Source organism: Gordionus sp. m RMFG-2023, chromosome 2, assembly GCF_954871325.1.
Source record: "Gordionus sp. m RMFG-2023 chromosome 2, tfGorSpeb1-WG-v2, whole genome shotgun sequence".
NCBI lineage: Eukaryota > Metazoa > Nematomorpha > Gordioida > Chordodea > Parachordodidae > Gordionus > Gordionus sp. m RMFG-2023.
Window position 1 is genome coordinate 47,747,833 of NC_088776.1, and position 117,506 is coordinate 47,865,338.

At 26.4% G+C, this 117,506-nt stretch overlaps 3 protein-coding genes and 1 long non-coding RNA gene across 6 annotated transcripts; 3 read left to right on the plus strand and 1 right to left on the minus strand.

Moving 5' to 3' along the window:
- Nucleotides 1-2,121: 2,121 nt before the first annotated feature.
- Nucleotides 2,122-2,715, minus strand: LOC135925131 (uncharacterized). The gene is made up of 4 exons (XR_010571548.1): nt 2,595-2,715; nt 2,415-2,456; nt 2,325-2,366; nt 2,122-2,276 (listed from the first exon to the last, which is right to left on the minus strand). It is a non-coding gene; the product is annotated as an uncharacterized LOC135925131 (long non-coding RNA).
- Nucleotides 2,716-5,413: 2,698 nt separating this feature from the next.
- On the plus strand, nt 5,414-21,755 carry LOC135923763 (homeobox protein Wariai-like). Its single transcript, XM_065458693.1, has 5 exons — nt 5,414-5,850; nt 5,892-6,006; nt 13,166-13,393; nt 13,763-14,141; nt 20,908-21,755. Exons 1-5 carry the CDS (start codon nt 5,569-5,571, stop codon nt 21,287-21,289), a joined length of 1,386 nt encoding a protein of 461 aa, XP_065314765.1. The 5' UTR covers nt 5,414-5,568; the 3' UTR covers nt 21,290-21,755.
- A 17,884-nt stretch (nt 21,756-39,639) lies between these two features.
- Nucleotides 39,640-84,082, plus strand: LOC135923172 (EH domain-binding protein 1-like). 3 transcript variants are annotated; one of them, XM_065457772.1, is made up of 21 exons: nt 39,640-39,712; nt 50,411-50,708; nt 51,471-51,528; nt 51,848-52,000; nt 52,419-52,624; nt 53,574-53,911; nt 54,266-54,397; nt 54,618-54,824; nt 55,094-55,376; nt 60,612-60,824; nt 61,850-61,898; nt 64,119-64,260; nt 64,933-65,190; nt 66,989-67,215; nt 67,326-67,956; nt 68,279-68,380; nt 68,531-68,884; nt 69,182-69,275; nt 72,144-72,217; nt 82,722-82,836; nt 82,893-84,082. In XM_065457772.1, the coding sequence occupies exons 2-21, from the start codon at nt 50,608-50,610 to the stop codon at nt 83,311-83,313; spliced, it is 4,158 nt and encodes a 1,385-aa protein (XP_065313844.1). In that variant the 5' UTR covers nt 39,640-39,712; nt 50,411-50,607; the 3' UTR covers nt 83,314-84,082. The 3 variants fall into 3 exon arrangements, with proteins under 3 accessions (XP_065313844.1, XP_065313846.1, XP_065313845.1); XM_065457774.1 differs by having other exon boundaries at nt 55,094-55,367; nt 82,893-84,080; XM_065457773.1 differs by lacking the exon at nt 39,640-39,712 and adding an exon at nt 47,731-47,843.
- A 29,273-nt stretch (nt 84,083-113,355) lies between these two features.
- Nucleotides 113,356-115,404, plus strand: LOC135924398 (GATA zinc finger domain-containing protein 14-like). Its single transcript, XM_065459455.1, has 2 exons — nt 113,356-113,541; nt 113,863-115,404. Exons 1-2 carry the CDS (start codon nt 113,356-113,358, stop codon nt 115,402-115,404), a joined length of 1,728 nt encoding a protein of 575 aa, XP_065315527.1.
- Nucleotides 115,405-117,506: the final 2,102 nt, after the last annotated feature.

The window sequence follows — 117,506 nt, forward strand, 5'->3', positions numbered from 1 at the left end:
ACTCATATTTTAATTTTTTTTTAGATTTCTAATGATTAATGGGAATATGTTAATCTCTTTTCCTACTAGGAACTCCATTAATAAAATTTTTATCGTAGAGATTACTTATTATTCCTATAAATATCAGATTTACTCATATTTTAATTTTTTTTTAGATTTCTAATGATTAATGGGGATATGTTAATCTCTTTTCCTACTAGGAACTCCATTAATAAAATTTTTATCGTAAAGATTTATACTTATTATTTCTATAAATATCAGATTTACTCATATTTTAACTTTTAGATTTCTAATGATTAATGGGAATATGTTAATCTCTTTTCCTACTAGGAACTCCATTAACAAAATTTTTATCATAGAGATTTATACTTATTATTCCTATAAATCAGATTTATTCATATTTTAATTTTTTTTCTAGATTTCTAATGATTAATGGGAATATGTTAATCTCTTTTCCTATTAGGAACTCCATTAAAAAAATTTTTATCGTAGAGATTTATATTTATTATTCCTATAAATATCAGATTTACTCATATTTTAATTTATTTTTAGATTTCTATTGATTAATGGGAATATGTTAATCTCTTTTCCAACTAGGAACTCCATTAATAAAATTTTTATCGTAGAGATTTATACTTATTATTCCTGTAAATATCAGTTTTACTCATATTTTAACTTTTAGATTTCTAATGATTAATGGGAATATGTTAATCTCTTTTCCTACTAAAAACTCCATTAATAAAATTTTTATCGTAGAGATTTATACTTATTATTCCTATAAATATCAGATTTAGTCATATTTTAATTTTTTTTTAGATTTCTAATGATTAATGGGAATATGTTAATCTCTTTTTCTACTAGGACCATTAATAAAATTTTTAACATAGGGATTTATACTTGTTATTCCTATAAATATGAGATTTATTTTGTTAGAGCTATTTATCATACGTATTTATTCATATAAATGTCGGATTACTTAGATATTACTTAAAAATATTGTTAAAAGGCTCGATTTGAGTCGAGTTTTTAAAAACGGCTAACTCAAATTTTGGCTAGCAAAATATTGACTAAGCCTCGAGATTTAGCTAATAGATGCCAAAGTGTTGTTAAACGGCTTGTTTTGAGCCATTTTTAAAAACGGCTAACTCAATACTTCATCCAGAAAAATATTACCCAAGCTGGAAGATTTTGCTCATAGAAGGAACAAGGGTCTACACATATATTATAGAAATCTTGAGGTTTAAGCAATATTTTTCTGGCTAAAATATTGAGTTAGCCGTTTTTAAAAATCGGCTCAAAACGTGCCGTTTAACAACACTATGCCAAACCTTTATGCCACCTCTGAGCAAGGTCTGCTGGCTTGCCTAATATTTTTTCAGCCGTTTTAATCGAGCCGTTTAACAACATTACTTATAAAAAATATGATATAATGAATAAGCATGCATGTTGTAAGAATAATGAAATATAAGCCTAACAATTTTATTATTACTTTTGCAATTATATCATTGGTATATATAAATATTATTAATGTGATTGATAAATATTATTATTGTGATTGATAAATATAAAATAATGATTGCAATTGTATAATAATGCTATATAAAATAATGATTGCAATTTATATATCAATAGTATATAAATTTATATTTATTGAGACTATATATTGATGAAGGTATATAAAATAAAGATTGCAATTTGCATATCAATTATAAAATTATTTTTATTAAGACTGTATATTGATGGTGGTGTATAAATATTTGTATATATTGCAATTGAATATTAATTGTATAGAAAATGATGATTACAATTTGTATATCAATAGGTGGTATATAAAATAATGATTGCAATTTGTATTTCAATAGTAATATATAAAATTATGGTAATTACTTTTTGCATATCAATATTATATAAAATGGTGTAAATTTGGTATAAAAAGCATTAAAAAATGAAAATTTTAACAGCATGATCATAATATTGATAAAGAGTGATGTGAATTTTTAGGTAAAAACCTAATAATTAATAAATATCTATGTAAGCATCAATGACATTTGTCATTGGTATGCATATAATAGTTTTCTCTATTTTGAGAATATAAATAATTATTAGAAAATAGTAGATTTTTATTAAATTTAGATTTTATAAATTTATATTGGGCATTTTGCTTTAAAAAAATTAATTGATTTATTGAATAATCATAATTTCCAGATAAAACTAGTAGCATATTTTAAATTTTCTTTGGTTGGTTGGAGTTCCTGAATGGATTATATCAAGTGATGCTAAGATTAAAATTTCCAGGTTAACAAGATAGCATATTTTAAATTTACTTTGGTTGGTTGGAGTTCCTGAATAAATTATATCAAGTGATGCTAAGATTAAAATTTCCAGGTTTACAAGATAGCATATTTTAAATTTACTTTTGTTGGTTGGAGTTCCTGAATGGATTATATCAAGTGATGCTAAGATTAAAATTTTCAGGTTAACAAGATAGCATATTTTAAATTTACCTTGATTAGTTGGAGTTCCTGAATGGATTATATCAAGTGATGTTAAGATTAAAATTTCCAGGTTAACAAGATAGCATATTTTAAATTTACCTTGATTAGTTGGAGTTCCTGAATGGATTATCAATTGATGCTAAGATTAAAATTTCCAGGTTAACAAGATAGCATATTTTAAAGGATTATCAAAATTTCCAGGTTAACAAGATAGCATATTAGTAATATATTCTAAGAAGAAAATTTCCAGGTTAACAAGATAGCATAATAGTAATATATTCTATAATTTACCTGGGTTGGTTATGGTCTCAAATGATTATATGTCATTGTGCTGGAGAAAATATCAGCTTGTTAAATTGAGCATACAAATTTTAAGCTTAAGAAAAATTTAGCAAAAAGTCACGCGACAAAACATCAAAACACAAAAAAAAAGTATATCATGCGGCACGATACGAGTTCGAGTCTCATAATTTTATGCTTACAAAATAATGTGTAAGTTGTTACTAGTAGTATATTGCAAAATTTTTAATTATATTCAAATTGTTTTAAAAATTATTAATAATCACATTTGATTGATAAACGTCAGTCATAATTTTTATAAACGTTTGTATATTGCCATTTTACAACATTTTTTAAATATTTTAAGCGATTATTATTTCTCAGCTTGTAAAAAAATATAAAAATTTGATTGAGTAATTTTATGTGGTTTTTCGTCTGCGGGAAAATGGCTGATGTTAAATCGCACCTCCAAGAAATAATGATATCTATCAATTCTACGAATACTTCTATCACTCACAATTTCATTTTCAAGCACACTATATTCCTTAAATATTTACTTTGCGACTACATACATTTTTTATGACATGAAAAGCCTGACTTCTACTCTTCTGAATCAAAACTCTAGTAAATTCTTTCAAATGCATGGAAGATGTTTGGGAGAGTAATGAGACTCTTTTTTAATTGCTGAGGATTATACATAACACATAATATATCTCTGTCAAGTTATTACTTTTATTCATTAATTTTTTATTTTTTCTAGATTCAAAGAAATAAATTCTCTTCTTTATTTACTAATTTATCTCAATCAATTCATCATAACTTAATTCTTTCTTATCTTCTTCAATTCTTTACCTAAGCTACTATAAAGTTTAGCAAGTACCATTATAAATCAATTATTTATTTCCTTTAACAATTTATTTTTTCTATATATTAATCTTATTAACTTAATTTAAACAAAATAATATAAATCAACATTTAATATAATTACAACTTCTTTCTTAAACAAAATTTAACTTTAATCCTCTCTTAAAACTCAATTTCATGGATATTTTCTTATTCATCATTTCTCTTGTCTGCTTTTTGCTTTTTCAATTTTCCAAGTATCGTCTGCTTGTTTTTTTCCCCATTTTTTTCTATTTCAAAATTCAAATTTATCTTACAATTTACTTTAAAATTTATATTATGTCAATTTTCAAAAATCTAACAATCTACTCCTACAACATTCCTGGCCTACTTTCAAAAACAACTATACTTAGGAAACTCCTTGATCAATATGATATTAACATTATTTTAACACAAGAATCTCTTATTACCAATAATATAAAAAAAAAAAAATAGAAAACAAAACAAAAAAAAAAAGAGAAAACAAAAATAAATAAATTACAAATTATAAAAACTAACTCTTCTTCCTTTACTCCTTCAACCCCCCCGCCTCCTTTCTTCTAATACATATTCCTATCTTATCTTATAATAAAAAACATTATTTACAATGTGGATCCTGGCTTATCCACGAGTGGTACCCGTCATCCCACTCAAATTAAATGGGACCCTGACAGTAGGGTAAATTACTGTCAACTTTGTGGATCCTGGCTTATCCACGAGTGGTACCCGTCATCCCACTCAAATTAAACGGGACCCAGACAGTAGGGTAAATTTTCTGCCAAACGGTGAATGCAAATTCACTGCACTGGAGACGCCCTCTAAGGGGTGGTGGAGTGCCCACTTAATTGTGGGATGTCTCCCCAGTGTATAATATGATATGATATGATTTTAAGCTTATAAATTATAATACCTAGAAAAAAATTAAATCTAATATATAAATTATTTACATATAGTATTATAAATGACACATCAAATGTGATATCATACTGGCAATGCCAGCTACCCAAGTTAGAGTGAAAAGATGTTTTTCAACAATTAAATTTATTTTATCTCCTTATAGATGTAATTTGAGTGAGACGAATTTTGAAAATATATTAATTGTGCGGCTTAATAAAAAATTTTTAAGTAATTGTTCTTATTAAAATAATTCATTGATACATTTATTTGTTATATTTATAAATTAAATATTATTTTAAATGTGCAATTAATAAAAATGAAGGTTTTTATTTTAATTATGAAATAAAAAAAAATTTCCTTATACATAATCCTAAAGTAGGTTTGAATGCAAAAATGTTCAAACCGGTTTTTAGATGTTCGAACTGAACCGATATTTTTATTTTTTGCGAACCTAACCTGAACCTTGAACCGTTATTTTTATCCGAACCTGAACCGAACCAATATTCGTTTCGGTTTGGATCCCTGCTTAAATTAATCTATCTCTACTACGAACTATCGATATTTTGTGAATATAAAGAATTTATTTTTTAGATAATAAATTCAATTAAAACCTCCATTATTTAAAATGAATTAATTATTATGGCATTATGAGCTTGCTGAAATATGGCATTATGAGCATGCTGAAATATCTAGACCTTTTAAATTACATTAAAAAAGATAGCAGAAAGTTTTATTTGGAAACGTGAATGATTGTTTGCAATATATAGATTTGGTAGATGAATTGTATTATAATATTTCTATGATAAAAGTATTAATTTTTACAGCAATAAATTTTGTCCTATTATCATCTCAAAATTTAATAGATAATCCCAAAAAAATTTATCCTACCCCCATTAAAGCAGCCTATCCCCTACCCCCCTTAAAAAATAGGATGCGAATTGTTCCTACCCCTCCCGCTCATATAGACGCTGGCCTTCATTCATAGAATTTAAGTTCGCTCACTTTGGGCTGGTCTATGACCAACGTGCTAAATAAGATAAGATATTTTATACATCTATTCATTATGGGCAGTCAATCTTCAACAATACCCAATGTTGAAGAAGATGCAATGATGCCTTTAGAAGTTTTTAATTTACATATTGCTGTTATGCAAAATGATCCTAAAACTGTTAGAAATCTTGGGAATTTAGGCGTGAATCTAAATTCTACTTGGAAGAATCATAAATATCCCAGTGTTAAAGATGGTACCACAGCTCTCTGTCAAGCTATATCATTAAATCATAAACTCGTTGTTAATGTAATATTTTTATATTTTAATAATTTTAAATATTTGATCAGGCACTTTTAAATTTAGATGTTGATATAAATAAATGTGATTCCTTTGGTTATACACCTTTGCACAAAGCTTCATACCATTCTCGTTATGATTTAGCTACAATTCTTATTAACAAAGGTTATATAAATATGTATATTTAAAGATAAATATTATGTATATTTTAATATAAAATATTGCTCTATACTAATATCAGGATTAACCATCTATACCAGTTTAACTTGGGTTGTGCAACTTTATTTTAAATTAAAAATCTGTTCATCTAAATTGAATTATAATATATAAAGGGGAAACCTAAATAAGCCAATCTATTAAGCTGAGTATATAAAATATTTCTGAGAATAAAAACTATATGATTTTAAAAATATTGTCAAAATATATTTTGCAGCAAAATTTAAAGAGGGGATCTTTTAGATCTTGCTCTATTTTGTAGCTTAAGATATGCAAAAGATAATTATTTTAGAAATAAATTTTTCTATACATCTGAATTCTTGGTATAAAGATCATAGAAAGACATGTTTAGGGTATATTAATCCTGATTCCTAACTTTAAGACAAAGTCTTAATTCATTAACTAATCTATCTCTTAATATAAACAAATAAATATTTTTTATACATACTATCTCATGCTTGTAACATATGGAGTATGATCTATATTTTATTAGATAATAATTTATAATTAAATTGATATTCTACAAAAAATATAGTATATATTAGAATAGAATTATCAATATATTGCATTTCCCCTTTATTAATTTATAAAATATTCAATTATTATTTGTTGGATATAAGAATTTTAATTTAAAGGAATAATGTTCCACCATCAAATTTTATTTTTTATATCTTTGTCTTGTATTATTATTATCTTTCTGTCTGATAGGATAAGATTAAGAATGATTTGAATAAGAATAAGGTTTCCAAATACATCTATGGATCATCTCATTTGAACATTTTACTGTTTATTTTTTACCTTTATTTTATTTTTTTATTTTATATTTTTTTTAAAAATTTTATAGTAACACATCAGATTTCCCCTTTTAAAACATGAATTATACTCCTAAATTAAAATTTTGAATATCTTGAATCCATTATTTGTAATTTTCATTTTTTTATTTATCAATTTTTACTTCATTTTGAATTTTTTTTTTAACTGTTAATTACTTTTTTTAAACATATTTACTTTTCCTTTATTATTTACTATTTTTTTTTATTCTCCTTTGTATTTTATTAATTATTAAATCAGTTATTTCTGATTATATCAATCTATTTTCATTTATAAATTTTTACTTTTTTAAAATTTTTAATTTATCACCCCATGAATTTCTGGAATTAAATTTAAAATTATTTTATCAATCATTGCCCAATTCTTATTTGTTCATTTCGATAGATTTATTGTCGATTTATGCTCATTTTATTTTATTTTATAATTTCCAATTTTTCATTTTTTTATAACTACATTTACATTCTTTCAGATTTTATTTTATCATAATGTCTATTTTTCATTTTTTATGGGTTTTCCATATTTTTCATTTTTACTCCACTTTTTTTCATCACCACTGTATGGACATGGAGTAATAAAGATATTGAACTACATTTTATCATACAATAATATATAATTAAATTGATGTTCTATATACTAATATCAATATATTACAATGCTCATTTTCTCATCCCTACAAAAGTAGCACAGACTTAAGTCATCTAAATTAGAGGACTGCAATGGTCAGGTTTTAACCCAAAGGTCCACCTGCTAATGTTTAAAAATTATAACCCACCTGCATGCCCATGGTTTTTAAATAAAATTTTGACTTCCCATTCATTCATCTAAAAAGTCTGTTCACCTACTGTGCTGCTATCCCAATTTTTTAAAATTATTAGATTGGATAGTTTGACTTTATTTTGTACATTTGCCTAAAAAAATTTTAAAATCACCTATCTGCCTTTGTGCCCATTATTTTAAAAATAATTTTAACCAGCCAGACCACCCAATGTTTAAATTTTATAACCCACCCATTTACCTTTAATTTAGGTACCCATTGATGATACAGAGGTATATATAATAAATTAAATAGATCATTAAAAATATTATATACATCGTAGTAAACACAATCTTCCTTTAATGCTATACAAAAAGGTAGAGCTACATTTGAACTATCTCATCCCATCTAATAGGGTTAAAGAACTGGGGAGGGGTGACCTATGAGATAAGCCCACCCACAGTTGTTGGACAGGCTGCAGTTGTCTGTGCACGCAAGAGCCAATACCCCTTACTTAAATGCTTATGGGAAGTAAGAAAGGAAAAAACCTATACTAATTAAACAATGTATTAATTATGGGAGGGTATTGGCTGCTTTTAAGTTCTGTATGACATAATTGATATTGAATTTTATTTAAGTTTTAAAAGGAACTTGCCTTATTATCTTAAATACATTAGCTAAGAAAGAAACAAAGAGGATAAGGTGAGTATGTTGTTGGATAATTACACATGAATGCTTAGGTAAATAAGGAATATTATAATTAAATAAGGATTATAATTAAATAAGGATTATAATTAAATTATAAAGATGTTTAACAAGGGTGGATAATAAAGGGATTCATAAGGTGGAATGGATAGGTTTGATGGGTTGAGATATGGATTTAATTTTTAGAAGTTTTTTAATTGAGTTTTTATTGTTGCTTATGAGTAGTGTTGTTAAACGGCTTGATTTGAGCCCATTTTTAAAAACGGCTAACTCAACATTATAGCTAGGAAAATATTGCCTAAGCTTCGAGATTTCACCAATAGATGTTCAATCCTATGTGCCATCTATGAGCAAAATCTTTAGGCTTGCATAATATTTTTCTGGATAAAATATTGAGTTAGCCGTTTTTAAAAATCGGCTCAAATTGAGCCGTTTAACAACACTACTTATGAGTATAAATTTATCCATCATCAGGTTTAGGCTTACAATGTCTTTAATTGTTTGTAGAGCCAGTATGATTTAATATTTTCCATAATTTTTTCCTTTATAGGTCTGGAGCTAAATGATTGCTTCATTAACTATATTTTGTCTAAAGTTCCTAATTGTATGGCCAAATAGTTGTATTTATCTCTTTTTGAGAGTTGTTTCGAAATACGTCTCATGGTATTTGAGATTATTCTTGGGTGTTGCTGTCACAGATAATTTTTATGTTGAATATACGAAGTCTCATTTTGACTGAGATCTCGTGCCAGCCATAATTTATGGTATTTTATGAAAGTTATATTAGCATTTTTTAGGATGGCTTCAATTTCGTCACTGTATTCCCTTTATTATTAATTTTTGCATCGAGATATTTGAAGTTAGTAACTCTTTAATCTCATTATTTTTAAATGTTATATTATTATCAATAGATGCTTCCGGGGATGCCATTACTACTGTTTTATAAGTTGATGGTTAGGTTAGTTTTATTGCCATGGAAGAAAATACTTGTTAGTAAGTCAATTGTCTCATCTTTTGATTAGTGTTGTTAAAAGGCTTATTTTGAGCCTATTTTTTTAAAAGGCTAACTCAATATTTTAGCCAGAAAAATATTGCCTAAGACTTGAGATTTCGACAATATATGCCAAGACCTTTGTTCCTTCTATGGGCAAAATCTTCAAGCTAGCGTAATATTTTTCTGGAAGAAATATTGAGTTAGCCGTTTTTAAAAATAAACGAGCCGTTTAACAACACTACTTACGAGACGATTCTTAAGTAATTGTTATTGTTGTTGTTAGATGCCGGATCTATTAGATTCATGGTGTTTGTTGTTTCTTTTATGATTTTTTTGTTGATTAGATTGAAGAGAATGGGGGAGAACACACAGACCTGCTTGACACCCCTTTATTATGAAGTATGCTGAAAATAGTTGTCCTACTTACAGGCTGACGAAAGAATTATTGTAGTGGTATTTTAGGATATTTATTATAATTTGATCTATGCCATTTTTCTCCAAAGTGTTTTAGAGAGCATCATACCTGACATTGTCGAAGGCTTTCCTAAAGTCGAGGAATGTGAAGAAAAAGGTAGCTTATATCTAAAGCATTTCTGTAGATGGATTTTTAGGGGTATGATAGGCCCGTTGATACTTTTCTCTGGCCTGTAGGGGCAGATGTTACCTATTAGGAGATTTTTGGTAGAGGCAAAGATTCTACCTTTTTGAAAGACTCTAGTGTTAAGGGTAATAGCTCTTTGATCTTCAAAGGTTGAGAGATGCTATTTTTTGGGATTGCAAATTTTTGATTTCTTCCAGTCATCGGGAGTCTTTCGATAACCATATTTTCGTGAAACTGACTAGTAGGTATTTAGAAATTATTTCTGAAGCGACTTTTATATGATCATTCCTGATGCCATCAGAGCCAGGCTCTATTGTTTTTTAGTTTATTTATGGCTTTCTTAATTTTTACGGGGAGAATTTAGAGTGTGTTGTTGCCAATCCTGGCTGTTGAAAGCCCGCTATCTTAGAAAGTTTGAAGACCGACATTTAGAAATCAGCCCAAATCTCCATATGCTCTTCTTGGTTCTTTATATTTGTTTCTCCCATGTAAGAATATGGGTAATTTTTTGGAGCATGCCGGTCTACAAAAGTGTAGAAGTGTCTTATAGGCATCATGAGTTTTGTTGTTTCTCATGTCTAATTTTATTTCTTCTGCTTTCTTCAGAAAGATGCTTCTATCACTGCGTAACAATCTCTGAATACGTCTCCATAACTCCAGATTTCTGTTGTTATTTTTTTATAGATAATATCATCTTTTGGTTTCTGCTGAGAGCCATTCTCTTCTTGGTCTGGCTATGATTTAAATTGTTACAAGCGCGGAAGATTACACAGTTGAATTCTGACAAGTATTCCTTTAATGATTTAGTAGGGAAAGTATGGATTATTTTAGCTATGTTTATCATTTTATGCTATTTTTAAATCTTATGCTATTAAGTTAGTGAGGTGCCATTGGGGATTTGTTTTGGGGCTGTATGCGATGTGCTATAGATACGTCTGGTATTGTTATTCCTCCTCTCATCACTTTATATCCTGATATATTCTTTAATCAGTCTATGGTTTGTAGGGTAGCCTTCACATCTGCAAACCAGCTATGTACATTAGATATAAAAAGGTTAATTTGAGAGGAGTGGCCACCAGGTCATGAGGTGAGGAAGTTTGTCTTTAAACTTTAAAATATGTGTTTTCGATTTTCAGATTTAGATAAAAATCGGAAGGTCGAAAACAAATATTTTAAACACAAACTCCCTCATCTTATGACCTTCTCACGATGTGGCTATTCCTCTCAAATTGACCTCTTTCTATCTAATGCCCAAAGTTGGCTTGTAGAATGAAAGCCATTTTTTATATAAATATCTCAGACCATGTAGTGATCAAAGGACACATCATAATATGAAGTGATGAGTGGAGGAATAACAACACAGACGCACTTTTAATAACATACAGCTCCAAAACAAATTCCCAAATGGTACTTCACAGGTATAAACGCATCAGTTAAAAATAGCGTATTACGACATAATTAGCACAAACTTAGTTTAGACAATCCGCTCTTTCCCTACCAAATCAGTCAAAGAATGCTGGTCGGACTTCAAACTCATTGTCTTCTTTGCATATAACAGTCTATCACAGTCGGGTACAATGGTTCTCGACCAAAAATATGATATTATTTATAAAAAAAGACAGCAGCTGGAAACTGGATCTATGGAGACTACCACGCAGTGATCGGAGAATTTTTCTAGCAAAAGGGCCGAAGGAATAGAAATAGCGACGCTTAAGAAGCTCAGACACTTCTGTAAACCGGCATACTTTTAAAAAATTACCTAACTTACCATACATGGGAGAAACCCATATTTAGACCCCGAAGAGCATATAGCTATTTGGACTGAGTTTTACATGTCAGTCTTCGAATTAAGAATCCCTTCAAAAATATCGGACTTGCAACAGCAGGCTCGACACCATCACCTTCTGAATTCTCCCTCATAGAAATTAAGAAAGCAATTAACAAACTAATAAACAACAAATCCTCTTGCTATTTGGAATGAACATATGAAAGCCGCCTCAACTGTGATAAATGAGATAAAAATATTATTTGATTGATAAGAAATATATATAGTGAGTTTACCATAATTTTCTATAAGATACTTGTCACCTTTTTAGCCAACTCTTTCAATAATTTAGAACCCTTAATGTTCCTAACAGTTTTCTTAATTAAAAAGTATTTTAACATGACCATAATTTTATATGCCCTATGGGCTTTGCATTATCCTGAAGCTCTTTGCGCTTAATAATTTTTAAATATTTTGGGCTAGCCTTTGGCATAAGTTTTTTTTAAAAATCGGACTGGATTGAAAATATAAAACCCGGGCAGTGCATCACCTCTGCAGGTCTATTTAAATAAAGATAAGCAAAGCTTTAAAACTTTGATTCAAAATCTAAAAATTTAATATATATTTCTTTCAATCAATTTTTTACATAGATAATAAATGGATTAAGGTTTATTTTTAACTAAAGTAGTAAATTTTAATATAATTTGTAAAAATATATAAAACAAAAAATAATTTTAAATAATTTTTCTAAATATAAAACAAAAAATAATTTTATGTATATTTAAAATAATAATGTGCCAACTTGCGGACTTAATATTATAGAATTGTATTCTTAGATTTAAATTATTGTAAATATAATTATATTAAAAGAATTAAAAAATCTATTAATAGATCGGATGAAATATAATTATTAATTTATATAACCTTAATATTGAATATATCTAGTAATTTAATTTTTATATCATAAGAAAATGAATCTCAACTCAATTAATAGAGGATATAAAAATTTTTTTTACCTAAGCATTTACGGTTTAACTGTAAAATGGATACACTAAAATAAAAAACGATTCCATGAAAAATGATTTTCACGAAAAATATTTTTAATATTGAAAATAAAAGAATGATTATTTAAAATATTTAATATTTTTTTTATTATATAAATATTTTACATGTTATTTTTTTGTAATTTTTATTTTTAAGTTCAAATTTTCTGAAATTTTAAAAATTAAAAAAAAATAGATTCAAGGTTCTGGTTTATTAAAAATCAGAGTTTGGGTTCACAGTTCTGGTAAAAATGTCTAGAAAATTAATTCAAGAAAAAATAAATAAAAATTCTTATTTTATATGAGAACTTTAAACAAGAAGTTAAAATCTTCTGCCCCCCCCATAGTTTTGCTATTGATCTATATTTTGACCTTTAATGTGTTCTTTCCATAAAATCTTTTTAAATTTTCTTAGGTGCTAATGTCCATTGCAAAGATCTTGAAGGTGATACACCATTACATATTTGTTGCAAAGTTGGAATAATTCATCCTACAATAAATTTAACAAAAATGGCTTCACTATTTATAGAATCGAGGGGTGGTATAATTTTACTCAACGATAAGAACAAAAAGGGTAAAACGCCACTTCATCTAGCTGCAGAATGGGGTCTACCTCACTTAGTTGAATTATTAATCCAATCAGGTTAATTGATATATCACATGTTAAAATATTAATTTAAAAATTAATATTTAGCTATTTTTAAATTTATGACATAAAGTAATTGAACAGTGTTTTACAATAACCCTTTTTTATTGTATTAACTTGTTGTTTGTTATCTAACTTAAATGTAAAGAAATATTTTTTAAAACCATCTTGAAATGAATTTTAATTAACTCAAAAACAAATAATGTAAAAGTTTAAAATAGATATTCTTTTAACTAATAGGTCTAGTTAAGAAGGTGAACCGGAAAACCCCCACTCTTGGCGAGTATTTTTAAATATCATTATTAGCCTAAATTAAAGAAATAGCCAGTATTGTCATAGTTTAAATAAAGACTTATTTTTTTATAGGTAGCAGAATTGACGCCCTCGACGTTTCATATCGTACTCCCCTGCATTGTTGCGCAGACACACTGCTCCATTATAATTCGCTAAGTAGTCGAAAATTGAATTTATTGGCCTTCGCGAATTGCGTCAAAATCTTTCTTATCAAAGGATGTGACCCTCTCAATTTGAGCCAAATGTTTTTTTCCCATCAAAGCAATTCGCCTCTCTTTTTTCAAAAGCCGATATTTTACAGGCCTAGTTGCAGTACCGACTCTAACGGATATCTGGGAGACATGATCGATTCCAACAGTTATGGATCATCATCGTATTTTAATAATAATATAGCGAATGTGGATGGAAACGTTGATCTAAATATGTCCGATGAATCGGAAACGATTCGAAGGTATTTATTGTTTGTTTCTTTGGAAAGAGAGTACTATCGAAAAAAATTTAAATTTTGTAATTATCTATTATATTGTATATCGGTCGAAGATTTGTCCAGGCCCATATTTTAAAATTTTTTTTTATTTCAAATAATTTTGGCTCTATTTTAGGTTATGGTCCACCCCTTCATATGAACATTTATGAAAAAAGTCAAATCACTTAAAATGACCACATATATTTGAAGCTACTATATTATTTTTAAACGATGTAACAGATTAGACAAATAAATTAAAATATACTTTTTATTTTAAATATAAATAAAGATGGCTAAATTAATTATAAATTAAATATAAAAGAATATAATAGTAATTAATAAAGAAAATATATTAAATATTATATTAATTATATATAAAATAGCTTATATTTTTTTATTAATACAAGAAGAGTATATAATAAAAAAATAATAATTAATAAAGATAATATATTAAATATTATATTAATTATATATTAAAAGTTGATTACATTATTTCATTAATACGGTATGTATTAAAAAATAATATTAATTGCAATGATAAAATAAATAAGCAATCAATTGAGAATAAACTAAATTATTATGATTCAGAAAATTTATATTATATTCAGATAATTTACTATATTTTGGCAAACTCTTAATAATTTATAACAGACAGCACAATTATATTATAAATATATCTTTGATATAATATTAATAAAATTTATATCATGTATCTAATAATATAAATTTGAATTATGTAAAAATGCAATCACTTTTTTTGCATAATAAAGTATAAATTGAATTAAAATTAATTTGATAATTCATTTTCATTAATAATATCTAATGATTATTTAGATATTATGTGATAAAATATTTTATAATAAATTAAGGAGCTTTTATTTTGTAATATAATACAATATATATTAAGTTATTTATATGAATTTAAATTGGAGTTTTAATTTGATAATATGTGGTAAAATATTTATATCTAAAATTAGAATATTTAAGATTAATTACTAATCAAAACTATCTACTTTGGATTGGTTTGCAAGTTTCTAAATGTTTTATGGTGATGCTAAATTCAGTAACAGTAAGTTTAGCTCTTCTTCCGCATTTTCTTCTACAGGTTTAATAGATTGCTTTCTTTCCAGGTTTATGCAACACATGATCATATCCTCCATAAAATATACAATCTTTATTTTGTCTAGTTTTCTAAAAAAATAAATTATTATATGTAAAAATTAACATATACTTTAATTTCTAATTAAGCTTTGATATTTGTTGTGATTTCTCTCCAACCTCTTGATCTTTATAGTTACCTCAATTAGCTGACAATATGGGCAATCCAATCTTTGGTAATCCTGGCCATTTTATGGGGAATCTAGTGGCCATTTAATAAAAATTTATCAATACAACAAATAACTTATTTCATAAAAAAAATACGAACTAGAGGGACGAATGGAAGATATGATTATGTGTTGCATAAACCTGGCAAGAAAGCAATCTATTACGAGAAGAAAATGCGGAGGAAGAGCTAAACTTACTGTTACTGAATTTAGCATCACCATAAAACATTTAGAAACTTGCAAACCAATCCAAAGTAGATAGTTTTGATTAGTAATTAATCTTAAATATTCTAATTTTAGATATAAATATTTTACCACATATTATCAAATTAAAACTCCAATTTAAATTCATATAAATAACTTAATATATATTGTATTATATTACAAAATAAAAGCTCCTTAATTTATTATAAAATATTTTATCACATAATATCTAAATAATCATTAGATATTATTAATGAAAATGAGTTATCAAATTAATTTTAATTCAATTTATACTTTATTATGCAAAAAAAGTGATTGCATTTTTATATAATTCAAATTTATATTACTAGATATATGATATAAATTTTATAATATTATATCAAAGATATATTTATAATACAATTATGCTGTCTGCTATATATTAACCAGATACCTGCAGAGGTACCATTTGCACGGCCCGGCCCGGTTTTAAATTTTTTAGGCCCGGCCCGGATTTAAAATTTCAGGCCAGGCTCGGAATTTTTTAAAATTATATTCGACCTGGTATATACAAAAATTCACCTATGAGGTATTTTACCATATTTTTCAGCGAGTATTATCGCTTATTATTTAAAAAATGCATGTAAAAAGCTAATATTTTGAGAATATTATATTGAATTTATAAAAATTATAAAACTGTTATTTATAAAAATGGATATTTTGAGCATATACTATATTTTATATTGCATTTATAAAAATAAAACTAATATTCATAAAAATGGTAATAATATTTGTCATATACTATATTTTATATTACATTTAAAAAAAATAAAACTAATATTTAATTTATAAAAATGGGAAATATTTTGAGAATATAATATATTGTATTTAATTTACTATTTAATTTATAAAATAAAAATAAATCGCTATTTAAAAAAATGCATGTATAATAAATAGTATTTTGAAAATATAATCTAATTGCACAATATTAATATATTTTATTTTATAATATAAATTTTTAACAAAAGAAGATAATTGTATTATATAATATTGTAAAAAAAAATAATGAAAAATGTTGGATTAAAAACTTTCATGACTCAAGGTAAATATAATAAATGCAATAAATATTTGACAGTTTGCAAAGTAAAAAACCAGCATGATTGACAAAACCTTATACTCAAGAAAGATATTAAAAATTCACAAATTATCATGAAGAAAGAGAAGCATATCTACCTTTTCAGGTTAAAGATTACTTCTTCTTTCTTCAAGAATTCTCCCAGTAGTGAAAAAATTCCGCTCACAGCTTGCACTTAAAGCAGGAATTGCCAATTTTGCTAAAATTGGAAATTCGCTTTGATGAGCCGCCCACCACTCTAACAAATTATCCACCTTAAATGTTTTATCTATTATTATGTAATTATAATATTCATCATCGGGTATTGACATATTACCAGAATTACCATCGCCCCATTTGTCATAAAACGATTCAGTTTGTTTAACAACAGTCGTAATTTGACTGGTCGATGGTATTTTATTTACTTCCTGAGCCTCTTGTAATTTAATATAATCTTTTATATAGTTTTCCGTCATTTTGCGATCTGTCCCTGACTACATACGTAATTGCTTGAATTTGGGACAGAGAAAAAGAAAAATAAAATGATACTTGTGTAAAACAAATTTTTCAATTAAAAAATGCTTTATATTAAGTAAAATCAATTACAAACTTTAAGAAGTGATAATCCTTTATTTGATTGTTTTGGTAAAATATATTCTAAAAATTTAGATATGAATTATAAAAAAATATATTAATAATACTTGAATATTGGGGCTTATTTAAGATATTCCTTTATTTGATTGTTTTGGTAAAATATGTTGTAAAAATTTAGATATGAATTATAAAAAAATATATTTATACTTTGAATAAATTTGCAGGAAATTAATAATTAGATCGATCTGTGGGTTGTTAGGTAGTGTTAACCATCACCCAATATTATATTAATCATAACTATAATATAATATAATCTTATAAGTATAACCATTAACTCATAATGTAAAAATTTTTATAAAAAATATTAAGGCCCGGTATGGCCCGGGTTTAACAATCTTAAGCCCGGCCCGGATATATTAAAAAAAAATTTTTTTAGGCCCGGCCTGGATATGTTTAAAAAAAATTTTTTTAGGCCCGGCTCGGGTATATTTAAAAAATTTTTTGTAGGCCCAGCTCGGGTATATTTAAAAAATTTAAAATACGGCCCGGCCCTGCCCGGGCCGGGCTTGCAGGTCTCTGATATTAACAGATCTAGAGTATTAAGAGTTTGCTAAAATATTGTAAATTATCTGCAATTTATAATTTTGGATTGTAATATAAATTTTCTTATTTCTGAATCATTTTTTATATTTAATTTATAATTAATTTAACAATCTTTATTTATATTTTAATTTTATTTAAAATAAAAAGTATATTTTAATTTATTTGTCTTGTCACATCTTTTCAAAATAATACAAATAATATTCCTTCAAATTTATATGTGACCATTTTAGGTCAGACCTTTTTCATAAATGTTCATATGAAGGGGTGGACTCCAGTGTTGTTAAAAGCTACTTTTAAAAGTAGCGCGCTATCGCTACCGCTATTTTATAAAAAAAGTAGCGCGCTATCGCTACTGCTATCGTTTTCAAATGAGTAGCGCGCTATTAGCTACTTTTTACGCTACTTTGATTTTTTTTTAATATTTTTTTTTACATAACTTTATTTCCACAAATAAAATATTGATATAAAAACATGACTATAATTTGTTACATATATATATATAATTTATTTATTATTGCACTTTAATAATAATAACATTTCGGTACTGTCATCCCCAAGTCTAGAGCGACAATCAGAAAGTATAAGCTTTGCCATACTAAATAATCGTTCAGCACTAGCACTTGAGGGCAACGCAGTATTAAATTTAATAAACAAACTTTTTATATGAAAAAAATCATCAAAAATATTTAAATTAGTATTTTTAGATTTAAAAAAAGCATCTAGAAGTTAATTAAAAATACTTCAGTATATTCTTTAATAAAAGTATGCTCCTCCACATTAAAATACTGTATTCCCATTTGATCCAATATATAATTCATTTCCATTTTTTTCTCATCTAGAAACAATGCTAAAAGTTTCATAGCATTGTAAACACTATTCCATTTTGTAGTGTTTGGTGTCAATAAATAACGTCCTAATTTTTTTTTGAAAATATCAGACGTCTTTGATGACTTATTTTGTTTATTCCAAAGAGCTTGGCATTTAGAAAATAATCCTCATTTAATAATGCTTCTTCAGCATCCACTGTCGCAACTAAATTTAGGTTGTGGCAGGAACAACGATGATGGTAGGTAACATAGAAGACTTTATTGAAGATCCTAAATATTATAAATTTATTTTATATTGGTGAAAAATTAAATATAAAATAATTTAAAACCGAGGATGTCATGAACATCAATTATCTCAAACTCCATTTCATCATCCTCTACTTGTTCTCCATCTTCAATATTTTTGTCAGGAATATTACTAGTATTGTTATTATTATTATCTTCCCCAAATACTCTATATTATTTATATCATATTATAAAAAAATTATAATAAATTTAAAACCTGAAGCCTTCAGGAAATTAGACCCATTATCCGTAATCATCTTACAAACCTTGTTTTGAATTTTGTAAGACCTATGGATTTCTGCAATAATATTGGCTAGAATGTCATAAGTTTGACAGTCAATTATATTCTTTAGCTAACGCTACAGATTTTCGTTTAAGATTTTTAGGATCAATCCAATGTGCAGTTACTCCTCATTTTTACCTTCTATTGTGAGTCCATCAATCTGCCGTTGTACAGACGTAGGAGACATCTGATAGATTTAATATCAAAGATTCTTTCATTTCCTTAAAGCTCTCCAAAATTCTTGCCATCAATGTCTGCCGGCAAAATATCTTGGTCCGTGGAGAAATAGTGTTTATCATCTTTATAAAAGAATCATTATCCACCAAGGATAATGGTTGAACTGTATCTATTATAAAGTTCATAATGACTTTGTCAGCCAATTTTTGTGATACACCAGGTGTTGATGAATCCAAATTGGTTAATTTTGTTTGTATTAAATTTGATTTGGAAATGGGTTTATCTTCTTCCATTACCCCAAAACTTTTGAGATATTTTTCAATCTCTTTATAATTTGAAGTGTGCACAGTCTAAAATTATAAAATACTTAGAATAAAAATTATGTAGGAGATAAGTACATAAAAATGATTGAAATAACTATTTTAAAATGTTTTAAATAATTTAGATAAAATTTATGAATATATAAAAAAAATGATTGGTTTTTGATTTTAAATTATTTTAAAAATTAAAGATTAGCCTACACATTGATATTAAATTTGTTTAATATATTACATTTTAATGTTTTTTTCAAATTAAAGCTGCTCGTATGATTTGAAGAGATAATTTTGCGGCACATCTTGCACCGAAACCGATATCCAGTATTAATTTTTTCTTCAAGGTTAAAATATTTCTTGAATTTTTGGAAAGGATCATCTATATTTTGCTCATTTTCCAAAGAAATTTCAATATCTTCAACAATCTCACACATAATAAGATTTATAATGCTTAATATAAAATGTAAAATGAAATATAAAATAAGATAAAAGCTAGGATATACCAATAACGGAATTTCAAAAATATATAATTTAATGAATGCGCAAAATATAAATTAAATACAGATTGCTATTTAACAACTGTTTTTATCTAATATATAACAATAATGTATATTTTTAAATATAAATTTCAAAATTAAATTAAATAAAAGGATTATAATTTTAGATTTTATAAAAAATATATTTTAATAATTTTTAGATGTATTTATTATGTAAAATTGAAAGTAGCGAAGTAGCGCGCTATAGCTACCGCTACTGGTAGCGCGCTATTTTAACAACACTGGTGGACTCTAACCGTATTTTTATTCCCTTTATATGATTTTCCATTTGGTTAATTGATAAAATTAAAATAATTTTTTTAAGAATAATGGGTCTGGTCCGGGTTTTATTACAGATTTTTTTAGGCGCGACTCGGTTTGAATTGATTAATTTTAAGGCTGGCCTGGATTACAATTTTACGGGACGGGTTTCTGCGCAGGTTTCTGATAGATATAAAAATTTTAATTTTTATACTATTTTATTTTAACCACTTTTTTTTTACCTCAAAGCCACAATACTTTTTTGAATTCTATCCTGCAACCTACTCAACATTCGAACGTTCCTCTTCCCATGTCTTGCATTCGATCATTCATAGAAGGCCATTTAAAACGTAGTTTTAAAAGCTCTCATTCTAATTTAAATAACTTTATTGGGATAAATGCTATCAAAAAATCTCACATGTTGAACCCTCCTTTGGCTCATCTGATGATGAACGATCCTGAATTGTGGGAAGTATTAAGTCGGCACGTACCTCCTTCCCTTAGACATTCTTGCCGGGTTCTTATAAGATCGAGAGTTAATATGACTCAGGATAAATTTATTATAGCTGTTAATAAATATTTTAAAATACCCACAACTTTGAAGGAATATTTATTGCGAGTTCCGATATAATGTTTTTTATTATTAAATATATATATATATATGATTTTGGTTAACCCCTCATTTACCGTTAGTGCGAATTTGCATACTTTGCCACGAATTTGCGCTAACTGTGAATGCAGGGTAATGGGTTGGTGCAAATGCGAATTATTTACAATGTTATTGAAATGATAAGATTTTTATAATTTATCATAAAAATATGTAAAAAAATGTATTTTATGTTTGCAATAATTTATTAGAGTATAAATAATAATTTATTTATAAATAAAATATGTATGAATTATTTTTATAATCTTTTTTTTAAATGATAACATTTATACAATAACTTTTGTGTTGGAGTGCCTTTCAACAAAACTTGGCGGCTTAAAAATTAAGACCCATTTTTGAGATAAATTTTGATTGGAATTATATATTTATTGCATTGCAAATATTACAAAACCGATTTTAATTTCAAAAAAATAAATTAATTACGAAAATAGTGACAAATGGTAATTTGATTTATAAATGATAAGATCAAGAAAAGTCCTACCCATGTCAGTAATGTCGTTATGGGAGGAGACAGAGGGGCTCAAGCCTCCTTAATCCCTTTTTAAAATATTTTTCCTTTTGCTCATTTTAGATTGAATTACTTTTTTTTACAAATTTTAAATATAATTATATTTTTTGTTACTTATATCAGAAATTTTCGGGCCCCCTATAGTTGGTGGCTATATAACAGGGTTCCTCACAATTACGATTAGAAAGGAAATAATCGCAAATTACAATTCCTTAAAATAAAATACAATTATGAATTACTTTTATGAAATCGCAAAAATTCATAATTAAATACCAATTGCAAATAATAATGTATTTTTTGAGTAATGGGGATTGCCAATTACAATTATTTTTTATGATTAAAATTATATTATAAATAAAAGTTTTTAACAAAACTCTGTAAAATACATGATGTTAAATTATACACGAAACTCGTGATTAAATCAGTGAAGCTAGGGTGAGATTTAAATCTCAATTGCGATTTATATTATATATCACAATTATATAGGGACATGGGTAAAATAATTTAACCGATATATTTCGATGCAGCTCTATTCGAAAATACTTTTCAAAAAAAGTTACTATCGTTGAATTACTACGATATTCTTAAAAATACGTGCATGTAGGCTGAAGATTTTTTTGTATGTTGAATGAAGTCTTTAAATGAAGTTTATGAATAATTATCCTAGAAACAAAGCAAATTAAAACAATCTAGAATATTTAAAATAATGATTATTTGCTGTTAATCCAATCAATTAAATATAAAAATAATATCATTTAAGAATATTATATAAACAACATTTATGTAATATTAAGTCTGATGTATAAACGTATAAATAACCTAATTTTATAAATTAGGATCTTCTGGCAATTCATTTTTTAAAAATCGTTTATAATAAGTGCCATATATTTTAACCGTCTGAGAAAAAAGGTCCTAACCTGAACACGGGTTATAAAATCTAGCTCGACCCTGGGAACAATTTTGGAAAGGTTGATCCAGATCCGAGCAGGTGTCATAAAAATTTACCTTGATAAGATAAAAAATTGACTGCCACCTGGTTAAACCAGTTGAGCAAAACCATTATCAATGTCATTGAGCAGACGTAATAAAACTCATAAAGCAGATTATTGGCACATCTAATTATACACCAAGTTGTTTAAAAATCTATTATTTGTGGGGTAAATAAAATCGGCACTATTAATAATACTTACCTATTACAATGCAAAAGTTTTTATCGGGGTCAGAATTAAAATTTTCATTCTACCTCGTAAGAGTAAAATTGGCATAAAACTACTCTTAAATGATTAATAGTAAAGTAATTAAAAAAATTCACAAACGATTTCAAGCGTCACGAGACGAGATTGACATTTCAAGTATACTATCCGGAAATTTATATTCTATCAAATACTTAATATTTAAATGCGTTAAATGTTCTATGCACAAATTTAATATGATTATTTTTTTACGTATCTTCTGATTGGTCAATATTTACGTGAAGTATATCCAAACCTCTTCTTCCATTTTACGGTTGTTATAAAGCTTCCTCCAAACTATGTATATTAATTTTTCTCTTATCAACTATCTTATTTATTCTCGGATGCCCACTATATAGCATCCCCCAAACTATGTATCAATTTCTCTGGTATAATAAATCCCATTTTTATTTTCATAAATCAAAATAATTTAAATTGCTTCTATTTGATCCATTTAAATTTCTCGATAAGAAAGAAGAACATACAGGAATAAATTGTGAGAGGGCTGATCTTCGCAAATTTTTTAAAATTTTTAGCTCCCTTTTCAAATTATAAAAAGGGGTTGAGCTCCCTGACCAGGGTTGCCATGTCTCCCCCCCCCATCAGCGGGAGACTCCCGAAATTTTTTAGCATATATGCAGACATCTCTTTCCAGCAAAACTACCGCAATTGGAAATCTCCCGCAAAAATCTACAGCAATTTTTTAAAAAAAGTAGTTTTTAATATATATATAATAATTTTGAGAAACAGTAATTGATTATTTTAATATTTTTATTTTAAATATTTCGAAAAACATGTCTAATTTGTAAATTTCTTTTTATCCTGTTTTATTTTTATCCAATAATAAATCAACATCATTTCATTCATATAAGTTAGTACAGGGGAGTATATCGTATATATCGATTGCAATACAAAAATATTCTCCAAAAAAAATAAATAATACAGATGCAACTACAGCTGCGGAAATCGTATAAACCTATCATGTGGTTCAACATTCACAGAGCTATATCATTACAATGTTGGTCGAATCTTTTTCCCATGATATTTAATGACTCCAATATAAGTGCAAACCTTACTTGGTTTTAGTACCTGAATCCTAGAAATTCTAGACGATTTAAAGGATGGGCATCCATATGCAATTCTAACAGATGCATCTAATAAGGGAAATATTAAAACATTTCCCTTGATGCTTCGCTATTTCAACTAATAAGATCATTTCAATAAAACTGTTAAAAAATTTTTCCTCGGATAGTGAAAAATTCAACGATGTAGCTAACCACATAATGTAAATATAGCTGATTCAGGGTTATCAATGAATTTCATGTCAGCTATCCGCGCTGATAACGCCTCTGTTGGAATGGTGTGAGTTGTTGAGATATGTACCTATCAGGTGGTTATCATTAATACTTGCCATCGATAGAATTTTAAAATTTTACAAACGCTTAAAAAAATACTTAATAAATAAAGATTTTAAAAGCTGTCCTAAAATTTTGAAAAATTTTTTGGATTATGAAATGGCAGAAGCATATTTGGGATTAGTTTTACATGCAGGAAATCTACTTCATGCAGTTAATATTCAGTTGTAATCAGAATATTCTTTATTAATAAAGATTCACAAAATCATGCTACAGCTCTTTTCATCTCTACAGTTAAAAATTGATAATAAATTTTATGTCAATATTTCTAAAAATATTATATTAAAATGTTCAAATAATACTCTAATTATTACATTTTTAAATGAAACAGATATTTTTATTAAGACAATTTTAGAATATTTACAATTAAAATTTGATTTTAATAACTCTATTGACAAATGTATAAATATGACCTTGGAACAGAAACCATCAATTGATGGTTTTTGTAATTTAATAAATATATTAAAAATACTGAAAAACATTGATATCTTGTTTGAGGAGATTGTAATTCTCTCTATTTTTTATGATTAGCCAGAATATTTAAAGTTAGATGGTCTAAAAGAAGAGGAGAAATGGGTTGAATTTTTTCGTAATAACAATAAATCCCCATACTTGGTAAAAAAATGTGAGTATGTCTTCTTCTTACCTCATTCTAATGCCTCATCCGAGCGCATTTTTAGCCTGATGAGGACTGCCTGGAAAAAGGGGAGAAATCGGATTGCTTTAACAACATTAGAGGCCGAATGGTTAAACAAATTTATAATATGTCATGCCAGGAATTTTATAAATATCTCAATAACGACGGTAAACGTTTAGTTCCATTATTTAAATCTCAAATAAAATATAATTAACATTATAACTTTATTTAAGAAAATTTTTTTTAATGGTTTATAAAATTTTAAGATTCTATCGATGGCGGGTATTAGGAACATATCGCAACCAACATTGTGCTGACTCAATTCTGTAAATACACTCTGGTTTTTTCAAATTCACTGAGGCATTATCAGATCAGAAAGCTGACATGCAATTTATTGATAATCCCGAATCTGCTATATTTACTATTATATGGTTAACTATGTCTTTAAATTTTTTACTATTTAAGGGGAAAAATTTAATAATTTTCTTGAAACGTCCTTAATTTTGTATAAATAGCGAAGGATCAAGGGAAATATTTTTATATTTCCCTTATTAGATGCATATGTTAGAATTGCATATGTATGTCCATCTTTCAAATCGTCATGAATTGACCTCCTGAAGGTTCTACATTGATGATATCCTTGATCATTTTTGTTCTACAAGTAAAGTTTTCATTTATCTTGGAATCGTTAAATATAATGGGGAAAGATTCTACGCACATTGTAATGATAAGTAGCTCTTGAAATGTTTTACTACAAGATAAGTGATTACAATTGCCGCAACTGTAGTTGCATCTGTATTATTCTTATTTTTAAAGAATATTTTTGTTTTGTAATGAATGTAGATACACTCTCCTGCACTGATTATAATAATGAGACTGAACAATAATAAATAAAATAATTATCATTGAAATGAGTACAATATTACCTTATTATGTATTTAAACGTGATACGTGATAATTAAGCGCCTATCCCTATTATGTTATACACACACACAATGTAGATTTCCAATTGCGGATGTTTTGCGGGACATTCGCGTAAAATATATTTTTTACATTGTAAAATTAATATTGATTGTTTTTTTATAAAATTCCATCTTGTTTACATTTTTATATTTAAAAAGGATCGTTAGTTTTTTTTATAAATTAATATATTTTAATAAATCAATATTTTATTTTATTTTGAAAAATAGTTACCGACATTGTATTTATATAAACTAATTAGAAAAAATAAAGGCGGATAATTAAGTCAATTCTAAATCCCTGCCGAAGGCCAGCACTTTGAGGGCCTTCGGGCCGCAAATTTTTTTTAGCAATTTTTATATTTCTACAGCAATTTTCATATTTCTCCCGCAAAATACCAAATTTCTTCCGCAATTTGAAAATTTTGACCTGGCAACCCTGTCCCGACTAAAAATTTTAATATTTTTTAAAAGTGAATTTTTATAAGTCAAAAATATAATTTTTCATAGCCACATGCAATGTTGTTAATGGCTAGGCTACTAGGAAGGGTGGCGCAGGGGCTCGAGCCCCCTGAAAAATTTAAATAGCCCTCTGAAGCAAAAAAAATTTTTTTTAATGGCTCCTTAATATCCCCTTGAACTAAAAATAAATTTTTTTGATTGCCCTCTGAATGATTTCTTTTATAATTTCATTAAGTATATATAATTTGATTATTTAGAAATAAGACTATTTAAATTTTTATTAAATGAATACTATTTTAATTATTAGATTAGATTAATACATATAAATTATATTTTCACTATGTCATCTTGCAATCAAATTCTGTATTAAAAATATAATATCAATAACTCATTAAATATTAATTTAGCTTTAACAGTTGAAGTTTAATTGACTTTTATTTAAATTATTATATAACCCTAATTTTAATAAGTATAATCATATATTATTTGAATATTAACAAATTTAATATTGTAATTAGCCGAGTTCAAAATAACTAATCAACTTTAAATTTATTTTTAAATTTTATTATCATACCCATTCCTAAAAATATTTTCAAGGCCCAAATGGGTATAAGAGATTTCTTTATAAAAAGTAAGTAGACATATAGTTTATTATACTCTATTATATACAGTTGTTTATAAAATATTATATAAAATGCCACTTTTATAGACATATATAATATATTACAGTTAATATTATAATAAATTTTACTAATAAATGATTTTGATACTTTGGCGTACGCAGCGGGGGGGGGGTGGCAGGGGGACCCCCCCCCCCAAGCCAAAAAATGCAGATGCCGGATTATATTTTTCAAAAATATTATTTTTAATATTAATTTATATTTATTCCTATCTCATATATACATATATATATATATATATATTTAATTACATTTATTTATCACATTCATCTACTAAGTTATTTTATCAATCAATTACGATTTCAAGTTTTCCTTGGCGTAATTTACTTATTATTTTCAAATTTTAGTGGCGTAATATTTATCTAAATTTCTAGTATAATAATAATTATCTCTGAAACTATTTGTCCAACAGGGAGAAAGAAATTGCAAGCTTGTCCAACGGGATCGAGTCTCCGCCACAGTAACAACTATTTTGGAGTTAGAAGAGCCGATTATTAATGCTATTACTGAAATATCACAATGGCTTGAAAGAAGTATTTCCTCAGAAACAAAAAAATTATTGGATTCAATACTTATTCCAAATTTTTTTTCACATTAGAATGTATTATTTAATTATAGAACTATTTTATGTAATACTTTTCAAAAACATAACATTGACACGATTAAGAAGATGAGAATAGCGGAGAGCATTTTATTAGAACTCAAGGAAATAGAGCTAGTGTTGTTAAAGAATTTCATATTTTATATGTTATTGTTGAGTCAAAAGCAGAGCTATACGTGTTAAATATTTGTCCCCCTCGACTTGCAGCAAGCAAGCTCATCATCAAAACATTAATATAGGATCAGTAGAAGAGTATTATAAAACAAATGTCCCCTCTCCCAACCTTTTTCATATGGTGATAGAAAAAAATATATAAATATTTGTTATATTTTTATCATGAAGATGTTAAAATATCTTATGATGCCTTATTAGCTGAATAACTATGATTAAAAGATTAACTATGGTTGATACAGTCCCAAAAAATGCTATGAATGCTTTTTATTTCAAACACATTTTAGATTATACTCCCAATTATTAAAATGGTTATATATATTAGCAGCTCTTTAGTAAACTAATGAGAGAACATTCACTTTTTAAGAAAAATAACAGAGCCTTGCAGAGGTACCATATGCAGGACCAGGCCCAGATTTTTTTTTAAAAAATTTTCAGGCCCGGCCCGGCTGGCCCAGCCTGAATTTTTTAAAATAAATTATATTTATTTTTGATATTTATAGCTAATAATGGCGATTTCAAATATTTGGTATTAAAATATACAACTCGGCACGGATATTTTTCTTAAAAAATTTTCAGGCCCAGCCCGGGTGTTTTTTAAAAAAAAATTACGAGCCCGGCCCGGGTATATTTAAAAATATTAAAATACGGTCCGGCTCGGGGGTCGGGCCTGCAAGTCTGTGAAAAATACCTATGAAATACAATATCTGAAAGTAGATTGAATGATTTGGATCTTTTGAATATTCATAGACATTTAACGCCAAGCAAGGATTGATAATTGAAAAATTAGCTCAAAACTTACAAAATACAATTATTCCTAAGAAACTTTTTGTGTATTAATTTATATTTCCAACATTTAAATTTTTTATACTTTATATATTTTAAAAGCTCAAAAAATTCAAATTTCAATTTTGGGTCATTTAAGTGATTCATATCGTAGGTAGTGTTGCGTAATCGGCTAAAAACTACGCCTAAGCCTAATAAGGCTAAGCCTAAAAATCGGCTAAGCCTAATTAGGCTAAGCCTAAAAATCGGCTAAGCCTAATTAGGCTAAGCTTAAAAATCGGCTAAGCCTAATTAGGCTAAGCCTAAAAATCGGCTAAGCCTAATTAGGCTAAGCCTAAAAATCGGCTAAGCCTATTAGGCTAAGCCTAATAATCGGCTAAGCCTAATTAGGTAAGCCTAAAAATCGGCTAAAACTAAAAATCGGCTAAGCCTAATTAGGTTAAGCCTAAAAATTGGCTAAGCCTATATATATCTGCTAAAATTAAATTAGTCAAAATTCTGCATCGATGCTTAGTATTAATTATTATTTATTTATTTTAGTAAAATAAATTTATTTTATTTATATTTAATGTAAATATTTTATTATTATCAACAAATAAACATGATATGATTTAATATTTTTTATTTATATTATTATATTTTGAAATGAAAATAAATTTATTTATTTGATGTTATTTTAATAAAAAAAATAATATGCTGCTATATTGTAAAATTGTAATATTCTTTTTAATATAATTTATTAGTGATTTTTACAATCTTCTTTATAAATACATCTTTTATTGAGGAATTATATTGTAAATTTTATTAGATAAATAAACAATCTTTTAGGTGAAATCTTTTATAATTTTTTTATCATTTAAAATTATCTATTTTTTATTAAATGAGGTGGATTTTATGAAACTTTTTTGATGATTTTATATGATCTTTTTAAGGATAATATTTTAATGTGACAATTGTCATAATCGTTATTTTATAAGTTTTTTGAATTTTTTTGAAGAAAATAGGTTAAAAAAAGTATTAATAACATGTGTAAATATAAATTTAGTGAAGATGTACCAAAGAAAAGTGACAATTGTCATAATCGCTATTTTTAAAGTTTTTTGATTTTTTTTGACGACAATATGTTAAAATAAGTATTAATAACATGTTTAAATAAAAATTTAGTGAAGATGTACCATAGAAAATTGACAATTGTCATAATAGTTATTTTTAAAGTTTTTTGAATTTTTTTGAAGAAAATATGTTAAAATAAGTATTAAAAACATGTTTAAATAAAAATTTAGTGAAGATGTACCATAGAAAAGTGACAATTATCATAATCGTTATTTTATAAGTTTTTGGAATTTTTTTGAAGAAAATTTGTTAAAATAAGTATTAATAACATGTGTAAATATAAATTTAGTGAAGATGTACCATAGAAAAGTGACAATTGTCATAATCGCTTATTTTAAAGTTTTTTGAATTTTTTTGAACGAAAATATGTTAAAATAAGTATTAAAAACATGTTTAAATAAAAATTTAGTGAAGATGTACCATAGAAAAGTGACAATTGTCATAATCGTTATTTTATACGTTTTTTGAATTTTTTTGAAGAAAATAGGTTAAAATAAGTAGTAAAAACATGTTTAAATGAAAATTTAGTGAAGATGTACCATAGAAAAGTGACAATTATCATAATCGTTATTTTATAAGTTTTTGGAATTTTTTTGAAGAAAATTTGTTAAAATAAGTATTAATAACATGTGTAAATATAAATTTAGTGAAGATGTACCATAGAAAAGTGACAATTGTCATAATCGTTATTTTATAAGTTTTTTGAATTTTTTTGAAGAAAATATGTTAAAATAAGTATTGATAACATGTTTAAATAAAATTTAGTGAAGATGTACCATAGAAAATTGACATTGTCATAATGGGTATTTTTAAAGTTTTTTGACGAAAATATGTTAAAATAAGTATTAATAACATGTGTAAATATAAATTTAGTGAAGATCAATGAAAAGTGACAATTGTCATAATAGTTATTTTTAAAGTTTTTTGAATTTTTTTGAAGAAAATATGTTAAAATAAGTAGTAAAAACATGTTTAAATAAAAATTTAGTGAAGATGTACCATAGAAAAGTGACAATTATCATAATCGTTATTTTATAAGTTTTTGGAATTTTTTTGAAGAAAATTTGTTAAAAAAAGTATTAATAACATGTGTAAATATAAATTTAGTGAAGATGTACCAAAGAAAAGTGACAATTGTCATAATCGCTTATTTTAAACGTTTTTTGATTTTTTTGAACGAAAATATGTTAAAATAAGTATTAAAAACATGTTTAAATAAAAATTTAGTGAAGATGTACCATAGAAAAGTGACAATTGTCATAATCGTTATTTTATACGTTTTTTGAATTTTTTTGAAGAAAATAGGTTAAAATAAGTAGTAAAAACATGTTTAAATGAAAATTTAGTGAAGATGTACCATAGAAAAGTGACAATTATCATAATCGTTATTTTATAAGTTTTTGGAATTTTTTTGAAGAAAATTTGTTAAAATAAGTATTGATAACATGTTTAAATAAAATTTAGTGAAGATGTACCATAGAAAATTGACATTGTCATAATGGTTATTTTTAAAGTTTTTTGACGAAAATATGTTAAAATAAGTATTAATAACATGTGTAAATATAAATTTAGTGAAGACAATGAAAAGTGACAATTGTCATAATCGTTATTTTTAAAGTTTTTTGAATTTTTTTGACGAAAATATGTTAAAATAAGTATTAAATTAATAACATGTGTAAATATAAATTTAGTGAAGATGTACTCTAGATAAGCGACAATTTTCATAATCATTATTTTTTAAATTTTTTGATTTTTGTTGACGAAATAATAACATGTGTAAATAAAAATTTAGTGAAGATGTACTATAGAAAAGTGACAATTGTCATAATCGTTATTTTTAAAATTTCTTTGATGTAAATGGGTAAAAATATAGATTGTAAAATTAAAATTGCCTGAGTATATGCCATAGAAACACATATGGTAATAATAGATTCTTCCCCAAAAACAGGAGCAAATTGGCATTTTATTACATTTGTTCATCGGGTCAGAAATTAATATGCAAAATTTATATCATAATATCTAATCCTAATTTAGAAATTATTATTTTTTTTACCAATTTTCATCAGACAATCTTGTTTAAAATTTGGGTAAACTTTTTTTTCTATTTTAAAATCAATATCGATGCAAGTTAACTATTTTCGTCAAAAAAAATCAAAAAACTTTAAAAATAACGATTATGACAATTGTCGCTTATCTAGAGTACATCTTCACTAAATTTTTATTTAAACATGTTATCAATACTTATTTTAAAATATCTTTGTCAATAAAATTCAAAAAACTTTAAAAATAACAATTATGACAAATGTCACTTTTCATTGGTACATCTTCACTAAATTTATATTTACACATGTTATTAATACTTATTTTAACATATTTTCGTCAAAAAAATTCAAAAAACTTTAAAGATAACGATTATGACAATTGTCACTTTTCTATAGTACATCTTCACTAAATTTTTATTTAAACAGGTTTTTAATATTTATTTTAACATATTTTCTTCAAAAAAATTCAAAAACCTTTAAAAATAACAATTATGACAAATGTCACTTTTCATTGGTACATCTTCACTAAATTTATATTTACACATGTTATTAATACTGATTTTAACATATTTTCTTCAAAAAAATCAAAAAACTTTAAAATTAACGATTATGACAAATGTCACTATCTTCACTAAATTTATATTTAAAAAACTTTAAAAATAGCGATTATGACAATTTTCACTTTTCATTGGTACATCTTCACTAAATTTATATTTACACATGTTATTAATACTTATTTTAACATATTTTCGTCAAAAAATTCAAAAACTTTAAAAATAACGATTATGACAATTGTCACTTTTCTATGGTACATCTTCACTAAATTTATATTTACACATGTTATTAATACTTATTTTAACATATTTTCGTCAAAAAAATTCAAAAAACTTTAAAAATAGCGATTATGACAATTGTCACTTTTCATTGGTACATCTTCACTAAATTTATATTTACACATGTTATTAATACTTATTTTAACATATTTTCGTCAAAAAAATTCAAAAAACTTTAAAAATAACGATTATGACAATTGTCACTTTTCTATGGTACATCTTCACTAAATTTATATTTACACATGTTATTAATACTTATTTTAACAAATTTTCGTCAAAAAATTCAAAAACTTTAAAATTAACCATTATGACAATTGTCACTTTTCATTGGTACATCTTCACTAAATTTATATTTACACATGTTATTAATTCTTATTTTAACATATTTTCGTCAAAAAAATTCGAAAAACTTTAAAAATAACGATTATGACAATTGTCACTTTTCTATGGTACATCTTCACTAAATTTATATTTACACATGTTATTAATACTTATTTTAACAAATTTTCGTCAAAAAAATTCAAAAAACTTTAAAATTAACTATTATGACAATTGTCACTTTTCATTGGTACATCTTCACTAAATTTATATTTACACATGTTATTAATTCTTATTTTAACATATTTTCGTCAAAAAAATTCGAAAAACTTTAAAAATAACGATTATGACAATTGTCACTTTTCTATGGTACATCTTCACTAAATTTATATTTACACATGTTATTAATACTTATTTTAACAAATTTTCGTCAAAAAAATTCAAAAAACTTTAAAATTAACTATTATGACAATTGTCACTTTTCATTGGTACATCTTCACTAAATTTATATTTACACATGTTATTAATTCTTATTTTAACATATTTTCGTCAAAAAAATTCGAAAAACTTTAAAAATAACGATTATGACAATTGTCACTTTTCTATGGTACATCTTCACTAAATTTATATTTACACATGTTATTAATAATTATTTTAACAAATTTTCGTCAAAAAAATTCAAAAAACTTTAAAATTAACCATTATGACAATTGTCACTTTTCATTGGTACATCTTCACTAAATTTGTATTTACACATGTTATTAATACTTATTTTAACATACTTTCTTCAAAAAAATTCAAAAAACTTATAAAAGAACGATTATGACAATTGTCACATTAAAATATTATCCTTAAAAAGATCATATAAAATAACATCAAAAAAGTTTCATAAAATCCACCTCATTTAATAATAAATAGATAATTTTAAAAAAATGATAAAAGATTTCACCTAAAAGATTGTGTATTTATCTAATAAAATTTACAATATAATTCCTCAATAAAAGATGTATTTACAAAGAAGATTGTGAAAATCACTAATAAATTATATTTAAAGAATATTACATTTTTACAATATAGCAGCATATTATTTTTTTTTATTAAAAAAACATCAAATAAATAAATTTATTTTCATTTCAAAATATAATAATATAAATAAAAAATATTAAATCCTATCATGTTTATTTGTTGATAATAATAAAATATTTACATTAAATATAAATAAAATAAATTATTTTACTAAAATAAATAAATAATAATTAATGCTAAGCATCGATGCAGAATTTTGAATAATTTATTTTAGCCAATTTTTAGGCTTAGCCCATTTTTAGGCTTAGCCAATTTTTAGGCTTAGCCGATTTTTAGGCTTAGCCAATTTTTAGGCTTAGCCGATTTTTAGGCTTAGCCTAATTAGGTTTAGCCGATTTTTAGGCTTAGCCTAATTAGGTTTAGCCGATTTTTAGGCTTAGCCTAATTAGGCTTAGCCGATTTTTAGGCTATACCTAATTAGGCTTAGCCGATTTTTCCACCTAAAATCTCGGCTAAGCCGTTTTTAGTCGGCTAAAATTAGCCGATTACGCAACACTAATCGTAGGTTATATTCACTTTATATTTTATAATTCACATTTAAATGCCGGTTTATATATATAATTTTTTTAATTAACATTAGTTTAAAATTGTGTATTAGAAAAGTTATTAATCCTAATAAATTTATGCTTAGTATTTTTAATTAAAAATATTATTTCTTAAAAAAATTTATTATCCCCCCCCCCTAGACCAAATTCCTGTACGCGCCTGTTTTGATAATATATATAGTAACAATTTGCATGTAAATATTTAACCCCATCTATTTAGTTATAAATAATTTGTAAATTAAACATTTTATTATTCACCTTACAATAGATGTAATAAATTTGATTTCTTTTCTCTTTTGTTTCCCGATAGGAAAGCTATTTTTTCCTTTTTGAAAAACATTTTTGAATTAAATTTTTAATACAAGTATATTTTTGATATTATTGAAACCACTATTATTTTAAGATATAATATACCAAGGTGGTGTGCCAATATATAAAATCTTAATTGTTTCAACATATCATTCTGTAGTGTTGTTAAACGGTTCGTTTTGAGCCGATTTTTAAAAACGGCTAACTCAATATTTTATTAGCCCGAAAAATATTGCCTAAGCCTCAAGATTTCGAAAATATATGATTAGACATTTGTTCCTTCTATGAGCAAAATCTTCAGGCTTGGGTAATATTTTTCTGGATGAGGTATTGAGTTAGCCTTTTTTAAAAATCGGCTCAAAACGAACCGTTTAACAACACTATCATTCTGGTCCTTATTTTATAGTTAGAAAATGTTTCATTTCTAATATGGCATTGCTGTGTAAATAACTCCAGGCTTTAATATATTTGCATAATTAATTCTTCCAAAGACTTTTAGTGTTTTATTTATTCAATTTATCCAACATAATAAATTCTGATATTAGTTTACATCGTGAGTGTCATGGCTATTACTGCAAATTAACCAGCATCTATTATTTGCGTTGCTATGTAATTTAAGATTATTACTACAACGGCTGAGAGCATATGATTGCATATTTTAGATAAACAATAATGGTCAACTATGTAGTCATTTATATATCATTTAAAATGGAAGATAATCTTTTAGAAATTTAATATCTCACAATTATTTTCTTGCTTACTTATCTAGCTTCCATCATTTCATCTAAAAGGAAGCTCTAACCACCATCTAATTTTATGATTTGGATTGGTCGTTTATACTTTCTTCTTAAAAAATTGTTGATTTGGTTTAGACCTATAATTTTTTCCTAATTAGTCCATTCTATAAAACATTGTCTAACCAATGTAAGTTGCTAAGAATTATATTATTGCATTAAGTGGTTTTAAAAACCATTGAATTAATTCATCTTTTTTATCACTTGTAATTCTTTAGACGCAATTTTTTTTATACCAGCAATCTAAAATATTTTATATTGTAATAAATAGATTTTTAGAAATGTCTTGTATTGTTTTAATAATTTATATGCCAGTTTATTTTGTATGCATATGCATAATATAATAAATGAAATATGAAATTTAGAATAATTGTTCAGAGTTAACAAATTTTAAAAAAGTATAATATACTAATATAAACCCGGTAATTTTTTCTTATTTGAGCCCCCTGAGATTGTAAAGGCTAACGCCTCTGGTTCAGTGAATGGCTCGCTGAATGGAAGATGATAATTGTACGCCATGGGCGCACTGGCAAGGACGCTATATATTTTTTTATACGCCTAGTGTGGTTAAAAAGCCCGATTTGTGTCAATTTTTAAAAAAGGCCCGATTAAGATTTTACCCATAATAATATTGTGTAAGCCTCAAGATTCGGCAAGTAAATGCCCAAACATTTCTGCCATCTATGAGCAAAATCACCAGGCTAATATTGTTTTGGTTATGTCTTAATCAGGTCGTCTTTAAAAATTGACCCAAATCCGGCTTTTTAACAACATATGTCAATCCAATCGATAGAATTTTTGCGAAGAGGGTTTATAATGGTCAAAATTAAGAATATTTTGATTTCTACAAAATTGATAATATCTGTGTATGATTGCTATTTGATAAGATAGTCATTCAGGGCTGTAGTCAGGAATTTTTTACAGGGGGGGGCGGGGGGTGGTTATAATTTTTTAAAAAATTAAAAGAGTTTTTTTGGAATATTAAAAATAAGGACTAATTATATAAAATTTATTATAGCCAATTATATTAAAATGACAATTTCGAAGACGAAATAATAAATATTAGAAAATAAAAAATATTTATGAGTAATGTTAAACAGCTCGATTTGAGCATATTTTTAAAAAGGGCTAACTTGATATATTATCTAGAAAAATATTACCCAAATCTGACGATTTTGTTTATAGATGCACAAAGGTCTAGACATCTATTTACGAAATCTCGAGGCTTAGGCACAATTTTTCTGGATAAAATATTAAGTTAGATATTTTCAAAAATTGGCTCAAAACGAGCCGTTTAATAACAGCATTTGCAAACGAATATATTATTGTTAAAAAATATTATAGCTATACGGTGAGCAAATTACAATAAATTTGTAATTAACATTATTATATGATTATTTATAAAGTTAATCAAAATTTCGGTCATAAATGGAAATTTAAAAAAGTATGAGTTTAAGAGTATATAATTTGTCAAATGTGATGCAGATAAATATTAATGGGCTTTCAATATAGTAATAGATTCCAGATTCATGTGAATGATCGCGGGCGAATAAAACCTTTTCAAAAAAATATATCCAAAGAAAACAGAGAAATGAAAGATTTATTGAAATTTTTTAAATTCATATTTATATAACTTTTAATTTTATTATACATATATATATTATATTTTTAATAATATATAAAAAATATAATACCCCCTCCCCCCACCCTTCCCGCTAAATATTAAATCAATACATCACTGGTTCGGTTCCGGATCGACATTAATAATTCTGGAGATTACTTTAATTATATTCTTTAGACATAAATAAATAATATTTTTAAAAAAGGAATAAATTAGTTATATGTAATATATTCCTTAAACTTTAAAAAGCATAAATGTTATGATTCAGGGGCGTATCTAGCTTTTACAAAAGGGTGCTAAAAGTAGTAATTAATTTTTTTCATAGGATCCATATATTTATTTACTCAATTTATAAATAATTTTCTGGGGCAGGGGGGGGGGTGAGAATCATATATTTTGCTATAATTAATTATAATGTACATTCATTCACCATTCAAAATAATATCTGACATAAAATGTTGAATCTAATTTATATAAGTAAGCTTCATAATAAATAAAAGATTATAAACCAATCCCAATTATCAAAAGAATTAGAAAAATATTTTTAACAAGTTCATACTTTGATTTTATTTTCTTCATAATTAAAATTAAACTAATTCAAAACATGTACCTTTATTTAACAGAAAAATAAGAATACCTTTTTGTATTCAAAAACCAATCCAAGAATGAATGTAAATATAATTTAAATAACCCTAACCTATTTTACATATAAGATTTTATTTCATTTTATGCGTAGGATCATCTAATAAAAAAATAGATTATACTTTTTTTCATATAAAATATTATCTTTTTATTTTTCACCAATTTGTTTTTGCGTAAAGTGATAAGAAAAATTTATAATAGTAAAATGATTATGCCTCAAGGAGAATAATATTTACTTAAAATAAGTCTGTAGTATTATTTAAAATACCAATTGTCAAATTGCCTTATTTTATTAATATTACCAATTATCGTTAAATTGACTTTATTTATTATATTCAAATCAGTTTTATATATATTTTAATATAAAATATTCTTTATGCGATAATATAATTGAAATTTACAAACTTATACTTTGCTCTTTATTATTTTATATAAAAAGACTTTTATTATGTATAGTTGAATATTTTTTATCTAAAAATAGTATCAGAGTCTTCGCAGGGGCTAAGTGTTGATCTTTGTTAATACTAATACATCCACCCATTAAATAGCGCTCTTCTGATTTAAACGCTAATGAGGCCTAAAATTGTATAAAATTGCTATTTATTGAATGCTAATTTTATAGGGCCCTAACTTAAAACGCTGATAGAATTTAAAAATAATTTAAAAAGGGGGCTTTAAGACCAAGAGGGCCTACCTAGCGACGCCCTGATATTATTAAACTTTATAAGAAATAGTTCTCTATAATGTACAACATATACAAATAATAAAACGAATATATAAATTAAATAATTATTTTTTATGAATATGAATGAAGCCAAAAAGGAAAATTGAGATGGGGATAAAAAATTGGGGCAAATGAGAGTAGATAAGAGAAATAAATAAACAAAAGAAAGAAGTGAAGAGAAGAGAAGAGTATACTTTTATAAATATAAAAAGGAACATTATTTCAATTTATAAATTATTTTTATGAAATATCTTAAATATGTAATAAAAATCCCACCTCCCCATCCCTTCTCCCCCAAATTGTACACAACATAGTATTATATAAGAAAATAAAAAAAAAATTGTAAAAGTTAATAAATTTTTAAAATAACGACTACATTTTAAAAGTTTTACAAAAAAATAATTTTTATTAAAAAAATGTGAAAAACCTAAATAATTTTATAAAGATCTAATATAGTCAAAAGACTAAAATAAGTTGACCTATAGGCCTCAAAATTTATCCCTTTCCCCTAATAAAAATCATGGTCAAGCCTATGTATATAACCATTCCCCTACTCTCAAAGCTGCCTATAGAATGCACTTTTCTTAAGCAAGAATCTATTAAGATGCGAATTTACAAGATCTTTTTTAAGTTGGGGAGTTTCATTTTTAACTTATCCCTTTAGGAGTTTGGGGGTGGGATTATGGGAGACTAAGCTCTTTGTTAGCCTTTTTATTTTTATCCCCCTTTCTTGAGGAGATGCAGAACTCTTTCGCAAATATTCTTTATATTTGAATTTAATACTTTGCAAGAAACGATTTATTAAACTGTATCTAGAACTTTCTTATTAAATCATACGTATTTCATGCATTTATCCAATTCACCAAATGCTATATATTCACCAACATTTTAAGATATATTTAGATGCATGTAAGGAATTTAATATATATTTTCTGTTGTTTATTTTACTATAACATTACATTATATATATATAATATATATACCTTTTTAAAAGTTTTTATTAAATTATATATTAGTTTATCATAAAATTTTTGATGATAAATAGATGTTTCATATAGAAAACCTTACTATCCCTACGATTAGGCATAGAATTTTATAGAAAGTTCCAAAAATGAATATTCAAATACAATATAAATTCTAAAATTGTTTCAATCTAACTACCTTAAATATTAATAAATTGCTTTTATATGATGTAAACCTATTTATTTGAATTTTTTTTACTACCTATAATTTTATTATACAAAAGAAATTAAAGTATTAAAAAAAACCAATGATCTAATGAATAAACATTTAATTTAGATTTTCAGATAGTGGTAGAACTTCATATTTTCAGAGAAATCATTAATCCATTTGTTAGTCTTTATATTATTTTAAATTATCAATGGATTCTACTTTGTGATAAATCTTAATTTAATTTAACATTTATAAATACCAACTATAATCTTAATATAATAGACTGGACTATATTCCTTGGAATATGACTGATCTAGACCAATGTTTTAAATACTAGAACTAGCATTTATATGATTGTTAAAAAAATGTTTTAATTATTAGAACCAACATTTATATGACCATTTAAAAAAATGTATTTTAATTATTGGTTCATATGCTTTTAAGTTAATTGTTTCTGACTATTTTTATCATAAGGCCTTTAATATATATTAAATAATTTAGACCATGTATAGGAATCTTTAAAAATTTTTTAAAAGATATTAATTTTGAATTTTCTGGTGGTTATATTATCTTATTTATATTTTTTGGTTTATATTAGAGATCTGTAAAGCCTGGCTCAAGGGCTGGGCCATAATTTTTTTTAAAATAATAACTGGCTGCTGGGCAATTAATGCATAAAGGTTTTAGGCCAGACTCAGCCATGACAATTCATACAATATCAGGCAGGTCCTCAGAAATATCTGATTTTTTGTGAAATTTTAATAAGCCAGCCTAGGAATTAAAAGCTTGATATATTTTTTTGAATTTTAAGCTAATATTTTGATTTTGTTTAATACTATTTGGAGATAAATTACAATGTGCTTAATTCTTTATAATTTTGAGAGCTGTCTAACTAAAATCTAAATCTACTTTGCAATAAGTAATTTATTTATGATATGATACAATTACAAATTCACACACAATGCAGTGCCATTATAAAGACAATTGATTTATAAAGAGTTGGCCTAGAAATATAAAGTCATAGATGAGATATAATACTTATTGACATCGGGAAAAAATTTAGTTAGATATAAAAAATGTTATGGCTGCGAAATTTAAAAAAGAAAATGGTCATGGTGGTCTTTTCATAAAACTTTAACGGGCTGGGCTTAACTTTGTAAATTATTTTCGAGCTGTGCTGGGAAAATTATTCGAAAAACAATAAGGATCCAGGCCTGAAATTTTTTTAGTTTAGGACAGACAACTTGTGCAAAAATTCTTAATAGACCAAACTGACTCTAGCTTTGCAGACCTCTATTAAAAATATATTTTATTTTTATATTTATAATTTGAATATTATGTTTCAAAATAAATACACTGATTTATCTCTCTATTCTGTGTATTGTTTTTATTATTTAGATTCTTATTTTATTAAGAATATATCTAAAATTTATATTTTTGCATGTTATTATGCCTGGATATAAATACGGTGTATTTTAAGTCAGGTTTTTATAACAGGACCATAGGCTTATAATATAAAAAAAAATTCATTAAATTAAAAGCAGTAGTTTACCCTTTATGCATATATAATAGGAAAATCATGGGTCACATGGACACTTTTTTTGATAAAATTTTCAGCTCTTTCTAGGAGTTGCTCTATAGCAAAGTATAATAGGCAAACATATTTGCTTATTGATAAATCTTTGTTGCCTTTATTCCTTAATGATTAGGCTAGATTATAAATCTATGAACAGAACCCCAATCTCCAAAGGAATTCCTGTACAGCCTAGGCAAGACAGTCGAATTATTTCCTTTCACTACGTTTTTAGATTTAAACTATTTATAAATGCATAGTAATAAATGAAAAAAGAAATTTATATAATAAATAGGGTGGAAAATATTTAATTTTAAATAAAATAAAATAGATATCTACTAAATATTTTAACATAATTATCAACTCCTGTATAAATTTGGTAGAATTATATATATACACTTCTATTTTTAAATTTATTTTATACTCGTTTTTAAGAAACATTTATCGAGATTTTATTTTTTGTTATTAATGGATCCTAAAAAAATCATTAGATCTTTTTTTTCCAATTGGCCACGTTTTATTTGCTGCGCCCAACTAATTAACTAATTTACGACTTAACAAATTTTTTTTTTTCAAAAAGAGAAAAAATTAATTTTAGTCATTTATATTTAAAAAAACTCATGAACCCTCTCGGGGTTTGGTTTTTTTAGAAAATAATAAACTTTCTACTATTTCAATAGTTTTTTCTTCTTTTTTTTTTGCTTCCATAAAAACCAACGTTTTATTTGATCCATAATTGATAAAGAAAATTTTTGATATCAATAAATAGTTTTTATTCTATTATATTATAATAAGTGATATCTTCATAATGTTGGCCACCCAGGCGCAGTTTTTATTCAAAATATAGGGTCAGTATATAGAATATTCTGGTACCGGCCTAAAGTAAGTGATGAAGTCACCACGAAGATGTGACCATCTTTACAGGTTTCACTTTATTTCAATTAATTCAATCCATGCATGATAACTGTTAATGTTCCCTTCTTTTTAATTATTTTTTTTATTATCAAATAAATCCATATTTATCATAAAAAATAAAATCAATTGTGTTATCTCAACCCCCTCCCCCCCCCACCCTGATTTATATAATATTGTGATAATAACAATCATTTCTTCATTCAACGACCGGGAAAATAATTGTTAATTATTTTGCTAAGAAATACGATATTATTGGGAAGAAAATAAAAATTAAAATAAACCCTGGTCTTAGATATTACAAAATATTAAAAATAAATAAATAATTGAGAATTAAATCGATTCGGATTAAATAGCAAAGTAGTTTTTTTTGGTAGCAATAGGAATTCTCGTTTTAGGCTGTATCCAAAATATCAAAAAATATTTTTTTAAACTTTTGAAACTGTTTTTTTAGAATATAAAAATAAAAACATGTCCAAAATATATTTATATAAAATTTTAAAATTTCTGAAAGTTTTAAAACTTTTCCAATTTTTTTAAGGCAAATTTTGGACGTAACCTTAAAACTTAAATATCAAATTATTTGTCATTGTTTTGAAAGTTTCCTTATTTTTTCGCAAAATTTTTTCCGGTAAGTTGAGTATTATATTATTTGTTCGGGTAATGATGTATAATAGAGTTGAACGTCTCGAACGCTCTCGTATGGCCTTAACATAAAATCTATTGTTTTTAACTAATGAAAAAAGTTTATTAGTTTTTGGAAATGTAACGACAGAACTAAGAAGTTATTTTTCAAGTTACTTTACAAGAATATCTGTATATTGAATAAAATGCCTCATTTATATTAAACTCTCCTCTAGTCTAGGTCGACTTATTTTGGGGAAAAAATGAACCCTCTTCTAAAAACAAATTTTTAAAATAGTTTATTTTTAATATTCAAATAAAAATTAATTAGTTCAAAATTTTTATGGAAAATAAATATATTATGATATTTTTCTAGTGCACATAAATTAGAGACACAGAAGTACCATTTGCACGAACCGGCCCTGATTTTTTTTAAAAAATATTTTCGGCCCGGCCTGGATTTTTTTTCAAAAATTTTTTACGGCCCTGCTCGGGTTTTTTATTTTAAGGCCCGGCCCGGTTTTTTTAAAAAAAAAATTTTCAGGCCCGGCCTGGATATTTTTAAAATATATTTATTTTTGATTTTTATAGCTAATAATGGCGATTTCAAATATTTGGTTATAAAATATACAGCCAGAGCCAGGCCCGGCCCTGCCCGGCCCGGCCCGGGTATATTTTAAAAAACTAAACCCGGGTCGGGCTTAGGGCCAGGCCTGCAAGTCTGACATAAATATTAAAATGACGGCAAATTTTTTTCAGTGCATTTATTTCTTTATTTATGTGTATATTTGATTTAATTTCTTTTTGATTAATCTATGAATCGCACAATTATTTTGTACAATAAAAAAAAATCATATTTAAAATGGCGAATTATAAAAATTATTTATAAAGTAACTTGCAATGTAATTAGTTACTTTTAACAAATAAACTAGTTAAAGTTGCTTTTGAAAACGAAACTTGTAACTGTAATTACTTTTGCAAAACTTAATTTATAACGAATTATTTTTTAAAAGTAACTCCAATAACATTACTAAATATGATAAAATTTATACGAATCCATTTATATATATTTAAGTTATCTAAATAAGTGTTCCTTATTTAAAAAAAATAATTTTTTTGATAATTTAGTTTTTTTTAAAGAAAAACTCTTTACACCATTAACTTCTTTTTCCATGTCTAGACAAAATTATTTTATTAGATATATATAAATAACTAATAGTTAAGACGTTTTTACTTTCTTTTTCTTCACTATTTTCTATAATTAATCTATTATAAGACCAGATAAGATAATTATTAGAGAACAGGTATTTGCCGAATTTTTAATTTCTTTAATAAAATGTGATTTGAATTTACCAGAGGCATAATCTCAGCAGTGGCCTTGCTCTCAATACGAAGAGACAAAAGCGCCATCGCATCTTTAGCGAGCTCTTCCTTACCAGCTGATTATATACATTTATTAGGCAATTACACAAATTCAACTTTTGATTGTATTTGACAGCAAAATATTTTTTAGCGCGCCTAAATCTAAATCATAGCACACTTCTACAATATTTAGCTTTTTGACGTTACTAAAATCGAGAAAAATGTAACGATTCTGAACAAGTGCCATAGAAATTTGTCATTCCTCTATTTTATTTAAAAATAAATTTAAATTCATTTTTGTGTCTAGCTTTTTTAAAATTATTTTAAACAAAACAATTTACAAATTGAAAAGTTATAAAATATCTAATCGGAAACATTTTTCCATGTTCCTTTTCACACCTTTTTTTTTCCAGTTAGGAAAAAGAATAATTTAATTATTTCATCCTTTTTTTTAAAAAAAAATGAAAATATTTCCATAGAAAACGAAGATAGATAGATTTGCGTTGGATTCAAAACACTTTTTTCGTTGTTCTTTGCTTTTGAATACTTTAATTTTTTTTTCATATTGATTAAATTAAGCCTTTTCATTCACCGTCATAATAGTTTATATAATTTTAAATTAAAGAAACGAAATCAGAATTATTAAATAGATCATAGGAAAAATTCTCATGTAAATACAGCTTTTTAGTGCGATCTACACTTTTACCTCTTCTTTTTTTCTTTTTAGAATTCTAAATAATTTTCTGGACAATGTGATTTTAAGGCTTAAAATTTTTTAAACAATTATACTACAATTTTAAGCGTATTTTAACGATATCATCAACTTACGTCAAATAGGGGATGCCCTAGCTACTTTTTTGAATAAATTGCTTTATTTAGAAATTAAGAAAGACGAGCTAAGACATTACCTTAGCTCTTTTATTGGGTGTCCAAATGAATCTTATTTGGAAGCCGAACCAAAAAGAGTTGCAGTTGTGAATATTTTTTAAAAGACGGTTATAGTCGCACCGGATTCTGAAATGATTATTTTAGTTCATTCCATTCTGTAAATCTTGAGAGCCGAGATTCTCTGTTCAGGTTCAACTTTCGGTTCATAGTTTTGATCCGGTTATAAGGGTTATATTTTCCGTTAACTCTTATCTTCACTATAACTTTTGATTATTTTATCACTTTTTTAAATAAAAATATTTTTAATATCAAAAGATGGAGGCGACATGATAATGATTGTTTTTTTTAAATGTAAAAAAACCGGGTTTCATCTGGTTTTATTCCAAAGCATCGCCATCATTTTTATGCCTGCTTGGAGGTCTCCCTAACTAGGCAACTATTTTCTAAATGATCATCCCGTAGGACGAATCGATCAAGCCTTTTCTTTTTCGTGTATTTTATTTTTTTTAACGCTTATTTCGAACGGTTTCTTATTCAACTTTAAAATAAAAAGGACGTCCTGATTTAAAATAAAATGGACATCATGATTTAAAAATAAAATGGACATCCTGATTTAAAAATAAAATGGACGTCCTGCTATAAAAATAAAATGGACGTGATTTAAAATAAAATGGGCGTCCTGATTTAAAATAAAATGAACATCCTGATTTAAAATAAAATGGACGTCCTGATTTTAAATAAAATGAACGTCTTGAATTTAAAAATAAAATGGACGTCTTGATTTAAAAATATAATGGACGTCCTGATTTAAAAAAAAATGGACGTCCTAATTTAAAAATAAAATAGACGTCCTAATTTAAAAATAAAATGGACCTCCTGATTTAAAAATAAAAAGGACGTCCTGATTTAAAAATAAAATAGACGTTGATTTTAAAAATAAAATTTTTCTTCTTCTCTTTCTTGCTACACCAATTTTTGAAACAATTTAAAAGATGCGTAATGAAGATGGGTTGGTAGACAAAGTTATCAAAAATAATTATCAACTATAAAATCAAAAAAAAGTAGTTTTTCCACTCTCCAGCTTTTTACTTGTCTCTTGCTACATGTATTGGCATAAATTACAATTTAATTAGATAATTTTAATTATGTACATTATTCCAATTTTTTTTCTCTTATATATATATATATTTTTTAAAGGTTTATGCGATCGTGACGGAGATTGAAATCTTAAACAAAAAAAATCGTGGCAAAAAATTTCGAGATTAGAAATTCTATAATTTTTTATAAATTCTATTTTAAAAAAAGAGATTTTTTATTTTTTAAAACAAGAGATCAAAATTTCTCAGCTCGGCTTATTTTATATTATTATTTTTTAAAAAAAAAATCAATTCTCCAGCTCGGATTTTTTTAAATTTTGTTATTTTAAATAATTTAGGTTTGTATTGATTAAGATTTTAGCCAAATAATGATATATATAAGCCCGGAGATAATGCTCATAGATGGTAGAATGGTTTCGACCTCTCTTTGCCAAATCTTGAGCTTACATCATATTATTTTACCCAAATCGGGTCGTTTTTAAAATCTACCAGAATCGGGTATTTTAACAACCTTATATATACGGGTTAAGGTTCAGATTGGTTTTTAAATCCTTTTTATCAATATCCTATCAAATCTGACAGTTTATGTGATTATAAATAAACGAATTGAAATTTAAATAAATCTTCTTGAGTATAATAGTTTATAAATTGTTTCGAAGGGAAATTGAAAATATGAGCAATAAATAAAGGTTAAATGATTCATTGTATGCTTTTCCAAAATGGATCAAATTGTTATTGTAAAATTTTTTTATTCATTATTTTACCCGACTTATTTCTAATATATTTTTAAACCCCACCCGGATTTAAAAATTTATACCATTTTACGGCCTAGGATTTGTAGGCCTCCGATATAATTATATTTAAAACCTTTTTTTTTGTTATTAAAGTATTTTAGACCATTTAAAGATCTTAAGCCTCAGCTCCTTTACTTTCACATTAGACTAAATAATGAATATAAAAAAGTTTTTCATAGGTGCATACGAAGAAAAATTCTATCAATATACTTCATTTGGTATCACGTTAATGCAGCAAAATTTTTTCTGCGCGAATGCATGAAAGTCGATTACCTCTAATGTATTATCGAGAAAACATTATCGTGAATCGAATACTACGAATATATTTTCACAAAAACTATTTCATAACCTATCGCATAGTTTTATTCTGACTGACTTGATTCCATATATGACCGTTTTTTTTAAACGACTACAAAATTTTATTAGTCGTATTCTTCTTAACTAAAAAAAATGTTTTATCCTTTATGTATGCTGAAAGATGATTCTGCCATTATGAGGCCTTTCAAAAAACGCACTCTATAACCGATTTAAGAATTATGCATGTACGTTCCCGGCGATTATTGCCACGCCGATTCTAGCTATGCCGCCTGGCTGGCACTTTATATTTCGGCGTACAGGTTTTCTAATGATAAATATTATAAATAATTTATATTTTAAAAACACACTATAATATCTAAATTATGAATCGCTGTCATCTAAAAAATATGATAAATTTACGAATGGCTGGTTGCCATTTCCTTGACTTTTTTTAAATATAAAAATATTGAAATAATTTCTGAGCGAAATTTCTCTTTGTCCATTCTATCGCGATCGATATATAACAATGCACAATGAGGCAAATCTATCATTTAACATTATTTACCGAACTTCTTTTTTTTTATGTAAAACTCTTTCATCGCGCTGAAAACTTATCTGATAAAGCGAAATAATGCCCACTTTGATTAATTTTAAATATGCGGTACCTTTTTTGGTAATTTGTAAACACTAATATTTATTGAAATTTAGTCTTTATTTTCTCTCTTCTTTTCACCATTTTATACCAAATGTTCGCTTCTTCCTTGGAAACTACACTTATATTATAAAGAATAGGATATTTATTTTGCCACCATTTTATAGAGCTCATCTCTTGACTTCTAACAAATTAATGAGGCTGAATCTGGAATTTAAATAATCATAATCCATGGTTCATCTTTATTTTCGCAGAATCATAATTCGAAACTATGGGATAAAAAATACTTGTCCTATATTATTTCTCTTTCAGAGGAAGTTGGATGAATAGATTTATTTTGTTTAAAACTGGCCGGAAACAGAAATTTTTCAAGAGAGCCCTGACCTTAAAATTTAGTTTCACTATTTGCACCCCTATGTATAGTATTATCGTAATAACCGTCGTAGCCTGGAAGCAAAAGGGGATTAAATTATATAAGGATTGATCGAAAAATATAAATTGCAACTTTTATACGATTAAATATAAATTTAAGGCAGGGATCCAAACCGAAAAGAATATCGGTTCGGTTCATGTTTAGGTTCAAATTAAAATAACGGTTTAGATTCAGGTTCGGTTCGTAAAAAATTAAAATATCGGTTCGGTTAGAACCTCTAAAAAACGGTTTGAACACTTTTATATTCAAACCTACATTCGAATTATGTATAGGGAAGAATATTTCTATCAAATGTGATTGATGATAATCTTTAAAATAATTCGAATATAATTAAAATTTTTGCAATATACTAGTAATAACTTACACATTATTTTAGGCACAACATCATGAGGCTCGAACCGGTTCAGAGGCATTTTAGAGGTTCGGTTCAGGTTTGGCTAGAATTTTTTTAGCGGTTTAGGTTCGATAAAAATACCGGTTTTTAGCGATTTAATGGTTCGGTTCAGGTTCGGTTTGGATCCCTCATTTAAGGAAAGCTTTAACTTGGCCTTTGATAAATATAAAAGGGTAACCTTTATTAGACTGCTTTCCCGATAATGCGATTGCGGCAATTCGTTCGCTATAAGTCATTTACGGTTATAAATTCGTTGCAAATAGCTATTTAGCACTCTAAAAAAAGGTAAAGACGAAGTAGTACCCAGTCTTACTATTTTTAAAAAAATGTTTTTAGTATCCTTTGAGCAAAGGTTAAGCTTGTTTTACTGTTATATATCATAATCTCCATTTTTTTTCTTTTAAATAATTATGATAACTTTGACTTAGACGTTTTTCTTCTTTTTTTTTAACAGGAATTAATAATTTTCCTCAATTTTTTTTTGATGGATTAAAAATTATAACAACAAAAAACACAAATTCAAACTTTTCACGATTAACAAGTAAATGTATTATATAATTTTTTTTTGGCAATATCGATTTTCAAAAGATATGTTAAAAGTTATATATAGCAACTTTATAATTTTATCAACAATGACTTAGAATGTTTTTTTTTAAAAAGGCATTAAACACCAATCTTTCGTACCTTGTGTTGTTAAACCGGCCCTATTTGGGTCGGTTTTTAAAAACGATCCCTAGTTGCCAAATCTCGAGGCTTAAATAATATCATAATATTATTTTGATTAAAATCTTAATGGACCGTTTTTAGATGGACCCAAATCTGGAACAACACCACTTCATACCAAGTGCTATTTTTTTAAAAAATAACGTTTTAAGGTATTTAGCAGATTCTGGAAATTAAATCAATAAGACCTTCAATTTTTTTTAAACAATAACAAAAGTTACTTAAATCCGATTTAACAATAGCAAGGTTTATTGGACATCTTTATTGATTTTTAATTATAGTTTGTATTTGTAATTGAGTTAATGCTCACTTTTTTTTCCATGTCATTTCGTTTAATCATATTTGAAGTTTGTGAAAATCTTAATTAAGTTTTTTTAAATATCGTCTCAAAATGACTAATAAATATTAGGAGAGATCGGGGTAAAACGATTGATATTTTGCATTTTTACTATAAAAATTTTAAACAAAAGCATAACAGAACAAATTATAAGATTTTATGTGACCGAACCCCTCAACCATAAATAATAAAAAGTATATTTACTTATATATTTAAGGAGTTATGATTAATTATGTGAAGTATGTCATTTTCGTTATTTTATTCCATACCCAGGGTAAAGTGAATGAAATATATTTGAGCACAACTTTATTGTTTTATTAAACCAAATATTTACATTTTATTTTACAGGCTTCCCTGTTGAATCCCGCCAAAATATCGCATCATAGAGATGATTAGCCACTGAAAAAATCAATTAACATGGCACCACGAATTTTAGTTCATTTTCTTCCGGTTTAATAATTCTCTCCTTCTCCCATATATCCCTGCAAAAATTAAAACGCGCACTACATTAATAATCACGCATTTTTCTTAATTTTTTCGGCCAAATGAGTTTGTGGAAACGGTTTCAAAGGGTCGGCAAAAAAGCGGCAAAATTTAGATTCACCATCACTTATCACGAATTAATCCTGGAATATGACAAAAAATGGTTTAAAAAAGATCTATTTTTCTTTCGAGTTATCGTAATATATTATTTTTGTTCGTTAAATATTTATTTATCTATTAGTGGCCTTAAACGACTCGATTTTCAAAAATGACTAACCCAGTATTTTAGCCAGAAAATGTTGCGCAAGCCTGGAGATTTTGCTCATAGATGGCAGATAGATTTGCACATCTATTAAAGAAATTTCGAGGCTTACGTAATATTATTTTGGCGGCTAAATGAGGCCATTTAACAACACTAATTTTTCTCTCTGCTTGATTCTTCGACTAATTTTAATAGCATTGTAAAATTATCTTTAAATCTAATTTCATCGGTCACTATTAAATCTTGTTTATTTACTTTACCACATTTAAAAATATAATAGCCCCCTCCCGACCATGTGTTCCTGTAGATAGTACGAGTACTTTAGAACTCTTGGGTTTAAATAACATTGAGAATTGTTAATAAATTGGGATAAGTTATTTGATGTGGTAGATGACGTTTATAAATTAAAAACGCGCAGCGCTTTATATTATTTATTTTATTTTATGCGCATTATTTAACAGAGTTGTTAAAAGATACTTTTTAAATGGATCTAGATACAGATATATCGTCTAAAATAATATCTAGATATGGATATTTTAATTGAAAATCTATCTAGATACAGATACAGAGACTATATTTATATATCTAGATACAGGATCTAGATACGTATCTAGATCCTTTAACAACTCTGTTATTTAATAATTTTTTCTTTAAAAAAACTAGGATACCTAATAGCGTTTGTATTATATGGTGCCGACGGAACCGGAAAACATCTACACAAGTAAATTTTTATATTTCTATTTTTTTGTAATGCATCCTATTCTAAATATATTGTTCTGTTGAGTGTAAAATAAAAATAAATTATCTCAATATTATTTTAAATATGATCTCCAATAATTATAGTTGTTAATATAATACCTTATGATTTTAATTGCTAATCAATTTAAATATTCGTGTTCATTTGTGTTTATCTTTCTTTTGAATAAGGTTTTTTTTGGAACTGAATTTAAGTTTAAATTTTGCCTTTATTTATTTTCGCATAAAATATTTGGAGCTATAAAAAAAAGAAAATTCTAATCTCTTATATTATTTATGCCTAGTGGAGAAAATGGGAACCAACTATAGATAATTCCTTTAAGGGCGTATTGACCTGGCCTATACCCGAAACCACTGAAATCGAAGTGACTCTCTACAGAGATCCCAAGGATCCTCAAATCTTTGAGGACAAAGAATGGACCATATTTATCGAAGATGTACTAAATGCAACTTAACACTTGTTTTCTCACCTCTTAGCTTGCCTATTATATGATTCTCCTAACTCCGCCTTTGCTAGAAATTAAGTTAGGGTCAGGATCTTATCTTAACGAGTCCACTCCTTCTCTTTTACATTTGGAATTAAAATTCATCTTATAATATAAATATAATATTATATTGGAACAATAACTATGGGGGAGGAACGAAAGCGAGATTATTTTAGAGAATTTAGTAAGCCCTAGATAAGAGTTAGCAAAACCACTGTTGGTTTCATGATTTTGTTTGGATATATATAATTCCAATGCAATTATGATGATAATATTAAAAATCAGAAGCTATATAATATACTATATAACATTAATTTTTTTTCTTTTGCATCTGTAATTTTTTTTATTTTGATAATGTTATTTTTCCCAGCGAAACATCAAGGACATCCATAATAAAAGGCAGCAGATTACTGCTTCAACCGATATAAGGCTCAACAATTATGTGGGTGCTTGTTGCGGCTTAGAACCCAAGGTCAGCCAAGTCAAACTGAATCTCAGACCCAACGGTAAAAGGGTCAGAGAAGCCATCTTAAGTTTTACCGTGTCCTGCAATTTTTTAAAGGAAGGAAAAGCCACGTAAGTGTTTAAGTTTATATTCTACATTAAATTTTTTTTTAGTGTGATATGTTTTGGTATATTCTGCAAACCTTTATCTTTTCTTAAACCCCTATTGAGTTTTTTAGGGGGAATAATTATAAAAATTTTGGTAAGGAAAAGGGTCTTTTATATTGACGAGTTTAGTATTATGGCAGAGAAAGCTGTTATAAAATTAGCAAGTTTTTAGATCTTGCCTAGCTTCTCCATAATCTTAGCACAGGATACTGAAATTAACACGTCTATTTTTAGAGCCGGTCCAATATACCTGGAGTTCTATGCCATAGTCTTGGTTTTTCTTGGTTCAACATTATTTGTCAACGTGCCTGGTGGCAGGCACCACTTAATGTTTTAATGAGCTTGAGAAGAACATTTAAATGATTGATTTAAAAAAAATCATTGATCCATATATGTTATAAATAATATCATTATTGTTTTAAAATTTTATTTGGGTATTGTAAGCAGCGATAGCGTTTCGTAGACAATATAAAATCGTTATTATAAAAGGATAAGAATAGTTAAAATGTTAAAATAAGGTAATATAACATTATGTTCTTTTACAGACAATATTCAGCTCTTGTTGAAACCTATGATTTGAAAAAAAATATTTTACATTAAAGCATCATTTTTTCTAGTCATTATCGTAAATAGAGGAGTCAGTATTTTACGGCCCTAGGAATGATAAGGCATTATGCTTACAAATGAAGAGGCAATGTTTCATATCTCCCTTCCCTCATAGAATTCATAAACTTAATAAATTGTTAACCAAGACATCATCAGACAGCGATCCTTTAATGGCATTTGATCACCAAATCATTTAAAAACCCATGGCTGCGGCCAGCCCATGAGGTGAAAATGAGTAATTCTCAGCGAAATCGAATTTAAATTGATTTACTTTAAAAAAAATGTTTCTATAAACATAAACATAAAGTGATGAAGATATGCGAAGCCTGGCTTCCATGATCAGCTTTAGCCCAGAGGACGAGTATGAACACGACAAATTCAGTAACAATAGCCTTGACTCGAACTCCAACTTCGGAGCCAAGGTCAATCAACTGCACAGGGATTGGGCAAAGACCTGTGGCCAAAGTTCTGATAAGACTTTTCAAAACGATCATCATCGTTTAACGGGAGAAAATGGGAAAAATCTAAAAGACGTTAGTATGAATGGAGATAGCAGTGCAAATCAAAGTCCCGAAGATGCTCAGCTTGAAAAGTGGTTCGTGGTAAAAGGAGCGATTGAAGGGGATGAGAATAGCAATAACCAAGGTTTGTTACCTTCATTGTAAATTAAATTTTTTAATATTTTTTTTGGTTACAAATATAATATTTAAGTTGCTCCATAAATGTTCAATTACGGAGATTGTGACAAAAATAGTCTCTCAAGTTATAATTTAATAGAATAACCAATTAAGAATATCTTGTGATATCGTTTGGGCATTAAAAACAATCCCCATTGCCTACAATATTCTTCAAGTTTATGAGAGAATTATGTAATTAGTTTACTTTTAGATAATTCTTCACGATAGATTATCCATATCCCTTCTAATACAAATCTTTATTAAACAACTATTTCTTTTCATGAGCGCTTATTTATTATATTTTAAAATTCAATTAATGAAGTTAACGATACATCTCAACTAGACCTTAATAAACTAAACATTCCCACCAACAATTCGACCAAACAATTAAAAGGGGAAGGTTTAAGCGAAAATAAACTTCACAAAAAGATGAGCTTTTTTGATTTGGAACAAGGTAAATCTTCTAAAATTTTTTTCTTATCAATTTCCATTATTAATATTTTCCACGTTTTGCGAAGTTTTTGATTTGAGCTTAATCACTACAACCTTGTTAAACTATTCATAAAAGGGATTTTAAGGGTTAAAAATAAAGCACGATTCTGAATAAAAAGCAGATAAAGCATTCTATATCGATGTAATATATATATATTTTTTTATTAATAACAAATATTTAGTTTCCAACTTGTTCATCAAATGCACTCCAGCCGGCAATCAATTCACGCCTAATACTACGCCCTCTCATATAAATAAAATTGTCGAAAATGAAAAATGGGATGATAGTAAAAAAAGAAATCCGCCCTTAAAAAATAATCATCTAACGAGCACACCCTTGGCGAAAGCTGATAAAAACAATTTTGCCATATACGATTCGCCTTTCAAAAGTATATATCTTTTATCATGTTTTTTGTAAAAGGTTTTTATAATTTATAAATTATGAAATTGCAACGATCTTTATAGCACATAGTTGCGAATCAAGGTCGATGATATGGGGTTTAAATGATAATCTAACATAATTGAATAAACAAAACTAAAAGACAAAGTTGCGCCTGTTGTTATTTTAAAAAATATTTTATCCAGTTCTATAAAAAATACACTAACAATAAACCCATATTTTACATATATTTTAATAAAACTTCACCATATTAACAAGACTTAAAAAACAATCGTTATTATGGCTCCCTACGCATCAAAAACGGTCAATTTATCAACAATAACCTAGTTGCCTTGGGGAATGACAATTACAAAGAAAAACATTATGAAACCAATTTTAGCAACAAATTGAATACTCTAACCTCCATCGGTCTTCCAACAACTACGGGTTCTTTGATGAGACGTCTGAGCTCAAGTTTTAGGAGACCTAAGCTAAAACACCTAAATTTGAATGCCACAACTACTCCCGATATTCACGCTGACTACAAAAATAAGTTACTAATGTATTAATTTTGTTTACATTTTTTTATAGTATATGTTTGTGCATCATTATGTTATAAAAGCAAAAAGAATGCATTTATTGCAATGTTTAAGATAATAATCATAATTATCTCTCTTCCATCATTAGAAATCAATCAAGGATGATTGGGATAAATTGCAGCGCTATTATATTATTAATATAATGTTTGTGATCCAAACAAAATTTTGAAAGTAATCTACCGTCATTAATGTGTTAAAATTTTTTACATTTTTGCTATTTATTATATCAAAAATAGTAACTAAACGCATTCTAAAATGATATAAAAAAATAATTTGCATTTGTACGATCCGATCCACAAATTTTTTACTGATTCGATCCTTTTCCGATATTGCTATAAAACCGATCCGATAATTTTTATATACCATCTATCTTTGAACCAATGTCATAAAAAAATCAATATTTTCTAAAAAAAACTAAATAATTTTTACGAATGATATGTATTTTTCTTATTACCTAAAAATTTAGAATCTCATTTAAAATATGGTCAATGTTTATAGCTGAATGTAGTGTTGCTAAGGGCAATGATGTATAGCTTTGAACTTTATTTTTTATGTGTTTTATTAAAATATATGATTGTGTTTTAATTATCTTTATATACAAAAAAAATTGATGTTTTCGAGTAGCATGTGTGGTCTAGTCGGTTCAGTGCGTATATCACAATCCTATAGTTCTGGGTTCGAATCCAGCAAGGACCATTTTTTTTGGCTAATGCCAACTTAGATGTTCCGTCCTTGTGGCGATGATATATATATAGAATATTCTGCTAATATATATTATTAGGTCTTATTGCATTTTAATGAAATTTGGTTTAGTAAATGGCTATATGCCAACCATCATTATATATCACTACTCTGTTGCTAAACGGCTCGATTTAACTGATTTTTAAAAACAGCTAAATTAAGAGCCAAGGTTATATTACCTTAGCCTCCAAATTTTACCAATAGATATCTAAACCTTTCTGTCGTCTATGGGTAAAATCTCCAAACTTTTGTAATTTTATTTTGGCTTACATCTTGAGTTAGCCATTTTCAAAAATCGGCTAAATCAAATCGTTTAACAACACTAGCTGAATGTGACTCGTTAGATATGTTTAACCCCCTTTTTTTATTGCAGATATATATAACAAAAAATAATACCAAGTTTATAGCCACATTATCATAAAATAATTTGATTTTCTTAAAACATATGAATTGAATTGGTTCCTTTTAGTGCTGTGTCGGTATTAGATATTGGATCGGGGCTTTAGCGTCTTTGGATTGAGCCAATACCTTTAAAGAAACACGATCCATCTTTTTATTAGTTTTTTTGTTATTTTATGATTGTACATGTATATAATTTTACATTATTTTAATAGATTTTATATTTATTTTTAGAAAAATGGAAGGGTTTTAAATCTTTTTTTTTAAAAAAAATAATATCTCACCCATTTTATTATTTATAAGAAATTTTTTTTTAGAGATATGACCCCTGAGTTATGGAAATTTCTTATAAAAGATAAAGAGAATTTTCAAGGGATATAGATAATCCAGATCGTATAATTTTATTGTCAGAAAATCTTGAGGCTCTCATTTTTATAAATAAAAAATATTTTAATTTTATATGCTAAATATAACCATTTTGATATTCATACCAAACATACATATATATACTGTTCAAAATAAAATGCATACATTATTTATATATTTTTTTTGATGTTATAATATAATTTTTTTTTTAAATTTTAGTTCTAATTATAGAAATATTTAAATTAAATACATAATGCATTTTTGCACATAAAATATGAATTTTAGTTATTACATTTGGCTTAAGGGTAGAAGATGGTTAAAAAATTAATATAATATCGGACAGGTATCGAATCGGTTTAAACTAATATCGGATTGGATTGGTGAAAAATATGTGGATCAGCACAGCCCTAGTTCCTTTTATTAATATATTATTAAGGAATTATATGTAAAATAATATTATATATATAAAAATATAGGGTCGGATGTTATTTTTAAAAAATATCGGTTCGATCCGATATTTAAATCGACACAGCCCTAATTTTTATAAATATAATGATAATATCAGAGTTCCAGATGATTATAAAATAGAATTGCGTTGATAAATACTGATATTGAAACGTAAAACAAAAAAGAAAGGAATATGCTTAAAAGAAACAATATTATGTGTTTAAGATATATTACTATCAATCTTCTTTTCCGTTTAATGGTGATTTCCTGGTTTACACAGGTTAGCCAGTTTCCCCTCTGATTTTTCTTTTCCATTTTTGACGGTCCGGAGCATCAATATTTGTAAGATTCATTTTTCTCATATCCGCCGCTATTATCTTTATCCACGTCATCTTGGGCCTTCCTCTAGGTTTTGATCTTACTACTTCCATCAAGATGCATCTCTTTACCCAGTCATCTTTTATCTTACATTTTACATGCTCAAACTATCTTAGTCTATTTCTTCGTATTACAACCCCAATCACTTCTATTCCCATTCTTGCTCGCATGCTAGTTTTTCTCTCTCTCAGAGATACTTCACATATTCATCTAATCATCCTCATCTCTGTTCTTTCCAATTGCAGCTTCCATTGCCCATGTTTCGCCACCAGAAACTAAACAACTCCTCACACAGCTTACATAAACTTTCCCCTTTAACTTCAGAGAGACGTTTTTATTTGTTGAAATAGATGACATCTCCTTCTTCCATACTTGTCTGACCTTTGCAACAACAACAGAATCTACACCACCGTCTGCTTTTAGCATATTACCCAAATAGAGAAATTTTTCACTTTTCCAGGGTTAACCAATTGCCAATATACAAACCACCATTTTCTACATTATCAGTATTATGTACACCTTTTATGCACGTTCTACAAATAAAGGTCATTCTTGCTAACATCAGACTTCCTTTTTTCTCGCTACATCTTTTATGCACCCATTTCTGACACTGATGCATTGGATTGAATTTCTAGCAATTCCTTTCCCGCATACACCACAAAGCCAGTTGTCGGATTCCTTTGTCTTCAGATTATTCCCACCAATCATTACCTTTGTCTTTACTGCCTTCATTTTCAGGCCCTTTGCTTCCATAGCCATCTTCCATCTACTAATTTTATCCCTCAATTCTTCCTCACTGTTTGCCATTAATACAAGGTCATCTGCATATAATACCTCCAAGGGAAGTCCTTTACGCATCTCTCTAGCCACCATATCCACTACTAAGATAGATAATAATGGACTTAGCATGGACTCTTGATGAATTCCTTTTCCCAAAATGTATCCTTCTTTTCTTCACTTCTTCCAACCTGATGATATGCCGAAATAATATTGCATAGCTTTTTACCAAAAATCATCTTGATAATCATTATTTGATTATCTAGTCTTCTTACTTCTTATATTGTCCACTCATTTCTCTGTAATAAAAATGTCAACCTTCATCATTACTTCCTTGCCAGAAAAATTTATACTTTTTACTTGTCCTGCCAATCAATCTTGCGCCTTTAACTTTCCACCTAGTCTCTTACATGCAATACACATCTATACGCCTTCTATGTAGTGTATTGACCACTTATCCCGCTCTTCCCACCATGCTCCTAACATTCCATGTCGCAACTCTTACTCTATCTCCCGTAAACGGGTTTCTCCACTTATTATAAGGTCGTTTATGGCCTACATATGTTTCATTTTCACTAATCATGGTTCCACCAGGTTTCCCATCCTTCTTTTGTCGTAGGCGGATGAGGAGGCCCAGCGGGGTACTTTGGGCTATACCCCGTCCATGTTTTGTTGTGATCATTAGGAATTTTGGTGCAGGGTTTATACAATCGGATGCCCTTCTTGACATCAACCCCTAAAGGTGGTTTTTACATCCCGTCGAAGACGGTTATCCTTTCAAGATCCAGACTTTAGTGAACCTCTTAGACCTCCATTAGCCGCCAAAAGACGTTGTCACTCTCCCACCGCGATGAGGTTGAAGGTAGGATTTCGATAGAGCAATATATCGCTATTAATACTTTCAGAATACAAAATACAGCCCACATCACCCCATAGGACTTCTTTTAATTTTTTTTTATTAAGAACGATATTACAATGGTTATATAAAAGCATTTAAGAATCCTGGTCCAAATATCACGACATTTAGGAGAAAAATAAATAGAAGGAAACAAAACTAGATCAGCATCACTCCGATTTCATATAAATCTTGAATAGATTTTTCTGATAAGATCACACGTTTCTTATTATTCCCCATCATTCTGAATAAAATAAATGTCATTGATTTATCTTAATATTAGTCAACATGAAAATTTATTGCATAAAGAAAATGCTGGCCAAGGCCCAAATTTTTTTAATTCAAGCATTAAAAAAATCTATTAGGTCATTTCCAAACAAGACTTCTTTCATTTTTCAAAATGGAAAAATCAGAGTTTATATTCTTCCCCACTCGGTTAATTAAGCTAGATTTATTATTTATTTTCTAGCTTAAAAACATTTGTTTAGAATGGCTTTAAAAGTATAATAAAACTTTTTAAAATAAGCCAAAGAAATGGTTAACAAACTAAGTCAAAATTTTGCGTATGATACATTTTTTTCTTAATGATATTATGTATGCAATCAATATTCAATTCAATATTATGAGCTTAGATGAGCTATGCGAACATATGGTAATATGTTAAAATATATTCATTGTGTATTGAATATTGACCTCGAAAAGAACAAGGAAAATTTGAGTTATGAGGAAATTTGATAGAAAGAAATATAATGCAAGCAATATTTATGATAGGAAGGGATTGGACAAGAGAAATTGTTTGAAATAAAATATTGAAAGAGATACAACTGACAATGAAAAAAATATATACCCATTTACTAAGTATGTATCACTTTTTAAATATCCGATTTATTTTTTAAAAAATATCAGTTATTAGCCCATACTCATAAATTGGCCCAACCGATATATAAAAATGAATTGAATCATATTTTAAATAAATAAAATACGATAATCATTCTTTTTAAATCGCAATAATCCATTTGCTTAAAACGTACATTTATTTTATTGGTATATCTCCGGCTTATTCACATCCGACATTTTCACCATAATATTATAAAAATTCAGCTGATATCGACATAATAGAATCAGATATGATTGGTCTCTAAAACGTTGTAATCAATGTACCTCTAACTTTTACCTTATAACATTATAAAAATAGACCTAAAATAGATCCCACTCCACGACTAATTCCTAAAAACGGCGTGGACGTTCAAAATTTGTTAAAGTCGCCAGCTGTGGATTTGTTCGAATGGTGCGACGATATCTGCAGAACTCACGGTTTAGAGGTCTCTAACGAAAATAATTTTATAGACCGATTTAGAGATGGAAGGATATTTTGTGTCGTCATCGAACATTACCAACCCGGTTCAATGTAAGCGAATATAATCACGTTTTGTAAACTCTTCGTTATTTTTAAGTGCCATGAATTTCTCTAAATTAAGAAAAAAGGAGAAAGGACGGAAGGAAGAAAGAAAGGAAAAAGAGAGAAAGAAAAAAAGCGAGAAGAAAAGAAAGAAAAAGTATTTTTAAAAGCCGGTGTGTATTTTTTAAATGAATAGATCTCTAAACCATTGGTCTGCAATGCCCGGCCCATGGCTTGGGTCGGGTAGCGTCTGAATTTTTTTTGGGACGGACTGAGCAAATTAATTAATGGGCCGGGGAAAAGGTAGTGATACCCAATCCGCTTAATATAGATTAGAGAATATGAAAAAATTATTCCAAAAACTAATTTTGTTAAAATAGTTTTTTTTACTGGTTTATAATTTTAATGATGACAAATGATTATTAGGGTTTTTTATATATTTAATCTCAAAACAAGTTCAAATTATTATTGGCAGAAATAGGAGATATTTTATAATGTATTGGACTTTTTGATGAATTCTGATATTTTATAGAAGTGATAATCCATAGAGTATGTTTTTTATTTAACCACTTCCCAATAAATATCATAAACAGTTTTTTTATTTTGGTGTTCAACTACATATAGTTGGAGTTAGGCTTTATATTTAAAAAAACGTACGAATTCGGGCTGGCCAACCTTGGTAAAAGGATGAAACTGGGTCAGGTCGAACTTTAGTGAGATTGGAAACGGGCCGGGCCTGAGAATTTTATCATTTAAAGACCACTGATTTAGACTTTGAAATAAATATTGCAATATTTTGTAGACTTCATTTAACTTCGTGTATATTGTTGATTTAGACGTGAGCATAACACAGCAGGAAATTTTTTTATACCAAAAAAATCGAGTTAAATATATAGAATAATTCTTTTTTAAGAAATTGGCTCTGAAAAGATTGATGCAAAATTTTTTTAAAAAAAATTAAATATTTAGTATTAAAGAATTTTTTTATTTTAATAGAATTAAATTTTTTATATATTATTAATACATAATTATAGAGATTTAGCATCCTTGCCACCTAACGACATTGAAGGCAATAATAGAAAAGTAAACTTATTGAAATATAAAATATTTTTTGAACATAATATTAATATATATATCAAATACCTCCCGGGTCGAGTCGTATTTTAATTTTTTTAAATATATCCGGGTCTGGTCTAAAAAAAGTTTTTTATTAATATCCGGGCCTGACCGGGTCTAAATTTTTTTCAAAAAAATCCGGGTCAGACCTATAAAACCGATTTTTAAATAAAACCCAGGTCGACCCAAAAATTTTTTTAAACTCGCAGAGAGGTACCATTTGCACCACCGGCCCAGATTTTTTAAAAATATATTACATTTATTTTTTACAATTAATAGCGATTTAAAATATTCTGTTTTAAAATATACATCTTGGTCTGGTATTTTTTATAAAAGAAATTTTAAGCCGGCCAGAATATTTAAAAAAAATTATTTTAGGCCCAACCCAGGTATTTAAGAAAATTAAAACCCGGATCGGGCTTGGGGCCGAGCCCGGCCTGCAGGTTTCTGATATATATATATATTTACTTATATTGACTTTTGTAAATTTAAAGCTTCTATATTTTTAGAGAGTTCATTGTATTCTTATATAAAAAATTATTTTAATGGCAAAACACGTTAATAAAAAAATTTATCCTGAAGTTTCGATAACATTTTTATAAAAATATAAAATTATAAGAAATAAAAAGATAAGAAGTGTTATAATTAACTTGGAAAATGTATATATATATAAAAATGACGTTAGGTATAGGATAGTGTTAAAAACCTTGATTTAACCGATTTTTACAAAACGGCTAAATTAAGATTTTAGTCAAATATTACCGAAGCATCGATATTTTACAAAAAGAGGGCCAAACATTTCTTACGTGTTTTGACCTAATCTTTATGGTTCGGTAATATTTGGATGGCTATAATTCTTTTTTAACCGTTTTATTTTAAAACTCTTAAATCTAGGTTTTTAGAAAAACCATTAAGGTACAATAAGCTTTTCTGTTTGATAGGAAAATTATTTCCATCTTATATGTTATGATTCGGAAAATTATTTATAATAAGCTCTAGGGTAGATGCTATGACGCCTTGAATATTTTGGTTTACAGATTTAAACATATAAATTTTGGGGAGGTTCTAAAATTTTTTAACACTATTCTCTAAAAAATAATATTGAGCAATATACAATTAAAGTATTTTCAAGATTCTCTGTCAAATTATATCTAAATTAGGCGAGGTTTTTCGCGGTGGTTTTAGGTTCACTTATTGTAGGCCTTTGGCTTTATTATATTTTTATAAAAATAATTTGGATTTCTACTTATTTTTTTTATAAAAATTTTGAATCATAGTTCGTTATTTTAAAAATTGTTTTTTAACTTTTACTAATTTTTCTATCAAATTCTTTCTAGGAGCAATCTTTTATTAGCTTAAGATGATATTTACGAGAACAGGCATATTTGCGATGGAGAGGGAATTCCCTTCCCCTCTTGGTTACGCACTTCTATATGATAACTTGTAGCTAACACCGGCAAATAGCAGTATTCAAAAATATATATGAAAAATTTACTGATATTTGTCAGTCAAAATTGATTACTAATTATCTTTAAAATGGTTAAAATTTCAAAAGGTTCAACCTGGTTCACCGGCATTTTTAGAGATTCAGGTTCGAATTTTTCAACGGTTTAGGTTCGGTATTATAATAACGGTAAATACCGGTTTAACTTTCAGGTTCGGTTTGAATCCCAGTTTTTAATTAATTTGTTCCATCATTTAATTTTAGAATATCTTTCTTTTTTAAATTTCTAGATTTTCATTGCAATTTTATAGATTTCCTTGACAAAGACCTAAAATGTTATCGAAGCGTCATAATAAGTATTAAAATAAAATATTTTTTTAAAAAAATATATCAACTTTATTGCGCTTCTTGGTTAATTTTGGTTTGAATATCCTTGACAAATTATTTAAATCTAGTGAAACTTACAGTTAATTTTTCTTCCTTTTTTTTAAATTACAGAATTACTAAAATATAAAATTTAAAAAAATATATATATTAATTTTGCTGCTGAGTTTTATGTTGTCTAATTTTGGTTTGGAATATCCTTGACAAATGCAATATCTATTTATCAATCGAAAGAAACGTATAGTTAAATTTTAACATTACTAAATCCTTTTTTTAAAAATTATAATTACTTAAAAATATGAAATTTTTTAAAAAAATATCAGTATATCAATTTTTTTTAAATATTATTTATTGAAAAGGCATTTAAAATAGCTTCCGATTTGGGAATACCTCCTTTGATTGAACCTCAGGAGATGTTGCAAAATGATAAAATTGATAAATTAGCCATCGTCACATATTTGTATCAATTGAAAACATTTTTCGAAAGGAGGAATAGAAATGGTAAAAATATAACCTAAAATCACTTATATATATTTTCCGCATATTTTAATGTAAACCGTTATATAAAAATTTATAATAATTTTTTTAATATAAGGGGGGGGGGTGCTAAGGATAAAGTTTTGATCTTAATTCAAAATCCACCATTAGTCGAGTTAGAACCTTATAATAATCGAGAGACGTTATATTTCAACATAAGTGAATTATTTACTAAAGACGGACAGAACATATAAAACTATATTACATATTTAATTTTATTAAGGTTATGATCAGTTTATTTCTTAAATTATTTAGGGTTCCTTATTAAAAATATTACAAAATGTGGTCCAACTTATATTAATTGTGAGATTTTTTGGAGTTTAGAAACTACAAAAAGAAACATTTGCTTTGATGGAAATTATTAATAAATACAAATTGAATGACTTTTTAATGAAAGCTGATGGGTGAGCTGTTGTGAGGGGGATTTTTAGTGACCTTCGTTTCCACTAATTCAAACTAGGTATCTCTGTGCCTATGGGGTTAGTATTTGTCAGATATGTGCCAGGGAATTATTTTGACTAACAAATCCTTACGGATTTTGAAAAATTTTGGGCATTATTTAATGATTTGCTATATTAAATATGGTTACTAATACTAACACTATATTATGCCTCTTTTTTAAATAATTTGTCTCAGTTGCTCAAGTCAAAGCTTCTATAGCTACATCTGCTTCCCTCCAGCCTAGCCTAATTTCCTCGCCTCACAAAGACGTGGCTAAAGAAAACAATCGAATCCATACATTTTCCCAGGATGTCGAAACAAGTGAAAAATCCAGCCCTACCGTCGAGGAAATCCTCGATGAAACTCAAAAATATTTGACACTCAATAAAATCGATACAAATAATGTTCCAACATCTTTCACAACTTCCAAAAATGATCTTAATCCTTTTGCAAGTAATTTTTTAAAATTCAAACTTATTTTTGCACATATGATATGAATTGTGCGTTAATTTAAAAATAAATTACTTCTCCGACATGACTGGGCTGATCTGTACCCCCAGGCAAATACATTTAAATTAAATGTCGGCGGGGCCTCGATTTAAAATTTTTCCATTGGCCTGACTTTGTTTAGAAGAATTATTGTGATCGGAAATATAAAATAATTTTTATACAAACTTTACACGCCTTAGAAAGTAAGCATCATAGTTTGATGTTCAAAAAATTTTTAATTTCATCTAGAAAGATTTTTTTATTCACGAAAATTACAAAAGATTTACTTATAAAAGATTTTGGCATTTTTAGGTAAACCAAAAAACAGATTTCTGCTCAAAAATATTTTAAAGATTTTTGTCAATATCTAAGTGTATTTTTAGATCCGAAATACTAAACTTTTGAAAATGTTAAACAAACATTCAGGTAAATTTATATATTAGGCAGAGTGTATAATCGAACCTATATAATTTAATATTTTTTAAAACCAGGGCTGAACCTTTATTTAAAAATTTAAGAGGAGCTGACCGAACCTTTAAATGGTTTAAATAGGTTTTTATTTTATAAATATTAAACAATGTAAATTTAAAAATATTTTAGTTATCTTATTTCTTTAGATTATCACTAGGCATTATTTTTTTAACACTATTATGTAATATGTTATATAATCTACTATATATTATTTACTATTAATTTATAAATAAAAGAAGAAGTATAACATTTATAGAAAAAGAAACTTACAAGGTAATTTATATTCTTATATTCTTCTCTTTAAATAATATACACGATTGAAATAAAAAATGATAATTTGTTAATTTTTTGTATAAAATTAAGCAAGATTCTAAAAATCATGCATTCTGTCCATGTTTAAATCTTGATCCTCAACATCTTATACAACTGGCGCGTAATTGAATTGATGAATGCATTGATATTCATCCGATTACTAGTCAAAATAATTATCCCGACCCTGAAGACAATTTTTAATCCTTATTGCAAATGAAAGAATAACAAAAGTAGTGGTTAATAAATACCAATAAAGGATTAATAATAAAATCGATATTGTTGCATATCAGGAAGAAGAATATTAGAGCAACCCTAACATATCTGTTTGCATCAATACCTATGTATGTCCCCACGACAAAGGTTTTGGTTGAAATATATTCATCAACACAGAGTACAAAATTGAACAAAGATATATTAGATGATATTTTAATTATGCGCATGATGTATAAATTAAAATTGATAATAAAATTCAAGTTAACTTAAACTGTATTTTATTCCAATCATAAATCGAGATTCAATTATTTATAGAGCTATATATGGGTATACTGTATAATAATGATTATTCAATCTTTATGAACCTTCGATAAAGGTTTCTAAACCTGAGCTTCTAGAATTTAATTTCTTAACTTGAACCTTATCTAAACCTTTATAATTTTTCTTCCGTTGAACCCGAACTGAACCGACTACCCTTTTTACATATTATATCTAGCCATAGTCATTTTTTTTATATTGTATTTCGGGTCTACGCTGTCAATCAATTTTTATCATAGCGTGGGCCTGAACGGACAGAACTACAGAATTTAGGCCTATGCAAATACTAACTTATAAACTTTTTTTAAAAAAAAACACGAGAAAGTCGAGACCCTGACTTCTTAATAATATTTAATTTGGTCAAATATTTTCATTACAGTAACCTATCAGTATACATTTAGCACCTTATCTTTTAAGTTAATTTATTTATTATCTTCTTTTCACCAAGGAAATGATGATCGAAAGGCGCACACAAAGTTCAAAATTGAAACCCAGCAGCCAACGAATAGCAATAAAAGTTTTCCGGTTTTCCGGGATTTACCTAAGCCAATCAAAGCATCTAGGGACGATATCAATACTAGCCAAAAAAAATACCCTAGTCCATCAACTTTTGCCAGGGGCAAACCGGCTTACGCCAGTGTTAGGGTTGGTACTGGGTACGAGGGATATAAAGAAGTAACCTAGTACAAAGAATATTGTTTGGATTAATTCAAATCTAAATTATGCATATTATAATATTTGAATTCCTATCCCCCTCCCTACATTTTCTAATTAATTACCCTTAGAAAGTTCCTTCCAACTTTACCACCATATTTACCGACCGCGAGATAGAACTCAAAAATAGAGCCACCACTTTAGTCAAAGAAGCTCGCCAAAAAGCTAAGCTTAAACAGTTGAGAGCGCTAACATTCGATAACCTAAGAACAGAAAGTTTTGATAAAAATTTGATTATTGGCAATGTGGTTACTAGCGAACTCAGAAAAAAAATTGACGACAAAAATACGGATAAACTTGAACCCAGTCTTCGCGAGATTCCGTTTGATTCGAATAATTTCAACAGGGGTCAATATTTAAAATCTCCGGCTAATAATTCCAAAAATCAATCCTTCCGACTCAAAATAAAGCCCGACTTTGATTTCCAATTTGCCGACACTTACGTTGAATTGACGCCTCAACAATTCGTAACTACTCCCATAAACCTAAAATCGGACGCGTTTTTGTCTACCAAACCCGGAGATACCAATGGTAATGGTGATGAAAAAGAAAATAGGTTCTTCACAATTATTGATGATAATAATGGCGTCGAAAAATTGGATAGCGGCGCATTAGATGGATCCAAAAAAACTTCCTCCGACATGCCCACATTTTCTTCCACTGTGTCACATATGGAGAAAGAAGAAGAGAAGATTGAAGAAAGTAAATTATTATTATTTAAAAAAAAGGATAAGTTTTGATTTACTTAATCTTGAAAGGTTACTTGGGACAGAAAATCTTAAGATTAATCTTAACCTTTGCCAAATTACAGACTAATTCTAATCATATCCTAACCCATTTTAGAAAAAACTGTTTGGGTTTCTTCCGACCGTAATCTAGGCATGTTTAGGAAGAGCTTCTTGTAGATTTTAATTGACCTAAGCACTCATAAATCAAAAAATTTATTTATACTATAACGCTGAAATTTGGTAGCTATCATGTGCATAAATTCAAAATAAAATTTTGATATTAATTAAATATGTAGATCAGTCATCTCTAATCGATTTAAAAGCCACTAACACGATAACTCATAATCACGTGCGCAAGGGAAACGAAGTTTACGAGGGAAAACATATTAATATAACAGGTTTTTAAAAAGAATTAATCCTTTTCTTTATAAATGGATTTACAAATAAAACAGTTTTTAATTATCCTAGAATGATATCCTGATTAAACATTTGTTTGTACATAGTAATATTTCATTTACATTATATTAATTTCACAAAATACAACCTAGAAACCCCCGAACCATACTCTCCCAAAAAACTCATCGCAAAACCTCCCGCCACTTCATCCATACCTTCCTTCTCAAATAATGGTGATATAATGATTAGGATCAATAAATTGTTAGAACAAGATCAAATCGATGATATCGAGGATGCAAAAACCTCCTTAGCTAAAGATATCGACAGCAAGCAACCAAAAGCTCACATTGATGTCATCGGGAATGGATCTGGTTACATGGGCGGAAATGACAAAAGGAGCCTGTACTTTGAAAAAGAATTCGAGAAGTTGAATCAGATGCAAAAGGATTTGGACGAGAAAGCTTATGCGCTCGAGAAGGAGATAAGGAATTCCATTGCCAACAAAGGTTTGCTTTTAATAAAACCTTCTTACTATATAATGAACATATTTTTGATACGGTCAAAACCCCATGGATGGTCACACTAAAAATATTATTAAATATTAACTATCTTATCTTGTAAAACTTTGCATTTTATTTAATATATATGCTTTCTCAATTAAAACGGTTTTTTATTTAGAAATTAAAAAAAACGTATTTTACATTTTATTTTATATGCACTATCAATTTGTGCTTGAAATATTAACATTACCTTTTAAATTCTGATTTAAAAAAAAGATATTATTTCATGTTTGCCTTACATAGAAACTCATAAAGAAAGTATCTTGCTGAAAGAGTGGTTTGAAATTGTGGAAACCAAAAACTCGCTGAATTGTCAACAGAACCAACTTACTATCTAGTAATACCAATATCTGTTTATATATATATTATTATTAAATAAAATGTTTAACAAAAAATTTTATAGGATACTTTTTTGTTGTTTTTTTGCCGTAAGGATTTCTTGAATCATAGTTTATTCTTTTACTAATATAGTGAATTGTTATTTCTTTTTATAACTGCAAATTCTTTTTTTTAAAGCTCGGCCTGAATAATTTAATAATAAAAAATAATAAATGCATTTTAGTTTATATATTTTTCAAAGTTAGCTTTATTTTATTATAGGATTTGATTTAAATCAAATAAATCCTGAATTAATATTTAAAAAATTGAATTTTAAAATGTTAAAAATCATGATTTTTGGACCCTAGTCTTCATTTGAAGCCTGCGGTAAAAAGTTCATTTTAACAATTTTAATTGTATTTAACCCATGTCTTGAATGGAAAACATTTCAAGCGCGCTCAAGTTATGTTTGATTTTAATAAAATCTAATAACCAAAAAGTTAATAGATAATCATCTTGGTCATTCTAATATTTGGATTTAATTTTTCTAAAAAAATAATTGACATTTCTTTATGGAAATTTTTAAAAACTATCAAGTTACATTTCTTAATTTCAGCTTAGATTTTTTAAAAATAAGAAATAAACATCTTTTTTTTGCATTGTTTAAATATCTTATTGCTAATCATCTTCTTCACGGTATCATTTTTAATATATCCTAGCATTTAATCCTCTCACACGATTATAACGGAAAAAATTCAAATTATCTCCTTTTTTAAATAACATTTTAAGCTAAGTTATTGATAATTTTGATTCATTATCCAACTAGTTTATAAAAAAAAATATTTCCACTCATTCGTATGTCTGACTCGAAATGTATATATAAATATAAATATCACACATCATCTTTGTTTAAATATTTTAATCCTTCCATAACTTTTTCAATAATCTTCTTTAGTATTATTTAGTATTGTTTAGTATAGTTTGTGTAGTTAATATAATAGGTGTCATATCAAATACGTGAAGCTTTTTTTTAAAAGTAAAATATCTTGTTATTCATAATATGATATAATTAAATTAATAAGTTATTAATACTTTGAAATATTCAATTTAGATTGGTTAATTAAATTGACGTTTTAATACATTTATTATTTTAAAAAAAATGTACACCCCATTGATAACCTACCTCAATATCCCTTCAATAATTAATACAAAAACACATTGTATCAGACCACATTGTTTTAATTTATTCTTTTTTTCAAATAATTATTTTTTTTACCTAACTGTCTGTCAGAAACAATATTTATTTTATCAATTTTTTAAGATATCTAATTAACTAATTTAATAAAAATTATTAATCATATCATAATTAGGATTATTATTCAGTTATTTTGTTATATAAAAATATGCAAGAATTTTTTTTAATCCTTTCCACCCAAGTAATAAACGGATTTAGTGACGCATCAAAAATTTATATAATAACTAAATGAAATTTTCTTTTAAAAAATTATTTAAGGCCATTTATGAATTAAATTTTTTTTTATTAAATAGATAATTGGGGTTTAGAAAAAAAATTGTCCTCTTTTTCCATATCTATCTCATTTACAAATCGGTATTTTTGAATGATTTAAAATTGATTTATTTCGTAAGTTTTTATGTATTTTTTTTAAATTAAGAAACCCAAATAAAAATTTTCTTAAATCACTTTTACCATTTTGATGAGGAGAGGAGATTTATATCTACTTTCCTTTTAATCGCATGCTCTGTTCTGTTTTAAAATCCCAACTTTACATAATGAATTGAGCAATATGCTAAGACATTATTATAACACCAGAAGTGTTATGGTTTGCGTAATAAGAACTCCAAAATTTATAGAATAACTTAGGGTTGTAAAATAACGTCGAAGGAATTAGCGCTATTGGTAGTGTGGTTAAATGGCTCTATTTTTAAAAACGATTAACCCAATATTTTAGCCAAAAAATATTATGCAAGCCTCGGGATTTAGTTAATAGATGTCCAATCTGCCATCTATTAGCAAAATCTCCACTATTTCATAATATTTTTGGCTAAAATCTTGAGTCGTTTTAAAAATCGAGTCGTACAACATTACTAGCTTAACTGTTATTTTTTAAAATGTGTAATGCATTGCTTTCTCAAAATTAATTGTTATTGCAGCACCATTATATTTTTTTAAAATATGAATATATCGGTTCTATTGCAAAACTAATTTTATTTCTATAATCACTGATAAATTGTGTAATAAATACCTTATTCAAAATTGCCTATTATATCTAATGCAAATCTTATAGAAATAACATTTGATAATTTATACTTATTTTATGACTCGTGTTTTTTTGTAAATTATAACCTGTTGTTAATATATATATTATATTTTTTTAAAAAGAGTTTTAAATTCATTAATCCAGATATTGTAACCAAAAAAACGGAAGTGATTAAATAAGAATTATGGCATAAATTAATAGGCCATGAATTTTTAACACCTTTTATATATGAACCAAATTTTATTAAAATTTAACTTTTTATTTTTTTTTCTCCCCGAATTTATTATTCATTATGGTGATTTTTGATCACATTGACATATAATTTTTATTCAAATCTAATTATAAATAAGAGGCTTCTAAAGGTTGGTGCACTAAATGAATGGAGTTCTCCAAATTTCTCTTCCTTACTTTTAAATTGTTTTATAGTTTCCTAATCATAGGTTATCCATCAAAACTTTATTTTTTTTTATATAATGAAATATATAGCGTTGCTGATCTCATTTAATTGCTTCGATTTATTACCCCTTCTATATAAAATGATATAATATTACCAAAAATTGTCTAATTTGATATAAACCTTTATTTATTATAATTATATTATTGTTAAGTGAACAGGAAAAGAATCTGGAAAAGAAATACGAGATGTTGAAAAGGGAGCTACAAAGGATAATGGAGATTCCAGGTTTTGTAAAATTAAAATAAAAAATTAGTTACTTTAGAAATGTATAAATACCAATCTTTTTAAAAAAATCAATTCGATACAATCGATACCCCTGATAAGTATTTTTTTTAAATAATCAATTATTTAAGCACAGGGCTGGCTCAAGATAAAAAAAAACGGCACATTACTTAGTTTTTTTTAAAATAATTTAGGAAATTATTTGTGTGACTAATAAAATCAATTAATAAAAAAAATAAGCACTTAAACAAGGAGACTTCTCATTTTTTTAAAATACATATTATCTTATAGAGGAACGCAAAACAAATCAAAAAAATTTAAAAATATTGTGTTTCTTATCGGGTTTAACGGATAATTGGTAGAGTTAAATCTTTGTTTTTATTCCATATTTTATTATTTATGAGTATTGGGTAGGGGGAGGGGTTTAAATGTTGATATTTTGCTCGTTCTAGTATTTCTGTCTGTTTTTAGAAAGTTAATTCTATGTTAAGCAATGATGAATAATCAACTCGATCATCAATTTAAATATTCCTTGTTTTTATCTTTTTTTCCCATGAAAGCAAAAACTTGGCCTACCAATTTTTTTTAATACAGATACATATAGGTCTTAATGACATGTGCTTAAAATTTTATTAAAAAATCGGAGAAACTCATTATTTTATACAATAAATTTAAACTTTAGAATGGTTTTAAACGGACCGCCACATTAAAATATTTTTTAAATAGAATGCACACCTAATTATTTTGATATTAGAAACCATTATTTTGTAATCAGTAGTTTTTAGTAAATATTTGATTGAATGACAATCGTTAAGCATAAACATGGTTACTGACCATCTCAATATAATAGGGATGTTAAAATTCGAACCATACTTTAATTATGTATACTTGTATATAAAATTTTACCCAAATTCCAAGGGGGAAGTCAAATCGTGATCGATTTGACATAGAATGACCCTGTAATTACTTTATGAAACACATTATATAAATAGTTTCAATATTTTTATACATCTGTTTGTTCAACAGCTTGCCAAATTTATTTAAAAATAAATGAACGGACCTACAATATTAATTAACGGGATCAGCTGATCGTCAATGGCGTCCTTAGATCCGTAATTTAAACTTGTTAATCTATCAATACTCTTGCGGGTCTATAGGGCCTCAAGTGTGTTAAAATTTACTTGGAAATGATATTTATTATGATTAAATCTTCACTAGCTTCATTAAATATATTTTGTAATATATCTCCAAATTTTTACTAATTTGGTTCAATAGTTTTTAAAATATAAGCCATTTGTAACTTTGGATCAAGCAACTCACAAGAGTGTTTACGTAAGTTTTTTCTAAGTTTAATTTATATAGGAGAAAAATATTTATTTTGAAGAATAAACATTTACTTTATTAAATGTTTTTATGTTAATAGCAACTAATATTTTTATATTTAATGTTAATCAGAGACCTGTACTTTTTACGGTCCAGCCCGGACTTTTTTTAAATATATTTTTTTAATTTTTATAGCTAATAATGGAGATTTATAATATTTTGTTTTAAAATTTCATATCCGGCCCGGGTATATTAAAATTAAAATGCGGCCCGGCTCTTGTACCTTGGCCGAACCTGCAGGTCTCTGATGTTAATATTAAGAGTTAATTTTTTTTTAAAGTTTGCCATAAGTTATAATTATTTTCAACATTTTTTATTTAGCATGAAAAGAATAAAATAAAGAAATGTTTTATTAAGATTTGATTTGTGTAGAAATTGAGAGTTATCAATTTGAAAATGGGGTCTGTCAGACCCTATCATAGTGTTTGCATAATTTTTTCACTAGATTACTAAATATGTGAAAGAGTCCATTTTTATAGTATTGTTGAGCTCCCTATTGCCTCCCTCTAGAAGTAGAACTATTGAAGAGAGGTGTCTTACACACCCCCAAAATTACGATTTTCCTAGCTGATCATTTTATAATTTGAGAACTTTAAATCATATTATTTCTTTCACTAGGAAATTAAAATTAATTCATCCCCACGTCTTTTTAATTTCTTTAAAAAAATAATCTCATATTTGCAACCAAGGAAATCAAATTCATAATTACCAATTAATTTAAATAAATTATTTACTATGTAATTAGTATTATTAATATATATTTTTAAATCGATATAATTTATCTGTCACGACTCGCGAAGATGAGGTATTATTTGCATATATAAATACACAAAATCATACAACTTATAGGGAAAGTTATTTATATTATCAATTAACAAATTATGAATCTATAATTGACTAGTCAAATGTCTCGCTATTATAAAAATAAATAAACAGGTAAATTTTGACAATTTTTTTTTGTGATATCTTCTCCCTTACTATCTATCCATCAAATTTCTTCACTTTAATAATTAAATTTAAAATTGTTTTCACTATTAATTAATTATATTATATTATTTTTTTCATGTTGAAAAACATTAGCTAATATTTGTTCAAGATATGATGCTCGCTAGACATTTTAAATCAATATTTATCAACATAATATATTTTTTTTAAATACTTAAGTCTCTTTATAATTCACCCTCCCCCCTCCTGAAAACTGAGAACTATCGTAAATTGTAATTTTTATTTAATGTTTGGAAAAAGTTGTCACCTTGGCTCTAACTCCAGTTGACAACAATAATTATTTAAGTGGTCATTTGTGATAATATCAATAGACTTTCCGCGAATCGGTTGCAAAAACTTTAATTCGGTCCATACCAGATCATTGACCTTCTCTGCATATTACATGACATAAAGGAGGGAGATGGGATATATTGGAAAAGAAATTTCGTCGAGAATACAAGTTGAGGTAAATGTGTAGAATGGGAGCTAACTACACATAATTGAAAAGATATAATTTAAGAAGACCTACGATGTCTAAAACTAAACAGCTGATTGGGTGGCAAAAGAAAAGTGCCGAAGACAGTATGAACAAGGGTTCAGAAATAAATCAAACCATTAATTTGAATGATTATTAGATGGAAAATTTGTCCTTATTCATTTTATCTTAATTTTTTTAAAAGGATGTCTAACACTCGGTCAGGTATGGCTTGTTTTATTCAACTATTATTTAAATAATCAACCTTTTTAAGAAAGATGTTATATTTTTAGAAATCTAAAAAGTCTCCTTATAGCCGTATTTGATGTAGGGAATTATTTGAATTGCCAAAGGTTATAAAAAAATATAAACTTCATAAGAAAGCTAAGAAAAAAAGATGGTAGTAGCCAGGAGTTTCTTACGGGGGGAGGGGCAACTGCTTACCTAGGGAGGCCAATATTTTTTTGAAATAAGATAAATAGTTAGGCATCAGAATTGTTAACCCTACTTTTAAAAGTAGCTTTGGCTACTTTTTATAAAAAAAATTTAGAAATAAATTCGTTTTATTTTTTACTTATAATGTAATTGTATAAATAATACATAAAAATCAACATTTAAATATAATTAGTTATTAATTATAAAAAATTTTATGTAAAAAGACTAAAATTAATGTAATGTCATAAAAATAACTATTTATGGTAATATATATTTTTTATTTATAAATCCTTCATCCCCAAGTCTAAAGCGACGATTAAAAAGTATAAGTTTCGCCTTACTAAATAATCTCTTAACACTAGCACTTGAGGGCAAGGCAGTACTTAATTTTATATACATATTTATAATATAAGGAAAATTATCAAAAATACTCATTTGTGCTTCTAGGATTTTCTATTATATTAGTAACTTTTATCAATGAAAGTTGTTATTGTGATTCTAACTAGAGCATCTTTGTCTGCTATTCTTAATCATTAGTGTCTGGCGACAAAAAATTGTTGTACCAGGGGATAGATCAAAATAAAAATACTATTAGAATTTAAATATGCAATTGCCTTTAGGTTATTAGAGGTTATAGCTACCAGATTTATTCGAGGATGTATTTTTTTTATATTTTAAACAAATTTGTAGCCACCTTTTGTTTTTACGTTAATTTGAAAATATTTTTCAAATTTTGGAAATGGGAAATTTGTATTATTGTTATCAAGAACATTTTCTTCCAGAGTACTTTCCATTTCACTAATATTATGATAATCTGACTCACTTATATCGATTTCGATATTCATTTGCGATGACATTTTAAATAATTTACACCAAATGGTTTAGGTTTACAATACAAATTGAAAATATAAATTTCAATTAAATAATAAATCATAAAAATTACAATTAATTATGATATTATATATAAATTTTCATGCTTATAGTTACATTCATTATATTTTTTTGCTAATTATATACTTTCATAAATAATTAGAAAAAAAGTAGGGCGCTATTAGCTATCGCTACCAAAAAAGATAGCGCGCTACTTTAAAAACTCTGTTAGGCTCTCATAGAAATTTTTCTCTATTTTTATTAAAAATTTGTAAATATAAATATGAATACAAAATAATACTATAATATGAATATATACAAAAATACTATTATTACCACGATTATTTTTAAATTTTAACATAAATGAATTAAATGCTAAAATTTATGTATTTTTTTTTTCATATGCCATTAAAATGCTAAATTTTGTATACGTCGATCTTTCATCGATTCTCTAATGCTCGAACTCTTTTTAGTGTAGAAAACGAGGCCTCACATTAAGCCGTTGATATCCTAATGATGATGGCTGTTGACTTGCATTACAATTCTTTAAATACAAGATGATAATTTTTTTATACATAATATTTACGATATTTTTAAAATTAAGTGTTTCTTTAACTTCTGTAGTTAATAATAATTTTGCTATTTCATTTTATGATGCAACGTCTCCACATTTAAATTAAAAGATTCTAATTCGGTCCTTTTTATCTGATATAAAATAATCAGGGTTAATGGGGGTGGGGGCACTGTATTAAAACATGATAGAAGATTATAATATAATAATTCTTTTTTAAGAATTCCAATTGGAGTCCTTTTTACAATCAAATTTCAATTTGTAAATAATATTTTTATAGGCTCTATTGATTAATTTGTATAAATTAAAAAATATTTTTCAAAAATTTTGTTGTATTTTTATTTAGATTTAATTGTGAATTAAAATTTGATAACTAATAATTTTTTTTTAAATTTGGAAGGGGCCACTTTGGGGGGGGGGGTGGTGGTATAACCGATATTTGTTTGATGTCATTTTAATTCGCCTTCCGTACCCTTTGGTGATTTAAAGTTGAAAAGAAATTATTTTACGATTGATTTTCTTCTTTCATACTTATTTTATGTAAAAAATGTATTGTATATTTATGACACTTTTATTTTTTCAAAATCCCCCCCCCCCCCTTCCCCGCAACCTCTCCTTCCCCACCCGTCCATCCATAACAAACAATGCTTAACTCTTTTTTAATAACCAAAGATCAGAAAGTATTTTATATAGTTTTTCTTATTTTTTTGATATTTATAATAAATAAAAAAATATGAAACGTGCTTTTTGAAATCCAAAAAAAAACACAAATAACGACAATGATAGTTTATTAGATTTCATACGCATATTTTTTTTTTATAAATAAAATAATATAGTAAGTTTATACACTTTATAATATTAATAAAAGTTTTCGTAATTTTGATTTCTTTTCAAATATATTCTTTCTTAAATGAAGATTTTTTTTGTGTTTGATTCGATTCTGTAACATAATCTTTTTTAAAAAAATATTATAATTAAATCCTTCTCCTTTTAAATCGAATTTATTTTTTTATGTTTTTTTTAAAAAAAATACATATATTAATATATTTAAATATGAAATTGGGAAAATTATACTTTTTTTGTAGTAATAACTATACTAATAGTTTTTAATAACTTAGATCATATATCAAAAGGAACATTTTTTTATTATTTCTGCATTGTTAATTATTAAATTATCGGGTTTTTTTTATTTTTTCTTTCTTTTGTTTAGCAAAGATTATTTTTATTTTATTCGATGAGGCGCGTTGACATTTTTTTTTGTTAAGGGGTTACATTATATCTTTTTAAAATGTTTGTCCAGCACAATCATATAAATTTTGATTATGACAATTTTTTCATGTTACGAAGAATTTATTACCGTATTATTTTTAGTATTCTTTTGATTTTATTGAAAAGAAAAAAAATACTTTTTTTTTTGAAATTACATTTAATAAGGCATAGCTATTAGCCGTTCTCTTACCAGGGCTCGAATACCAAATATCCTGGAGCCTACAAATTTATCATTAAATGATGGCTTAAGACCAGATGGCTTAACTTCCTTGCCTTGGTCTTTAGGGAAATTTGGGACTTTACATGCGTAACTTCTTTCCCATAAAATTTAAATTCTATTCCGGTTGATATAGCCGAGAGAAAGAAAACAATGAAATATTCCAAATTCACAAATTATATTTTTACACCTCTTCCTTGCTTGCCAAGCGGAACTTTATACTAAAAATATAGGCGATAAGATAAGAGCCCTTATATCAGAACCAAAAGAATACTATTTTTTAAAACAGGATCTTCAAATAACTATTTTAAAATATAAATATTCATGTTTTTTGGGAACTTGTAGTCCCACCTCCGTTTTTATAAAATAATGTTTTATTTTATATTTAATATGTTAATTTTAATTTTATTTGATAGTAGTAATAAAAGGAATATTCGAAAAAAAAAATTTAATCTAGTGCTGCTCGGTCTTTACTCATATTAAAAAAGTCTATTTTTTAATAGAAATGAGAACATTTTACCCAATGAAAAAATATTTTAGGCATGACACATAATATGTATTTCATAAATCGGTATCGATCGATACTTTAATTGTAACGGATACCAGGGACAGATTGGTATCTGCTTATACCGTGTTAGTATGGGGGTGATATTGGTTATCGGCTAATAATATGACATATCGATGCCTCATATATTTTTTCTCCTTACTTATATTTAGAATATGTTAATATTATATCGATTTTCCACATCAAGGGCGCTCTCAGGAATCTTTCTAGGGAAGGGCAAAAATTTTTTATCATGTGGTAAAATGCAACGGGATTTATTTTGTTAAAAAATTTTCACAACCATTTTTTTTAAGGTTTTTATTGCCTTTATCATTTTTCGAGATTTTTTACTTGCATATTTTATATACTCTTTGTCTTTATATATTTGGCATTTGTGAAATTACGTCATTTTGCATGTTTTTTGTTTCAGTAATACTTTTTTTAATCTTGCATATTTTACTTAGAGGTCAACGCGGCCCGACTCCAAGCCCTTGGGTTGCAATTTCGTAAATTTTTTAAAACTAATAATTAGGCAATAATTTCCTCCTTTCTTTTTACAAAATTATTACGGGCTGTCCGGATAAATTTTATTTGTAATTTTATAAAATAGAAATAATCTTGAATTTTTTTTCTGGAACCAACTTCTTACGAGGCTATGATATAGCTAAAAAGGTGGCTAGATATGGTTATAGAGTTAATATGTAAGGGAGACCGGGGTAAAGCGATTGGCATTTTGCATTTTTACCATAAAATTTTAAAGCAAAACAGAACAAATTATAAATTTATATATGGCCCCTTCATCTACAAAATAAGAAAAAGTATAGCTTTCTATGGGAGCTATGATTTATTATTCATCATTTTATCCCCAACCCAGGGTAAAATGGCTAAGCATCCTGGTAAAGTGGTCAAAATAAAATTGAACATAACTTTATTGTTTTATTGATATTGCAATTTTGAAATCTATTCATCTCTTTTAGATATAAACTCATCAATACAATTAAGGAATGTACTAATATTTTTTCAGAGCAATATATATATATATATACTAAAGGTTGATTTTTATAATTTTTGGGTAAAAAATGGCAAAATTTGTCACACCAAGAAAGTTTTTCAAAAAATAAAAATAGGTAAAAAATTAGATACAAAGATACATCTTCGCACCAAATCTAAGGCCTTTACGCTCAAAGGTTAAAAAGTTATTCGCGTTAACATTGTTACCCGGTCAATCGTTTTACCCCGCTCTATTAAAAACATGGTTTAATAAAATTTAATATTTGTTTGATAAAGGGTTATATGATGTCGACGACGTGTTTAGCTAAAATTTTACATAAATCTATGGCTGATATATCAACTGATGATTTGATATGACACGTGACCTGTCTAATCGGACCGACTAACTGATATCTTCTCCTATCTAAAATACAAGAATTTTTTTTTAAAATGCTCTCGTAAAAAATTATTATAAAAAAATGGAAATAGAACACTATAATAGTCAGTCGACGATATATAATAAATAACGTGCAATTTTTTTTCAGCCTCCTCCCTTAGTCTCCCTGCTTCTGATAATGACCCCTAAAATAGTTTAGAGTGTATATAAAGATATCTTCGCTTTTTATGTTAATTTATCAAATGTCTGCTGCAAAAAAGATGTACTTATTTACCGGGCCCGGGCTTTTAAATTTTTCTAGTTCAATCCCAGGGTTTTTATATTTGGCTTCATTCATAAAATAATGTTGGTGTTTCTATATAAATGGTATTCAAATGAAATTCGAAAATAATTTTTCTACCGCTTTAAATTGGAAACTATTCGAATTTAATTATATTTCGGTTAGCTTCCGGAACCGAGATATATTATTTTAATTAATTAGTGTAATTATCGTAAATGGTTTGGAATACCAAAAGTTAAAATACCTTACTTTGCTATTGAAATATTGTTCTACATTTTTTTTTGCAAAAATTCTTTATAAAAAGCGTGTTTTTTTCTCTCTCCGATTATTTCGCGTGATCAATAATAATTATATTAATTTATTTTAACTACACTAAGTTTGTGCATCTTTTTAAAGAAAATATATACCTATTAGTATTTATAATAGATTTTTTTCAGCGCATATCTTTAAATATTGTGTCCTATTTTTCGTTTTAAATATACCTTTGAATATATATATATTTACAATATAATGAATATGATTTTCCATAACCTATTAATAACTATTATACATATACATCGTTATACCCTTTAATAATTTATTTGCGCACAAAACAAGTCAAGAATATGTATAAAATATTATATTTTTGAAAAAATTGCACGCTTAAAAAAAATGAAAAAAAAATGAATAATTCAAATATAGGTTATATAAAATGAAATATATTAAGTTGTAGATATGCAAAAAAAATTGCGATTTATATATATCAGAGACCTGCAGAAATTTTATTTGCAAAGCACGGCGAATTCTTTTTCAAAAAAATTTTCGGCCTGGCCCTGCTGGGTTTTTTATTTTCAGGCCAGGCCCGGATTTTTTTAAAAATATTCTATTTAATTTTTATAGTTAATAATAATCTAAAAGATTTGGCTTTAAAATATTCGGACCTGCCTGTAATTTTTTTTAAAAAAAATTAGGCCTGGCCTGGCCCAGCCTGTTTTTAGGCCCCTGCAGATCTATACTATATTTAATCGAAATTTATGTTTTGTTGTAGTTAAATGCCCTACTCATTTGAAGGAAAATTTCCTCACCTTTTTTATTAATTTTTTAAATTTAATTGACTTAAAATTCCCATTTTATGCCTAAATTCTTATTAAGTTCAATCTAATTAAAAATGATAAAAATAATTGATTAACATATTTTAATCATGCCTGTCCACTGGACATATAATGTTAAAAATGCGTATACCTTTTATTCTTTTATTACAAACTTAGATTAGAGGTCTGCAAATAGCAAAATTTTTAGATCAGGCTTGGTTGAGATTTAGTTTTCGTTCGGCCCGGTTAAATTTGTATCCGGCCCCATTCCAATTTATTTTTTTTACTAAGGTTGCCCGGCCCTGTTTTTTAAAATCCAGAAATATATCCCATGGAAAAATAACCAGTAATGATGTTTTGTAGAGTTTTTGAATTGCCTAACTTTAGCTAACTCTAAAACCACGCAACTAAGTATTTATCCCAAAATTTTCATTTCAATCTTCAAGTACTCAATTTAGAGGTTTAATTCGGTTTATTAGGCCAAAAATTTGAGTAAGCCGCAATGTAGATGATCAAAGTTAAGGATTTAACAATACTAGATTTCAATTTCATGTTTTTTTTATTAAAGTACTTTTTATAAAAATGTAAGGGGAAAAAAATCTTATTTATGAATGATTAAAATTATAAGTGAAAATGAAAAATATTATTAACAAAATTAAGCTTTTAGGGATAATTTTTTTTCCTATTCTCTATTAGGCGCGCAGGGCATCTCTCTTTTACTGCCTGGCTCGGTCTAAATAAATTTTTTCGGGCTGGGCCTGGTACTGGTACCGGGAACGCATATCTCTGGTTTGAATGTATCTTTTTCAAAAAGAGAAGGAGATAATTTTTACAAGGGATTTTTATAACTACAGATTTAAATGATCATAATTTTGTTATGATTGTATTTAAGGATGCAGTCATTTATAATTGAGGAGTTTTTTGTTATATAGATTTAAAAAATGGCCATTATATAACTCCTCTTTAAATTAGGGTTTAAATTAAAAATTTTATTTGAATGTATAACCATTTGGAAAAATCAGAATCCTTAAAAACTCAGCCAGATTTAGAGAGGGAGAAGTTGCTAATAGCCGAACTCGTCAATGTTGTCAATCAACGAGATATGCTGGTACAAAATTTAGACATCCACGAACAAAGGTTTTAATTTATAAAAAAATGCATTCATAATGTTTTTGTATTATATCTATAAATAGCCTTTCCGATGCCCAAACCAGATGCCCACCCAGTGGTCAGCTTAAACCTGACTTTTCCGCTAAGCCACGATCCACCTCGCCTTCTCGTGGCTACAATAATTACTACAATTCAAAACTCTCACAAAATATATCATTCATTAATAAATCTGACCAGGCGCCACCTCACTTAGACGCTTACGGTACCTTTATCAAGGCTTCAAAAAACGTTTTTTACAATTCTCTTCCACGCCCTTTGAGAAGCTCCAATTCATTTATACCGCAGCAAGAAGAAATTGTGGACGCAAACTATTGGAATATGATGGCCAATAAATCCATGAAACCTGGGACATCCACCACTTTACCCCCAGAATTTCATGCCATCAATCAAGAGGGTGATTACCAGTTTTCGGCCGAAGACGATAAAAATTGCGTGGTTCAATAAAAGAAAATCATAAAACCAATTATTACTATTGAGTATACTAGTTAATAGGAATAGAAGGCTTTTTTGAGGGAAGATAGTTTAATAAGCCATTTGACTAATTCATACGTTCACAATGCAAGAAACGTGGTTTCTATTCCCCCCCTCCTCACGCCAAAAAATTGTTTTTTTCAAAAAATGTCAATGTTATATATACATTTATTTATATCAATTTTGACTCATAATTTATTGTAGGGGATATATGTATGTATAATTTTTATTTTGAATATAAATAATGAATTTTTTTAAAAATTTTATTTCCATTTAAATATTAAAAATCATGAATAATTTTTTTAAATAATATAATAGTATATTAAAAAATTGCTTCCTCCTCTTATATATGTATTATTTTTTTTAGAAAATTTATAATTTCTTTTTTTGGAAAAAAGGATGATGAAAATGTTTATGAATCATCTTTTGCTATTAAAATTGTCCATATTTTTACCACAAATTATTTAATTAATAAATTGTTATTTTTCTTCCGATTATTTATTATTACAAGCGATTTTGTAAACAAAATTTTAGTTTTTTTTTAAAAAAAGTTTTCGCCTTAATGTATTTCGCAACATTTTTTTATAATCGTTTTCCTAGTGGAATCTCATAAAACGTTTCTTTTTTTAAAAAAAAGATTTAAAAATGTTTAAATGAATAATTTCGGCAGTTTTCTTCAATTAACTGTATATTTAATACGTCTTTTCAAAAACTATGATTTGGATCATTTGTAGCCCCTATGAAACGATCGAAACAATAAAAAATATGTATTGTTTTTTGCCTGTACTTGTTTGTCAAATTAGAAATATATAAAATGGGAGTATATTTATTGTTTATAAAAAGTAAACCTAATTTTGAGTAAAATTTCGCACCCGTTTTTTTTAAGCTCACGGATTTTATAAATATATTTTATATATGGTTTCAAAGGAAAAGTTGAAAATATGAAAATCGAATAAACTTTAATGATACATTAAGTGATTAATCAAAGTGGTTAGATATAATCTAAATGTTTTTTTTGGCCGGTTTTGTAATTTTCTTATTTTTAATATCATAGCATTTGACCTGCTCTAGGGCCGTGCATACAGATCTTTTTGTTACCCATCGAAAATAATATATAACTATATAGGCAATGGAATCTTTTAATTCTTATTATTTAAGACGAACATGCATAAAAACTTTACCTAGATTATATAAACTTTTTTTAGAGCTATTCGACTAACGACGCCGTTATTGTATACCAAATTTATTGTTATGCAGTTTGAGATTTCCGATATATTTTTTATAAAAAGCATTCGCCGAACATTTCTAACGTGCTCAAATTAGACAATCTGCAATGAATTGTTTAGGATTCTTATTTTAGTGTCCTGGAACTTGCTTTCTTTTTAAAATTTAAAAACATTTTTTTTAAAAATATTTATAAAAAATAAAATGTCATTTTAAAACACAATATTTTTTTATTAAAAGAATTTCTTATTTACATTGTGGATTTAAGATAAATAATGATTCTTTATAAAAATAAAATAAGGAATATTTTGTATAAAATAAAACGTTCTACATTTACCTTATACAATGGTATTATCAATCTTACCTAATAAGTAGAAAAAAGAAACATAAAAGGAAATATATTTCATTATTAAACACACTTTTTCGAAGTTTGATTGTGAATTTTAGAATAAAGCCACATTTCAAGAAAAAATCATCGACCATATTCTACCCTATATTTACCTTTAACCAATTTAATAATAAATGCACTTAAATTTTTTTTAAATTAAGGTCTATAAAAAAAGGTCACCACCTTTTTATTTGACTATTCTTATCTTATTTACAAAATTCAAAATTTTATAGATAATTGTTGGTTTAAGTGTTTCATTTCAAACTGAATTTTTAGAAGAAGGAGGGGGAAAAAATAAATAGAAAGTAAGACATGGAGGAGAACGCGGTTATAGTGAGCCCTTAAAGACACCCTTTAATAAAATTAAAAGTTATATATTATTTTTAGGTTTATAATTGGATTAAATTAAAAATATATATCGCTATACCTTTATCGCAATTTTATTTTTTTGGTGAATACATGAGCCAAGTCTGGTCAATGAGTTTATGCTTGACCTGTTGCGGGAACTAAACATTTTTTCATATAAAGATTATATCTATTATAATTTCTGAGCATCATTATAAATTTTTTAATTGAAGAGTAAAAAAGGCTCATTTTAACCTTTTAATAGTAGTTTTCCAAGCCCTCAATATCATAAAAATATTATTTTAAAGCATTTTAACACTTTTTGTTCAAATAAAATATATTTTTTATTAAAATATAGTTTTTATTCCTTTATTTGTGATAGCTTTTAGATGGTAAAATCATTTATTAATTTTTATGTTAAGAAAATTATAAAAATATAAGCAAATTTCAACTTTGTTCAATATAAAAAAAAAGAGCATTACATTTTCGGTCTCATATCTCCAGTCACCCAATATAAAAACAAATAGATATTAGATACTGATAGTATAAGATTGTTAATTTTTTCAGTTTGGTGATACTCTAACATTTGTCGCTTTTTCTAAAAAAGTAAGGTACATACTAATAACGTTACTTTATTCGACCATCCTCACTCAGTAACTTAACTATGGGGGGGGGGGGGGGGTTGGTAAGATGAGTTTGCTGGTATATTAAATTTTTTTTATATATAAAATATTGACAATATTTATGCAAATTAAATATCATTAACTTTTAAGTGAAAGCCTGGGATCCTTTATTTAAGTCAGAAACCTGTAGAGGTACCAATAACACGGCCTGACCTGAATTTTTTTAAAAAAATATTTTCGGCCCGGCCCTTTTTTTAAATAAATTTTTGGCAGGCCCGAAGTTATATTTTCAGGCTAGGCTCGATTTTTTTCTCAACATTTTTTCGGCCCTACCCGTATTTTTTAAAAATATATTTAATTTTTATAGCTAATAATGGCGATTTAAAATATTCGGTTGTAAAATATAGGCCCCGGCCCAGGTATTTTTAAAAAAAGACCCGGCACGGGTATATTTTAAAAATTAAAATAGGGCCTAGCCCGTGTGCCTAGGCCGGGATTAGGGCCAGACCGGGCCTACAGATCTTTGATTTAATTAGTCATTTATTTTTGAGGAAAAAATTCATATATATTTCGAGGACATCAAAAACCACGAGTTTTTCCCAATCTTATGAATAGCAATATTAACGATAGCTTGTCTATCAGATGATATATAATATGGATGAACCGGTATATTTAACAATTTTATGTTTAACATTTTTATAAATAAGGAGCTATAACACGCACCATGAAAGTCTAGAAGTTTGCCCGGGTGTTTCTCATAATTCTTAAATTTTGATTTTTAAAAATTTAATATTAATTTATGTTTAATTATTTAGAAAATTGCTTCATCTTTTATAACCTTTTAAATTTTTATAAGGTGATATAACCCTAGTCTCCCTTATAAAATTATACTTTATAATATGTAATCAATCATAGCACAGCCCCCACATAAAATATGGATCAATCATATCCATGAAAAAAAAATGAAAGTTTTATTTCATGATATAGAAACAAATTTTGATCTAGTAACAGTCAAAACTTTTATAAAACAAATTTTAAAATGTAGAAACACAGGAGCGGTGTTATAAATTCAGATATCCATCATGACTTTTCAGACTCAGAGAATTGTTAATTTATTTTATCTAAATTTTTAAAATAATACAAAAAACAAAATGATGATTATTATTCCCTCAGACCTGAAAAAATATTCCTTAAATTATAATTGTTAACAATTTCACAACTTCGCACACTGCCGAATGAGGGATGAGTTAAATAAAATTAATTAAATCTAAACTACGAAACTCTATTAAAGAGCTTCTTTTAAAAATAATAAAATTAACAATTTTGTCTGTTGAAGATGTTATAAATAGTTTGCATTTTCTTTCCTTAATTTATCGAAATTATCAATTTAATTATTTGTTAAAGAGAACTAATTTATTTTCTTACAAATTTAGTTTCACTTAGCCCCAATCATAGAAATCACATCGTTTTTAATTAATTTTTATTAAAATTACATATTTTATCAATTGCAATAAACCTTAATTTTTTTAAAATGAAAAACTTTATTTTTGTGCTATAACGCTTTATATTTTATAATATTTTTGAGTATGTATTAATTAAGGGGAGTTGCTGGGTAAGAATTTTTTACAAATATTTCTTTTTTCTGGGGTCTATTTTGCTTCAGTGTGAGGGGGGGGGGGAGAAGAGTATATAGGAGCCTCTGGCATATTTTTTTGCAATATGTTTTATTAAATCACTCATCTCTTCGATTTATCAACAGAGATGTTAAATCTCTATGAAATGGTTTCACCTTTCTTTAAAGGGCTCGTCATTCCGACAAACACAGGCTAATTTTCATGGTTTTCCTTTTTACTTCTCTTATAAATTACTCAAATTTATTATACTAAATTAAAATCACATAAAATTATTTCTTTCTGATAAAAGACTAAAATAGTAATTCTATAAAATAATTAATTATTTTTTTTATATAATTTATATATATTTTATATAATATCAAAAATATTTTAAAATTTGAAATACATTAGATATTTAGTTTAATCTTTTAAGCCTCTTAACGTATTTTCATAGATGTGCTCTGCTATTATTAATATTTTAAAAATAGAAAGAAAGAAAAAATAGATATAGGTATGATTTGATTTTGTAACACAAAATAATAATTAATATTTTCTGTATTTTTTTTTAAAAAAAATAAAATAAATGGGGACAAGAAATTTAAAAATGGAGATAAGATAAAATTGTAAATATTCTTTCTTTATAACTCTAAAATAAAAATAGGTAATAGTTAGTTAGTTTTATTTAGGAAATAGAAAATGGGCAAAAAAGTGAATATTTTATTTTTATTAATTTTTATATTTTCTTAGCAGAATAATAAAATTCAGCAAACTATAAGTATTATAAAATCCTATATACAAATCATATTTAAATCATAGCCTCTTTTATTTTAATATATAATACAAAAATAAATAAATTTGGTAGATTATTTAAATTTTTCAAAATATATTAAATTTCGAAATTAAACTTGTCAATAAAAGATCGAAGGGTCAAATTAAATAGATAACTTTAACGTTTAAAATTAAATATCGTGAATGTGATGACCACAAGTCATCATACACCAAAAAAAGCCAGCAATAGATCAACCCTACATTTTAAAGAATCATTAGAAGAAAATCATGAATAATTAAAAGGGGGGGGGGAATGCAAATTTAAAAATTTTATTTTATATTAATTAATTATAAAAACTTTATTCTTAAAAAATGCACAAATATATAATATTGTTTTATCATTAGCTATAAGTCGATCTTTATCTTATCTTATTTTTTTATATAAATAATATTTAAAAGATGACAAATTAATAGAAATTTGTCATTAATTTAGCAAATATTAATATTTATTAAAGTGGATATCAGTCCTCGAGAAAAAAAAGTAACTCTACCCAAAAAGGCGCCTTTACTTAAAAAAAATGTTATTGTTTCCTTTCCTTATTTTTGCAAATCATCTAACTTTAATTGGTTTTGTTTAATAAATAAAAAATGGTGAGAAAAAAAAATAAATATATTGTCATTCTTTTTGTATAAACGAACATTTTTTTAAAACAAATAATTTGTTCACTTTTATATATTACTTTTGCGACAAGTTCCACTTAAACCGCATATTATACTATTATTATATATTTTTTTATATTAATTTATGTTTCTTAGTCTTTTCTGTGTCATAAAATTATTTTCTAATTTCATAATAGCAATTATATATACGATATCTAAAAAAAAATATACAAAAACTTCAAATGTAAAAATCACGCTGTCAGTTTTTATAAGAATTTTAATTGATAAAATATTTTATTATTAATTCTTTTAAAAAAAACAATAGAATTTTTCGCTTTTTTTTTGTCTTGATGAAAATGAAATTTATATATACATTATATTTAGAAAAAGTTATAATTATGGGGTTATAACATAACAATATATAATAATTTTCAATTTTTGTATCATTACTATTCAGTGTAATAAATTGTGGTTTTAAATATATATTAAAGTAAAATAAAAATTTCATTTGTGTATAATATTTTTATGAGCCCTTTTGTCACCTTTATAACCATTGTCCAGGTATGCCGTTTCATTTATCCTATGTGAAACCTCCGCTTTATTATTTTTTTTACAAAAATTAAATAGAAACGTTTAATTAATAAAAGAAATATTTTGGAAAAAAATAAAATAAAACAAATTATAATAATAATTAGGCATATCGAAAAATTACTCGTTATTCATATTGGATTCGATTTGAAAATTTATGGAAAAGGATTACGAATTATTCTACGAATATCATAATATTCGTTTAAATTTCTTGGATAGATGGTGAAAAAAAATTGCAGAATGTGTTGGACTTTAAGAAAAATATTATAAGAATTTCAGTTTTTGATTTTATTATAGGGAAAACTAGGGCTAGTCGAATCGATTTTTGCAAAATTGGCTATAACTCCATTTCGTTTTTTTTAGATATTATAAAGAACAATATATCATTTGGTACCTATAACCATACCCTAGAAACGTGCCTTATAAAATATTTTAAAATATATAATCACATTTTTTTTGAGTTAAAATTTCGCCCAACAGGCCCCAGTAGCGGGGCTAGGCAAACCACTGCAAAGGGCTTCCAAAACCATTTGTATTTTTAGGCTATAATGGATTGAAATGCATTAATTGTTTTATTGTTCAAGATATATTAATACTTTTAAATTAAATCTAATTATATATTTGGTTATTATAATAAATATTTTGGTCACATAAAAATAAGAATCTTAAGGAGAGATTATGATTTCTTAGCAAAAATCCTAAATACCAATCATACACAGCTATGAAATATTCTTTCCAAGATTTTGAAATATTTTTTACATATTAACTACCATATTTGACCTGTATGGTTTAGCAAGTCCCGATAGCTCTAAATTGACTAATCATGATTGAAATAATATTTAGACAAAATTGAGATAATATCTAGACAAAATAAATATACTCATAAAAATTATAAAAGAGGGTTAAAACGTTGCTACAAAATTTAATTTATAAATAAATGATTATATAACTTAAAAATTAAAATTTTGTCATATAAAAAATCTTTTGATTTTACAACAAAATTTTATTTCTTATAATAAAATTTTTAATAAATTATTTCAAAATTTTTTTTGCCTATAGATTTACAACTAAAAACTATAGTAGGATAAAATTTAAATCTTCTTGTTTATTTAATTTTAAAATGAGATTAAGAGGTTTGCCAAATCCCCAGCCTCCTCCATTATACTTCCAAATTTGGTCATAAAAGAAAGGATGTTAATATTATATTCCTATAAAATTACAACTTTTAATTAGTTCTTTAAATTAATAGCTAATTTTTTTAAATAAAAAAAATCTCCAGATGACAATAAATTCAATTAATTAAAATGCGAATTTTGACATCAATTAACCTGATGTTGCATTAATGCAATATTTATTTTTTAGAGGCCTATAAAAGTTTTCTAAAATTTAAATGTTGATAAATTGATGGAGTTGGATGATAGTTAGATAAAGATTGTAAATTTACCCTTAAATGATTATTTTATTATTTTGCTTTTTTTAAATTTTATGAATAAAGTTCAAAAACTCTCTATTAATTTTATTTTTAAAGTATTACAGTTATTTTGAAAAGTTACTTTTGAGGGTAAAAATAATATATTGTTAGTTATATTTTTATAACCGCATATATGCAAAATAAAATTATATAATTTCTAAAATTGATTAACCATTAGAGTTTTGGGACTCCATAAGAAAATCCCAGTTCTCGCAGTAATCCCAGGCTCATAAGATTTTTGATCTTCCCTACTATTTTTTTAAAATTCTAATTATATATATATTCATTTTGATTAAAATTCTTAAATCCCTGATTTTCCATAATTGTTCTTATTTTCGGTAAATTAGCTAGGCATATATTATAATTTATTCACTTATGATATGAGTATTGAATGAATAGTAATATAACCTAATTGATGATCCCGTTATATAAATGATCATTTTTCATTTAATAATATATTATGGGTAATTTAAAATTTTCAAAAAGATAAATGAAATAAAAATGAAAATCCATTAAAAACAGATTTATATATATATTTCATTATTTAGGATATATGTATTTAATTTCAAATTTAATTTTTTTTCCAATTTATTTATATTTTAATTATCAATATTTTTCCTATTTATTTAAGCTTAAATGATCCTTTTAAAAAAAATATTTAACATCCATTAAATAGGTATTTATAAATGACAAAAGATTATTAATTTTTTTATATATATTTCATTTCAATAAAATCATTAAATACCACTTTGGGAACTTATTTTAAATTTGAATCTCTTTAAATGTGAAGATTTTTATGGGTGAGTTCTTAGTGTTCTAACAATTGTTTATGTAACCAAAATTTATATGGATTTTATTTCGAAATGTTAACATAGTATATGGCGGACCTAGATTATAACTAACCCCAAGAGGCAAACGTCAATCAATTATTTAATTCTTTTTAATAAATGAATAGTTCTAGGTAGAAGGGATTTAATTTAAAAAAATAAATATATATTTTATACTTTTTTCGCAATATTAATTTTTCCGAAATTTGGGGAAAAACAGATGAGCCATACCCGGGGATGATTGTTCAGCCTATGTATGCAGCTATTTTGATAACTAAATCTATCTCTCTTATTTTAAAAAATTACTTTTTAAAGGGTGTATCATAAAAGATATTCTTTTTCCCAATATAAAAATTGGATAAATATATAGACCTGTGGCCGGAATTTTTAAAGGTGTTATAAACATTATTTATTTTTATTTTTTTTTTAAAAAAAGAAGAAAAATATGCATAATACAGTTCAATTCTAAAGAGATTTTTTCTTATTTCTTTTGGTGTATATATGGAGAATATTGTTATTACATATCATTTATAACTACAACATTTAGAATAACTTTCCTTTGACAAAAGAAAAAATAAATCAATAAAATATAAATTAAAGTATATAATAATGTATATAAATAAAATATCCAAATCCATATAAATATACTATAGTAAAGTATTATACTAGTACTAAAATATTTTACAAATTTGATTTATATTATTTATACGTTCTTATAAAAAAAATATTAAAAAATAAATAATAATTAGGAACGGAAAAAGGGATGGGAGGGGGGTAAAAAATTCTTTCATCTTATATTTGCTTATATACTATACATAATCAAATTATCCCTTTTATCTTCTTTTTAAATATAAAATAATAAAATATTTGTCACAAAATTATATTTATTATTCATTTATAAATATATTTTTTTAAGAGAAAATTAATTCCCTGTAAAAATTTTTTTTTTATTCATCCAACAAATCTTGTAGTTATATATATTTTTGAACGCCATGGGATTTTATGACTTGACGTGATAGGAGAAATCTTATTTGAAATTTTTCAAGGAGTTATATTTAAAAAAAAATCATTTGCATAAATAGGGTTAACAAGTCGCTTAGGCAAACCTCTATTATCTAGTGAAAATTTTATTTCTTATAGCCTAACGGTCGTGGATTTAGGTGATGTGTTTGTTGCTAGTGTAAATTGCTAGTGTAAATTGCTCAAAAGCCGGGCTAACTATTGCTGCTATACCATATGCATCATATTGGCGTTGATAAGTATTAAAAAAAATTATTTTATATATAAAATAGCGAATTTGATTTCTAAAATTTTGGAAAAGTAGTTCTGGTTTGGTTTTTAAATTTAAAGTGGTTCCTATGGTTCGAGTCTAGATGCTAGGAAAGAAAGAAAAAAAGAAAGCCAGTTTTGATTTAATCATTTAAAAATAAATTTAAAACAATGAATAAGATAGAGGTCTGCAATGGGCGAACTTTAGCCAGCAAACCCGCCCACTAGTTGATTAAAATTTTTTAGTTCGCACGCTTATCTAATTATAATTTTTTTTAAAGAATATACCCGCCCGTCCATTTATCTATAAATTGTGTTTAACCCGTTCGCCCACTCAATGTTTAGAAAATATTTTAATGAATGGTTTGGCTCTTTATTTTTTTTTAAAAAAAATGTATTAATAATTAAACATTTATAATGAGCAATATTATAAAATAAAATTATCATTTTTAATAAATTGAAGTTTTGTTCTGCTTATTTTGCCCTAAAAATATTTGAAAACTCACCCCCACGAATATGGGCTGGCGCGGGCGGGCTACAAACCCGCCTATTACATACCTCTAGAATAAATCCTCTATAATAAATCTCACAACATTTTAAATAATATATATATACTTGTATTTTTGTTAGAACCAGCTCCTCTAAATTTAAATATAAGGCTAAATTCGATTTTTTTAAGAAAATAATAGATATTTTTTTTAAAGCAGAATCAATTTTTTTGCCAAGAAGGGGAGAAAAAATGATGCTCCACTCTCCCCTCACTAACTAAGAAAAATTAGAGCCAGTCCTATTCATACTTCCAAGATAATCTATCCAATAAAAACAAATTACGATGTAACTTTTATAAATATTTTATCATTTTTAGACCACGTGGCATACAACAAAAGTTGAGGCCTTGCTAGACGTTTCGAGTCTGTAATCCATTTTATACAAACCCAACTTCATCACCTTTTTTTCATAAATGAAAATTTTATATAAATTTTTGGAAATTAAATGATTAGCTTTTGTATAATTTTTTTATTATAAAACTTATAAAAGTTTCTTTTATTGATCGGGAAATATATCTTCCTTTATTTTTTGTTTCCAAATGACATTTAAGCATTTTTATTAGTTCTTTTTAAAAAAATACATATAATATATTTTTAAAAATTTCTTGAATATTTTTTAAAAAATGTTGATTTTCACAGTTGAATTTATTTTATTTTATTTTTTCGAAAAATTATGGGGAAAATAAACATGTAAAAACAAAATTATTATTTTTTGATAACCTGTCTAATGTGGAACCTCTTATTGCTTAATCTTCTATTATTTTCATTTCTTAAGTCCTCATTTTATATAAATAAATTCTTAAATTAAATTTATTATTTGGAAGTAATTTATATTTAAAAAAAAATCCAAATAATAAATGTCAATCAAATTTAAAATGACAACTAAAATCTTGCTCTGATTTTTAATAAATTAAAAATGTTACAAACTTGTAATTATTATTTTTATGATTGGAATTAGATGAAGACAAGAAATTTAGCGAATATTACTATGTCCTTTAGGGTTGAGCTCCAAAAATTTGCCCCTCCCCCCATTTTTATTATATTCTGCTCACCTATATTTTATTTATATTATTTTTTTTTCAATTTTGGATACTTAATTTAATTTTTTTGCCAACATAAATATCTTAAAATTGGAAATTGTATGTAGATGCAGCATATATAATAAAAAATAGAAAGATTAGATAGATGACTGACTTAACTTTATAAGAAACTAATTTTAAATTGTTTCGCATATAAAAGTTGCTTTGATTTAAAACCGACTATAAATCCAAACTATAAAAGTTTGCATTTATTTTATTTTTTTGTTACTTTTGGCTAAAACACATTTTCTACCTTAGTAAAAAATTTTTAAAAATAAAGATTTTTCAAATTTTTTTTTTTAGCTAATGATGTATAACACAATCAACCTCTATAAGTTTTAAAATTTCAAATATTATGTAATGATAGTTTAAAAAAAACTGGAATAATATAACGTCCCTCTATCCTTAATGTACCTTAAAGTTAAAAATTTTATCCACTAGTGATATTACCAAAATTGACAAATTAACGAAGGGGAAGGGAATTGTGATACCAGGCGCATAACCAACCCATCGCAAATTTTTCTGTTCTCATAAATGACATTTTAAGCTAATAAAAAATTTTTTCCCTACACTCCCCCCCCCCCCCTTATCCCAGGTATACAAATATAAATCACTACAAGGAGAAATTTGAAAGAAAAATTAGTAAAATTAATAGCGTTACCCTTTTATAAAAATCGAATATAGTCAATACAATAAGTGAACCTAAAGATCTCCAACTCGACAAAATTTATTTAATTTTCCTACTTGTTTGTTTTTTATGAATATTCTTCCTTTCAGCAATTGACTAGGAGAGATTTTTGATTAATTATTTTTCTAAAAATGCCAAAATCTTTTGTAGCTTCCATATATGAAAAATCTTTTAAGGGTAAATCAAAATTTTTTAAAAATAATTGAAATTTTTTTTAACTCTGATTTTTTTCTTCCTTCAATGCTTAGTTTTCCGCTTTTGTTGAATTATCGCGCCTTTTCAACTAATGTTGTCTAACGGCTTGAAGCCAATTTTTAAAAATGACTAGCTCATTATTCAAGCCAGAAAGGTATTGCCTAAACATCAAAATTTCGCTAACAGATCTCGAAACTTTTATGTTAAGAGCAAAATCTTCAGTAATATTTTTTAAAACTCGGATTGGATCAATCGGGCAAACATATTAAAATTTATAGGATCGACTCCCACCCGGAAATCTTCGATTTAAGGCTAACTTCAAACTCGGATCATTAAGTCATCCTATCTATCTAACTGTTGTATTATTATTTTTATTTTAGCCAACCTCAATTAAAAGTTAGCCCAAAAGTCTAAAAAAAATAATTTGAATTTTATTGCGAGAATAAGGGCGCGATAAATTGCAAAATATTCCTTCCTTTAAAAGGCAGGGAGCACAGGGGGAAATCACTACTTTGAAAATTCGCTTGTTCTCGTAAATATCATATTAAGCCAATAAAAAAGTTTCCTCCTACATGACCCTCCCCCCCTCCATTCCCCAAAAATATATACAATAAATGTCTCAATATAATGAAAAATATGAATAAAAATAACGATAATAATTCAAAATATTTAGAAATAAAGCATTTTATATTTTTTTAAAAAATGAAGCCCAAAATTTAAAACTAATATAGTCAAAAGCCTAGGGGAGACTGGGGTTAGTAGAACCAATTTTTACAAAATTGGCTATAGCTCCAGTTTTTTTATAGATAATATAAAAAATAATATATGATTGTATACCTAAAACTATACTCTATAAAGGTGCCTTATAAAAAATCTTTAGAATATAATCATTTTTTTTAAATTTTATTTTTTGTAAAAGTAGAAATTTTGTTCAACAAGCCCCAATAGCGAGGTGAAGCAAACCACTCCAAGGGGCTTCCTAAACCATTAGTTTTTTTAGACCATAATAAATTGAAATGTATTTTTATTTATTAATAATGATATGTATAGAATAATTTTATTGTTTCATTCTTCAAAATATCATAATACTTATAAATTGAAACTTAATTTTTGCCAATTTAATAAACATTTTGGACATAAAAAATATGAATTTTAAGGAGAGATTAAGATTTCTTAGCATAAATCCTAAATACCAATCATAAACAACCATGAAATTGACTTTTCAAGATTTTGAAATTTTTTTCATTAATAACTGCCATAATTGACGTGTATGGTTTAGCAAATCCCGCTAGTCTAAATTGACAAATGATGATTGAAATAATATCTAAATTTGATAAATACTCATAAAACTTACCCATATTATAGAAGAGTGTTTAAACTTTGCAATAAAATTTAATTTACTTATAAATGATTATATATTTTAATAAAAATTAAATTTCTGTCATGTAAAAATCTTTTGAAAATTTCATCAAAATTTTATTTTTTAAATAAAATTTTTAGTAATTAATTATTTCAAAATATTTTTTGTCCATAGATGTATACTAATGAAAACTATATTAGGATAAAATTTTAACCTTCTGGTGTATTTAATTTTAAAATGAGATTAAATGGTTTGCCAAGCCCCGGGGTTTACTTAACCCTAGTCTCCCCTACTATAAGTGTAAAGATCTCTAATAAAAATTACGGGGAAAACTTACCTAATAGTGCTTTCCCCTCCCTCTTGCTACGCCTATAAAGCCCTGCGACAAAAGGAAAGATTTCAGATAGAAAATTTATATTGAAGAAAATATATGAGTATATTTTTTTTGACTGATTAATTTAAATTCGGTTTATTTTCTTTCATAATGGAATTAATTCAATATTAATGGAAATATTTAATTAATTTAAGTGAGTAGACTCTCAGCGGGTTTAGAAAAATAAAATAAATAATTAAACCATTACTAATTATTTCGACAGAGAGGGTTAGACATAATTTTGTTGAATAATGCTACTTTAGTTTTATCCACTCTAGGACAACCTTTCCAGGATTTCGTCCATAATGATAATCTCAACAGTTATACTTTAATTCACTTTTAAGGTTATTAGTCAAAACCTATGTAGGAATGGATATTTTTTTTAATTTACAAGTTAAGGCTATAATTTGATGTGTATTGTTTTATTTATTTTTTGCATTTTATATCATTAATTGATTGTTTAATTAAATTTTGAAATAGGATTGCATTCCAATATGTGGAAACTTAAATTTAGACAAATTTTTTATAACATTAAATATCTTTAATGTAAATTGAAATTTCATCAAAATTTCATTACAAAATTGTCTGAAATTCATAGGGTATTCTAATTGGAATATATTTTAAAATAGCATTTTTAAAAATAATAAATCGCACTCAACTAATAATTTAAAAATAAAAAATGACAAAAATTAAAACAATGCCCATCAAACTATCACCTTATCAAAAAACCTAACAATTATAAGTTAGTAAATCAATATATAAATTTAAATAATAATAATAAATTTTAAAAAAATTTAAGAGATGGTAAACTAAATAGCTATAGTATATAATATAAATTTTTTATAATTTATTTAAAATGATGAAAATTAACATTATAATAAATTTAATATATTTGTAATATTCTGTGTTAAACAAATCTCAAATTTAAGAAGAATTATATTATATATTATTTTTTTATCATAATAGCAATAATAAATATACCTTTCATTATTAATATTATGTAGTATTATTTTAATTTATTTATTTTTTACCTTATATTATGCTTTTCTTTCTTTTCTTTTTCAATATAATATAAAGAACTTGAAATTTTTTTAAAAATATATTTTTTCAAATTTTAAAATGAAAAAAAATAATAAACAGAATGCTAATATATTATATGACTTTAATTATCTGATTTTTCCCCGGTTCTAGGTCCTTTTTAATCCTACCACATTTGCGACATCATCTCTTAGAATCAATCTAATTTTTATATTACAACTATAAAGAAGGTGATTATATTCAGTAAAATATAAAAATATTATAATTTTTAAAAATATAGTTCTTATTATTTTTTAAAAAAAAATTATTAAATTTTTTTGAAATATTAAAAAAAAATGTTTAATATATAACAAAATATCGTAATAAGATTATATTATTCTTTTTTAAAAAAATGATATTAAATATATAATTATAGCGTCTTATGCGATTAAAGGAATTTTAATATTTATCCATCTAATTCCGGATTTAATAACCTTTTCTTCCAACATAGAACAAGTAAAAAAAAGATTATATTTTATCCAATATAATTTAATAAATATTTTATATAAATACATTATACAAATCGTATATTTCTTTTTTTCCCCTAAATTTATTTTTAATTTTATAAAAAACCACAAAAATCAAAATTATTTTTAATTACCTTTTAGGAATTTGAATAAATATAAATATATTTTCAAGGATAACTATCTATAATTCAAGTCTAAATAATATACCACCCTTTCCCCCTTCTTGGAATTTCTGATGCAATTTATATCAATTATATTATATTTAAATCAACTAATGTTGTTAAGAGTTCTGCTCCCATCACCTTGGAATTTGTTTTTTGTATAAATGATTGTGCAATTTATATCAATTACATTCGTTCGTATGAAAAAATACTAGTGTTATTAAAAGTTGTTACATTTTGAGAAAAAGATAATTATATAATAAGTTACTTTTGAAAATGAAATTGTAACTAAAACTAGTTAAATTTTTCAAGTAATGGCAGAAGTAACTAATTACTTATTTAAGTTAATAGTTTCTTATTAAAATATGTTAAATATTTCATTATATTTATATGATGATTTCCCAATTTCATTAAGAGCTCTTCCCTTGTAGAATGTGTGTTTAGTCTAAGGAAGCTTATTTTGGGAAAAAAAGGAAGTCTTTTAAATATCAACTTTAAAGATAGTATTATTTTAAAGACGAATAAAGACAAATATTATATTGTGGCTTATATATTTTTTCGGTGAAATTTAGTTTTTTTTAAATTAAATTGTTTTTTATTTGAATATTTAAATCGCAAAAAAAGATGAGTTTATATAAATTATTTTATAAAGTAACTTGCAATGAAAATAATCAATTTTAAAATAGAACTCTATTCAGTCCATTTTTAAGGATGTAATTGTAAATGTGGCTATATTTTTTTTTAAATCGACTTGAACAACAACCATTATCATTTGTTCAAAGCTATTTTAAAAATAGTCTGTTACCTCTACCGCTACTTTTCAAAAAAGGTTACTCACTATCGATTCTTTGAAAAGAAGTAGCGAGCTAAAGGCTGTCATTTTTAAAAAGTTGATTTGCTACTTTTTTACACTCTACTTTATTTTAAGAAAATTACAATTAAAATGCTATTTTTTTTTATATAAAGGGTTTCATATTTTTTTTTTTCAACATCACAAGATGAACATTTTTAAAAAATTACTTATCATATTTCCAATTTAGCTCTCATAGATTTAACTGTTATAGTATTCATAGCAAAACGTTCTTTGAACTAAACGCAAAGTATATTTGTTTTGTAAATTTAAAAAAAAAATGGATATAAATATATGGCGAAATTATCTTAAACTAATAGTGTGTGAATCGGATATTTAAACTAGAGGCCTGCAAAGGGTGGGTATAATCCGAACATCCGTTCGCGCATTGTTTTAAAAAGATTTACTCGCCCGCCAGCCCATTTATCTAGAAGAAGCATAATGAATACTCCTTTCATTATCAAATAAACTATTTTTGGCGTAGTCAGGTTAACTGTAGATATTCAGGATGCTCTTCCTGGTGAAGCCTATGGTTTTAGTAGCTTTAAAAATTAAATTTTTAGCCCGAAATCGGTTAAAATTTTTATTTTATAAGTCGACTTTCATAGTTATAGTCAAGCGCATACGCAGGAATTCGCTATGGGGGTAGGGATATTCAATTATTTTAGAAGTTACATAAAAAGCAGTGATTACAAAATAATTTGATAAAATATTATATTTATATAATCGGCTATGAAAATATGTATAAAATAAATGCCTTGAAAAGGAATATGTAAAAAAAAAAATATAAATTTTTTAAGCATATTTGATATAAAATTTAAATTATATAAAAAGAAGAAAAAAACGTTGAAAATATAGATTAATGCACCAAAAATATAAAATATTCTTATATATAAACTTACAAAGTATTCATGAAAAGAAATGTGGTGTAAAAAATAGAAAATTTTTTTCAATGATTTCATTCAGTGTTAGTGTCAACTAGTGATGTTAAAAGTTACTTTTGAAACATAACTAGTTACATTGGCAAAAACATAACTAGTTACAGTTACTAGTTACATTTTTACAAAAATAACTAGTTATTAGTTACAGTTATTTTCAAAAGTAACTAGTTACTTACTTTATACATCATTCATATACGCATTATTTATTTATTGAATGCATTTATTTAATATAAAAAAAATTAGGATAAACAAAGTATAATCAGTTATTTAAAATAATATACAATTTATTTATATAAAAAAATATCGCAAAATTGAATATTTACATCGAATATAAAAATATATATTTGCATTGAAAAAAAAATTTATTTTTCATAAAAATTAGAATCTAATAAATGTTTATTTGCTTTTAACAACAAATTAATTTCAAAGTTATTATCTAGGAGACGTGCTCGTTTATCTCCAAAAATGAGCTTACCTAGACTGAACAAGGGCTCTACGGGAGCACTTGATGTTAGAACAACATTATATTTAATAAAGAGTAATTTTAATTTGGAAAATCGTTATATAAAGAAAAAGTGTTATTAGATTTGATAAAGTTTTCTATAAGTTCATTATCCAGAATATTTTGGCGCTTTAGGTCAAAAAATCCAACTACATCAAGTGATGTTGGTTTTGAGCATGATTCATTCCGGGATTCACCTTGAGGTATTAAGGTATTTATTAAATTTAAAATTTACTCCTTTTTTGCTTTATTCCTTTCTTGCCTAATCCAAGGCCAGTCAGTTTTAAATAAATGGTGAAGAATTGCAGCACTGATGTTGTCATTATCATAGATTATTAAACCTATAACATGATATTTTTGTTAGACTTGGTTCTTCTAAGTAATGATTAATAATTTAATATTAAATTCTAAAATAATCTGTCTTTGTTTTCCCTTATACTATATTTAATTTTATTACGTATGATATGAAGTTCCAATGCTTGTTACTTGACGGAAAAAAATATATTGTGCTACATTTGTAAATAAATATAATATTAAAATTTATTAAATACTTGAATTTGCTTACAAAATTATGAAGCCCAGCAGCAATGTAACAATTTAAGAAAAGAAAATCAATTTGAACGAGAAATTATAACAATCAGATATTTTCACAAAATTTTAAATTAATAAATTTAATTTAAAAAATAAATTTGATTTAAAATTAATTTATCACAACATATTAAAAATAAAATTAATTATTTGAATATATCTTTAAAAGTAACTAGTTACTTTTGGCAGTTACATTTCAAAAATTATAACTAGTTACAGTTACTAGTTACAATTTTAAAAATATAACTAGTTACAGTTATTTTTTAGCCAAAATGTAACTAGTTACAGGTAACTAGTTACTTACTAGTTACCTTAACATCACTAGTGTCAACCTATGTATATTAAAAAGGTCTAACCCATTCAATCCATTTTTAGAAGTAGTACTTCTCCGTAGTGTTGTTGCTCTATTCGCCAATTGTTATATACGGATAACTCAATATTTTATCCTGAAAAATATTGTGCAAACCTGAAGATTCTGCTCATAGTTGGCGCAAAGGTTTGGTATCTATTAGAAATATCTCGAGACTTAGAGAATATTTTTGAATAAAATATTAAGTTAACCATTTTTAAGAATTGCCTCATATTGAGGTATATAACAACACTACTTCTCAGGTATGATTTAATTCTTGAAAAATAGTCATTTGTAAAAGCACTAATAAGAGTTGCCAAAATATATAATAATTTTTACATATTAGAAAAATAGTATCTATAATGTGTTTGAAATTATACGAAGCATCTATAGTATTTTTGAAACATTATAAACCATATTTAACCTTTTAATATTTGCATTCAGCTAGTAATGTATTATGGGATACTATAACATCATCAGAATAAAAATCTACTAAGAAGGATTTATTTGAGTTATAAAAGTATCCAATAGGGAGATAAAGATTTATTTTATGTATTCTTCGACTGACCCTATATTATCATTGGAAATTTGGGCTTGATTGGTTGCGAGTCGAAGTAGGCAATATTAAATTCATAAAACGCTGCTTTAGATTCAACAATGACGTTTTGTCCTAATTTCTTTGAGTTCCAATAGAATGCTCTAAGTTATTCTCAGGGTCTCAATAAACTGGATGTCATGTTTTTGAAATATTATACTTTCGTTTTTCAGTTCAGGTGATTTAATGGGAAATTTTGAAATTGTGGATAAATATAACGCGGATTAAAATCAACATTAAATCAGAATAGTAGCGTGTTTATTTCTGCTGTGAATGTGATAAATAAATGTAAATGAGAATATATATTCGATAATAGATTGCATGCAATCAGTATAACATTTTGGGGGGTTTGGCTCCTGCCCCCCCCCTACCCTCTACGTACTCGCCTGGTAATAGTTACACTTGAAATAAGTTAACATTAGCCTTAACCTTTTAATAATTGTGTTTTTCACGGTCTTGATTTTGACATTTATCTCAATACCATACTTTTCAAATTATCAATTTTTTCCCCAATAATTTCATATAAATCATTTTATAATATTTTTTTATAAAACTTTCACGCATAATACATGGCACGTTTTCTTTAAAAAAAATGAAATATGTATTCAAAATATGAAAAATTTTTATTAATCGGCGGCTCTACTTCTAAGTCATCATCTATGTAAGAGATAACCCTAAAACTAAACAGATAAAGTAAATAGCGATTCATAATATATTATTTTTATTTTAGGTGGAAAAATAATATGACAAAAGAGGTCGGAGCTAGTCAAATTAACCTTTTTGATAAATTAGGCATTATAATTGTAGCGTTTTAAAAGTTTAGCTGATTAACGCGAACAATCGAGAATTCCTTAATGACTTAAAGAGCAAGAATTTGCCTATGCCCGCGAGAGAGACTAAAGTAAGATGGTATCAAAATGAACCGTTAAGGTGTCCTAGACCTATATTAGGTCCTGGCAGAGATTGTAAACAAAATTGTCGAGAAAATTAAGACAAGTTATTTATATATTTACTGTATTATATTCAGAATTTAGAAACCTGGACTAAAAAATGAGGTTTTAATTAAAGATTTCGATAATTTTTAAAAATATCTTTTGTTTCCGGTTCCTACAATTTTATGAAAAGTGGGTTCTAGTTCCTATTCTTAAATTTGACGTGGTTCCAGTTTCTTATTTCTAAATTTTGTGAAAAGTGGGTTCAAGTTCCCGTTCTTAAATTTGACATGGTTCCGGTTTCTTGTTTCTAAATTTTGTGAACGTTAAATTGGTAGCATTTAACTTTTAAGATAGGTATTGACTCGGGTTGGGGTTCCTAGAGGATTTCAGGCTCTACTTCAGGTCCCTAGATTTGTCCCGGTCGGAGAGTTTTCGATTCTGGTTCTTGCTCCAAAATTATATTATATACTATACGAAAAGAAGTGAGAAATATCTTCCCTTCTAAAACTAGTTTTTAAATAGACGATTATTTTTTTTTTCCTAAAAATGAAAAACAAAAATAGGATTTTTTTGTGGCATGTAGTGTTAGTGTATACTATATGTTCAAACGTGGCAATTGGGGGAAAAAAATATTGAATTTTATAAATATTTTTGAAAAAAATTTTTTTATAGACATTTTTTCTTCCAGTATACAACAAAATATTTATAATATGATTTATAGACACCATAATTGAATAATATTCTTGTTTTTTTAATTTATATTTTGACATTATTAACAAAAAACAAGTAATGAAAGAAACAATTTGGTTTTAATTTGGGCCTTGGACGAGTCGGTTATTATGTATAAATTATAGGCCTTTTATCAATAACGTCGCTAGTAGGGAAGGGGAAGTCTTCCCCCTCTCCCCAACAAGCCTAAAATTAATTTTAATATGGGGAAGATTGTTATACCACAGGTGTTTTGTTCTTTTGAGTTAAAATTTATATTTCAATTTAAAGGCTCGAATATAATGTATCTCTTCTAGTCATGTCATTAAACTATATAAAATACATTTTTTAAAAAACCCTGAGCTATTCCTTTTATAGTATGAGTTCTATTCGATTTTGTGAAATTTTCTTTTGTTACTTATCAACTTATGAACCATTGTGGATAAAATTGCAAATATCAAATTTATGCCAATAAAACATAAAATGTTAATTTTTTATTGTTAAAATCAAAATTTAGTCGCCAAATTGTCTGATATTTATAAGTGTTGTACATTTCTATCACAATCAGATACTTCCCATTTAGAAAAAAAGGCACTCACTAGAGGAATTGTGCTATTTTTTCAACTTTAAATCATTTATTGAAGCGCTTGAAAAGTCTGATTTTGCTAGAATCCCGATGGTAGAATATCTTTACCCTATAAATATCAGACAATTTTGTATAGCTATATAATACTTAATGAAGTGCAACATAAGAGCCCTGTAAAAGTCTAAAATTACGAACTCGTGCTTATGGGCCAGGCCTCAGGTCTAAAACAAAAATTAGGGCTAGATTTGCGCATCCATAAAAATTTTGGTCCGACCCGAAGTCTGGCCAATTTTTTTTTATGATTTGCAGCTTAGCAATACACCTATTGCCCGAACAGGGACATTACCGGTAAAGCAATATCTATTCATAGTTCTTTCCATAAATTGTATTAATGTAATAATATATTATTTAATTATTTTATTTAATAAATAATTAAAAGGAAATAAGAGAAAAGAAGAAAAAAAATGACTTCGGGTCACATTCTTCTTTAAACAAAAAAAATCATATTTAGATATTAATAATTAATTATATTTTTTTTAGATTTTTCTAGGGGAGAGGGGTGAAGGGGAATACATTACTAAATGATTTTTAATCTAAAACTATTAAGATCTTTATCTTAGTGTTTTATATAAGACTAAATATATATTTATATTAAAAAAAATTAAATTAAAAAGCAACAATAAAAATTTATGAATTCATAATGAGGTTCCTTAAGTTTATTTTATATTTGTATTATAAAAATAATATTTTGCGCAGAATTTGTATATATATAATTTTTAATTAATATTTATTAATTTTAATCTTCTTTTCTTTGTATAATATTTTATTTATTAATACAATATAAACCTCAAAATCTGACAACCTCTTTAACTTAACAATCTTTATAATGACCCCTTTAGATCAGTAGTGTCCTCTGGACCCTTCTGATCTAAAGAAGTTGGGTCGCCCTCCCCTTCCTGATGATTAAATATAACAGTTATACTGACTATGACTGTTGAATAAGTGGGAATTTATTTAATCTCCCCCTTCCCGTTAGAGATTTAGTATCAGTCTCTCTGCCATTTATTTGTATTAAATTCTTATCATATATAATATAAAAAATATTATAGCCATATTCAAATTTAATTTAGGCATGCTGAGCACTATAGTTGGATAATTCAAAGCCGCTTTCGCCAGCTAAAAAATATTATGGAAATCTCCCCACCATTGTGCCAATATTATTTAACACGAATTATAATAATTAGAAAATCATATAATTTTTATGAAAGAACTTTATTTATATTAAATATTTATATCTACTCGTACTTGTTCTTGCTATAACCGGTTAGATAAAGTGTTAATAAGGGGGGGGGGTGAGTTGTTACTTCCTTAGAAGTTAAATTGTCTAAATAATATTAAGGCTGTTAGTTCTTACAGCAAATATTATATTATATTATAGTTCAAGTTTATTCTGGTTCGACTTAATTTTGATAATTTAGGCTAAACAGCGTTTGAAATAGGACACCCTATTATGGTTTGTTATAAGTATTTGGTGGCGTTATTTTTCGTATTATTCTGTCGGTTTTTTTGTTCAATTTTTTTATAACCATTACCCTAAGCTAAATAGCCAACTACCGCCGACCATTTAGTAATAAGTCAAACCAGGACACGACTTTACATGTTTTACTTGGTTCTATTCTATTATATAGTCTTGTTATGATAAATTTTTAAAAGATAAATATACTTCCCTTTAAAATTACATTTTCGAAAAGATTAGCGTAATAGGTGTCCTTTATGCTGGTCAAAAATAACAATTCTGAATGGTCATAATTTTATTGAGTTGTTTTTCTTTTAAAAATTGATATATATTTGTTTTTAATTTATATTTTTATGATTCCAAAAAAAATAAATAAATAGGATTTATATAATTAACAAGCAAGATAGAACATCTAAGAGCTATGGCTTTCGTAAAAGGACATCCATATTCTTTCAATCCCATGTCACACTTCCAAAATCCCCCAGGGATGGAATTGCTGCACCCCATGAGCTATTCAGGTTTGGAGAACAAAATTTAAATATAATAAATAATTTTTAATGTTTTGTGTCCGCTTAAGTTCAAATATTTAGTATATTTTTTTAGAGACACAAATATAAAATCAACCAAAATCACCACCAATTATTACGATATTTCTTAGCAGGACCAATTTTTAAAAGAAACGAATTATCGGCTAGATGAAATCTTTTTCTAAAAATCCGACCGGTTTTGTCCTTAGATATTTTCTTAACTCTTACTCTATTTCCGAAATTATAAACAATCTTATTGGGATAAAAAAACTGTTAACTAGATTAATAATAATAAAAAAAATTCGAAAACACTTAAAGGATGAGTAGTTATATATTATAAACATTAAATTTTCTTAAGAAGTATGGTAATATTATATTTTACTTCTTTCAAAACTTAAAAAATACAAAATAAATGAAATTTAGAAGAAGACGAATAAAAGAAAAATGCGAAAACAATTTAAAAATTTTCACTTAATTTTTTTAAAAATTTAAAAAAAAAATTAATTTTGATACTAATTAAAGTAAAAAAGAAGCAAACTTAATGCAAAAATTTATTTTAATTATAAATTAAATAATAATTATCTCTATAAATTAATGATAACGGGTAGCAAACAACAAAGACAATATTATATTTATACATATATATATATATATATATATATATATATATATAAACTATAATAATATGGAAGTATTTTGAGTATTTGAGAGAGATGAAACGAATTTTATTTTTTATAAAAAAATTTTGCAGGATAAATCAATTAAAAATCATTGTATATTAAATATAACTAACTATATAATTAAGCACACAATGACTTCCATTCGATGATATTTTTTTTAGATCTATCATGAACTAATTTTACTTTTTATTTTCACTTTTCTTTCCCAAAAAAAAATAAAAAATGATATAAAAAAATATACCTTCGCATCAAAATTACAAATTTTTGGAGCTAAATTTGAGGAAATCAGCATTTTTTTTTTTAAAAAAAAATTATCTTCCTTCTTTATATTCTAAATTATGTGACGGTTTTTTTTAAAAAAAGCTATTTTCTCCTGACAATTAAAATAAGTCTTATTATTATATATATTTTTTTTGTTCTAATAATTTCTTTTTTTTTAAACTAAAGGGAACAAAAAAAATATCTAGTATCATCATTCATCCTCAAATTCAATTCTTCATTCATGCAATCATTTTCTTTCTCAAAAAATAAAATAAATTTTAAATACTTTTATATTAACATTGTAATAATAAAAATTATCTTGAAGAATTAATAATATCCTTAATTTTGTTTTTATTTTCCTGATTTTTTTGAAGAATCACGAAAAAGGCTTATATAATACTAAGGAAAGGAATAAATATAATAACGAAATCACAAAGCTAAATTCCATTATTCAACATTTTTTTCATTTTTTTTTACCATAGGCAGATTTAGGTTTCTTTTAAAAAGGAAAAAAAATTATACAGTAGCGCGTATGATAATAGGTAAAATATGAGTGTCTCCGATGTTTTGAAATATTTTTCTTAATTTTAAAAAAAGTATTCATTGATGAATAATATTTTCAATTGTATTTATATAAAAGAAACTATTTACTTGTATAATTTTATTAAAAAATTTTGCTGAGGTATTATATTATTAGCATTAAATTTAAAAAAAGAAAACCAGATAAATATATATATTATAACTTGGAATCAGTCAATACTTCATACAATAATTAATATAAAATGGAATTTCTATATTTCTTAATGAAATTACAAACATAATCCTATATGTATATATTATTACCAAAAAATACGAATCAAAAGGAATATTTTCATTATTCCTATTTTCTAATGGAACAATTATAGTGTTCGTACGAATTGAATAATCCCTTACTCGTATTTATTCATACTAACAACATTATTCAATTTGATTCGTCGAACAAATAATCTTTAAAATGAAAAAACAATGGATGAATAAATTTAAATAAGTGATTTATAGATGGTGGAAAATAGTGTTGTTAAACGGCTCGATTTTTAAAAATGACTGAACCAATATTTTAGCCCAAATATATTATTCAGGCCTGGGGATTTTGCTCATAAATGATAGAAAAATTTAGACATCTATTAACGAAATCTCGAGGCTTGCGTAATATTATTTTGGCTAAAATCGCAAATTAAAATTGATAAAATAAGAACCGTTTGACAACACTAGTGGAGAAAAGTTCTGCAGGAACATGTTAAAAAGATTAATTCGAAATATTTATGAATAATTTGGAATATTTACAAATAATTCAAATAATACGAATAATAGACAAAACGCCATATAATATATTTCCCTTATTCGTATTCTATTCGAATTTTCGAATAATTCATTTTGAGCATAATGTATAAGAAGTAAATAAATTAGTAAACTAAAAAAAATAGAAGGAAAATCTAACCTTATTCAATGCATAATTTAGGTGACTAAACTAGTTTTGTGGTACCTTTGCACCGGCCATTATTTAATAAAAAATACGCCTAACTCGATACGAGATATTCAGCGGGGGGTTTCCTTTTTTTAAAAAAAAAGCCTAGCATTCTTTAGTCGATGGAATTCGATAAAAATCCCATTCGTCAGTTTTTAAATTTGAGAAAAATCCAGATGCGGGATACACGAATCCTTTCGTCTAAGTTCGAGGCGATAATTTATTAATTGATCAATTTAAACTTAATTACCATTTTTTCTACTTGTCCACTTCTACATTACATTTAAAGTATTTTATTGTTTCCACAATATTAATCTTATCCCGACAAACTATTTTAGAAGCATGAGCTATATACACAGATTGATAAGGCTGTTGTGAGAACCAAAGAATTGATTTTAGCGTATAAAAATAATTAAATTATATATGGGATCTCTGTATCACCCTAATCGACAGCCCAGGCTATCGGCCTCTACTGTCGCTTTTCAAAAGGTAGACTACCCAGGCACTATGCCATCAATCCGATCATCAATAGAACGCAGAGAGCTACAAATAATCCTTCCTCACTGGAACCCTCTTGCTTCAGCATAAACAAAACCCGTTGTGTGACTCTACTCCCTTGAAACCAAGGTATTCACCTTCCTTAGAATTATGATTGTATAGATCATTTTGACAAATCCTTTTCTTTCAACTCTATCGTGAGAGCAAAAATATCTAAAAACCAATAAATACAGCCATCTAAACAATCTATTGTTTGTTCCGGCAGTTTCAAACACCTGTGGTTTATTTAGACCTCAAGCCCTCAGTTTATTCAAAACAATGGGGTAAAAGGTACATATCACAGGATCATAGGTGATATAAAAAAGGGTTATTACTTACGGAAATAATATATCAAAATTTGCCGATTTAATTGTATTTCTATGCATGGATCATTAAGTCCTACCGTTTTAACTTAAATAGTTTTTGTTTTTAAAAAAAAATATTGTAGGGGAGACAGGGGATAGTGTTATCTCAGGGCAATAATTTCTTCTCAAATAATCTTAAAACTAATAAACTTCGGCATTTGAAATTTAAACCATAAATGCATTTTAATACCATGCTTTTCTAAAAATGCATTTTTACTAATAAATCTTTTTATAAAAGTTACTCAGGCTAAATATCGATTCTAAATGATTAAGTAATCTTAATTTTATCAAATATTAATAATATTTATGATAATTTAATATCGTGAGATAATTAATAAAATGTGAGGACCTGGGGCAGATTTTGGCGGAGTGCGTGTTAGCCATTTTTAAGCACTGATCAACTTTGAATTACTAATATTTATAAGAACACTAGAATCTTGTCTAGGGTTATAAATAGCAATTTTTTGTAAATTAATTATTGTTTGAACTAACAACAAGTTCTTCCGGATGATATTTATATGTACATTTCATATATTTGACAATGTATTTCCGTTTATTTACTTCGGACCTAACATTTTAATATAAAATTTTTAAATCTAAAAATAAAGAAGCTCTATAACATGCACCGCGAAAGAGCAAAAGGTACCCTAGGTGTTTTTCATAATTTTAAAATTTTCATTTTTTAAAATTTTCATTTTTTAAAATTTTCATTTTTTAAAATTTTCATTTTTTAAAATTTTCATTTTTTAAAATTTTCATTTTTTAAAATTTAATATTTAAAAACTAAATGTTTTTTTTTCTTAAATATTAATTTCTAGAATAAAACTACGTTTATATATTTTGGAATTTATTCATTTATTTTTTATAGCACTTCATTTTTTATGGACAATATAACCCCAATCACCCTTATATATATTTTGAATAAGTATTTTTTTTTTTAAACTTGTTAATTTTAATGTTATTTTAAAAAATAAAATTTTATAAAAAAATATTTTTTTGCCTCTATTAAAAGATTTATCTATTTTTCAAAAAAATTTAAAATCATAACTTCTGATCATTGTCATCATAAAATTTGAAATTACTTTGTTAACGGCTCTTTTAACCTCAGAAAAATAGCCCCACCCCTAACTATCCACACAATTTTATTTTCAGATTTAATAATCTTTTTTGTTCCAAATAAATTGATATTTTATAGCTTTTTCTGCTATTCCCGTTAAACTAAGACTGTAAACCCTCGTTCTAAAATAGACTTATGGGCTTATCGGGTTCGAGTTAGAGCTCGGAGTCAATAAAAATAAGGATTTATAAAATTTAATCAAAATAAGAGAAAAATTTCTTAAAAATTATTTGAAATTTCATCAAATTATAATTCGAATAACACAAGAATATTGTATTTTAAAAATTTTAAGAAATAAAGAAAGATCGAAAATTATCAACGATTTGTGAATCTATTTGTAATGTGAACCTTTTTTTCCTTATACAAATTCTTTGACCGAATCTGGCGAAGATATTTCTTAATATTTTTATAGTGCTTTCCGTGGTTGTTCCTTTCTTTCTTACTTTCTTTCTTTCATATGATATCTTTCAAAATATAATCAATAAGAGAATAAATAAAAAAATTTACTGAACCTTAAAACTTAAATTTTAAAAAAGGGATCAGTGTTTGGTTCGGGTTCAAAAATCTCGAGGGTGTGGGTTCTTAGTCCCGCCATTAACCAAATGTTAACATTTAACTTGTTTATATATCATTTAACTCCATTTTTTTATTTGTACCCTTTTTCCTGTTAAAATTGAAATTTATTCTTTTAAATAACAAGATCATGCATATTCCTAAACGTAACTTTAAAAAAATGTAGAATTACAATAATTTCAAAGATAAATAACATACAATTCTTCCCAGGTCAAGTGCTTACTTTAAATAAATTTGTATAGCTTTAAATAAATTTTAAATAAAAATCATTTATAATTATTACATAGTAAAAAAAATGTAACCAAAGAAAATTTAAGAAACTAAAACAAGAAATTCAAATGAATATTTATTAAAAGATTTCAAGTCATTATTAACACTTTTAAATTCAAAATTATTATATAATTCATGACGCTCTTAGCCTTATAATCGATGATAACTTTTAATTCAATTTTTTTATTATCCACATTTTTTATAGCTCAATCAATTAAGGTTAAATTTAGGATTTCCTTTTTAAAAAATAAAAAAATTTTTGTTTTTTAAAAAATATTTATTAATGTTTTTTTTGAAATCGATACATTCTATATAATAATAATCTAAGAGAAAAATAATGTATTAGAATGGATTTAAATGTTATAATATATTATATGTCCGGAGTCCTGAGATCCAAGTCATGATCAAAGAGTTATAATATGCATAGACTGATCATCATTAAGTAAAAAAATGATCAATTAGAAGCCATACTAGTTTGTCCTATGCACTTATTGTAATAGAGGAATAGAGGAACAAAAAATTTTTCCAATAAAAACGTACGTAAATGACTCGCGCTTTTCCTGTTACAATATGCATATATTTAGAAAAAATACGCAGGCCTTAGGATTTCGCTCAGGGTAGATTGCAGAAAGTTTTGGACACCCCTTAGTTAAATCGAGGCTTAGGCAATATATTGGCTAAAATATTCAGTTAGTTTTTTAAAATCGGCTCAAATTGAGCCGTTTAACTACACTATAAGAAACTATTATAGCCTTTGATGCATTTTTTGTCATGATCGTATAAGTCTTTGGTACCGAAATTAGTAGGTTGAGCTCGGCCTGAATTGTTTTCTAATTTATTTTCTCTTATGAAGATTATTACATTCGATTTTACAATGCAAACGGTTAATGAATAATGTTGGAATATTTGTTTCAGGTTTAGGAGGACCGAGGAAGCAAAGAAGAGAAAGAACGACGTTTACCAGAGCTCAGTTGGATATCTTGGAATCACTTTTTCAGAAAACAAGGTATCCCGATATCTTTATGAGGGAAGAGGTGGCGCTAAAGATAAATTTACCTGAGTCACGTGTTCAAGTAATAATATCATTCGTATGAGAGATAATTATCGGGCTCTCTATTTATTTTTACATCATACAGATTAAGAAGTAGATAAGTCAAAAAAAATTCAAATTTTATATACTCATTCAATTAAACTTTAAATAAATTAACCCTAGCCATGTCATAAAAACTATACCTAACCCACATAAATAACAATTTAAGTGGCCAATTTTTTATTTATTTATTTAGGTTTAGTGATAAATATATCTCATCTTTAAACTGGTTTATTTATGATTAATTATCTTTAATTGATAGAGCCATCTAACTTTAATTTATCATTATCCCTTTAATCCAAAGGTATGGTTTAAAAATCGGCGAGCCAAATGCAGACAAAACCAACAACAATCCTCATTATCTATGAATAACAACACATCAATTCATAATAACCATTATTCTTCGATACCTACTAACGATTTGAACAATAGTTCACAAAACTCCAAGGTTACAGCCAATTACATGCATAGTAACAAAGCGTCTATGTCGATTCTTAACGACGAAGACAAACACAATTCCCCCATTTATAATACCTCTATTTCCACGCAATATAAACACAATCATTTTAGCCCTACCACCAACGATAACAGTCATATGAACAACCTCAGACGATCCACCATGTTATCAACCCCTTCGACAACTTCTTATCCTTCTTCTTATTCCTTAGATTCCGAGACAGTTCATACCGACCGGATTCGCAAAATGTATATGAACATATGCAATCAGGAAAATAATAGTTTAGTACTCAAAAATAGGCTAACTTCGACTTGCAAAAATGAGCATCGATCTATCACGAATAAACCAGAGAGTTACTCTTTCAGTTCTCCCGAAAAGAGTTTTGATAACGAATACACAACCGAGAGAAAAAGGGTTGATATCAGGGAGGACTATTATGAAAGACAGACAACTAATAATAGTAGATCGGCCGTTTTTCTCAACGAAGTTGTGAGTTTAGATCAAAATCCCGATTATAGCAAAGAAAGAAATCGTTATAATTATAACGATGTACCAAGGCATTATGGACACCCTAACTCTTATAATAACCAAATAGCTTCTGAACACGATAAAAGTATGAAAACGGATTCTTATACGATGAAGTATTATGAAGATTGTAACAATGATAATCAAATTGTAGCGGTAAACGATGGGGCAGATCGTACTGATTCATTTCAACCCGTGTGTAGAAACGAAATCGATATTAAACCCGATAAAATTTTCAAAGAAGGTCCACCCGATCATACTTTAAGCGAGATTTCAAGGGCCTACAATTATAATAACCCCAACACTATCAGTGACACAGTTAGCGGCGTTCATTCTTTTAACCGGTATGACTATGCCTTTAATTATAGCACCTACGGATATGGATATGCCCCAAATTATCCTAGCCATCCTCACCATCCAACTAATTTTAATTCTTCTTACATTATAGGTTCCGATCCATTCCCCAATAATCACTTATTCGTCGCGGGATCCCCAAATCCTCAACATTTTTTGAGCCATCAAGCAGGACCACACGCTTTCACTTATCCCTTTAATTACGCGCAAGAGAAACCTTACTTTAATTTGAATCGCGGGGGAGTTGAGTCTAATTTAGACTTTGGCCACATACTAGCTCAACAGTACAATTGCAATCACGGAAATATGAATAACGTAAACAATGACACGAGCAGATATCTAAGTGAAACTCTAGATACCCCTCCATCAGTTCCTGATGTAGATGCCGCATCCTCAACATCTATAAAAATAGAAATGACTCACAGTTTGTCGAATGATAATTTAAAAGGACCTAAAACTATGTACAACTATTGCGATTCAATAATTAAAGCGGAAGAAAAAGCAATATAAATCCTTCTTTAAATGATAAAATTAAAATATCTGTTTAAGTGAAATGAAAATGTGACATTGGCTTCATAATGACACTAGTAGACCACACATGTCGCGTACTCCATATTAAAATTTAATAGATCATTTAAAAAATATAACATCCGCGTTACAATGTGTGACCTATTGGATTAATTTATTTATATGATTAGCAACAAGTTTTAATGGACCTATGTTTGTGAATCGATCAATTTTATTTATACTCTTACGCCATTGTAACATTTGATACAATTTATAGAATGAGTTTTATTAAGCCTAATATATTTTATATAATTATTTGTGTTTTAACTATTATATAAATAATAAATCAAATGCTAATAATAGTTTCAAAGTTGGTAAAATTCATAACTTGTTTAAAACTTATAAGTGTGAGTATTTTTTTTAAAATTAATCATTTTTTTGTTTGTTCAACATAATATTCCGGTAGGAAGGAGACTGATTAGAATTTATCGAAATTCATTGTATTTTAAATATATTTGTACCTCTAGTGAGTTAGAATATTATTTACTAACCATTATTTTATTTATTATGCATTACATTGGTTAATATGATGGGTTATAATATTATTAGTTTAAAAAAAATATGTATTCTTTGTCATTCTGAATGTTTTAGATAATCCAGCACAAGAAAATGAACTTTGAGGCGGTTATCTTCAGTGGTTGAGTTGTAATGTATTTTAACATCGGAGTACTTTATTTCACTGACATCGTATTTAGATTCTAAACTTGAGAAAGAATTTTTCCATCGACTAGTGTTGTATTCACTACGAGGAAAATATTTGCCTGGCGGATTATTATAGTAGAGGCCTATGATAGGTTTAAAGAATTCTACTTTTTTAATGACAAACGGAGATTGTATATCGCTAATTCGTTCTTTCATGTTCGAGGCTGGAGAAATTTTAGAAAATAAAAATTAAAAGCAATAGTTATAGTTACAAAGTAACAAATTGGATCACTAATATTAGGTTTGAACAAAACATATCATATAATGTAGTTAGGAAATCCATTTAATTAGTTAATTGGAATTAAATCTTTTTATAGGTTATAATTTAGCAAAAATATAGTTACAATAAAATTATTTCTATTAAAAGGCCAACATGGTCTAATATTTCAAATATGCTCCCACATAATAAAGTTTGGATTAACAAATTAGAAGAAAAAAACTATTGTATGGCATTTTAAATTACCCTGTGAAGCGACTTCCAGAATCAAAGTGCTTTGATTACTCATTTGTTTAGTCGTGCTTAAGTTCATTCTCAAATGAAGGTGGTTAACATGATCAAACGTAAAATCGTTTTCGGCTATATTTTGCGATAATGGAATCGTTGGTAGAATGTAATCCCGAAATTCTATTTCAGATACATTTCTGGGGGAGTGTGATGATAATCCTCTTGTTCCATCTTTTTTTATAGTATTTATATCATCGTTCATTCTCGACTGGTCCAAGGTATCTGTGTTTGGTCGTTGCCACAAAAATGGTTTGTAATCGTTTTCCAGTGGAACGCGCATTTTGTAATTCGGCAAGCTATACTTGTGTACCATATCTTTGATAAACTTGTGCATCGTGAGTTTGGACGAAACTTCGGTGATGTTAACGTTCGTCACATTTGATAAGGAGTTGTTAGGAATGAGTCTGTGAAGTACGATCCTGAGCATTTCATTATCAGTGTCATTTTTTATGACAGGGTTGTAAGGGGGGCTCAATAGAGAGCCATAACCCAGTAGATGGTAAGTCATTAATTTGTGCAAAAATTTTATGTAGTTTAATCTATCCTGTAGTTTGGAATCGGTTTGATGTTGGAGATGATATTTTTCAAGAAGTTCCCGATATTCATCGGTTATATTCAACGTGTTATTTTGCGATCCCCGCATTTTTAGGTTTTCTAACAGATTTTTGAGGTAATAGGGATATTGAAATGCATGGAACTTACGTCTGAAAACTGGCGCATCAGCGACGTCATCATCATAGGAAAAAACCATTAAGTTCGTGATTGCGAATAACGCCAAAAAAACAAGGGACATTTATTTATAAAGGCCATAACATGATCCTTTGAATTTCGAAAAAAA

Excerpts from the sequence above, each read along its gene's own strand:
- LOC135924398 (XM_065459455.1), top strand. The coding sequence starts at position 113,356 with ATGAATAATGTTGGAATATTTGTTTCAGGTTTAGGAGGACCGAGGAAG. Across the intron at positions 113,542-113,862 it reads TACCTGAGTCACGTGTTCAA|GTATGGTTTAAAAATCGGCG; the intron begins GTAATAATATCA and ends TTTAATCCAAAG.
- LOC135923763 (XM_065458693.1), top strand. The coding sequence starts at position 5,569 with ATGACCAACGTGCTAAATAAGATAAGATATTTTATACATCTATTCATT. Across the intron at positions 13,394-13,762 it reads TGAATTATTAATCCAATCAG|GTAGCAGAATTGACGCCCTC; the intron begins GTTAATTGATAT and ends ATTTTTTTATAG. Across the intron at positions 14,142-20,907 it reads GAATCGGAAACGATTCGAAG|CCACAATACTTTTTTGAATT; the intron begins GTATTTATTGTT and ends TTTACCTCAAAG.
- LOC135923172 (XM_065457772.1), top strand. The coding sequence starts at position 50,608 with ATGAGTTTGTGGAAACGGTTTCAAAGGGTCGGCAAAAAAGCGGCAAAA. Across the intron at positions 55,377-60,611 it reads TACAAAAATAAGTTACTAAT|ACCTAAAATAGATCCCACTC; the intron begins GTATTAATTTTG and ends TTATAAAAATAG. Across the intron at positions 67,957-68,278 it reads AGAAGAGAAGATTGAAGAAA|ATCAGTCATCTCTAATCGAT; the intron begins GTAAATTATTAT and ends TTAAATATGTAG.